Genomic DNA, 144179 nt, shown 5'->3' with positions numbered 1-144179 from the left:
CAGTGGCCTCCACACACAACACCCAGCATGCAGCCTCAGAACTTGGGACACATCAACAGTCAGCACAGCAAACTATCTCACATGTTCCCCCTCGCACTGCTAGCCGATCAGGCACACAATGCGAAACACACGTGCACAATAAGGCACACAAATATCTCCAACACTGAGGAACAAAGAGTGAATGAAAAAAGAATAATACGGCAGTAAAGTGGAACCAAGCCGTGAGCGGCTCGGGAATAAATCAACAATCTGTCCAAGCAAAAGCAAAGGAACACTGTTGTGGGCGAGCCTGTGCCTCGGGCCGCCCTGTACTAGCACTCACGCACTCACATTCACACAAGGAGACGCGGGACGTGCGTGTGTGTCTTCCGGAGTCCCGGTGGCAACTGCCGCACAGACATTCTTTATTCCGAACGCGCATGCGTGAACCGGAACGAGGCTCGCGCATGCGTCGTTTGTGATTGCAACATCACATCCCTTTTTTTCTTTAATCAAAACAACATAACCATTGCCAATGCAAAACAGTGCAAACTGTGAATACAGAACATGTAACCCAACATGGGTTGTAGAACTGCTGTAACCTCGGCTCAATCTCCAGAGTCCAGGACGCAGTCCTTGAGGCGAGCAGGCAGTCTGCGGTCTCCTCGCACGGGATACCGCGGGGTACTTGAAGGAACTACGCTGGGATCCTCTGCGAGCGGGACGGCACCCCGCAAGGCATCCTCCACTGGATTCTCGTGGATGGTTTCGGAGGAGGTACCCTCGCCAGGATCAATAGCATCAGTTGAAGTGTTCACCTTCTTAAAGAATGACCTATTGCGAGTGACAGTCCCTCGTGCGCATGCCGCCGTGACCATTGTTCCCTTCACATGCGTGACTGTCCACGGGTGAGGTTCATAGGGAAGGGACAGTTTGTCTTCCGGTCGGCGGTTCCGGACTAGCACGGAATCGCCTGCGGCTACTTCCTTGTCTTGTAGACCCCGTCTTTCGCTCTCTCTCTCTCTCTGGTTGCGTGCTGCTCGCTCTTCCCTTACTTTCTCATTGTCAATGACCCCAGTTCCCCGGCCTTCTATTTCGGGTATCATTCCGCGGGGGCAGCGCCCAAATAGCACTTCTGCGAGGGCGACACCAGTTGACTGATGAGGCGTGGTTATATACTCTCTCAGGAACTCAACTAGCTTCTTTTGTAGGTCCTCCCCTCCTCTTGCAGATATTCTCAGCACTTTGTTCAAAGTGCGCATGAGCCTCTCGGCTTCCCCATTTGCACGAGGCCACAAAGGTGACACCCTCCCGTGCTGGATGCCCCTCTCTGTTAGGTACTGAGCGAATTGGCTGCCCGTAAATGGAGGGCCATTGTGCGAACATAATATTTCCGGGAAGCGATGTGTTGCGAACATTCTGTCCAGGGCCCTGGTGGTGTACTCAGTTGCTGTGGATTCCACTACCTCCACCTCAGGATATCTTGACCATTGGTCTACCACCGCCAAATAATACATGCCTCGCCCCGTCGATCCAAAATCCACATGGACAGTTCCCCAGGGCTTTTCGCTCTGTTCCATAGAGCTAATAGGTGGAGTTCTCTCCCCCGGACTCGCTGCTTGGCACGGTAAGCACCTTCTCACAAAGAGCTCAACCATCCACTCTAGGTCAGGGAACCAAACCTTGGGTCGGAGTCTCGCCTTGGTCTTGGTGACCCCTTGATGCCCTATGTGGGCTAGTTCCATTACACAAGTTCTCAGTACCTGCGGGATCACAATTTGCCTCCCTCTCAGCAGTAGTCCGTCGTCTGAAATGGACAGTTCGTCCCTCACCCTCCAAAGTGCCTGAAGATCTTTTTGGGCATCTGCCTGTTGCCTGGAATTGTTCTGAAGCACCTCTCTCCAATCCCCGCTTCTTACCGCTGTTCTGATAATGTGGAACACTTCATCCTTGGACGATTCTGTCGCTATGGTGAGTCTGGACAGTGCCACCGGCAACGCAACGTCCACCACGTGACATAGCAGCCCTTGACAGTCAGATGCCTCCTTGGTCTGTTCCGCCTTCTCATGGTTTGGGTGGCGAGACAGATAGTCCGTCGGATTATTGGTCCCCGGTCTGTACACAAGCTTGACCCCATATTCCATAAGAGCAAACATCCATCGCTCTATTCTGGGCGGTGGCTTTGATGACACCCCCGCCAGGATGGGCAGCAGGGGCTTGTGATCAGTCACAACCACGAAAGGCTTGCCCAAGATGTATAGACGAAAGTGACGACAGCCCCAAAGAATTGCCAAGGCCTCTCTTTCTATTTGCGAATATCGCCTTTCCGTGTCCGTGAGCGCTTTGTTCGCATAAGCGATGGGTCGCATATCCCCTCTGTTGTCCGCTTGCATCAGGACCGCCTCTATACCCACCGGGCTGGCGTCAACAACAATCTCAGACTCTGCGGTGGGGTCAAAGTACGCCATGGTATTCCCATCCGACAGGGCATTTTTGATGACCTGAAAATCCTGCTCCTTCCTGTCCCACGCCCACACCGCCTCATTCTTGGTTAACACCCTGAGGGGTTCCGACAAGGAAGCCAGACCCCTAATAAAATGCCCACAGTAATTGACCATCCCCAAGAAACCCCTTACCTCCGTGGGGGACTGGGGTGCTGCGGCCTCACGAATGTCCTTGACCTTTTCCGGATCGGGTGACACGCCGCTGGCATGAAAGATGAAGCCAAAGAAACCAATTTGTCTTTGAAAAACTCACATTTTTCACAGTGCAGGGTAAGCCCCAACTCCTCCAGCCTCTTCAGGGTGAGCTCTAATCTTCTCATGTGTTCTGCCTCGGATTCGGAAAAGACCAAGATGTCATCGCTCATATTTAATACACCTTTCAGTCCTGCTAGCGCCCCCCTGATGGTATTTTGGAAAACCTCTAAAGCAGATGAAATGCCGAAGCTCAGGCGCTTAAACTGATAGAGGCCATCATGCGTCGTAAAAGTTGTGATATAACGGGAATCTGGGTGGAGCTCAAGCTGGTGGTAGCCCGACCTCAGATCCAACTTTGAGAATACTCTCGCCCCTTGCAGCTATCCTATAATGTCATCAAGAGTGGATGTTATATGTCTCTCCCTTTTGATAGCCGCATTCGGGAGGCGCATATCAACACAAATGCGCACCACTCCCGGCTGTTTTGGCTTGGGGGCCACCACTATTGGTGAGACCCAGGGCGTCGGACCTTCCATCCTTTCAATGATGTCCATTTGGACCAGTGAATGGAGTTCTTCCTCCACCTGCTCCCAGAGATGAAACGGGATCCGTCGATGTTTGAGAGCCGTAGGCCTGATGGTACCGTCAATGTGCAGACGTACAGGACGAGCTTTCAACTTTCCCACTCCTTTAAAAATGCCTGAGAATCTGGCCAATAACTGCTCGATATCTACTTGATAAACTTCAAATGCAAAATGTACAAGGTCCAATGCCTCTGACGCCGCACAACTGAGCAGAGAGTGAGGGCTAACGTCAGTGACGAAAAACCGGGCTTTTATGGTCTTGTCGCCCTTGGAAAGAGGCGCCACAAACACGCCCTGAATGGGGAGTGGTGTGTCTCCACCAAAAGTGAAAATCTTTGCTGTGGAAGTGTCCAATGGAGGTGGCTCCGGGATTGACTGATAGTGATCGGTGGCAAGCACGCACACCGATGCTCCCCTGTCTATCAGCACTTGTGTCGGCACCCCTTGAATGTCCACGACACACTTGGGCTGCCTCTTTTTCTTTGCCCCTGTTGCTATGTTCGAAATAAAGAACACCTCATCTTCCTCCTCTTGTTCCTCGGCAATGTTTAGCCTTTGCACATCCTGTTCTAATGTCGCAATGCTCCTTTGCCTCCTTGAACCGCCGCCCATCAACCTGGCCGGTCCCCTTTGTATAGCAATTGGTGCTGGAGCACGACACATTTGGGCATAGTGTCCTGGTCTGTTGCACCTGCCACAGGATCTCGATTTGGCGGGACATTCCTCAGAGTGCAGTAAATCATACCCGCAGTATTGACATATGGACGCAGCCCCTTGCGTCGGAACCACCTCCTGGCGTTTTTGGCTCCACCTCGCCTTCGATGACGACTGCTTCCCGATTGCAAATGCCTCTTCTGACCTGCCGGGACGCACCGCTGCGTCCATTTTGGCACCCCTTGATTCAGCCAGTTCATATGTTCTTCCACTGTCCAGGATCTGTACAAGAGTCCAGCCCGGCTCCCACAACACCTGTCTGCGGAGCTTGCCCGAGCTGCAACCTTGGATCACTTGATTTCTGATCATGGCCTCTTCGTTGTCCCATCTACAGGTCGTGGGCATTTGTCGTAGGCGAGCGCTGTTTTTCACCACAGAAAAGGAATCTCTCGTAGTCTACATTGGACAATGGAATTAAATGATTCTTTAGGGCAGTTTTGACTGCGTCATAGGTTACCACTTGCAGGTTGAGAGACTCATAAATGCGCAGGACGTCCATACCAGCAGAGTATAGCAGAGTCGCCCTTTTGCGTCGTCGTTGGTTTCTCCTGTCGCAGTAAAGTACATGTCCAATTTTTTTATCCACAACAACCATTTTGGGCCCAACTTTGAGGGAGGACCCGACGTGTCAAATTCTTGCATGGGTAACAAAGACCCCTGTTGTCTCCGCACCACCACCTGCGCTGCCTCTGCTTCTCCGTCACTTTCCGCCATGTTCACAGGTCGCACAGGCACCTCCTACCGTGGTCAGAGGCCGCAAACCTGACTTGGACAGACAATAGACGTACCTCGACCCACTGCGCCGTGAGGAGCAACTTAGCCGTAGAACCTTCCAGTTGTTGGGCCTTCCTCTATGCTTCTGTGTCCATCTTGTCACCACTCATGCCGTGGTCACTGATTAAAGTGCAGTCCTCTTGGATGCTGAAGACTGTCAGGGTTCCAAAAATTGGTGTAGTGCTGTTCCCTTAAAATGTGGGCAGCGCACGAGCACCTTTCCAGGCCGCTACTGCCACACACCTTGCATGGAAACAAATCCGCTTTGCTCGCGTTGGATTCGGGAACGCAAGGGTGTAATGTTGCAATGATTGACACGTAGCGTTGTGTCAACGAAACGCTCCGTTCGTGTCCCATGCTCGGTGCCAGATGTTGTGGGCAAGCCTGTGCCTCGGGCCGCCCCGTACTAGCACTCACTCACTCACATTCACACAAGGAGACGCGGGACGTGCGTGTGTGTCTTCCGGAGTCCTGGCGGCAACTGCCGCACAGACGTTCTTTATTCCGAACGCGCATGCGTGAACCGGAACGAGGCTCGCGCATGCGTCGTTCGTGATTGCGACATCACATACACTTCGCCTAAATTCTGCAACCTGTAAAGTAAAGATTATTAAAATCGCAACTGTTATCATAGAGCATTTACTATTGTCCAATCATCTCATGTTGGAATAAAAATGACCCCATGGCCAGATGTAAAAATTGGCCGATTTTCTAAGGAACGTGCCATACTTCAGGCCTTCACAATTCCAGCAGTGTTAATGGGCAAGACAACCACAGCCTTTTTTTTTTTTTTAAACAAAGCTGAGCCACCCAATCATTTCTGCAAGCCATTAAGACGCCCTGTGAAGATAAAACTATTTAAAACTTGGGATTCAGTGGTAGCTTTTACAAATAAGACAAAGTCTCCTTTAGGCCAATATGCAGTGGGCCACAAGGGGGTTGGCCGGAGGGGGCAACTACAGCCTTCCCAGATTGATACCATAACCCATCCCTTCCATAGCAGCCAAGTTGCGCCATACCATGCGTCACTCCTGCGGGCCTATTGCATTCTGGGACCGGTAGTTCATTTTTCCCATTAAAGTCCCCGAAATAATAGCCAGGACTGCCTTGTGGTCTTGCGTATGACAGGGGGCATCCTGGCAGCTGTGCCCCTCACTTTCAGACCAGGCCTGAGCACCTGGACACGATGAAAATGCAGCAGAGTGCAGTGCAAACCTCAGTAATATAACAATATTCTATACGGCACCCCAAGTCTATCCAGAAACCCGGAGCAGACATATGATACGTTACATTTCATCACTTGATCGCAGTGAACTTCGCCTCTTATGCAATAGATGGCAAATTGTGTCCAGAATTCGAGAAATAATGCTGTGTACTGCATGACTGTGTAGATTGAAACGAGATATGCAACAGGCTTCTAATCAGAGCCACAGATACACACTACATATATCAAATACAACCATAGCATGCTGCACACTCTGGCACATGCACACTTTTATTTAAAAAGAAATGTACCTTGAGGGCCAGTCATGCGGTAGGTGAATTGGGCACCAAGGTGGGGCTCCAGGAGGCGAGCGCTCCCCGTTCCCCTGGCTCCACCACTGTTCCAAGCCCTACATTTTCCCTTCCTTTCAGTATCCTCATTTCCCCCAGCAGCCCCTCAGCCAGGCCACCCCTCAATCTTTCCTATTCCACCTTTCACTTGCCAGTCAAACGTGTTGTCTCACCCTACACCCGACCTTGCCTATACCCCTCTGCCCACCCATTTACAAGCCTCCCATCAAACCATCATCCACCATTGACGCCCACAACCAACTCCTAATTACTCTCCTCTCAATGGCTCTCTCCTGCCTGCCCAACTGTACCTTTCACTCGCCCCCTGTAACTACCCGTCACACCCCACCTTAAGCCACACATGCACCTTGCACTACTGTTAAATATATTTATTTATTTATATTTAATCTTGCAGCACATAAGATATTATAGTTGCCTTATAAGGAAATAAGCATCAGCGTTGTCAAATGCATCTTTAGAGTAACCTATGAGCACCTGCTGTAAATAAACATGTTATGGTAGCAGTTAACAGGATTCATAAACATGCTATGAGCACAGGACACATTTAAACTTGTTTTGCTTATTTTCTTGCCATTCATGTGCCAAGTTAGGATCAGCGTGTTATTGGGTCTTCGAGAAGACCTAGAACTTTCCAAGGTTCCATGTCAGTGTATCGATAAGGACGCATCCTGAGCTGTCATCAAATCTATCTTGGACAGGACGGCCTTCATCCAGTGAACCAAATACTCTCCTGGGTAGTGCTGTGGCATGTGTGGCTTAGCTCAAAAGGCCTCGTCCACCATAACATTGATGGTGTTTGTGATGTGGTACTGTTAGGCAAGTTTGTATGCAGTAACCCTGTGGGAGACCACACCAGTCTTGTCCTCTTGGTAACCCACCTATTGGTATAGGTCTGTACTACACAAGTTGGTAGAGTGAATGAGCCAGACCTATCTCAAGATGGGTAAATGTGAGCTGTAGAGCTGTAGCATTGAAATCCCCAAATACAAGTATCCAAATAACACTTAAACTGAAGGTTTCCTAGTAAAATAATTATTTATCTATTTAACGGTCAGTTTTAAATAAGCATTCTTTAAAAAGAGCAATGTGCAACAATCAAAATACACTTCATAACACGTTCTCAGAATCAGGATAAGCAAGTAGCTACTCTTTAGAGATGCTTTATACACACTTCCTACACTCTGAGGTTAATTCAATTACTGGGACAGTATTGGCATTTAAATATCACTTTTTGCATTTCTTAAAATTCAGAGGTTGTGGAAAGGAAAGTTTAAGGGAAGGAAAAGGGTTAACAGGTTCTCAGAGCATGTGAGCACTTTTACAATCTCCCAATGAAGTCTAGATAGCCTGATTCATGGATTTATTTGCGCGAAAAACGCAGCTTTGCGCACTTTTCTGCCCGAAAATCCCCATATTTCAAACAGGGATTATCGGGCAGAAAGGCGCGCAAATCTGCGTTTTTCACGCAAATAATTCCATGAATCGGGGGCAAAATCTTTCACAGCAATATTAGTTAAACCATTGTATCACCTATGAGGGACAGTTAGAATCAAAGTCAATGGGTCAGAAGAGTCTGCCGGGAGCCAGGACAGCCAAAGTCAATTTGAACAATGTCTATGGAGATGAGGCACTTCTTAGATAGCACAAAAGTCTTGCACAAAGTTCGAGTTTGTAGAAAATCACTGATGGGCCATTAGGCTTGTGAAAGTCAGAGCTGAGATCAACTCTTCAAAAAGCAGCTACTGCAAGTCTCTAGTGAGATAATGTAAGCTACAGACAAAAGAGGTATGTACCCGTTAGTCAGAACAGTACCTTAGGTTAGAAGAAGATCCAGCTGGCTTCTGTTCTGGTTGCAGAGTTGCAGAGTTGCGGATCCTGGGTTCCTGGGCCTTAGTCGTGGGGACAAGAGGGAGAACGTCTGGAGGACTCCTGCACTGCAGTTCGAAGGTCGGTGGCAGCTACAGGCTCTTTTCAGTTCAGCGGCACTTTGTGGTTTCAGCTACCGGCAAATGGCACCACCGTGGATCTTGGACACTTGATGGGCTTCCTTCACTCCTTGAGTCTTGCACTCTGGTGAGGTGACTCGAGCTTGAGTCGTTCTGCTTTAGGAGGGTCCTCAGGATCTTCCTGGAGCTTCGCTCGACTTAAAGACGATGCACTTGACTACGGAACTGGAAGATGCAGCAAGATTCTCTTCACGATTCCTTCGTCGAATGTTTCATCCAGTGGTCGACTCTGTCTTCAGTTCACGATCCTCGCCTTTTATGCAGGTTTCTCCTATTCATGCACAGCCTAGCTGTCACTCACACATCAGGGGGCCAATCGGCACAGGTGCATGTATTCAGGTAACCAAGGAGACTAAGGGTAGGGAGTGACAGGCACCTCCCTCGCAGTGAATACTAGCTTTCTGTAAGCATGGTGTTCAACAAATTTGAATATCCTGATAAAATGAAACCATTTGTGTCAAACTAGAAGCCATCATAGGAAGTGAGCTTTATTTTTTTGCTAAGAAGTGTTATTTGTTGCTATTAGAATGTGTAATAGTAATGTTTGTGATTCTGTTTCAGTGTACTGGGATGGAATGGATTTGCATCAGAAGCTGGCCATCGAACAATGCCTGGAACAGGCTTGTGGAAAAGAGGGGGCGGGGGGGACAGTACCACTTGAGTGTTTTAATCTGATCCCAGTCCTGGTCCGGCAACAGCATCAGAAGTAAGCACCCCTTGAGTAAAAAAGAAAGTTGGTTAACGCCTCTATTAAAATAAATGCTTAATTTTCTCGGTCAGTATGCAAGTGAAAACATAGGCCCTCATTACAACCTTGGCGGAGGACCATGGTGCTATTAGCACCATGGTCCATGCTGCTAAGGTTACGATTCCGCCATGGTGGATGGCGGAATTACCGCCCCATTCCAAGGTGAGTGGGGCGGTAATTCCCCATTCACCATTTGCCCTTCCCCATTCCCATTTTTGCCCCCATAGGGCATAATGGGAATGGGGAAGGCGCTAATTACGGCACCGTAAATTCCGGTGCCGTAATTAGCTCCAAAGTCCCTTTGCGGGTTGGATTTTTAACACCTGCTAAAAGCACCAACCAGCAAAGGGACACTTGTAATCAGGCGTTAAGGGTTAACGGCGCCGATGGCGCCGTTAAACCCTTAACGCCTGAGTTGTAATGAGGGCCCTAGTCTTCCTCCTGCCTCATCTCTCCCCCGGCCTTCCTGTGAACACCTCTTCGGGTTGATACCCTTGTACAATTGGCAATCGACTATATGCCTAAGCCTGCAGCCCTATGATGTTGCGTATTGTGCTTACAAAGCTGTTTCGCCAAAGCACGACACAATGTGAATAAATAACCAGTTAGGCAGAAAACTAGAAAAGCAGTAAGGAAACAAGATACACAGACCACCATAAAGAGGGAATATTCTAGTGGATGTGAAATTATTACATATAGAAATCTGAACAATTTACATATCTTGATATAGATTTTCAATTTTGAGAAACCTAATAATTTTTCATTTCTTATATGCAGAGAGGAACATTCTTCGTGTTAGACTTCTTGGTGAATCCTGTGAAACCAAGGGAGATTGTTATGACGGCAAAAAAGACAGATGAGCAACTTGGCACGCCGCCTGCTGAACAAACTGCTGGACATTGAACGTAGCAAAATGGCAGAAAAGGGAGGATTAACATTGGCTTGTCATTGACAAGAAGCTTTAAAAGGTACGTAATGCCATTCAGAAGATACATGTGAGCTTAGAGCCCTTTGGATAAACCGCGTGCAATGGATGGGATGCAGAATAACTCTGACACCAAATAATAAACCAATTCAGGAAGATGGTAAAGGTTTCTGTTTTAATATCAATTGTCTAAAGAGGGAGTTACAACGGACATCGAAGGATGTTCGCTTGAGCTCAGTACATTTCACAACAGAATCATATCTTTATACTAAAGCTTTGAAAAGCAAGCTTTAAACGGCTTGCATTTTCTGTAGTGCATCACACACGTGCAATCTTTTCCATGGGCCGGTATCCCTCCCCTTGGGGCCCTGTACTGGGTCTGCGTCTAACCTCCTCTGATCCCTGGGCTAATCCTGGGTCGCTCCCTCAGTGTCTTGCACCCTGTGATGGGTCTGCGTCACCATCTCCTTTACTTGCTGGGCTGGGTCTGTGTCCCCACCTCCCCCCTTGCTCCCTGGGATGGGTCATGCACCCCCACTTCGTTGGGCTGGGTCTGTTACCCCCACCCCCCTTTGCTCCATGGGCTGGGTCTCCACCTGACTCCCCTGATCCCTGGGCTGGGTCTGGGTACCCATCTGGCTGCATGGGCTGGCTCTGAGTCCCTCCTTCTCCCTTGCTCCCTGGGCTGGGTTATGCACCCCCACCTCGTTGGGCTGAGTCTGTTACCCCCACCCCCCTTTGCTCCATGGCTGGGTCTCCACCTGACTCCCCTGATCCCTGGGCTGGGTCTGGGTACCCATCTGGCTGCCTGGGCTGGGTCTGTTACCCCCCCTCCCTCCCTTGCTCCCTGGGCTAGGTCTCCACCTGACTACCCTGATCCCTGGGCTGGGTCTGGGTACCCATCTGGCTGCCTGGGCTGGGTCTTTGTCCCCCCCTCCCTCCCTTGCTCCCTGGGCTGGGTCTCCACTTCACTCCCCTGATCCCTGGGCTGGGTCTGGGGACCCATCTGGCTGCCTGGGCTGGGTCTGTCCCCCCCTCCCTCCCTTGCTCCCTGGGCTGGGTCTCCACCTGACTACCCTGATCCCTGGGCTGGGTCTGGGTACCCATCTGGCTGCCTGGGCTGGGTCTGTCCCCCCCTCCCTCCCTTGCTCCCTGGACTGGGTCTCCACCTGACTCCCCTGATCCCTGGGCTGGGTCTGGGTACCCATCTGGCTGCATGGGCTGGTTCTGGGTCCCTCCTTCACCCTTGCTCCCTGGGCTGGGTCCCCACCTGACTCCCTTGCTTCATAGGCTGGTATCCCTCCACTTTGCGCCGTGTACTGGGTCTGCGTCTTCCCTCCTCTGCTCCCTGGGCTAATCCTGGGTCGCTCCCTCAGTGTCTTGCACCCTGTGATGGGTCTGCGTCACCATCTCCTATACTTGCTGGGCTGGGTGTGTGTCACCACCTCCCCCCTTACTCCCTGGTTTGGGTCATACACCCCCACCTCGTTGGGCTGGGTCTGTGTCCCCCCCTCCCTCCCTTGCTCCATGGACTGGGTCTCCACCTGACTCCCCTAATCCCTGGGCTGGGTCTGGGTACCCATCTGGCTGCACGGGCTGGTTCTGAGTCCCTCCTTCTCCCTTGCTCCCTGGGCTGGGTCTCCACCTGACTCCCTTGCTCTCTGGGTTTGCCCTGGGTCTCCATTTGACTTATTGGCTGGTTCTGGGTCCCCACTGGACTTCCTTGGTAGCTGGGCGGTGTCTGGGTACCTCCTTCACAATTGCTCCCTGAGTTGGGTCCCCAGCCTCCTCCCTTGCTCACTTGGCTGGGTATATAAATTGAATTACGAAAGCACATTAGAGGGCGTACAGTGAAAATTGTCTATGCCTTATTTCTCACAGCCATGTGTCAACCAAAAAGTACTTTGCTTGCTCTTTTCAAACTTTTTACACAAATCTGTTTTGCATTTCAGAATGTATCCATGTTAAAGCCAGTGAAATGGGCTTTCCAGAACTCTCTGCATCCGAGTACAGAAAAGCCCTCCAAAACAAAATTGGAAACTACCGGATGAAGAAGGAGCCAAAGCTCGTCTTTTCTACACAAGTGTAGGTCCGCATCCCCTTGCTCTTTGGCCTCGGCCTGGATACTTGTATGACTCCCTGGAATGGTTCTGTGGACTGGTGCTATGTCCACTCTCACCATTGCTCCCTCTGTTGGACCCCACCGGACTTGCTTGCTCCCTGGGCTGGGCCTGGATACTCGTGTGACTCCCTGGACTGTGAGTCCCCTCTCGCCCTTGCTCCCTGGGCTGGACCCACCAGTCTCGCTTGCTCCCTGAGCTGGCTGGGCCTGGATACTCGTATGACTCCCTGGACTGGTTCCGTGTCCCCTCTCAACCTTGCTCCCTGGGCTGGACACCACCGGATCTCACCCTTTTTTAAAAAAAATTGTAATGCACCCATGTCTGGGATTGCTGCACTCATGTTTTTGTGCTATGTGTCCGATTGAACCTCTGCCTCTTTTTAATAAATATAGTGGGGGAAAGAAATGTGTCGATTCTTTTTAAATATAGGTAATATGCCATTACATGGTCTTGACTTTCATGACCATTTTATCTAAATGACTGTTAAGACCTAATAAGTCATCACTATTGTTCTAAAAGCAATTCAAAATGCAACTTTCTGAAATGGGCAGCAATTAAGCCACAGTGACGCTTTTAAAGCCCAATTCAACAAGGTGCACCAAATGTGTTTTTAAGCATTTCTTTTCAGGATTATAGTTAACATTATTTTTGGATTCAAACTCCTAAATTAATTTATTTCCAGTTCATAAACCGAAACAATGCCTATATTGTTAAAGGATGTGTTGGGGATTGCATTGTTTTTTTCATTTGTAAAGTGTTATTTGGTGACTACATTAATTGCTTTTGGATTTCAAAAGGTTTTTTGGGGATTGCATTGCATTGCCTTTGGATTTCTACAAGGAAGGATTTCAAAATAACACATTTCGGGTGCATTAAGCCAAAAGGAAGCCAGATGTAATCCATTGCTTTTGGATGTATTTAGGGATGGCATTACTTTTGGATTTTTATAGGATTGTTTGGGGATTGGATTGCTTGTGGATTGTTTGGGGATTGTATATAATGGTTGTGTTGAGCTATCCCTTGATAGTGCGCCGAAAAATAATGGAATAGCAAGTAGTGATGATTAATAAATTCCTTTTATTTTTGTGATGTTAGAGCCTGTGTGGATGACACGTGTTTCGGCAGAGCTGCCTTTATCGAATCCAGGCTTATTAAATGAAAAGAAAATGAAAAGAAAATGCCATAAGGGAATTTGAAAACACACTAAAAAGAAAAAATATATACATATGTACGTATAGTCATCTGGCTGAAAAATACTACATACAGAAATATCTAAATTGCAATAGTGTAAAACATTGCTGAATTTATTGAAGAGACCCACTGCCTTTACAGGAGTATAATCACCTATTGCACCATTTGTAAAACGAATAAAAGAAGAAATTAACAGAAGGAAAATAAGGGTAAGCGATGAGTCTTATGGTACATTATGCGAAAAGTTCAAAGCGAAAAAAGAGGGAGTTTAAGATCAGATAGTGCCCGAAGGGGACATAGGTCTACCTCTAAATGTGAGAGGAGTGAACAGGTTGGGAAAGAGTAGATAAACATGCACATGGCAGCTATTTAGTGACAGTGCAGGCGCTTTTTCTTACCTATATAGATAGCTCATAAGTCACTGCATAATGCATAAAGGTGCTGAAGTTCACAGGGATGAATCCCTCATAAGTATAAAACATATAAACAAGTTGTTGGAAATGGATTCCAGGGATGTAGTGGCAACTTATTTGAACAAGTGTTTAAGTTTAAGTAGAAAAAACCCCCCTACGTAGTGCGCAGGCACGCAATATGTAAGAGTAAAACTGGGTCAGTCATATGTTATGTTTCAACAATATACATAATAGCTAACTGATGGTTCATAAAAGCAACCCGTGGTGACATAAATTGTAACGGCTTCAAAATGCTGGCCAGACCCCATGATTAATTCATTAATAGTTAGGAAATACTGGCTAGTTGGCTGGAAAGTATTAAAGTTTCCTTTTTAAACGTGAAAAAAAAAAAACGAACGAAAATACATAGTTCTGGAACACGTGTGTTTTGGTAAAGCGCACGTGTGAGGTTTAAGGAAAGCATCAAGTCTCAGAGGAAGCCCCCGTGCTTGCCCGCACAAAAGAAAGGGTCCTACCTGGTACAAAGAAGTCCTCCGTATGTACGAGTGTCCTGTGTTTACCACATTGGGTGTAATGAATAAAAGGCAGAAAAGTCCTATGTCTGTTACTATTACTGGCGGCCATATTTTGGGAATGGGAAACGTACTTGGGCTGCGCATAGTGGTTTATGTCCCATTTTGTGATGGGGTTGCCGCATTTTGAACTTGGAAACATATACTTAAGGTGTGGGATTAAGCATGAATATAGTCCTATAGGTGCCTGTATTGATGTTAGAGAAATACATACAGAACACGAATTTGGTGCAAGTACAATATATTGGATGTAGCATGATGAGATGAATTCGTGGCTGATCAAAACGAAAATGGGGTATTATGGGAAACGTAGTGTGCAACTGTTGGTGGTGTTTCCCGCATGAGAAAAGGGGGATTATGGGAGATGCAATCAGACTTCAATGTTTAGAATTGAAGAATCATGGGCGAATACGTGACTGATCAAAACGAAATAGGGTATTATGGGAAACGTAGTGTGCAACTGTTGTTGGAGTTTTCTGCATGAAAATAAATAAATAAATAAATAAATAAAAATAAAAAAGGGGGGATTATAGGAAATGTAGTCAGACTTCAATATTTAAATTGAAGGATGGTGGGAGAAAGGAAGGCCGTTTTAACAAGAGAAATAAGTGAGAAATCAAAGGCGTATCAAGTTACATGATTAACACAACAAAGTAAATTACATATCGTAGTATGTCAGAAGTAATTATAAAGTAATGCATATAACAAATATAACAAGTTGCATAATTTTATAGAAAATGTATCATTTCATTGTCAGAGTTTAGACCCCACTCCACTGCTCGATGATGCCAAATCAGTCTTGCTTCGGCTCTTCTGAGAAAGAGTTCCTGGTTGCCTCCTCTTGTGGTAGTATTGATTTTTTGTAGACCAATAAACTGAATGTCCAATTTATTGTCCATTTGATGCTTTGATTGCCAGTGTTGTGATAATGACAAATTGCTGTCTTGACTTCCGATTACTGAAAGATGCTCTCTTATCCGAGTTCTTAGTTCACGAATGGTGGAACCAATGTATATCAATTGACATGTGCATTGAATTGCGTATACAACAGATTTAGATCGGCAATTAATTTGCTGTTTGATCAAAGTTTTTATCCCTTTTGCATCTGTGAATACAGTTGTTGGTGAGTGAGCATGTTTACACATGTTGCAGAAGCCACATTTTCTAAATCCAGTTGGTTGTTTAAGCCATGTTTCTTGGGTAATTTGTTCTTGTTCTGGTAAGAAAGAAGGGCTGACACACATTTTTAGAGTTTTGGCCTTTTTAAAGATGAGAGTAGGAGTATCTTTGAGATTTTCTGAAATATGGGGATCAAGTTTGAGGAGATGCCAGTTTTTCTTTAGTGCTCTTCTGATTTCTTTGTTATTTTCACAATAAGTGGTGATGAATTGTACCACTTCTTGGTGTTGTTGTGGTTTTGATTTTGGAGTTAGTGTCATTGTTCTAGTCATTTGCATGGCCTTGGTTCTGGCCTTGTTGATGTCTTTTTTAGGGTACCCTCTGGCAATGAATCTTGTAGATAGAAGTTCACATTCTGCTTGAAAAGATGTGGCATTAGTACAGTTCCTTTTTGCCCTGATGAATTCTCCTTTCGGAATATTTTTGATAACTGGTTTGTAGTGACAACTTGTGGCGTAGAGAGTTGAGTTTACCTCTGTTTCTTTTCTGTAGGTTTTACGTAGGGGGGTTATTTCTACTTAAACTTAAACACTTTTTCAAATAAGTTGCCACTACATCCCTGCAATCCATTTCCAACAACTTGTTTATATGTTTTATACTTATGAGGGATTCATCCCTGTGAACTTCAGCACCTTTATGCATTATGCAGTGACTTATGAGCTATCTATATAGGTAAGAAAAAGCGCCTGCACTGTCACTAAATAGCTGCCATGTGCACGTTTATCTACTCTTTCCCAACCTGTTCACTCCTCTCACATTTAGAGGTAGACCTATGTCCCCTTCGGGCACTATCTGATCATAAACTCCCTCTTTTTTCGCTTTGAACTTTTCACATAATGTACCATAAGACTCATCGCTTACCCTTATTTTCCTTTCCTTCTGTTAATTTCTTCTTTTATTCGTTTTACAAATGGTGCAATAGGTGATTATACTCCTGTAAAGGCAGTGGGTCTCTTCAATAAATTCAGCAATGTTTTACACTATTGCAATTTAGATATTTCTGTATGTAGTATTTTTCAGCCAGATGACTATACGTAGATATGTATATATTTTTTCTTTTTAGTGTGTTTTCAAATTCCCTTATGGCATTTTCTTTTCATTTCCTTTTCATTTAATAAGCCTGGATTCGATAAAGGCAGCTCTGCCGAAACACGTGTCATCCACAAAGGCTCTAACATCACAAAAATAAAAGGAATTTATTAATCATCACTACTTGCCATTCCATTATTTTTCGGCGCACTATCAAGGGATAGCTCAACACAACCATTATATATTGTCACAAACGGAGTGGAGGGACTCTAAGTCTCCGTAGTAGCTAAACCTGGTGCGACGCAAGATCTTTAACATCACCTCAACTTTCATGGACAAACCCTTTTAATTTAACGGGGCGCGTAGGTACTGCAGCAGGTGTCATCACAAACAGTCCCTCACCAAGAATGCAATACTTGTTTGGGGATTGGATTGCTTTTGGATTTGTTGTGGATTGTTTTGGGATTGCATTCCACTGAGGATTTCTAATTAACATATTTTGGGTGCATTAAGCCAAAAGGAAGCCAAAAGCAATCCACTGAGTACAATGGGAGTTTCTGGATTTAAAGAGGATTTAAATGTTTGGGAAAATCCAGTAGCAATCCACTTTCAATCCAGATTTTTTTGGTAGGGGCTCAGAGTTTTCAGTTTGCGCTAAATTGAATAAAGACAAGACGCATTCATTGTAAATTCATTGGTGTGAGATTCATTGTGTAATTCCCTTCACCCACTACAATGGCGACAAGGTTTACGGACGCTTGAGGCTCCTGTTCTCGTTCCTGCTTGTCCTTGCCCCTGCAGCTGCCATGGCCTCAGGCACCCCGCAGACACACTCCCCGATGAGCGGGGCGCTTGGGAGTAAGGAACATTGATTTAATCTCAAGGCACGTGTCGTGTTTCAATTGTGTTACCCACTACGGCACTCCTGCTAGCTGCCTGTCTGAGCCACAATCTCCTGCATACATCATTGTCTATCAGCAACAGACACTTGACAAATATACAAAGCCCATATGCAGCTATCTCCAGCAAGCTGAAGACAAGAGTGTCTAGGGGAGCAAGTACATCCCCATCATTGCACCAATGAGCAGCCAGCACATGTCATACAGAGCCCTCAGTCCACCCAGAGAAGATGGGTTACAACTGCAAGCCATGTAGCAATTCGACATCTCTGACACCAGCAGTCTGGCACCCAGATGGGCCAGGTGGGTCAAAGAACTGCACATCTACATCAACGCTTCAGGAGTACGAGGCATTATACTGCACTCACTTGGTCCAGTCGTATGTGACATCGTTTTCGAAATGCCAGAAACCAACACAGACACATTTCAAGGTATCATTGACTCTTTAAATACTTACTTTGTGCCACTGAGAAATTTAGACTACGAAAGACACGTTTTTCACACCACCACACAAGAAAAGGGTGAGAACATGGACAATTTCGTAATGAGGTTGCGAAAACGAGCGAAATATTGTGACTTTGATCGATACTCTACAGATGAAGCACTCAAATCTCAAACCATAGCGGGGTGCAAATCCCCTGATTTCCGCAAGAAACTCCTACAGAAAAGCAGTACGCTAGATGAAATCCTGCAGCTGGCAAGAGCTGACTCGGCCCTAACACTACAAACAGAATCGCTGGGTAATATCAAAATCACTCAGTCTGCGTCAACAGCGACGGTGTGCCCCATTTGCACGACGGGCGACACAGCGGAACAAAAGAAATGCTATAGACGCGGATTCAAATGTCCACACACTGGCCCATGCCCAGCGATAGGACATCGGTGTGATAAATGCAGCGGTGAAAATCATTTCCAGTCCGTCTGCAAGAACATTACATTCTTTCAATCGTCTGATGCCAGTAGGGACTCATGGAGACAAGACGGCCGAGGGTCAAGGCGGGAGAGTTCAAGACCCCACATGAGACGATCCCCCTCCGCCAGCAAGCACCATTCACACAATACCTCACGAGAAACATCACGAAGCGACGGATGGCGAGAAAAAGGAGAGACAGCTCCAGTCGCTACCGGAGCAGGCATGACTCCCAAAGCTCTGGGGGGGCAGTCTCATGCTCTGGGGAGCAGTGTCTCATGCTCTGGGGGGGCAGTCTCCTGCTCTGGGGAGCAGTGTCTCCTGCTCTGGGCTTCTGCGTTAGATTAAATAACAGGGCTCTGAGGATGTGGTGCTGCCTCTGAGCATGTCCTGGGGTGCAGTGCCTCAGGCTCTGGGCATTTGCTCTAAATAATGGGGTTCTGAGGCTGTGGTGCTGCCTCTGAGCATGACCTGGGGAGCAGCGTCTCGTGTCCTGGGGGGCAGTGTCTCAGGCTCTGGGCTTTTGCTCTAAATAATGGGGCTCTGAGGCTGTGGTGCTGCCTCTGAGCATGTCCTGGGGGGCAGTGTCTCATGCTCTAGGATTGTGTATTATATAAAATAATGTGGTTCTGAGGATGTGGTGCTGTCTCTGAGTGTTGTGGGGGAGTCCCCAACCCCCCAGCGATGTTCCGTGAGCCCTCAGCCCCCAGTGATACAGACTCACAGCAGAGACATGATTCCGGCTCAGGCTCCCTGGTCGCACTGTTGCGGCCGGGAACGCACCTTTTATTTCTAGTGCACACGGCGGAGTGCACCGTCACTCCGCCGCGTGCTGATCCCTTAAAGGGGCAGCACCACACACCTCCTTTTTCATGAGGACAACAAATAACAAACCCAAACTTGCATAATTACTTTTAACCCCCAAAACACACTAACACTTATTAAACCAACACAACAGTACCCAATGAGCCCCTTTATTCACAGCCACCCACGGGCCCTCCTGCCCCACGCTTGGCAGACCCCTCTGGGGTCAGACACAGTCACTGCTCCAGGACATAATCACTGAGACAAACAGGTTTCCCTCGCCCTGTCCTCAGGGGGTACCTCCTGCTCGCCTCGGGATGGGAGTTCCACTAGTGGCTGGTGTGTCGCCAGGAGACTAAGGGAGGGGTTCTGTACCCCTGCCCTCATCGGGTATGTCTGCAATGTCCTGATCCAGGGGCGCCACAGTCCTGGGCTCCCCCAGCTTCTTGAAGAAACTGACGTTCCTTGTGACCGAAGCGCGGCCGTCCGAGGCGGTCACCATTGACCCCTTGACCGCGATTACGTCCAGCAGCTCCGGTTCATATGTTAGAGAGAGCTTCCCGCGGGGGTGCCTGTTTCTTATTAGCACCTCATCCCCGGGCACAAGTTGTTGAGGCCGAAGGCCTCTCCTCACGTTCTCTTGCTCAATCCGCAGCCGCCGCTCCTGCTCCACCTGTTGGTCATTGATGACTCCCGGCTCCTTCTCCCCAACCTCCGGCAGCAGCCCCCTCAGGCACCGCTTGAACAGGGCTTCCGCCGGGGCCACCTCCGTTGAGGTGTGCGAAGTGGTCCGATAGACCCGCAGAAACGGATAGAGGGCCCTCTCCAAGCACTGCCCTTGTCATTGTGCAATACGGAAGACTTTGTTCAACGTATGCATAAGCCGCGCGGCCTACCCGTTGGCCCTTGGCCAGAGCGGGGTGACATTCCGATGCTGCACCCCATAGTCTTCCATCAGGACATCGAACAGCTCACTTTGGAAGGGGGGCCCCATTGTTGGAACACAGAGTTGTGGGTAGGCCATGAGCAGCAAACACCTTCTCCATCGCCACCACCACGTGTTCGAAGGCCACCGACTGAATGAACTCCAACTCCGGGTACCTGGAATACTCATCCACCACCACCAGGAAGTGAGTTCCCTGCGACATGGACCCAAAGTCAGCGTGGACGACCTCCCAGGGACGCGTGCCACAGGGCATGGCTTCGATTGCGGGCTCCCTCTGGGCCTGCGAGGCTGCCTGGCACCACACACATGAGGCTACACATTCGTCCACTCGTCGCTCTAGCTCGGGGAACCACACCTTGAGGCGTAGACGGGCCTTGGTCTTCGCTGCCCCCTGGTGACCTTGATGGGCTAAGTCAATTACCTCTTGGACTTTGGCCTGTTGGACAACAATCCGATCTCTTCTCAGTAGCAGTCCATTCGCCGAGAACAAAAGTTCTTCCTGCACCCTCCACAGCTGCTCGAGCACCACCTTCACCTCATGCGTGCGCCCTGCAAGCGACTCCAGTACACTCCTCCACAACCCTTGTAATGCCGTTCTGAGGATGCGGAAGCACTCGTCCTGTGCAGCTGCAACCTCCAGTTCTTTGAGCGTCCGGGCATTTGGGGTGGCCACTTCGACCACCAGCTGTACGTGATCGTTGGCCTCCTCTGCACAGGCATCAACCTCGCTGTCTTTGTGACCACCCGGATGGCGAGAGAGATAATCGGCTGGGTTGTTGGAGCCAGGATGATAAACCAGTGAGACACATATTCGAGAAGTGCCAGCATCCACCTCTCGATCCTCGCTGGTGGTTTTTAGGAGGAGCTGGCCAGAATAGGCAGCAGGGGCGTGTGGTCCGTCACTACGGTCACCGGTCTCCCCAGGATGTACAGCCAGAAGTGCCTGCACCCCCAGAGAACGGCCAACGCCTCTCGCTCTATCTGTCTCGGTCAGAGCCTTGCTGCCATAGGCCACGGGCAGATGCTGGAATCTGGCCCCACCAGGCCAAATGGGCTGGTGTCCACAATGATTTCAGACTGGAGAGCACGGTCGAAGAAAGCCATTGTGTCTTCTTCAGTGAGGTCACTCTTAATGACCTCGAATGCTGCTTGCTCCAATGGTCCACACTGTCTCCTTCTTAATAAGGGCACGTAAAGGCTCGGACCTGGACGCCAGATTTTTAATAAAGCGCTCACAGCATGTGACCATGCCCAGGAAGCTTCGGATTTCGGACACATTTTCGGGAGGTTGCACGTCCTTAATGTCTTTTACCTTTCTGGGGTCTGGAGACAGCCCTCCTTCGTTGAACATGAATCCGAAGAACTCTATGTTCGTCCTCAGGAATTCACATTTTTCACGATGGAGTGTCAGACCCAAGGATTGAAGCCTTTCAAATGTCTTGGCTAATCTTTGCAGGTGGTCCACCTCTGACCTGGCGAACACAAGAATGTCGTCGCTGATATCCGAAGCTGAGTCGCTTGTACCGGTACAGGCCACGGTGAGTCATGAACGTTGTAATATATCTCGACTCTGGATGTAAGAGGACTTGGTTATATCCAGCCCTGAGATCAAGCTTCGAAAAAGAAGTGAGCTCCTTGCAGCTCTGCAATGATGTCATCGATCGTTGGTGTGAGATGTCGCTCCCTCCTGATAGCCTTGTTGGGGAGCCTCATGTCCACACAGATTCTCACTGAATCTGGTTGCTTGGGTTTCTTGGCAACCACAATCGGGGACACCCAGGGTGTCGGACCTTCCACCTTCTCGATGATGTCGAGGTTTACCAGATTGTCCAACTCCTTGTCCACCAACTCCCTCAGGTGGAAGGGCACCCTGCGGTGCTTGAGGGCAATGGGCTGCACAGACTCGTCGATATGCAGCCTCACTGGGTCACCAGCCAAGCGTCCAATCCCTTAGAAAAGTCCCGCATATTTCTCCAGTAGAGTTTTATGTCCTCCACGTACACGGAGTATGTGAAACTCACGAGTCCGAGGGCTTCAGCCCCTGTGCAGCTTAGTAAGGTGTTGGTGCTGATGGGCGTCACGTAGAATCGTGCTTTGATCTTCAAGCTTCCATGCCCCACTTGAGCTACGAATGCACCATCCAGGGGAATAGGATGTGAACCCCTGAACGTGAAAATACGAGCCTTCGGGCTTGATAGTTTAGGGGGGCAGTGCATTGCATCATAATGTTCGCGGGCCATGACATTGACTGATGCCCCCGTATCCACCAGCACCGAAACGGGAGAGTCATTGACTGCCACGATGCACCTCGGCTGTCTTCGGCCCTTGAACTGGAGGGCGTCAATGCTTGACACGAAGAAAATGTTTTCCTCTTCTTCCTCCTCCTCCTTGGGTTGTGTCTTCCTCCCCTTTGTCTACCTGGGCGACATTGGAAGGACGAGACTGTCTGAAGAACCCAGACCGCACTGGGCCCCTGGGCACCATCACCGGCAGGGAAGCTCTGCACACCCGTGCATAGTGATCTGCCAGGCTGCACCGCTCGTATGTTCTTCCTGCTGCTGGGCATTCACCAGGGTGGGGTATGTCGTACCCACACTTTTGACATGCCTCTCCCGGCTTTCTGCCCCTGTCGCAGAAGTTTCCAGCTGGTCTCCTGGCACCCCTTCCGTCACGCCCCACAGCACACGCTTCCTCTGACTTGGTTGTGCAGGAGCCAGCTTCCATCCTCGATGCACGTACCTTGGATATCTCCTGGCAGCGGCCCAGCTCCAAGATGCGAGGAAGGGTGATCCTTGGTTCTCTCAGCACTTGTCTCTGTAATTTTCCTGAGGAGCACCCTTGGATGAGCTGGTTCCTGACCATGTCATCGGGGTTTTCCCATGCGCATGCCACTGACAGCCTCCTAAGGCAGCCGTAGAAAGTGTCCAGTGTTTCTTCTTGTTTCTGTCGAGTGGATAGCATGACGAAACGCTCATAATCTGCATTGGCCAGGGGAAGGAAGCAATTGTACAGAGCGGTCTTGCCTGCGGCATAGGTTCCATCTGCAGGCTGGAGGGAATCAAAAATCTCATGCACGGTAGGTCCTGCGGCATACAATAGCGTGGCCAGCTTGCTGTCATCACTGGTTTCCATCGTTGCCCGAAAAATACATGTCTAGGCGATCAACCCATCGCCTCCACCTAGGTCCCAGGCTGGATGGGGGGCCAGACACATCAAACTCGGGGATGGGCGGAAGGGCCGCCGGGCCCCTCATCTGGGCCATCGCTGGAGGTGGAGGTGGGGGCACTCCTTGCTGTTGTGCAACTGCCTGCCTCCCGTCCTGGTTCGCTGGATCACTCATGGGTCAAGCGCACGAGCACCCCTCCTGGATTGCACAGGGGTCGCAATTCACCCAGCTTGCTTCGTCTCTCACTGCCATCTTGATCTTCCACCTTCCACACCAGGACCACAGCCCTGCAGGCCTCCTTGATCTTCAGAAATCCCGACCAGTCCAGCACCAGGGCACAAAGCACCCACCAGAAAGTTCAATCAGGGTAGTTCGCCACTGACAAAGGCCTGCCAGTCCAATGAGGAGTGTGCAAAAATTGAGCCAGGGAGGCCTAGGGTAGATGCCTCAGAATAGCCAGTCCCCCCCCAGTGCCTCACCTTCACTCAGTGATATTCACCTTGAAAATTGCACATACATGAAAATTCCAGGTGTGTCCATGTAGGAATAGCTGTCAGCTACTCGTATTTCCAAAAATGATGCCTGGATGGCATTCACGGGCCCCTCCGGAGCGCCGCGAAACATCAGCGTTGTGAGGGACAAAATGGTCACCGCCTCGTGGGCCGCACCCTCCCCCAAGCGAGTTTTTCACCGCCGGGCTCGTCACCGGCCTCATCGCCACTGTTGTGGGGGAAACACCGACCCCCCAGCGATGTTCCGTGAGCCCCCAGTGACACAGACTCACAGCAGAGACATGATTCCGGCTCGGGCTCCCCGGTCAAACTGTCGCGGCCGGGTATGCCCCTTTTATTTATAGTGCACGCGGCAGAGTGAAACGTCACTCCGCCGATTGCTTATCCCTTAAAGGGGCAGCATAACACTTAGCGTGTCCTGGGGGGCATGTCTCAGGATCTGGGCTTTTGCTCTAAATAATGGGGCTGTGAGGATGTGGTGCTGCCTCTGAATGTGTCCTGGGGGGTGCAGTGTCTCAGGCTCTGGGTTTTTGCTCTAAATAATGGGTGTTGTGGGTGGCCTGCCATGTACATCCGTCAGGCCCCCATAGTGCTGCAACCATGAGCACACGACAGGCCCAGTGCCTGTGGGGAACTGGGGCCTGGCCTGGTCATCCGGCAGGGCCCATGGTGCTATGTGACACCAGCACCATGGGGGTGGGAGCAGCGCTTGCTATGCCCCTACCATGCGGACCTCTGCCACCGTGCTGGCACGAGGGTCTCACAGCATCAGGGCATACAGGCCAGTGTCCCCACATGTAGGCCTACAGGCCTACATAAATGAGACACAGACTCAGTCATTCCTCTTCTGGAGTCACAGTCATGGCCCATGTTAAAAGAGCAATACGTAGGAGAGGGACACATTCCCTTCAAAGGGCAACACACCAGGGAGGGTCCCACACCACACTGGGGCTCTGAGGATGTGGTGCTGCCTCTGACCATCTCCTGGGGGGCAGTGTCTCGCGCTCTGGTCTTTTGCTGTAAATAATGGGGGTCAGGGGATGTGGTGCTGCCTCTGAGCGTGTCTTGGGGGGCAGTGTCTCATGCTCTGGGCTTTTGCTCTAAATAATGGGGTTCTGAGGATGTGGTGCTGCCTCTGAGCGTGTCCTGGGGAGCAGTGTCTCATGTCCTGGGGGGCAGTGTCTCATGCTCTAGGGGGCAGTGTCTCAGGCTCTGGACTTGTGCAGTACATTGCCTATTTGAGCCTGTGTCCGTCGCCATATCGCCGATCGTTCCTGGGTGCAGCAGCAGTGTGTGTCTGGGGTCTGCACCCCTCCTCCTGCTCAGTTACAGCCCCAGAAACTCTCCCTTCAGCTGCAGGAAATCCCATCCGAGAGTGGAAAGGCCCAGCAGCTTCTGGTCAGGTGAGTGATGGGCTGTGCAGGAGTGTGCTATGTGATGGGCTATGCAGGGTGTGCCGTGTGATGGGGTGTGCAGGTGTGCTGTGGTGTGCTGTGTGATAGACTGTGCATTGTGTGCTGTGTTATAGACTGTGCAGGGGTGTGCTGTGTGATAGACTGTGTAGGGTGTGCTGTGTTATAGACTGTCTTGATTGTGCTCTGTGATGGGCTGTGCAGGAGTGTGCTGTGTGATGGGCCGTGCAGGAGTGTGATGGGCTGTGCAGGGTGTGCTGTGTGATGGGCTGTGCAGGATTGTGCTGTGTGATGGGCAGCGCAGGGTGTGCTGTGTGATGGGGTGTGCTGTGTGATAGACTGTGTAGGGTGTGCTGTGTGATAGACTGTGTAGGGTGTGCTGTGTTATAGACTGTCTTGATTGTGCTCTGTGATGGGCTGTGCAGGAGTGTGCTGTGTGATGGGCCGGGCAGGAGTCTGATGGGCTGTGCAGGGTGTGCTGTGTGATGGGCTGTGCAGGATTGTGCTGTGTGATGGGCGGCGCAGGGTGTGCTGTGTGATGGGGTGTGCAGGTGTGCTGTGTGATGTGGTGTGCTGTGTGATAGACTGTGCAGGGTGTGCTGTGTTATAGACTGTGCAGGGGTGTGCTGTGTGATAGTCTGTGTAGGGTGTGCTGTGTTATAGACTGTCTTGATTGTGCTCTGTGATGGGCTGTGCGGGAGTGTGCTGTGTTATAGACTGTGCAGGCGTGTGCTGTGTGATAGACTGTGCATGATTGTGCTGTGTGATGGGCTGTGCAGGAGTGTGCTGTGTGACGGGCCGTGCAGGAGTGTGCTGTGTGACGGGCCGTGCAGGAGTGTGATGGGCTGTGCAGGGTGTGCTGTGTGATGGCTGTGCAGGATTGTGCTGTGTGATGGGCAGTGCAGGGTGTGCTGTGTAATGGGACCATGTTGGGGTAATCACTGGAAGTTGATGAGTATGCATGCGCTTCATCCCAGTATCACACATTTACATCCATAGAGCACGATGTGTGCTGTCCCCATTGTAAAGCACATACACCTCATGGCCTAACGCTGGCAACTGTATTGAACTGCATTTGGCCCTCCAGCCCCCAATTTGGAGGGGGGTAAATTGCCTCCACAACCCGTGAATATCTCAGGGGACAAAGTTCCTTCTCCAAATCCCAAGAAAGGGAGGAGAATGATAATGGGACATGGGGATGGGAGTTTTGGGGGGTAGCTAGAGGCATAAGGAGGGGGATATATTGCATTTACATATGTATTATTATAGTTCCTTATCACAGGGTGTCACATGCCAGCAGCGTGTTTAATGTGTAGCTTGGTGCTATGGTGCCGGGGGCTCTGTGCTGGTCAGGGTTTGGGTGCGTGTGGGGGAGGGGGTTGCTCTCTTTTACAATGTAGTCCCTTCAGGGCCTAAATGCGGACATGTTGGCTCTGGGGATTCTTCTCAGTTGCCACGATTGCCTCAAGGTTCAAAATAGGCCCTTTTCCCAAATGCATTGCCTTTAGCCCTACCCACTGTGTACTCCAACACACTACCGGCCACGGCCAGAGGACACAGCCCCCTGGCCACTGAGCACAGCCGAACTGTATATTTTGAAACACTATTGGGCCACTAACCATGGCCTGTGGCCCCGGCCTTTGGCCGTTTCCATTGTGCATATTCCACTAGTATGTTTCTTTTGGAAACACTAGGTGGCCACGGCCTTCAGCCGTGGCCCCTATACATGTCTTTTGGGCCTTGCAAGGCCTTTGGCCCCGCCCACTGTATATTTTAAAACACTACCAGGCCACTTACCATATTGCAAAGCAACCCAGTAGCCATACCCTTGGCCACACCCATTACTGCCACCTCGCGGTAGCTGTTAAATTCCATTGTTTATGTATTAATCCAATATTGTTAACTCTCTTTTAAAACTTTTTTCCCATAACCGCGGTTAGTATACTCCCGATAATAGCAATGCACTACAAATAACCCCGGTTATCTGTAAACACCAGCAAACAACAACAGTTATCCGTAAAAAGCGTGCAAGATCCAAATCCATTCCCTGCCCTCCCACGTGCTCCCCAAGTACCCCCTCCTTTTGCCATGGTCCCTTCACCCCCCTTGTTAGGGAGAATTCTCCAGAATGGTTAATTTCCCTTACCTACTGAGTCCCTCAGCAGCTTTGCTGGATTTCTTGGATTTCTTTTTTTCACCTGGTAAGAGTGTGAGCCTTTTTTCCCACTCTTACATGTGTTTTGCTGTGTGTGTTTAACATTTTTGTGTTCTTAGACTGTGGAGCCTCACCTACTCCATAGGCATCATCTTTTTACTGTGTGTTACACAGCACCTTCAGTGCAGTGACACAGGGTTGTCCTTTAGACCTCCCAACTCAGACTCCATTTTCTGGGACTGACTACTGTCTCCCAGAACATATAAAGTTGCCATTAACTTGATTAGCCTCTGTAAAACCACAGACCCAGTACACCCTATTTTACATAGAGTACTGGAAAGGGTTAATACTTATCCCTTTTTGTCTGTTTCTCTTGGAGCATTGTTTTGCTCCCTTTCCATTAAGACTTGGCTGGTGGTAGTGGTATCTACCCTATTTTTCCTACTGCGGTTATCTTAAATAATCTTGGTATTGTTTTAGGCTATCTTGGAAGCCTCGAACTTAAACCCGCTAGACCATATATGTTTTATTTCGGTTCCAGCTGGGTTTATTCGCCATTTCTTTTTGAAAATGTCTTTCTGTGTTTTACTCTGCGCGCCAAACCATGGTTGGTTCCTTTGTTCGCCATTTTTTCGCAGGCTTCTACGCAGAAGCCCTCCTTAGGCGCCCGTATGTCTGGGGAGGACAGGATGTGAGGGAGGGGTTTAGGACTCCCTGCACAGGGTCTCCTTGGAGACCCATGTCGCACTCTGAACTGATTGGCTGTGGTGACTGTCCCGGCGGGACAGCCCCCCTGCTGTGTGATTGACAGCTAGGCTGTGTGAATGGGGGAAAACTGCATAAAAAGCAGGTCTCTGGGTCTGGAAAGGCGGAGTCGCCACTGGAACGAAAGAACCGACGAGGAGCTGACTGGAGAGGACCCCTACCATGACTGAACTGCCTGGTGAAGCCCTGCTGCAGGTCCGAATCCTCTAACTCCAACGACAGAAAAGATCCTCCATGAATCTTCTTCCCCTGAGCTGGTGGGACCAACCAGTTCGCCCAAACTACAAGCCAGGACTCCCTCCTCTGGTCGTATTCGCTGTACAGAGCTACAGTGGCCCGGATAGCCAGGATGGTAGGACCCTGCTTGAGTTTTAAAGAACGCACCTTTTATTCGTTGCTTTGCTCTGCTGCTGGTTTCTTCCCTGGGTAGCGCAGGACCCTCCAGTCTTCCTACTTTGTGTCAGTCCGACAGTCGCTTCAGGAACCGTGAGCCTGCAGGAACTCCCAGGAACGTCCGCCTCAGCTACAGCTTCTTCTCCATTTAAAGGTACTGTGCAAATCCGGTCGTTTCGATCAGCTGCGGTGAAAGTGTGTGAAATCTTTCTGCAATCCGAGGGCTTGTCCTTCTCTACTCTTTAAACTAACTTTTCTGCCGAACAACTTCGTCCGGAACTCTTGGCAAAGACTTAACCGCGAACGACCCTGAGCTGTGTGATCTTGAGCAAAAGACTTTTGTCCTATTGACTTTGGCCTAAGCCTATTTGATTTGATCCTATCACTGGAGTTGCTCTTTCTAGATTGCCCTGCTTACTTACCTGTTGGTGCTGTTCAATTTCTGCCTAACTTTGTCTTTCCCTCCCTTTTAAATTTCTGGAGTGCCATTTTGCTCCCACTTCATTTGTGAGCTTAACTTGTCTGGGACCTATTGGGAGTGGTGTGGTGTATTACGAGTGTGATTTTTGAACTGCTTTACTTTAGTGAAATATTATATAACTGATGTGTAAATAAATGTATATTCTTTTACTCAGAAACCTTGAGTCAGTGTATGTTTGAATCACAGTAATAGCTGTCCTTTGTGTAACTATTGATACTGCTCACTTGCTCTTGAGATAAGTCTGGCTGCTCAGCCATCGCTACCACTTTTACTGTATAGTACAGGCCTGTCCCAAAGGTGAACTTGTACTGTCATTTGTAGTCTTAATTGTGTGTGGTGTTCCCAAATGGTACTGCATATAATTCAGTCTAACACCCCTCAAGTCCTTTTCCGTCCCTTTCCCACTCCCATCACCCCAACACTCACTGTTCAGTGTGTCACACTTTTATTCCTGCTCACATTTTCTATTGTAACCAGGGTTATCCTGCGCAATAACCGCATTAATGTGAAAATGTTCGAGCTTTGAACTTGGTCCCCAGCCCCCCCAACTCTGATTTGTTATGTTATGAACACTTATAAAGCGCAAAACTTCACCCCCTGAGGGACATCATGGTGCTGAGGCAAAAAGCACAGGCCGACAAGCGAAAACACAAAAGTGCGCCAAGGGTTTAGGTAGCGAACAGCCAGGTTTTATTGGCATGCCGAAAAAGGAAGTGATCCTCAGTAAGACGGAGAGACAAGGGAAGAGGGTTTCACAGCAGGGATGCTGCCATAGAGAAAGAGCGCCCCCCGATGCGAACACGCCTAACACGTGGCACAGTAATACAAGCCGTGTTGGCGGGACATAACAAGAGAATTTCTCCTGCAGATGCTCTGGGCCAGTTTTGTAAAAGGCAAAGTGCACAATACACAGCGCCTTAAATTCGACCTGACTGGCCACAGGTAACCAGTGAAGCAATTGGAGAATGCCGAAGGCTGAGGTGTAGCAAGCGGCTCCCGTGGTGACCCGGGCAGCCGAGTTCTGCAAAAGCTGCTGACGACGCAAGAGGTAAGCCGGCTGGGCCAAGTAGAGGGAGTTGCAATAATCAAGCGAACCAGCAACCAACGCGGACACAGCCATAGGACGGAGCCCCGAAAGGAGAAAAGGAAGAACTTTCTGCATAGTGTGAAGTTTAAAGTGGACTCCTTGACAATCAGTGCTTCCTTGAGGGAGCATAGAAAGGGAAGCCGAGAGCTTGACCCCTAAGTCTGTAAGTGCTGTAGAGGGTTGCGGTTGCAATCTCACATGGTATCCTCTTTCCCCCTCCCCCCAACCCCTATCCTGATGCCATTTCATCCCTTTTCCTCCTCCATGACTTTTTTTCCCCTTAATATTTTCGGAAAACAACCAGTTACACCGGTTGTAACCGCGGTCATCTCTCGCATCAGCAAAAACAATATTGCAGAATTTCATTTCTGAAAGGCCTCTGCTGCAAAGCACCATGGGAAAAATGTAGCACCCCCCCCTTTGTTTGCAAAATATCAGCCAAATCCATCATGCAAGTCACATATTATTAGCAATGACATTTGTGGGTTTCCTATGAATCTTCATTATCAAATAAAGTGCAGCGACGGCCGTACTATAATATATATATTTTCATTTTAAAAAATGTAGCTAAGGTGATCAGATTTAACGCAAAAAAGCCTTAAAAATTCTGCATATGTGGGAAGTGATGATCATCTTAACTTAATGTCCCCCCGTTGATGACCCCTAGGATCGAATGATGTGTTATTCATATAGGGCTTACGCCAAAGAGCTTTACATAGAACACATAGACATACAGTATCACCCAACCGGAGTTGGTACTCATTTATCAACCTTGCAAGGATGAAAGGCTGAGTTGGCCTTGTCGAGATGAGACCCTCGGACCTGCAGATCACACACAGATCGCAGCAGTGAGCACTCAACCCACTTGGGGCCCTCTAGCCCTGGCCTTTGGCCATGGCCACTGTACATATTCCACCTATAGGTTTTCTTGGGGCCCTCTAGCCCTGGCCTTTGGCTATGGCCACTGTACATATTCCACCTATAGGTTTTCTTGGGGCCCTCTAGCCCTGGCCTTTGGCCATGGCCACTGTACATATTCCACCTATAGGTTTTCTTGGGGCCCTCTAGCCCTGGCCTTTGGCCATGGCCACTGTACATATTCCACCTATAGGTTTTCTTGGGGCCCTCTAGCCCTGGCCTTTGGCCATGGCCACTGTACATATTCCACCTATAGGTTTTCTTGAGGCCCTGTAGCCCTGGCCTTTGGCCATGGCCACTGTACATATTCCACCTATAGGTTTTCTTGGGGCCCTCTAGCCCTGGCCTTTGGCCATGGCCACTGTACATATTCCACCTATAAGTTTTCTTGGGGCCCTCTAGCCCTGGCCTTTGGTGCTGGCTGTACCCACTGTAAATGTTAATACAGTAGGTTTCTTTCGAGCCCAATTGCCATGCCCAGTGGTAGGGCTGGGCGATATATCGACTTTTGGAGATATATCAACATAGTTTCAAAATCAATATAGGATGAGAAAATATCGTTAACATTAAGATATTACAGGGTCTGTGGTAGCAACCTTGTAGTTATGGTTAAGTTGCTCAACCCATAGAAAGAACAGTTTTTGGGCAGCTTATAACTTTTGCACCGTTTAACGAATCATTAACAGACTTTGAAAAAAAAAGTATATGGCCTCCTCGAAATGATTTTGTGAAGTTTGGTGAGGTTTTGTCAAGAGGGGGCAAAGTTCTAACAGGGGGTCGCAAAACTTTTGAAATCCGGATAGACATACATTGAAAACAGTTTTGCTCATACCTACAGCCCAAACCGCTGGACGGATTTGCACCAAATGTACACGAGGTGCGGCAGCCTTGTCCCGAAAGCATCCGTTTGAAAATTTGGTGTAAATCCGATCAGGTTTTTTTTTTTAAATGGGCAAAAAGTAGATTAATAAATTAGTGATACCTGCATCCGGTCCGCAGACTCATTTCCAGAGATAGAGTATGCGGACGCCTCTGAACCAATCAAGGGCAGCGTGGTGTTCGTGGACACACACGCTGTTTTGTTAATGAAAGACGTGAGCTGCGTCTAACTTTTTGAAACCTTTATTGGATCTGCTGACCACAGCCTTTGTCTGCGGACAGCGCAGCAACATACAACTCTGGAAAATAGATTTCAGGTTATTTTGTGGATGAAAGCATGTCTGCGAAGGGTGGGGGAGCCATTTCTGTGGGTGGAAAACGGGTGTGTGGGTTCCGCCGAGTCTGCGGTAAATTTTACTGTTCGCTGCCATATTCTGAGCTGTGAACATAGACATCTGTCTGCTGACATCATTTGGACTGAGAAATGTTTTGTGTCTTGATATATTTATACACATTTTATTAAAGTAGTAATATGTATACGTTTGGCACACAAATACACGTAAGCAACTCATGGTGGCAACAGTTAAGACAGACAAAAGTGATCACAATTCAAGGGTGTTTATTAAACTGTATAGGAAGGTTGGAAAAACGCCTATTCTAAACCTAAATCTAAGATGCGAGCAAGCTACGACCATCAAATAATAATAAGGCAGTCCTAGTGGCATCTTTTTCAAATAAAAGGGCCTGTACTAATAAAAACCTATTGTAAATCCTTAGGCTAAATACAAAAATAGTGTGGGATAATGTTCACACGAAAGAGAGAAGTGTTCACAAATAATAAGTCAGGGTGCTTTAGTCGGGAGCTCCCGTCACCAGGTTTTAAGTACACGACGAGGCGCGACTCCGGAGCACAGCACACACTCAAACTTTCCGAGCACGAGACAACAGTTCTGCTCTCAGCTATCAGGGCCTTCAATGGTTAAGTCTCTTTTCTACAAAAAGTCTCTTGCCTCTGAGGACCTGATGTATCCAAAATAATTAACAAAAAAAGTTCCTTTCAGCATGTACGTTGGGTGATGATTTTAACCCCTGGGTCTCCCTCTTACGGGCTAAGACCCTTATGAATATCAGCCTCCCTCAGTCGGGTTCACTACAGCCTCTCAAAACAATCCCATCTGTGACATTCACAAATCTTAATGTCTCTTTGAACAGTTCATTGTGGACATCCCTCTGCCGGGTTCACTCTTGTCAACACACTGTTCATTGGGACTTCAGGCTTCGCCCCCTTTTCATCGGCATCCCTCCATCGGGTTCACTCTTGCTAACTTTTGCCAATCACACAATTTCTTCTACTTTATTACAATGTGGGATTCACTCCCCCTAGTTTTACAATCATCTGCCGGCCTAAGCCATTCAACTGTACAGAGCATTTTACTAGACCCCTGTATGACCACTTTGACCCCTTTCTCGCCTTTCCCAATGCCTTCTGGTTCGGTAGTTTAAACAATCGGGTAATCGCCCAGAGTTTCCCAAGTGAGCACCCACTCCTCTGTAGCTGGTTTTCCCCTCTCGTATTTACAGTTCTTTGTACTTTCTTCAATTAGCCGTTTGCTACTTTTGTTCAACACAGTTCGGTTTCTTATCGGCTCGCCCCTCGACTCACCGTCTGTGATGAACCGCTTGTTTTTTCTTGTCTCGAGTCAGGAAGGTACCGCGGTGGCAAACGTCTCTCCCCGGCCTGGTTATCAGTGGAGGAGGGCCCAGTGTACCATTGACATCTGCTGCAACACACGTCGGCTATTGTTTGCGGTCTTACGATTCCTTCCATGCAGGTTGCGTGTGCCTGTTTTGGAAAGGGCAAAGTCGCGTCTCTCCTTGTCACCCTTTCGGTTGTGGACGCCTTTCTCCTCCTCTTGAACTGCCGTGCTGGGTTAGCTCTCGTCGTGCAGTCTGCCTTGCTCGTATTGTGCTCTCGTGCTCCACCTTTCATCCCTGTGGGGAAGAGATAGGGCCGTCAGGTGTGTGTGATTCTGGTCAATTGCCTGGCTTTGCCTGACCCTTGTGTTGAGACATGTCAGGTAAACGGCTCTGGTGTTTATCCGTCATCTTTCATGGTGTGCAAAAGTGTTTGTGTCAGAAAAGGGGGGATAGAGTGTTTGAGTATGCTACGTGATAGGATGGGGAAAAGGTGTTATAAAAAGGGGGATACCGCGTCTCACCCATCGGTGTCCCACTTCCACTCCCCAAGGCACCCCATCCAGGTGATGCTCCCTCATTGGTCCACCCCCAGGAACTGGATCCAATAGCGATGGCCGTGTCCTGGCCACCTGGATGACAGATCCCCGGGACTAGTTAGGGAGACACCTTCAGGTTTCTCACATACGTATGTCAGTTGTTATTGAAGTGTGTAAAATGGTTATACCATGGCTAAAGAGTATAGTTGTGACAATGGCCAGTGTGTAAATTCTTCGGGGCATGGTTGTATGGTTGTGGCAATGCCCCCATTAATCCTCAAACACACAACAGCAGAAACCTGCCAGACCCCTCTACCCCCTGCGAATTGGAAATGGAACAACATTTTACCTCCTTCCCACACCTCCATACATTTTATAATATGTCAATACCCAACAGCATGAGCAAGAACCATGGCCTGGCGGCAGCTTGGACAGAGGACCTGGGCATATTGATAGACATCACCAGTATATACGACTATTTTTCAGCCATCCCGACAGTCCAAGGCATAAAATAAGCAGTGTCCGAGAGCAATTTGCTATGCAATTCTCTAGGTTTGCTAATTAAATTGGCACTTGTGTAGCAAAGTTAGCTATTTAAGTTACCCTGTTCAATGAAAGCACAGCTCACCCTGCATTCCTCTCTTGCCTTCAGAGCTCTCTCCACCCTCTTTTCTCTGTTCACTGCAAGTTGAAAGGGGCTAATGGGGAGAGAGAGAGAGTGCAGCAGTAATCATCCCCCTCACTCATGTACCAAAAGGCATGTGTGGGAGTGCTATGCATATTTTATTTTTCAAAGAATTGCAAACCAGAAATAATCAGGATAATACTGTTATTAAGCTAACTGTATCCTGTCTGCCAACTACCAGTATGTGATAGTTATTTTTTTAAAGAAATGCTTTCAATTCCTTTTCCAAAAATGTAATAGGTTACATAATGCATAATTACAGTATTGCTACTGTAAAACAATGCATTGTCTCCATGCGTTACAGTGAAGTGTATCTAAATCTCAGTGCCAACTAGATTTCATTTTGTTGGGGAAGATGTATCATATTCACGAGTGGACCCTTTTGAAAATATTCATGACCACGCAGCCAAATGCTTTGACAGCAAACCTAGTCCTGTGACCTGCTGGTTAGATACAGCTTGCAACTGGTGCTCAATCCATGAGCTGATACCATACGCCTTGACATTCTAACTTGTCATGTTGGTTTATACCCGCTACGCTGAATGTGAGATGGCTGCAAACTACAATATTCTGCCTAGTTTGCCCAGTTCTCTGCCTGCTATGCCATCCACTCTGCTTAGTCTTTTACATAATTAATACACAAAGTTAACTTGATATTTACTTAAAGTAGCGATCAATAGTTTCATCCAGTCTGTACATCTACAGACCTACTGCAAAACTGTACAGTGTAGTTGGCCTCCAGAGCTCACTTTGATCTATGTTTATGATTGCATTATATATTTTCACCTTCAGTAGAGGGAGTTAGCTAAACTGTTTCTGTTTTAAGAGCCTTTTTTATCATATCTATTTATTTGTGTCCATTCATGCTGCTAACCTTTTTACAGACACTCATCCTGGGCCCGCAAAGTATTTTCACCCACTCGCATAGTCGAGTAGATTTTAAGAAGGGCCAGTACCATTTGCAGGGGATGTTGGAAACTTTTATATAAACTTGACTTTGTTTGCAGTAAATGTCAGATACAAGTTTCACTCTGCATGGCTGGCCTCTGGGTGGCAGCAGTGTGCCAAAATAAAGTGGGTCTGTGGTGACATGCACCATTTTAAAGAAAGAATTTGCAAGGCCTGTCTTATCTCACAAATGTCTTACTTCGACGGTATACAAAACTGCGTATTGTTGCCCATTTTATATCTTGGCTACAAGTATCTTCTGGTGGCATTAAAAATATTAGTACAAAATTGCTAATCAAATGGGTTGGTTTGCTAATCAAGAAAAATTTTATTAGCAAACTCTGCTAATCAATTTTTGAAAACTAATGTATGCCTTGCAGTCTCTTTAAACCTCAAAAATAGGGAAATCCAATTCAAAATAATACAACGCATATATTACACTCCGACCAAGCTTTATAAAATGGGCCTCTCCCCTACAGGGACATGCTGGAGAGACTGTGACAACTTAGGTACCATGGGTCATGTACTATGGTCGTGCCCCGCGCTCACCTCATTCTGGCGCATGATACATCAACAGATGTCAGACATTGCTGGAGCGGATATTACATACACTCCCACTGCCATGCGGTTCGGAGTAGACGACAATGAATGGCACCCAGACGCATTGACACGCAGACTAATAGGTCTAATGCTCTTTACCACACACAAACTACTGATCATTCACTGGAAGGCTACCACACCACCCACCACAGCAGAATGGGCCATACTCCTCTCGAAAACATGCCTATTGGAATGGGCTGCTTTTAAACGCCAACCGATAATGGACCCTACGAGGGGGGAACGGTATTGGGAATTGTTGGGACCATATGTATGAACAACCCCCATGTCATCCCATACCCTCCTAACCATCCCCCTTCCCACTATCTCCTCCCCCATATAGTATAAAGATGAGCTAACAATCACGAAAAGGGAGTGATATTCAGTCGAGTAGGGGCACTAACCGATACCGAGTTGGAAGAAGAATGCCACCACCCAGTCTCTATGCAAATTATTGTACTGTAAAAGGTTTACGATAAGCACGCTGGTCGAATCCTAAAGAGCGGGAGCACGTCAAGAGGGTGAGGGGGAAGGGAGGGGAGATGACCAAGTTAGGCCACAAGGCTATTGGGGAAAGGTTCAATGTTTAAAAGGCTCTATAAAAAATGGGGCTTGCCCCGATGTAGTGAAATGATATAGATGTCTGTGAAGATTCTCAAAATAAAAAACAGATTTTACAAAAAAAGATATTGTAGAGCTTCTTTAACTTTGTTTAAGTCAATCAGATGTTACACCATTAACTAGTACAAACAAAGATTGATCTATTTGCCGTCCTACTCCTAGAATTTCAACATTTTCTTTAAGGTCTAATGGCAAATTTGCTACTTTGCCACAAATGCCTTTTAGTAACTCGGATGTAGGCAATTTATCTGTTAACGGTTGAAGGCGCATTATAGCTTGAAATGGGTGTACTCTTTGAACTATTAATGGGTGTAGGCTTTAGGAAGTTATTAGTGATAGCCTGTGATTGCATTTCATTTTGCTGAAGCTTAGTATTGCAGTATGTGCAGACTATTTATGGGTCAGTGATTTTGTATTTATTTTCTGCTGTCAGATATAAAGCTAATTGGAACCATTGAGATGCCTCATTCTTTTATTTTGTACGCCATTTCTACAATTTATTCCCCTTTTTATAAAACGTTCTGCAACAACAGACACGTCTGCTATTTCAGCAGATGTGTTTTGAAACATTGCTATTTCTTTTTTGCATGTGTTTATAAGGCGGTTGTTGTTGGTGAGGTTTTCGCTAATGTTTTCTAAAGTAACTGAATTTTCTCAGTCAACTTCAGTTCCAAAATATTTCGTTTGTATGTGTTCTATTTCTCAAAGGAGTTGTTCGTCTGTTGCTTTTGGGAGAGGCTTCTTTAATTTTTGGAGTTCTAGAGTAGGACATTTTGCTTAGTAAAATCTATTGACAAGGTTCCCCATAGCAGAATGGCATGTTGCTAACATGTTGATGTGATGCAAGGTGCTTTCAGATGCAGGTCCTGAAATACAGGCTAATGAATGTCCTCACAGCCCAGTGTTGATGCGTACTGGGCTGGAATCCATGGTTTGTAAAGTTTTAATTCTAGTTTTGTCTTTTAGTTTGACATAGTGATTGAGGAATTGCCGAAAACATTTGAACTACTGTTGCCACACCTTAAATATTGCGCTGTCCATTTGTATAGTGGACGACTTGTTTGGACAAAAGGAACATTTGATTGAAAGTTTGTTGGGGAAGATTTGTCTGTTAGGGTTTCTTTTGCCATAATGGTGTGTGCTACTACTTCATATCCTCACCCATTATTGTCTATGGCAATTGGGTGTCTTTGTTCTTGTTTATAGCCTCTGCTGGTGTGAAACCATTCACCTGCATGGAAGTTGGAAACGGTTTCTATATTGACATTGCGCAGGTTTACAAGTAGTCTTTGTAGTTTCTTGATTCATTTTGTTAGTGGGTTCATTCTGTTTAAAATCAATATGAAAAACTTTCTCTTTAGTTTAAATGCGCTGTCAATCGGAGTTTGACGGATCAGTTTTCTGTGGTAGAACGTGACTTTTCAGAATGTTTTATTAGATTGCCAAGAACTCTATGGTGAAAAGTTGTTTGTACAGTTGACTTTTGGGACTGTTTTGCTGGGGTTACATTAACATTGCTGGACACAGGGGAGGTTCACCTTCAGGTCTAATTTCCTTATTACATTTGTTATGTTTTATTTTTTGAAGAAAAGTGCTTACTTTATTTTAGTGCTGACTGGTTTAGCTTGCCTTAGCAAGGTTACTAGCTCATTTGTTGGAATGTTTTCTATACATCGTTTTAGTGGCGGGTGAGTGTACGGCTGGTTTCTAATGTTATCTGCTCTATCTTTTCTTTGTTTTCTGTGCAGTTGCTTTTTAGTAGGCATTCTGTTGTGTCTGTTGGAAAAAAAGAAAGTGTGTGTTTTAAAGTTGTGGAATGTTTATGTGAGTGTTATTGTATGAAGATGATGGGTGTGTGGGTGTAATTGTAGAGGGTTGAAAAAGAGTGCTCTACGATTGTGTAGGGGGATAATACGTGTGGTTGGGAAGGTTGTAAGAGGTTGTTTAGGGTTGGTGGGTTTGGGTAAATATGATATTGAAATGTTGTGTGAAATAAGTATGTGTATGTGATGGGCAATGGGTGATGAAGTGTTTATAGTACAATGTGTTGCACAGTAGTGGTGTTAGTGAATAAGGCAGTACTGGTGTTATTGAAAAGGAGGAATATTGTGCTGTGATGAGAAAAACAGCGGTTGCTGTAATGGTGTGATTTAGTGTTCAGGTATGAGGGTTCTGTCAGTGTAATGATGTTATTAGATGCTGCACATGCCTCTAATCTTTATAGCAGAGCATTGCCAGGCATTTTAGCTGAGGAGTCGCTTAGAAAGGGTGGGTCTTTAATGATGTTATTAGATGCTGCACACGCCTCTAATCTGGACAGCAGAGTATTGCCGGGCATTTAAGCTGAAGAGTCACTTAGAGAGGAGGGCCTGTATTGATGTTATTAGATGCTGCACACGCCTCTAATCTGGACAGCAGAGCATTGCCGGGTATTTTAGCTGAGGAGTCGCTTAGAGACGTGGGCCTGTATTGATGTTATTAGATGCTGCACACGCCTCTAATCTGGATAGCAGAGCATTGCCACGGGTTTTAGCTGAGGAGTCTCTTAGAGAGGTGGGTCTGTAATGATGTTATTAGATGCTGCACACGCCTCTAATCTGGACAGCAGAGCATTGCCGGGCATTTTACCTGAGGAGTCGCTTAGAGACATGGGCCTATATTGATGTTATTAGATGCTGCACACGCCTCTAATCTGGATAGCAGAGCATTGCCGGGCATTTTAGCTGAGGAGTCGCTTAGAAAGGGTGGGTCTGTAATGATGTTATTAGATGCTTCACACACTTCTAATCTGGATAGCAGAGCATTGCCTGGCATTTTAGCTCAGGAGTCGCTTAGAGAGGTAGGTCTGTAATGATGTTATTAGATGCTTCACACACGTCTAATCTAGATAACAGAGCATTGCCGGGCATTTTAGCAGAAGACTGGCTTAGAGACGTGGGTCTGTAATTTTCCCGGTGACATCTATTTCCCTTCTTAAAAATGGGGGCGATCACCGCCATGTGCTATTTTGAAGCAACATAATTTAGTTCATTGACCAAATTAAAGAATTTAGTTAAAAAAGGTACCAAGATACCCCTCATTTCTTGGTTTTCAAAGCTGTGTTTACTTCTGTTTCAGTGAAAACTCATTTAATTACACATTCAATGTATTGCCTTTTTCCCGCAGATTCCTCATCAGATAGATATCCCTTCCAGCGTCAACTGCTCGGAAAATCTTTCGACAGGGGCATAGTGCACTTCGACAAGGCTGTTGATCCATTTTGACTCGATGCAGCGGTTGTCGACTTTGAATGTGACGTCGGTTGTCGTAGATATACCATGTCACTACGCCGCCGTACCTCAGTTCCTTTTTTAAACGCTCTCTGCACCCTGCTCGAGGAACTGTTCCTCGTGAGAGGAATATTGTTTGCTGCAAATGTTGCTTTTCAGTTGAAAATTCTGCATTTTTCGATTGCGATGTCTGCTCCCAAACCATCCGGTTTTAAGAGATGCTCTCACTGACACTCGAAACATTTCTTTGACTCGCAATGGATCTGTGTGTGGTACCTAGGCGCCGACCATGTGACGGAGGACTATGGGTCATGTCAAAAGCGGACTGCTAAACCTATTTTGGGACATCTGCCGTCGAAGTTGCTGGACAGATCCGCTATGAGGTCGCCCGGTCAGAAGAGGGAGAACCACCCTCTCGAGGAAGAGCATAGGTGTCCTAAAAAAGCTAAAAAGAGTTCGCACTCCAGTAGTCATTCCTCATCGTCCCGTTCTCACGAGAATAAACGTCAGCATCGCCATCGGCACGACTCAGATTAGTCAGAGGAAAGAGGTAAGCCCCGCTCGAATGGGAAACCTTTAAAGAGTAGATGCTCGACATGCTGAAGGCGGTCAATGTGGGTATGGGGCAACCCTCGAAGCAGCAGACCTTACCAGTCCCAGCGATGCCTGGTGCGGTGGTTGCTCATTTTTTCAAAAAAATAATGTCGAATGACCATTTTTTTGAAAAAATGTCAAAAAAAAAAATGTCGAATTCCGTTTTTTTAAATTATATATTTATTTTGGGGTTCGGGATAAAAAAAAATGGGTAAAACAAAAAACATTTTTTAGAAACAGGGGGTTGGGGGGGCCCCCCATTTAAAAAAAAATGCATTAAAAAAAATTTGACATATTTTTTTTCGACATATTTTTTTTGAAAAAATGACTTTCGACATTATTGGTTTCGAAATTATGACTATAAGCCGCCTGGTTCATCCGGCAACAAGGAAACTAAGTTGCGCTTGGTGCCCTCCAGGCACACACTGACCATCGATAGATCGACAATGCTTTCCAAGCCACTCACAGCACCCACATGCTCAGCGCCATCAGCCCTGATACCGTCAACGTTATGGTCGGCGCTGATCATGGAAAAGTCGTTTGCTCCTGAGTCGAGGACTTTGTTCTTCAACACTATGCTTTCCATTTTCTGAGATGATGGGGACAACTTTGGGCCGAACCCTGGTTCTTCCCGTGGCACAGACTTTTTTTGCAGATGAGACGAATCTCCTGGCATTAGCCAGAGAATTGCAGAACGCCAGCAGTTTGGACACCTCACCAGACACAGCAGGCCCATCCTTTATGGCCATGCCAATGCTCACTACAGACAAATGGTGGAGGGGATGGTAGACGCTCTGAGCGTATTTGCTCCAAACCGATTTCAGCTTATGAGCTCACCAGCATCCTTGATGTGGGTACACCAACAGAAAGGGCAATGCTATTTAACGTGGCAATTACTGATCCCATCTCCTCGTTGTGGCTGAGACCTACCTGCACAGATCAGGGTTTGCCCCTAATGTTCAGAACAAACTCCAGGACATTGCCTTTGATGGCAAACATCTTGTCTGCCCCAAGGGCGATTAATCCTTAGAATAATTTAAGGAATATAAGGTGGCTGCAAAGTCGCTCGGCCTGGCTGTTCAACAACCACCAAAGCCTTCCTTCAGCTTCGCCTCTAGGGTTAGAGGCTAGCGGCAGTTTGCCCTGTTTGGAAGGAATATTCAGCTCCCACAATCCAGGCAGGGACAGAGGGATTTCCCGTGCTCCAGAAGGGGAAGGGGAGCCTCTAGGGACCAGCAGCCTTCAGCAGCCATGGCGGGGTCAGCACGTGCCTCGAAAGCGCTTTAAGTTCTCCCCTCACATTTCCCCAGTTGGTGGAAGGATTGGACAGCACATGCCACAATGGTGAGAAATAACATCAGAGGCCTGGGCACTACAGCTCGTCCAATTGAGTTACTAGCTGCCTTTCTTACAGCGGCCTCCAGACAGACCAGCCCCATCCCCTCAACAATCGGATCAGGAGCTCCAGGAAGAACTGCAAGCCTTGCTATTGAAGGGTACCATGGAAGAGGTACCTCCTGAGCAAGAGGATCCCAGTATTTCCCAAGAAAGGAGAAGGTCCGCATCCCATTTTCGACCCCAGGGCCTTGAACAAGTACCTGAGGAAGGACAATTCAAGATGGTAACGCTCAAAGAGATTCTCCAGGCTCTGCAGTCAAAGTATTGGTTGGTGTCGTTGGATCTTCAAGATGCGTCTTTCCATGTGCCTATCCATCTCCAGCACAAGAAGGTCTTGAGATTCCTCATAGGGGACAAGCACTACCAGAACAAGGTGCTCCGCTTTGGGTTGACCTCTGCACCCAGGGTCTTCACCAAGCTAATGGCAGTAGTAGCAGCACACCTGAGGAGATACGGCGTTCATGTATTTCCTTATCTGGACAATTAGCTGATCCACAGGAAGTCAGAAGAGCAGGTTTCGTCTCACCAGGAGGATACTTGTTCACTACTGTACAAGCTGGGCTTCTCCTTAAATCTTCAGAAGTCTCACGCGACACCTACTCAAAGACTCCAGTTCATCGGAGCAGTCCTGGACACTGGGGAGGGGAAGGATTCCCCCCGCCTCTGAGGAGAGAGCCACCAGTGTAAGACAGATGGTCGATCTGTTCCAAAGTCACACCAGCTTGCCAGTGGTCTCCTTCCTCTGCCTTCTGGGCCTCATGGCTACTGAGGAGACAGTGGTCCCAGTACTTCGGCATCTTGAAGGATGTTCTCAGGGTGTCGATGTTGGTGGCCAATGATCTTACTAGGTGGGCCAGCAGGTACAACATGATGGTGGGGAAACCCATCTGGCCTTCGTGGCCACGGGCCAGGGTAATCACGGATGTGTCATTAAAGGGTTGGGGCGCTCACTGCGCCAATCTGCAGGTGAATGGCCTTTGATCACCTATGGAGAATTGTTGGCACATCAACAGGCTGGAGCTGCTGGCTCCCAGGCTAGCACTGAAAGCTTTTGCATCCTCTCGTGGGAAAGCACATCCTGATTATGACGGACAACACAGTGGCCATACACTATCTGAACAAGTAGGGAGGTGTTCGGTTGCTATCCCTGTGCAAAGAGGCGATGCAGCTGTTTGTTTGGTTGCTGGAGAACCAGATCTATGTCTCAGCAGTACATATGTCGGGGACGGAGAACGGACGAGTGAATGCACTGAGCAGGCAGAGCATGGTCTCACACGAGTGGGAGGTGTGTCAGGAAGTTCTCAAGGAGATCTTCACTCAATGGGTTAGCCCATCAGTGGATTGGTTTGTGACGTAGTCCGACAGGAAGTGCAAACAGCTCTGTTAGAGGGAATTCCCAGCGAGATGCGCACAGGGGGATGCATTCCTGGTGGAGTGGGTTTTTGACCTCCACTATTCATTCCCTTCGATTCCTGTCATTCCTTGGGTTCTCAGGAGGTTTCAGATGACCATGATCTTGATCACCCCGGATTGGGCGAGGAGACAATGGTATCCAGAACTTCTGGACTCGGCCATCTGCCCACCTCTCTGTTGCCACGGAGGCCGGACCTCCTTCTCTTGATCCGATCTCTTGCTCCACCACTTCAGTGACGGCGTTCCTTCTGTTACTGGCCTCCATTCCTTTCATTGTCCCGGACTGGGACCTTAATTTGGTTTTGTCTTTCCTTATGGCGGCTCCATTTGAACCTATGCACTCCTTTTCAATGCGATTGCTCACACTGAAAACTGCTCTTTTGGTGGCGGTTACTTCGACCAGTGGGGTCAGTAAGTTGCAGGCTTTGTCATGTAAGCCTCCTTTTCTTTGTTTATTTAAGGAAAAAGTATTCTTGAAAGTACAACCACGGTTTTTTCCCACGGTTGTTTTGGATTTTCACATCTCCCGGGGCATAGATTTACCTGTTTTTTATGCTCCTCCTCTTCCTTCTAAGGAAGAAGAGTGGTTCCATAGGTTGGACCATAAGAGGGCTGTAGAGGAGCAGGTGGATGCCTCTTGTCTAGTCCCCGTCCCCTCACCACTGAGCATATAGCCCTTTGGGTATCGTGCAAGCAATGGATGGGGATGCAGAATAACTCTGACACCAAATAATCGAACTAACTCAGGGAGATAGCAAAGGTTCTATTAACAATTATCTAAAACAGGGAGTTACAACGTACATCAACGGATGTTTGCTCGAGCTCTCCTTATATGCAAAATATACGTCAGCAGTGACGTCATATTATGTGGCAAATAAGAAAAACCTACGAGGGATTGTGATAGGTTCAAGGGGAACATCTAAGTATACTTTCCATAAGGGCTGTGATTGTGATTGGCTATCTACTATCAGGTGGACAACTTATGCCTACCTCTAAAAACATGTCATCTTTAACACTATTAAGTACATGGTATATCATTGGCTCTCAAACTATAAGGCCCTTAGTTACACGGCCCACTACAATTGGTTGGCACGCTCGTGCCATGTCTGGAACATTCGGTTTGCTTAGCAGCACGTAAGCTCATACCCAGGTGCCAGGAGGTGGACTTGATTTTACCTCCCCACCCAATTAGTCCGGCATCTCTCATCACCCAAGCCTTCTGCCATGCAGATTGTCTTTGAACTTGCCCTTGCAAAGTATCCTTGTCTGTGGGAATATATGGGAGAACAGGCGTTCACTATCGTTGTTCTAGGACTCCACGCTCAACTCTATTTCCATCCTTGGTTCACGTGACAGGAGACCACGATTTGGTCCATTTTGCAGTATTTAAATGTCTAAAATGAATAAAACTAGGCACGTTCTTTCTTTTCACCTTAACAAGGGATGATTCAGCTTCACACGCTCACTACCATCAAGAATAGATAACCAACCTTTGCTGCTTCAGCTTTTGATACCAGGCCAGACAGCCTTGCCATTTGTTTCCATGACCTCAGCTTATTCTTGCTGCGACACAGTTCTCTGCCTTTCCTCTCCATGGGTCCTGGGTTACTAATTTCATTACACTGATGTCCAGTTTCTATACAATGGCGGCTTCGCCTGCAGTCTATTCACTACGTATAGCTAGTTTCTATGATTACTTGGTCTACTTGCGTTTCAGCATCTGTACAATCATTGAATGGTTGCATTTTCTGAAGCACTTTGCACACGTGCAACCTCCTTTACGCATATGAAAGTTTACTTGATTCTTAACTTCATCATCAGTTTCTGTAAGATCAATGCATTCTCTTCAGTCAGTATTCCCATGACGTCACGCTCGTCTCTTGTGAGGCCACCAGCTCCTCTTTTTGCTCCTTTTCATATTCCTTCAGGGAGTTCCTCCCTCAGATTGTCGTGTCTTCGAGGATACATTTGATAGGGTTTTCTCAGAGGATATCTTCTTTCAAACACTTGCTGTGGTATAGTCACAACTGCTGGTGTCAAGCATGGCACAATCTTAGGCTTCCAACATATAGGAGGTAGGGGGGTGGGATTTCCTACAGAGGCATGCAACTGCTCCTCTAAATTCCCCCCTCTGGTCGAGTCATCAACCACCTCTTCAATGGTCTTTACATCTTGATATTTTCTCTTGAAAAAGTGCTTCTTCGGACTCCAAATCTTCATCACCCCGCTCAGGGTGCTGGCTGATTAAACATGTTCATCCACACTCCAGGTCATGTAGTTGCACTTCCATTTGAATTACAATAGACCCTTCGTCCCACATACTTCTTATAATTCTTTGGATACAGGACCTTCATTCCTTCAGGTGCAACGATGCTGGCCTCTGTGTATTTTCTGACATCTTCCTCAGGCAATTCCTTGGGTCCAAATCAAGATTTGACATCGACCATGATCTTAATTCCTTCTGCTTTCTTTGCCGTCTTCTTACACTGTGCAATTATTATCTTGATCATACAGAATCCAAACATCACCATGACCGATATTGCTCCAAGAAACTTGAAGATCTTTGCCATCCTATGCGGAATCCATGAGAATATGGAAACAAACCAACTGTCATCTATATTGTCCTCTGTCTCGCTTCCATCTTGTTATGCAGGTTCGTTAGCAACGTCATGACCTCTGTCAGGGTCCCATTCTCGTTATCATGAGACCGTATGATTGTGCAACATGTTGGCCCGATTTTGGCACAAACTCCTCCTTCCATCACTGTGATCATATCAAGGGTATATCTTTTTTACAGGGTAATTCATTGTATGCCCCTCAGCTCTTCCTTGATACCATTGAATCCCTTTATTGTGTTGTTGATTGTCTGCAGAACCTCCCATCGGGTAATTTGCAATCATTTGGAATTGGCCATCGTCTGGATCCCAGGCATGAATATAGTTGTAAATGCTGAAGCAGTCTTGCTGAATAACCTGTGTTCATAAGGAATGGAGTCAAATGCTTCTATTGACTTGGCTGCAAAGTCATTTCCTCTTCTGGTTCGACTGAGGAATTCAAGCGATCTTCTTTTTCTTAAATGGGAATCTACTTTTTGAAATTCTGGAATGTTCAGGTCACTCAGAGGAATCACTAATGCTGGAAAATGAATAAGCATCAAGGTACACGTTCCTCCCCAATCCTTGGGGAGCTTCATGTAGGCCCTAGGCCCACAAGCCCAATATCGATCCATCAGGACGGCTGTCCCTGCTCCCACCCTGGAAACGTCAATTGTAGTTTTGCAGCCTTTGTTGTCTCCAACATCCTTCTTTCCATGTCTTCGGAAGCACAATGTTGAATTTGCCAATAGGACCATAACCATTGGACCTGATTCATCTTCTACCCATGTCAGTAGTTGGGCATGCTTAGCCCATGACTTCAAACATCCATTGTTCACTCTCTGCACCTCTTGCACATTTTCTGGCTTCAGTAGATGAGCTGCACAGGACATCAGTCCTCCTTCCCTTCCTTTCTTGGACTTCACTCGTCCATAGACTAAGGGCCTCATTACAAGTTGGGTGCTAACCCCGGCGGTATTACCACTGGGGCTATTAGCCCTCCCGCCAAACCCCTGGCACTATTAGCGCCGATTCACAGGTTTGGCGGAACAGTTAGTCCCCATTCCCCATTGGGCCCATTCCGGAATTTCCCATTCCCCATTGGGACCAATGGGGAATGTTTGGCGCTATTACCATCGGCTGTATTCAGCGGAATAGCGGCAGATTTGCCCCCAGCTCTGGGCTAGAGGCAAATCCCCAAACCCGTGATTTGGCGGACCCTTAAATGCTGCGGTAATAGCATTACTGCAGCATTTAAGGGTTACCGCCAAACTCGTGATGAGGCAGCAAGACTTGAGTTTGTTCCCAACATCAAGGCGATCCAGCTATTTCTGTTATATCAGGGCAATCCATTCTCTTCATGTCTTCAATGACTACCTCTTCCTGTCCTGCTGCAGGATACACAAGCACCTTGCTCTCCCATCCAGGTTCCATTTCCATATGTATAGTGTTGATATAACCATTCTGGAATGGAAACAACCATTTCATTCTCCATCGTAGAGTGGCCCTGAATTCCCTGAAATTGTTGTCTAATCATACATGCTGCAAGATGAACGAGTCACCTCGCATCGAGTTCTGGGATTTCTCCGAAGATGAAAGTTCGCACTGTATTCATGGCATAGGGGATGAAAGCGCAGACGTAGCAACTCTCCTTAGATGTCTTCTCCCCTACTTCCTCATGTGCTGTTACCACATGTTATTATGTCTGCATCTATCCTGTGTCTTTTAGAAGCCTTATACCATTCATGAGGTATATCAAAGGAGGTTCCCATAGTAGGAAGAACCATAGGGACCTCTACCTCAGTGGAAGTACTAACATGATAGAGACTGTGAAAAATGTGACACAGAAAGACAAAGAGAGCAATGGTACAAACATATAGTGTGCACAAAAACATAGGCATCCACTTTTCGCTCCATTCTGGTGCATGTTGCTCTAGAACCGTGCCGGCTTCTACATTTCTCATCTTTAATACAATCATCAAATGTCTTTATACTTGCAACTGTGAAATTTGCTCAATTATTGCAATGAGAAGCCTTCTTATCACAGGGCCATTTTTAGGATCCTGTAAAAAGGTGTTGATATCAACGTCTCTTCTGACAAGAGTAGGATAAGCTTGAAGTATAAACCGAAAAACAGCAAGCACAAGTCGATGAACATCAGTGCCAGTAAGTACCATATGGTTAGTTGCTTAGAACAGGTATTCACCATGAAATCAATCTGGATACTGATCTCGTTTCCAATTTCTGATCAAGAACTGACGTTTAGGCATAACATTGATGCTTCAATGGGCCTCATTACAAGTTTGGCGGTAGCCTTGCCGGTAAAACCGGTAGGCTGCTGCCAAACTTGCATATTTTTCTGGCACCTGGCAATGGGCAAATACAGGGGCATTAAAGCCCTGGTGGACCCTGTATTTCCCAATTGCCAGGCGCCGGAATTAATTACTCCCCATTCCCATTTGAGTCCAGTAGGACTCAATGGGAATGGGGTGGCTGGTAGCACCGGCACCATTCAGAATGTTGCCGGTGCTACCGTCAGTGTCTGCTCGCAGGTGCCGGTACGCCCACCAGGTCAGATCTGGCGGGCGTGAAGGCACCCACGAGCAGAACTCAGAGTTTGCCGGTCCAGTACCAACGGTACCAGCAAGCTTACCGGTACCGTTGTTACTGGATCGGCAAATTTGTAATGAGGCCCAATGTGTTTCTAAAAATTCATTTTCAAAATTCCTGAAATTCTCTGCAAGTCTTTGCACTCCTGCTAAAATATCTATAAGGAGTGTCCACTGAATCTCAGTTCAATACAAAATCTGTATTATTAGCTGACTGCTTCATCGTCCTTCTTCGTCATCGATCGAGTCTGCACACACTGAAATTCTTCTTCTCGCCTTGCTTCTGGATCAGAAAAGGTGGGAGGGTGGGTCTCACCTTTATAGGCTTTTACATCACTCAGATGAATCCAAGCTCATCTTCCTTGGACATCTACAACTGAAGGGGTTATATTCTCAACGCAAAAGGGACCATTGGCGGATGGCTCGTGCCACTTTGTAGTAAAGTTTTTAATGAGAACTAGATCTCCAACATTTAACTTAGGTGCCGATAGTAGTTTAATTGGGTTGGTTGTTGAATTGTCTTCTTCTGTGTTCTGAGACCAACCCCCCTTGCGCTTGCCTTGATCTGAAATTAGAGAAATTCTAGAGGTCATATATGTCAAATAGTCATGCAATTCATCACCCAAAGTTTTAGCTACACTCTGGGCATCACTTCAACTCCTAGCTGGATGTGTAAGGGGCGTTCCCATTCACTGCCCTGTCACTAGTTCATGAGGGGTGAGGTGATGGTCTGATCTTGGCTGATTCCGAAGGGCATATAAAACTAGGGGTAGGCAATATAGCATCCCTTCTTCAAAGTCAATTTAATCTTGGCAATCCTTTCTTTAAGGAGGCCGTTGAGTTTCTCACATAGTCTGTTTGCTTGCGGGTGATAAGCAGAAGAAAACTTGTGCTTTATATTGAATAGAAGCCCTATTTGTTCAAATAGCTCATTAACAAAATGTGGCCCATTGTCGGATCTCAGCACTTCACACCCACCCATCTCAGGAAAACTTTGCGCACTAAAGACTTTGCTGTGCAAGTTGCATCAGGGTGTGTACACTGACCTGCCTCAATCCACCTAGAGAAGGAACTCACCACCACTAATAGATACCTATATCCATTACATACTTGCAGCATATCGACATAGTCGATATGTAAATGCAGAAACAGACCATTCGGTCGAGATATTACCCCTCTAATTGTTCTCAGTGTATGCCCAGCAGCAAACCTTTGACACATGGTGCAGTTTACCATGAATAGTGCAACATGCTCCAACAAAGTTAGAATAAACCAGTCTTCCGCAATAGTAGCAGCAAGACTCTCCCTAGTTACATGCACGGGGTAATGCAGCTGTTCAAGCGTGACCTTTAATAATGCTACTGGCATCACCATCTTTCAAGTGCTGTCTTGACACCATAATGCTTCTGTGGGGGGTAAAGAACATGTTAGCTTTAGTGTTAGTTGTAATTGTGGAAACGTAATGGCTCGCCCAGTTTCCCTCCCCCAACACCCCACAACAACTGGAGATTTCCTACCTTGTCTTCAATCGAGAGTTGAGGCTAGAAAGAATTCACCTGTTACACCCTCCAGTCGCCTCTGACTCGGAAAATGAAGGATGCTGCAGGGAAACCCTTTTTAAAGGGGAAAAACCCTGTGCGGCTTGAGAGCGCTGAGTTAAATGGGACTGGACAAGACTTCTGCCGCAGCCTCAAAGTGGAAATGAATCAGCGTGCGGGTTTCTCCAGAAAGCTTTCCTGCAGTTCGCGATTGCTATGCCGTTTCTCGGAAGTGTGATTGTCGAGAGGTTCGGGACCGGAGGTAACTTTAGGAGAGGAAGAAAACAGGGCCAGTGATGTTGTCAGAGAAGACAGGTTGTAGGAAAATGTTAGGGGTTTGATTCCACCTACCCGGTCTGAATACAAAAGGGGATGTAAATGGGAGATTCCCCTGAGGAATGATGGGAGATGTAGTTCGGGAATTCCTAATGAATAGACACGAGAGGAAAACAATGAGAGGTAAGTATAGAGTGGTGATTCTGTGTGATGAAATGTGACTCTGAATGAGAGGCGATGTAACCTACGGACTGCAAGCAGGTCTGAAGGTGAATTCCCCGGTAACGAGTTCTTGAACTCAATGGAGTCATAGTGATTGGTCGCAGCCAGTCTAAGAGAGAGAAAGGAGGATATATAAACAGGTTTTTAGTAAAAAAAGGAGGTGAAAGCTTAGGACCAATTCAGATACGAAGTCCAGAAATTCTCCTATGCGAAGACTTACGGAGCGTGATCACCGACAACAGTAGCAACACGCTGAAATTTCCATTCCGGTGGTTTAAGTAACTTGATCGAATCACCGGGCGGAGTTTCCTCAATGGATGGAAAGGGAACTAGACCGTCCATTCGATTCCGCGACGCCATCTTGGGAGAAACGGCATGAATAGACGGTATGAAGCGCCACCGGCGCAGAAAAGACCACCGTTGTGAATGGTTCGTAACAGTATGCCCCCTGCCAAAGGAGGCGGCACCTGGCTTACCCGGGTGCCGGCGACAGAAGGCACAAATCTGTACCGCAGAGGCTGGCTCCCAGGACCTCTCAGATGGGGAAAAGCCCTTCCAATCAATCAAAAACTGCAGAGTCCCCCTGTGAAAGCGCACATCACATATATCTGACACTTCGTATTCGGGGCCAGAACTCCGAAGTATCGGACGGGGTGTCCCAGCAGGGACATGATGAACACGGTTCTGAATATCTGGTTTCAGCTGAGGGATATGGAAGGTAGGATGGATCTTGCTCCATGATCTAGGTAACTCCAATTTGAAGGCTGCTATCCCCTTCCGCTCAAGCACCTTAAAAGGTCCAAAGTACTTAGGGGACAACTTAGAAGGGATAAGTCTCCGGGGTAGAAACTTACTGGCCAACCATACTCGATCCCCTATGGTAAGAGGAGGATCTGGAGATCTGTGTTTGTCCGCTTGCGCCTTGCTTCTATCCTGTGCCACCTTTAAGGCTACTAATGCCTTGTGATGTCCTTGTTGAATGGAGTCCGAAAGCTTCTCCAAGCTCGGGAAGACTGAGGAAGAGGGGAAGACGGAGGAAATACGGAAGGATGAAAACCATAAGTACAGTAGAAAGGGCTGACTTTTGTGGCTGAATGCACTGCATTATTATACGCGAATTCTGCAAGAGGTAGTAAGTCTTTCCAATTGTCTTGTGCCGCAGAAATATAGCATCGGAGGTATCCCTCTAGCATCTGATTCAGGCGTTCAGTTTGTCCATTAGATTGAGGGTGTAAGCCCAAACTCAGAGCACGTGAGATTCCTATGGTGTTACACAATGTTTCCAGAACCGGGAGGTAAATTGGGGTCCTCGATCAGAAATAATCGTGTTTTGGAGACCATGTAAAGAGAAGATGCGATCCAAAAAGACTTGGGCCATGCGTACAGCAGAGGGTACTGATGGAAGGGGGATGAAATGAGCCATTTTTGTTAGTGAATCCACAGTGACCATAATGGTGGAGCAATGGTCTGAGGATGGAAGGTCCACAATAAAGTCTGTGGATATAATTTGCCAGGGTCTATTGGGTAATGCCATTTACACCAATTTTCCCACAGGTGGTCTGCGATGAGTTTTAGTCTGTAGGCAAATCGCACAGGAAGCTATGTATTCTCATACATCCTGCTTAACAGTGGCCCACCAAAAATGTCTAAGGATCAGCTCTACAGTATTGGAGATTCCTCTATGCCCAGCTACTCCTGAGTCATGGCATAGTCGCAGTACCTCCAATTGAAGGGTTTCATTAGGGATGAATAACCTATCTCCTTTAAAAAGGAGTCCATTGTTAACTGATAACTCTTGCTGAGTTGGAACGTCTGGCTTGACTGTCAACATCTTCTGAGTGTGGTCTCGGATTTTCAGTAAAAAATGATGAATGACTGGAACAAACTTAGCCGTGGGGAACAAGGGTTCCGGTTTAAATCTCTTATGGTCCTTGCCTTCCCGTTGAGATAGAGCATCAGCCTTCAAGTTCACTCTACCTGGAATGAAGGTAAAAGTAATTCAGAACGGTGTAAAAAAATGTGCCCATCGAGCTTGGCGACTATTGCATGTCTGAGTATACTGAAGGCTTTGTAGGTTTTGGTGGTCCGTCCTCACTTCTTTCGGGTGTTGAGCCCCCAACAGCAGATGTCGCCACTCCTCAAAAGCCCTTTTTATAGCCAGGAGCTCCTTCTCCAAGACTGTGTAGTTGAGCTCTGCTTGAGTGAGGGTTTTTGACAAATATGCTATTGGTCTTTCCACATTCTGTGCATCCAGCTGTAATAGGACAGCTCTGAGTGCGGAATGGGAAGCGTCTGATTCCACTATAAATGGTCGGTTGTGATCTGGAACCGCCAAAATGGGTGCTCTAGTGAATACAGATTTCAAAGCATCAAAGGACGTCTGGGTTTCGGTAGTCCAAACAAACGGAACCCCTTTTTTGAGCAAATGTGTAAGTGATTGAGAAAGAGAAGAGAAATGTGGAATGAACCGTCTATAAAAGTTAGCGAACCCCAAAAACCTTTGTATGTCTTTGATGGACTTGGGGGATGGCCAGTCCCTAATGGCTGAGATCTTGGTCGGGTCCATAGAAATTCCTTGTGGTGAAAGGACGTACTCCAAGTAAGTGACAGAAGTTTGATGAAATTCACACTTTTCTATTTTACAAAACAAATGGTTATCTTGTAGACGGGAAAGGACACTTTTGACATGTTGAATGTGTGTAGTTTCATTGGGAGAAAAGACCAGGATGTCATCCAGATAGATGATGACATAATGTAGCAATATATCTGCGAATAAGTGGTCCATAAACCTTTGGTTTTACCAACGCTCCCACAGTGTTCCAAAGGGCATGACTTGATACTGGTAGTGACGAAAAGGGGTGCGGAAGGCTGTTTTCCATTCATCCCCGGATCTTATGCATATCAAGTGGTAGGCTCCTCTGAGATTGAGTTTGGTGTATATCTGTGCACCTCTGACCGCCTCCAAAATGTCAGGAATTAAGGGCATGGGGTACCTGTCTGGGACTGTAATTCTGTTCAACCCTCGGTAATCAATACATGGGCGAAGTTCGGAAGAGTCTTTTTTTGGGATGAAAAACAAGGAAGCGGCTGCCGGGGAATTAGACTCAGTAATCAACCCGTTCTGTAAATGTGTATGCAAGTAATCCTTCAGTACTTCCTTTTCCTTGGCAGATAGTATATACATTCTTCCGAAGGGGAGAGGACTATCAGGGATTAGTTCGATAGCGCAGTCATCTCTGCGGTGTGGTGGAAGAGAGGAGTACTGCGCCTGTGCAAAGACACCCTGATACTGTTGGTAGACAGGGGGAAGGACTTTCACCTGGTGGAGCCCCTGGTTTGTTATGGATTGCTTTAGGGACTGGTTGTTTGATCTTAAACATTTTTGTACACAGTGTTCCAAGCCTAGGAACAAAGTGCCTGCAGACCAATTTATATAAGGGTTGTGTTTCCTCAACCAAGGTAATCCCAGGATTAACGGGTAATGTGCTGTTTTGATAATGTCTAATACCAGTGTTTCCTGGTGATTAGAAATGCTCAAAATTAAAGGACAAGTGTGATTCGTAATGGGTCCTGAGGTTAAGGGGCTACCATCCACGCTTTCCACGGGGATTGCTATGGGTTTTGCTCTCCTCGGGATACCATGTTGTGCAGCCCAGGCATCGTCAATAAAGTTCCCTGCAGCTCCACTATCTATGAGAGCAGACACTCTTTGGAGCTGTATGTTGTTCCAGGTTAGGGTAACTTCAAGTACAATCATGGCGTTTTCTGGGACAGGGTCAGGATCAGAGTGTGCTGCGAATAGGGAACTAGTAACTGTCAAAGAGCCCTGGACCGTTGTTCCCTTCACGGCCGGGCGCTGGCGTTTCCCGATTTCCTTTTCGGAGTAAGGGGGCACTCCTTTATCGTATGTGTACTCGCCCCACAATACATGCACAAACTTAACGATTTTCATCTGGACCTTTCTTCTGTGGAAAGAGGACCTCTATTGGAACCTAATTGCATTGGTTCTTCTGTCGATGAAGTCTTGGGTAGAGGGACTGTTCCTTCAGAGAAGGACTTTTGCGAACGGCTCTTGCGCCGTTCCCGCTGTCTCTCCTGGAGGCGGTAATCTAGTTGCATTGTTAAGGCAATAGATTCCATCACGTTGTGTGGATGGGGGACTCGTGAATCTTCGTCCTTTAGGTCTTCAGATAGCCCTCGCCTAAATATGGTCACGAGAGCGTCGTCCGCCCATGAGGTATCGGCCGACATCTGCTTAAACCTGGTAATGTATGTCAGGAGGTCCTGACTTCCCTGTTTAAGGTCCAACAGCCTCTCTTGTGAGGCTATCGTGATTTCTTGCCTGCCAAACATGCTTTTGACACTGTCGCAAAAGGCGGGGTAGGAGTCCAGGATCGGGTTGTTATTGGTTACAAGGGGGGTAGCCCATGCTAATGCTGCGCCCGTCATCTGGGCAATCATATGACCCACCTTGTCACGATCCGTAGGAAAAAAGGCTGCCTTAAAGGCGAACTGAACTGTGCAAGCTTCTAGGTATTCCTTGACAGCATGTGGGTTTCCATAGAATTTGCCGAATGGAAGTGGACCCGGGGGAACTTCAGAACTATGAGCTGAGCGACCCACCTGTTGTCGCAATAATTGGTTTTCTTGTTTAGGTTGCTGCACCTCCCCTGAGAGGGCTTGTACAGCCGCCATTAACTGTTGGACTTGCTGCTCCACAATAGTTTGCTATGGGGTGAATGAAGGGTGTACTGAGAGAGCCAAAATGCTACCCAGCCACTGCCCACGGGTGTTGCTATCTGTTAGCTTTAGTGTTAGTTGTAACTGTGGAAACGTAATAGCTCACCCAGTTTCCCCCCAACACCCCACAACAACTGGAGATTTCCTACCTTGTCTTCAATTGAGAGATGAGGCTAGAAAGAATTCACCTGTTACACCCTCCAGTCGCCTTTGACTCGGGAAAATGAAGGATGCTGCAGGAAAACCCTTTGTAAAGGGGAAAAACCCTGTGCGGCTTGAGAGCGCTGAGTTATATGGGACTGGACAAGACTTCTGCCGCAGCCTCGAAGTGGAAATGAATCAGCGTGCGGGTTTCTCCAGAAAGGTTTCCTGCAGTTCACCGATTGCTAGGCCGTTTCTCGGAAGTGTGATTGTCGAGAGGTTCAGGACCGGAGGTAACTTTAGGAGAGAAAGAAAACAGGGTCAGTGATGTTGTCAGAGAAGACAGGTTGTAGGACAATGTTAGGGGTTTGATTCCACCTACCCGGTCTGAATACGAAAGGGGATGTAAATGGGAGATTCCCCTGAGGAATGATGGGAGATGTAGTTCGGGTATTCCTAATGAATAGACACGAGAGGAAAACAATGAGAGGTAAGTATAGAGTGGTGATTCTGTGTGATGAAATGTGACTCTGAATGAGAGGCGATGTAACCTACGGACTGTAAGCAGGTCTGAAGGTGAATTCCCCGGTAACGAGTTCTTGAACTCAATGGAGTCATAGTGATTGGTCGCAGCCAGTCTAAGAGAGAGAAAGGAGGATATATAAACAGGTTTTTAGTAAAGAAAGGAGGTGACAGCTTAGGACCAATTCGGATACGAAGTCCAGAAATTCTCCTATGCGAAGACTTACGGAGCGTGACCACCGACAACAGTAGCAACGCGCTGAGTTTTCCATTCGGGCGGTTTCAGTAAAGAGATCGAATCACCGGGCGGAGTTTCCTCAATGGATGGAAAGGGAACTAGACCGTCCATTCGATTCCGCGACGCCATCTTGGGAGAAACGGCGTGAATAGATGGCATGAAGCGCCACCGGTGCAGAAAAGACCACCGTTGTGAACGGTTCGCAACAGAACACCCCCTTCGTTTCCACAATTTCTGCTCTGCTTGTGGTGCACTCCCTTGAATCTCCACTAGCTGGGTTATCGACAATGTATTAAACCCTTCTTGCACTAACCTTCTTGTAACTACTCTTTCTTTAATATTCCCAGTATCAAAACTCGAAATACCTGGGGAATATGCAACCCTTTTGGCTGCAGCTTCATTCCCGCAACAGATAAAATCTGTTTCCTTAGTGTGTGCTGTGCATTTAAAGACTGCTATGGCCACTGGGAGTTGTAGTGCCTTAATAAGCCTATCCAATAAAGATGCGTGTTGCACCAGAATGCCGGCCGCACAGAGGCAGCCCCTCCTTTTCTAAAGTGATAATCCTGCGTGTACGGTCGACGTCACGTAAGCGGAGTCACTCTACACCGTCGCTTCCTGCCCTTTGTGTTTCTCGAGCGTGACAATAAGCACTACTAATTCTGCTGCTTCGCTGAAAAGTGAGACGTAGCCTTGCTACAACTTCAAATTCTCCATTTAATCTGTGTCTAACTACCGCTGCACCTGAATGCCTTCCCCGCTAGTCTGATCAATTTTCAAAGAACCATCAATAAAGAGAATTTCCCCTCCCGCCAAAACATTTTCCTTCACTCTGGGTATATCATCATAAAATTCAACATAATTGGTACAGTCATTTACATGATCGCCTTCTTCTACTGGCTCAGCTATAAACATTGCAGGATTCACTATTTTACATTTTACAATCTTAATCCTTGGGTTAGAAATCATTACCTCATAAAATGAAGCTCTTTGGGATGTCAATGTGCATTTGGGTTTCCCTAAAATGGCAAATAGAACATGCTCCACGAAAAGGGTCATAGAGGAGCCCATAATAATACTTGTAGACTTCTCAATTGAGAAGCAGCAGCTGCCAAAGATTGTTTGCAAGGAAAGTGTACTCTCATAACTGGGTCTAAAGTCCCACTGTAATATGCTAAAGGCTTGTACCCCAATGTAGTTCTCTGCATAAGCACTGCTGTCATGATTGTAACATTTGTGTGCAAAAACAAATACAATTCCTCAGCATAATTGGAAATTCCTAAAACGCTTTGTTCAGCTTCCCAAACCCTTCCTCCATTTCTTCAGTCCATTCTGTTTTTACTTTGTCCACTTGTGCTTTCTTTAAAGCTTACAAAAGGGCCTTGTGTAGGTACTATAACCAAACACCCAGGCTCCAACATAGTTGCATAACCCCAAAAACTCTTGCATCTGTTTCACAGTATTCGGCTTTAAGGTTTTCACAATCGTCTCAGCTCTTTCAGGTGTCACCTTCTTTCCTTCATGTGAAATCAGCTGCCCTATTTATAACACCTCTTCTTGGCAGTATTGTAACTTCTCCTTGTCTACCTTATATCCCTTGTCTGCTAGAATAGTCATCAACTGAATAGAATCTTGTCTGCACTCATCATCCGTAGGACTCTGTTAAAGATCGATGGGAACTCACAGTACCCTTGAGGAAGATGAGTGTGTTTTAGTCGAGTTTGGCAGAATGTAAAGGAAGTCAAGTCTTGTGAGTCTTTCTGCAACGGGGCCGAGAAAAATGCAATTTACAAATCGATCAGCGTGAAATATTGAGCTACGACCGGGATACTGCATAGTATCGTCGCCGGATTAGGAACTAAAGGAAACTCTGCATCTACAATCTGGTTAATCGGCCTCATATCTTGTATAAATCTCCAAGACCCTCCTTTAGATTTCTTGATAGGATACACTGCAGTATTACACAATGATTCCAATGGCACCAGAATCCCTTGTTTCATCAACGCTGAAATAATCTGAAATATACCTTAATTAGCCTCTTGAGACAAGGGGTATTGTTTTACTTGAGGTGAAATAGCTCCTGGTTTAAGCTTTATTTTAACTTCCCCATTCCCTTTAATAAACCTATGTCGTAAGGGCCTGTGGTCCAAAGGAGACTTGGCACCTTCTCCAAGTCTTCCTGAAGAAATGCTGGACGCTGCTGCATTATCACCATTCACTGTGGGACTTCCCTCTTTTCTATCCTTATCCAATATGTGATGCTCATAAAAAACACCACTTCATCATCTGTTTGGTCTTCCCTGGACATGTTGTCATCAGTTATGTCAGTCAATCTGTACCCTTCATCGAGAGCTATTTTCCTTCTTCATGGTCTACACTCATCATCTACTCCTTCGAGCATTGCCATTTCCCTTCACACTATGGCTGCTTCTAATTCTATAGGGATAGTCTGTCCTCCCTCTTCGTCCATAGGTATTCGTGGTCTAAACAAAAACTCATCCGGTATTCTCAAAATTGTTCCCACCAAGCCAGGTAGCCATGTCAGTAGAATGTTCTCTCCATATAGAACAATCTCTCGATCTACTGGAACGCCTCGCAGAGCCACTTGCCCTGTGAACGCCAGTATAAATTCGCCCATGTTTAAATAGTGTATTCCTGGAGTGGAACACACTATTCCTTGATCAGTGAATGAAATTGTCATGTTACGTTTTGTCATCAAATCTCTTCCCAAAATATTAACCGGTGTCTGCCGTGAATATAACAAAGGAACAGACATGTCACACTCTCCTATTGAGACTGGTAATTCATTAGTAAAAGGAACTCGACTCGTAGCTCCAGAGAACCCTTGAGCATTCATGGAAATTCCCAACATTGGATATTTTTCCTCTCGTATACATGAACATGTAGCTCCAGTGTCTACTAGAAAACAAAAAGATGTGCCTCCTATCGTCACATCGACCCTTGGTTCTTCTTGGGGATCTGGTGTCACAGATAGTACTGAACACATCAAGTCACCCTGTGAGCTGTCCTATTGTGCGTACAGGCTCGTCCCTGTGAAAGTATTTCCTCCTACCACAGTGACACCTCCTATTCTAGATGTCAGCACTTGTCCTGTGTTTGCATGCTGCTGTGTCTGCATAGGGGCTCGTTGTGACTACCCTTGTGGTGGATTCATTTGCACTCGCTCTTGTTGCTGTACCTGCTGTACTCGCAGCGCTTGTGTCTGATACAATGGCCCTCATTACGACCCTGGCGGAAATCGAAAAACGATGGCGGAAATGCAATACCGCCATCGAATAGCGCTCGGTGCGACTATGACCCGTCACCGCAAAGTACGAAGCCATTAGCGACACCGTAGTGAACGCCAACGCTAACTGCACCAAGCACGCGCGCGCGCGCCATGCCAAACCGCAAACACCACCATGGTGCAACGGTACGCCAATTCCGACCCTAGCGGACATGTACCTAACGCCATCAGGCATGGCGGAATGTACCATTCCGCCATGGCGAGAAGTACGGCATCGCGAATCAACCGTAAACGGCCCCACTGAGTGCCTGTACACCGCTCCCTGCCCACAAAGTACAACTCCCCGTAGGTGCAATGAAGCCACAATGCAACCATTGAAATGTACAAGTCACCCATGCATGCCAACGAACAAAAGAAACACAAGAGGGGCCAATGGGAGCTGCAGGGCACAGATGGCACGAATACAGAAGCCATCCCAATGGACATGACCACAGTCCCCCACCAAGAAACGCACGCAAACACAGGCACCTGTGACCAGCAATATTCCGAAAACCACATCATTCAACCAGTCCACCTGGCTGACCGGCATCTGTTACACAAAACCCAATCCCCCGCCCCTGAGCATGACAACATTCAAACTGGCATATTGGCAGCCCCCATCCCTGACCTCACTGGGCTTCGTAGGCAAACGCGCACAGCACAGTACCACGCAACTAAACCCCGAAGCTGGAACCCAATGCAGATCTCCTCACAATACATCGCCCCCCAAATAGGCATATGCCACATCACTTGCAAAGAAAAACGCTACACGGGCCAAATCAGAATAGAAATTTTATGCACATCAAAATCACCAAGCACATACAGCCATCAGGCCATGAACTCCAAAACACTAATCACCATTGTGGGCTGCTTCCGCAAGAAATGACCAGCCACTACCTGTGTGTCGCCCTGTTCCCCCATGGTACACAGAGCCACATTCACGTACGAAAAGGCAACATGGAAGCGCACAGAACCGCAGGGCCGTCCCAATGGGGAGGCACTAGTCCAGCTGAAAGGCCGAAATGTTGCTCCGAGCCACCAGTACTGCGTAAGGGCATGTGGCCCATTGGCGATCGTCCCATAAGATCGTAATGCTGCTCCACTGATTAACACGAAGCAGCAGGTGTCGGGAGTAAAAGCCATCTGCAGGAGTGGCATACAGATGGCAGTGGCAAAAGGGGAGGAGATACCTGTCAACCAAAAGAAAAGAAAAAGAACAGAATGGCCATCAGAACTACATACCAACAACTCACTTCAATGATCACACGAAATCCACAGCCATATGCATGCTAGCCCACTCCAAAGGAACATCACCACCCCAAAACCACTTGCGACTCATAACCATCTGTATCGAGGTGCAAACACCATCACAAACGAGTGTCTGAGGGCGCCTCGAGACAGGGAGGGCTCAACAAGGCCAGATGGACGATGGTCCCACTATGGCAGCCCTGCATCACATAGCGTAGGGGAGGCGGATAGATCCCAAGAAGCCCTGTACATGGCAAACTCTGTATCAAATCACCTGCCCATGCATCCATCCATCATTCCCTCATCCCGGGATCAAAATGCCTGAATAATTACTCACATAACATTAGAAACATCCATTGAGTCTGTGCGTTATGCAGCCTGCAAAATCCACAGTGCCCCAGCCCGTAATTCCAGTGTTGTGAAGTAACATGTATTTGGGAACGGACGGCCTCATCGCCCACGTAGCTATTGCGCATCCCAAACTATTCATATCAATCATTGCTCCCTCGCCATGGGCCCTGTCTCAAGGACATAGAACAATAGAACGTTACATTTGCAGTCAGACCTGTGGGCATCTCCTCGCCGCTAGCTGGAAACCGAAAGCGCCGCCCTTCGAATTCCTCATTTGCAACATCACGTCGAAAAGGCATCTGTGGCCGTTTGAAATCACTAATTATTCCATCGAGTGTGGCTGTGTGTGAAAATGGCAACTGCCTTCACCCACGAATGGGACGCCCCGCCCGTCGTTGCAACTCGGTACAGTGATGCATGAGGGCCCACCGTTACTCGAGTACTACGTCCCACTGACCCCTCACAAGTCTGTTCGCGACTGCACAGATAGTATGTGAAACAATGGGACCACAGCAGAATGAACATATCAACCAATCCTACACGGCCATCGGGTACAAATACATGATTGCAATAGCAAGATACAATTCCCCGAATTGCAGCGTTGTGCGCGGGACGTGCTCGGCCAAAGGGGAGAGCAGTTTGCACAGGTGGAATCAATCACCACAGGTGGAGGCCATACAGCCTGAAAACACATAAATTGCACACCCAGTCTCCTCCCACAACCACACCGAAATGCTACCGGCAGGACTCGCGATGTTGGCCCTGGGGGACCTGATAGCACTGCAAGTGCTCCGACTCCAAGAAGTAGACGAACACCAACTACAACCAGCCGCACGGAGGAGACGCAGGAGGAGGAGGAGGCCAAGGCAGGGCCAGCAAGGCCCACCAGCACAGCCACTACCACCACGCAGGCAGCCCGCAATTCAACGCCTCCGAGCACATCCGTTCAACCTCACTGATGAGCAGATCCACACCCTCTACCGTCTGGACCGGGACACCATAGCCGCCATTGTGGACATGACACAGGCTGACCTTGTCAGCATGATAGATAGCCCAACCGCCATCCCACCCCTACTGAAGGTGGTGTCTGTACTCCACTTCCTGGCCACAGGCACCTACCAGCACACAGTCGGACAGTTGCATGGCATTTCTCAGCCACTGTTCTCACGGACACTATTGCAAGTGCTCGATGCCCTCCTGCAGCACGCAGACGACTACATCTCTCTACCACGCTCGGAGCAGGAAATAACCAACACAAAAGTGGGATTCCATGCACTTGCCGGCATACCGGGTTGCATTGGTGCCATCGACTGCACCCATGTTGAATTGGTCGTCCCACATGCCATGGAGGCCCAGTACCGCAACCGAAAACAATTTCATTCCCTGAATGTACAGATGGTGTGTGACTCCAACAGGATCATTACACATTGTTGTGCCCGATTCCCTGGATCAACCCATGATTCTATGGTCTTGAGGAACTCTACAATACCACGCTACATGGAGCGACACGCAGGGAACAGATCCTGGCTACTCGGTGAGTCTCATTACATGCATGATGATGTGGGGTATGTGAATTGTCAATGACCTGCCAGGAAGGGGGGGGGGTGTGCGTACGTATCAATGGCATTCCACATCATACGTTTCTCGTCCACATACAGGTGATGCTGGATATCCACTGAAGAGATGGCTCCTCACACCAGTCCGGAACCCACGGGACCAGCATGAGGAGGACTACAACCATGCCCACTCACGTACCCGTGTAGTCATTGAACAGGCATTCGGCCTACTGAAGACCCGTTTCCGCTGCCTCAGCAGGTCTGGCGGGGCACTCCTGTACCGCCATGAGAAGGTTGCAAAGATGGTGATGGCATGTGTCATGCTCCACAACATGTGCGTACGTAGAAATGTGCCCATGCCCCCTGACGCAGAACTGCAAGCACCTGATGATGGTCATGATGAGGGTGGGGATGTGGCAGCACCTCATGGGGTCTGCGAGGCACCGGAGGGCCGTGACATTCGTCAGCATCTCATTGATGTATGCTTCTAGCACTCACGCCTGGTGGCTGATACATGGACACGGGACTCGTGGCACTGCGTGTGTCTGGGACATGCACAATATGGACTGTACGCCTATGATGGCCTAGTACACAAAGATCAATGTCCACACTTCTCATTGGTTGATCGTGCACTTTTTATGGCATATGTGATATCATGTTGAACACCCTATCGACCCGCCACCCAAGTGAGCCCAACACACCCCCTCCACCCTCCTACCTCCCCCCCGAACACCAGTGTCCAAAGATGCTCATTGTCAGTGGGCTGTCGCTATTGCATGCCCCCTCTGCGGGTATCAGGGGCACCCCTGCCTGTGGAGCGCAGGTTCCTTCCAGATCTACGTTGGGGGCTGCCCTGGACGGAACTTGCAACGGATGATGTGTCTGCCTGCTCACGTCCATGCATGTCCCTAAGGGTTTGCGAGAGCTCAGTGAGCACACGGCGCACTGCGGCAAGTTCGGCACATACGTCTTTGGACGTCGCATGCAGTTCCCCCCTCAGGCTCTCGGTGCTACTCTCCATTTGGACTCTCAGGCTCTCGGTGCTACTCTCAATTTGTGCCCTTAGCGTCTCTGTACCTCTCTCCATTTCTGCCCTAAGTGTCTCTGTTGATGTTTCTATGTCTGCCTTGGTGCCCCCACATTCATCGGCATGGCCCTTGAGGAGTGTGGCCATTTGCTGCTGTTGGTCGATTAACTTGTCGAGGGACTGTTGCCTCTGCTGGGCCATGGCCATTTGCGGTGGTGTCACAGAGGGGCTGTTGTCCTCATGTTGCCTTGCCACAGGGCTTGTGGGGGATGGCCAGTCGTCGTCTTGTGGCTGCACCTGCGTGGTATCCTCATGTTGTACGGGATGGGACAGACAGGGGGATTGGGACAGGTCATGGATGGATCTGACCTCGACATCCCCGTCTTCTGTGTCCGAGCATGCTGCCATCAATGGGGTGTCACCTATGGTGCTGCTGCCACCAGAGGCAGTGCCTTCTGTGGCATCCATTGGGGGGACCTGTGGTGGTGGTGTTGTGGCCATGCTGGCTGCTGGGGTGCCTGTTGATGTTCCCTCCTCTGTGCTGCCACCTGATTTGTGCTGCTGCCGTGTCTTGATGCGTGCAGCTGAGGTGGAGGGTCTCTGGCCGTTGGTCTTGGCCCTCTTTGCAGGTGTGCTGGTAGGGGTGTCCTGTAGCTCGTCGTTTGGATCGGACCCTGTGGTGGAGTAAAGGAGGGCGAGGGTTATTGATGGGTCAGTGGGAATTGGAATGGCATTGTATCACATGCATTGGGGTGGTACCTGAGGGTGATTTGGGTCGGGGTCTTGGAGGTGCTTTGATTTGTGTGTGGAGTGAGGGTGCAGTTGTTTGGCAGCCTGCAGTTAGGGTGTGCCTGCTGCACGTGTAGTGCGTGTATTAGGGGTTTTTAATTATTTATGTATTTATTGTGGGTTTTGACGTGCGCTTTCAGGCCGATGTGTGTGGACGTTCTCCTGGACATGTGTTTCTGTTGCACTATGTGGACGCATGGTACTTCACATGGTTGGACTTTGTGGATTTGGCATTGTTTTATCTGGCCCACCTACCTGAATCTTCGGATGTCTGCACTCCTTTCTCCATCCCTCCGACTCCCTCTATGCTCTCCATTCCGATGGTGGAGGCACAGATTTCTTCCCAGGGGGTCAACTTGATGGGTGATTCAGGACCTCCCCCGGTGGCTGTGGCAATGTTGCGGTTGGCAGAGAGTATGCTGCGGACGCGTATCCGCAGGTCGTCCCATCGCTTGCGGCATTGCTGTGGGGTGCGGGGTGCGGTCCCCACCGCACTTACCCGCTGTGCCACCAGAGCCCATATGGCCTTCTTGTTTGCAAGTGCCGTCCTGGTCATTTGCGTGGAGAAGACGACGGCAGCATTCTCCTGGAGGGTCTCTGTTAGCACGGTGAGTTCCTCACGGGAGAAGTGGACCTGCCGCTTGCGGTCGCACGCTTTCTTCGCTACTTTTCCCATTTTTCTTGGTTTCGCTAGGGTGGTTGACGGGTTGGGGTGTGTTTCAGGGTAGTGATTTTAGTGGTTGTGTGGTTTTGGTGTTTTTATAGGTGTACGCCGGGATGTTTCCCGTTCCGGGCCCATGTTTTAACTTCCGTTTCCGTATATTTCCGGGCACCGTACTTTCCGGTAGGCGCACACTGCGGTGACCGCTAAGAGGGGTGGCGGTATTGCACCTAGGGCGCCGTACGGCGGCGGTGTGGGCCGTTTTGGGGTCATTTCCGCCATCGCGGACTTTGCACTTCCGCCGTGGCGTGGTGCTCGTGCCCGATGGGTCGGAATGGGCCGCACTTTGCTCCTTCGTACAATGGCGGAAACGCTATTTACGCTGTGGCGCTCCGGTCAGTCGCTTTCCGCCAGGGTCGTAATGAGGGCCAATGTGTGATCTTGGGCAAACCCTTCTCTAGTTTGTATACTATATGGTGGAGGATAAACTGTCCCCCCTCTTGAAAATTGGCCATTTTGTACATTCCCTAGGCTTCCACATAGGTGTGCAATATGCCTTGTCATCCCACAAGTCCAACATACTGGGGGTGCCCGTCTGAAAAGTCCTGCTTGGTTATATCCTCCCTGGGTACACTGATTCTCATTCTGTGTATTCTGAAACCCACCTTGATTATTTTGGAATCCACCTCCTCGTCCTCTATAGCCCATACCTCTGCCTTGTGGTACGAACCCATATCCATCTTGATCCATCGGGTTCTGATTACTCGCCTGTGATGCACCCATTGCTTCCTGCATTCACAATCCTTCTCCAGTTTTCAATACCGCCCCTTCTACTGCAAATGTAGACCTTTTTTTCTGAACTATCTTGGCTTCCTCGATTTTCCTAGTCTTTCTTCCTGTCTTTCTCTTGTAATAACCAACAATGGTGTACTATCGTCAGCTGTCTCAGCCCATGTTTTGTTTTTTCCATCCCTACTTGTTTCTTTATCTGTCTCTGTACTGGCTCAGGCAACACCTGGCATAGAATGTGGTGTAATATTGTGAAATGAAGCAGCTCCCAGCCTTCTTAGGATATCTTGTTAGATTTATTGCATGCTTCTTAGGTATCTTTGCAAGCAGTTGCTTAAGTTACATACAAGATAGTTACAGGACAATAACACTGGCGGACCATCACCCAGGCAGAGGGCACACCAACTGACCAGGTTAGAACCTTCACCCATCCATTCCACAACTCAGGCATCAACACTCCACATGACATCACAACATTCCTTCTTGCCCATGCAAGCAATACACAACACATCTCCCCCTCTGCATTAGCTCATCACACACAACACAGCTCTACACAACTTAATGCAACTGTCTTTTGCCCTGGCTCGCAAGTTTCAAGTTGCCATTTCTCCTGAATATCCTGAATGTAAGCAATAGGGTCTTCATCTTCCTTCATTTTACGTGTCAATATTGCACCCATATCTGATATATCGGGGTACTGTATGGCTGAGAGCCCTCCACACGTCTACTCTACAATTATTAAATGGTGCTCCGTCATGCGCTGTGTTTTGTGCTGTCACACTTGAATATCGTGCTCTCCTCCATATGTCATCAGCCCTTTCCCCAAGAATAGCTGCTAGGAGACCTTTTATGTCTCCCATGGCCAGTGTGTTTACTCCTGTCTTTTTTCTAATTCATATATCCATTTCCCAGCACCCGAAGTCAAACTCTATAGCTTGCACCTTAAATTATCCATATCCAGCTGCGGCCATGGGATATACTGTGCCTTGCTCCCCCTTTTTCCAATAAGGGAAACTGTGTGAACCCCAACCCAGAGTCTGCACCCATCATTAGTCTATCCATGGCAGGGACGATCATTCCTGCCTGTCTCCTTGTCGGTAACAACCTTAACCTGCTCACATATGGTGGCAATTCTCCCTTCTCAGTATATGATTGTCCTCGGGGATGCTCTGGATATGCTATGGGATCTGGTGTCTATCTTTAGGTTGTTCCCGATCCGACCATCTTACTTCTTTATCCATTTGCAGGCTTCCTTCAGGGGCGCACGCGCTTCCTCCTTCTACCTCGAGGGTAGATTCTCTTTCCTCATCTGATATGCCTTGTCCCCAACTAGTGTGACTATTATCTTCCTCACCTTTGTTGACGATTAGTCTGCTTAAGGACAATGCGATACATCCGTGACTGAACAGATTTTCTTTTTCACTTCGTGATTGAAATATTAGGGATTTATCCCTCTTCCCTTGACTTCCATTCTTGCTACCTTCCTTTAATTCTTGATAGACCTTATCGATCTTTTCTCCGATGCTTTCCGCATCAAATCTTTCTTCATCGATCACAACTCTAGATGCCCCTGGCATTGCTTTCTTTATCGGAACAAACCCTTCTATTCTATCCCATCGTATTTCTGGCCTTGGCCCTAATGGTTCCTTACGAAGAGACTGATATCAAGACTCTGCTGTCTTCTTTTTCGTTATATTTCTTCATCTAATTCTCTTCGTTTTCTCGCATCCCTTATAATTATTTCTTCCACTTGCCTTTGTTCTTCTCTCCTTACTCCTTTCTTTCCTTCGTCTCTGTAATCTTTTGTCCCTTAATCTTTGCGCTTCCTCCTCTTCTCTCTTCCTTTCCCTACCATGCCTATCTTCTATTCCTCTCTGTCTATTGTCATAATTTCTTTGTTCTTCTGACTGTTCTTCTTTTTCTCTTGTTCCTCCTGATGTATCTGTTCTCGTCGCTCCCTGCTCTTCCTTCTCTGCTCATCTTCTTTAAATCTCTTCTCTCGTTCCTTGTCTTTCCTTTCTTGTTCGTCCTTATCTTCTCTTTGCCTAACTTCGTCAATGATTTTCCCATCTATTTTAAGTAATATCTGGCCTCCCATCTGTTTGTTCTTCATGTGCGCTATCTCGTCAGTGTTCTCCTTCTCTCCTTTCCATCTCTTAATCTCCTTATCTATTTCTTTCAACAAATTTGACCGCTCACTCCTTTCTCCTTTGTCTTGTATGATCTTATAGATCTCTTCTTTTCTCTTATTCTCTTCTGGACTATCATCGCTACTATAAGTAGGAGGTTTGTATATTGGATTACTACACCCTGTCACTGCTGTCAACTCCTTTAAAGGATATAACCCTACTTCTTCCGTGCTAGCACCTTTTACTTCGGGTGAGGTAAGGGGAGCTAAAGGCTCAACACCTTCCTCCTTCCTCTGACTAAGCATCCACTCCTCAGGTGGCGGATCTTCTCTTTCTTCTTGGTACATTTTCCAGAACTTTAGAATCGCTAATCTTTTCTCTAATTTCTTCCCTGCGCAGCCTGCAAGTATGTAGTCAAGTGTTGAAATACCACTTTTGACAATGATCCCCCTCATGGCCATGCCATGAACATTTTATCTGCCGCGCCTGTCACCCATTCCGCATTGTACTGATTGAGCTTGGGCATGTGCTTTGGTAACATTTTACATAGGTGCATCAGAGGAGTATCTCCCATAATGACAAATCTCAATTGACTGTCAATACTTACCAGACTTAGGAAGTAACCTTTATTCTTTTGCTTAAATCACCACTTTTTCAATGCCTTTAAACAACAAATATGAGCGTGCACCATCAGTCGCTGCTCAAGCCTCTAGTTTCTTAATTAGCTATCTCTACCTTTTTGGTTGTTACCAATCACTTCGCTATGCTCAATCACTATTGCTCCTCAGCTTTTTTCAATTACCTCAAAACTTCTAGTGCTGTTTGATATTTTTACTCAACAAACAACATACAGACTAGTCGACATTACATATCAATAAACACTATAATCACCTTTTTCTCTCTCGCCTTTACTTTGTACCCTATACAGGGTCTGAGACGTCACCTTACGTAAATCTGTTTATGCGTTATATGTTTCTGCTCTATACCCGTTGGGATTTGAAACGTCTCCTTCTGAAACTCCCTTGAGCCAGGACTCTAGGCGCTATCTTTCCTTTTCACAATTATTTCCTATTACTCAAATTTTATCACAATCCCATCCCCTTCATTTGCCATTCCCGTCAGTCTACTCACCATTCGTTTGTTAATCGACTCGAGGCCTTCGGTATTGACTCCTCCTCCAATCAGACCACTTTGCCTTCCGTCCGCTGAACGCCTGTGGAAACCGGGCAGGGATTTCATCAAAGGGGGACCTGCCCACCGTCTCGGTTCTTCTTGCAAGTTTATTTCTATTGGCCGCTCTCCACAAGAAACCCAGCTATCTTCTGGCTAATGGTGGAGGATGATCGACCGTCCAGAACTCTGGAGACAAACTAGTTTGGATGTTTTGCAAACATCTGCACCAATACCACAGGAGCATATGGCCCTCTGGGTATCGTGCATGCAATGGATGGGGATGCAGAATAACTCTGGCACCTAATTGAACCAACTCAGGAAGATGGCAAAGGTTCTGTTTTGTTATCAATTATCTAAAACAGGGAATTACAATAGACAGCAATGGACTTTCGCTCGAGCTCTCAGTGCATTTCTCATAAAAACATCCTTATATGCAAAAGATGACATCATATGACGTGGCAAATAAGAAAAACCTATGAGGGATTGTGATAGGTTCAAGGGGAACATCTAAGTATACTTTCCATAAGGGCTGTGATTGTGATTGGCTATCTACTATCAGGTGGACAACTTATGCCTACCTCAAAAAACATGTCATCTTTAACACTATTAAGTACACAGTATATCATTGGCTCTCAAAGTATAAGGCCCTTCGTTTTTACGGCCGTCTACAATTGGCTGCCACACTTGTGCCATGTCTGGAACATTCGGTTAACTTAGCAGCACGTAAGCTCGTACCCAGGTGCCAGGAGATGAACTTGACTTTACCTCCGCACCCAATTATCCCATCATCTCTCATCAGCCAAACCTTCTGCCATGCAGATTGTCTTTGAACTTGGCCTTGCAAAGTGTCCTTGACTCTGGGAATACATGGGAGTGCAGGCAATCACTATCGTTGTTCTAGGACTCCAAGATCGACTCTATTTCCATCCCTGGTTCACTTGACAGGAGACCACGATTTGGTCCATTTTGCAGCATTTAAATGCCTTAATTGAATAAAACTTGGCACGCTTGGTGTTCTTTCTTTGCACCTTAACAAGGGATGATTCAGCTTCACACATTCACTACCTTCAAGAATAGATAACTGACCTTGGCTGCTTCAGCTTTTGATACAAGGTCAGACAGCCTCGCCATTTGTTTCCACGATCTCAGCTTATTCTTGCTGCGACACAGTTCTCAGCCTTTCCTCTCCATGGGCACTTGCTCACTAATTTCATGACACTGATGTCCAGTTTCTATACAATGGTGGCATCGCCTGCAGTCTATTCACTACATATAGCCAGCTTCTACGATCGCTTAGTCTACTTGCATTTCAGCATCTGTACAATCATTGAACAGTTGCATTTCGTGTAGCATTTCGCACACGTGCAATCTTCTTTTCGCATATGAAAGTTTACTCGATTCTTATCTTCGTCATCAGTTTGTGTAAGATCCATGCATTTTCTTCAGGCAGTATTGCCAGAACGTCACGCCCGTCTCTTGTGACATCACAAGCTCCTTTTTTTGCTCCCTTTTCATATTCCTTCAGGGAGTTCCTCCCTCAGGTTGTCGTGCCTTTGAGGATACATTTGATCGTGTTTTCTCAGAAGATATCCTCTTTCAAACACTTTCTGCGGTTATGTCTCAACTGCTGGTGTCAAGCATGGCACAATCTTAGGCTTTCAACATATAGGAGGTAGTGGGGTAGGATTTCCTGCAGAGGCATACAACTGCTCCTCTACATCACCGTCCTATTGGGGTAGCAGACGAAGAGCTACGATTGGGAATTCATCCACAGGTTTGTGTGACATGTCCATACCTCATCTAGTGTATAAAAGACGATATGCACTCAGACAGCCGTTCAGAAGACACCCTCACGTTGAGGCAATGGAAGGAAGTTACCATGAAGGATGTCCATTGTCGAAGTGCCAGAATGCAGCTATGGGAATCATGGGCAAACTCTAAAGAAAAGGTTAATGACAGTAATATTATGTCATGAAGAAGATACATAAGACTAAACTGAAATTATTTGAAACAACGTAAGACTGAATATATAACAGAAGCATCAAGAGAAACATGTACCAAAAGATGAAATTATCGTGAGAGTAAGAAGATGAAGTAATTTGTTGACGAATAACTGTAAATACGCTGTAACGCAAGGTAGATAAAGCATATAGAAGCTTGCTAAAAAAAGGTATATATAAATATAACGTTTAGGACAGCCACTGGAAGAAAATGGATGACGGCCCGTGTTAAAGAATCAATCCAGGTACCTCAAAGTGCAAACCTAGGATTGCAAATTGAAGAATTAATGAATAAGCTGTTTTTGTGTGCAGAATAAGGGAGTACGTTGGCCTGAAGTCAAAGATGGGTGCAAGGCACAAGGGGAGTCGAATGAACAGACCATGGGCCATATTACAAGTTTGCCTGTCCGGGAACTACGGTACCGGTAAGCTTACCGGTATCGTAGTTCCCAGACCGGCAAACTACGAGTTCTGCTCGCGGGTGCCTTTGACCGGCACCCGCGAGCAGAGCATGTTGGATGCACCGGCACCATTCACCTATGATGCTGGTGCATCTGGCTTCCCCATTCCCATTGAACCCTATGGGGCTCGAATGGGAATGGGGAAGAATATTTTCCGGCGCCCTGGAAGGGGCAAATACCGGATCCGCCGGGGTTGTAATACCCCAGTAATTGCCCCTTCCAGGGCGCCGGAAAAAATGCAACTCCGTCGGCCAGCACGGCTATCGCCAGAGTTGTAATGAGGCATTATGTGTGCAAGACATATTTATTGGGAGAGCAAAAGCATTTTCTGATGCCAAGTATTGGACAACCACGAAGGCCAAAGTCTGTGTAAGGTGGAATGAGCCAGTCTCTAAAGGCCAGAGGGGTAATGGCACCCTGTTCAATAAAATCAAATGGCAGTAATGGAGAGGCTGAAATTGACAAAATCATGGTCTCCTAACACATGATGAAGAACTCAAAACAAGGGCTATTCATTAGAACTTCAAGTTAAGATAGTGGTATGCTCACACTCCCTCGTATGTCCCAGAACAGTGAGCATACTATGAGGTCAACTACAAATGATAGACCTTGGCTAAGGATTAGGTTGATGACGTATGATGGACTAATTGGAAAAACACGGACCAAGTTGACGCAGCTTGAACACCTAGTTTTCGTTCTGTTCACGTGCTGCTAAGACAAGCCGAAAGTTCAAGGTTACATAGGGTTGCAACCAATTAAAAGGTCTGCCACGAACTTTCATATACATTGTTGCAGTTATTAACCCGCTGCCATATTCTCTGCCATAATCAGTATGCGACTTCATACTGAAGTCGCATACTTCTACATACTGTAGAAGTACCTCAAGGCATGTCCTACAGACAAGGGGCAGCCAATTAGATATTAAAACTTATATAATTCTATAAGTAGACATGCTCCCCTAATCCAATCGCTCCCGGCGTTAGGTTTTTATGAAATACCACATAGGATGACATCATAGATGACGTATGTGAAAGTATATAAACTCTGTACAAGCTAACATAGGTGTGAATATATCGAGCATCTACTTGATAGCTGTATTTCTCCCTGCTTTCTTTCATTGAGATTAAAGTAGTATTTTACCCTCTTCCTTTGGTCTGTCCGATTACAAAGAAGACGCTTCAAGGTGCTAGAGCACAGAGCCCTTAGATACTATGTCGCGAGGACAGTAGAATTCAGGAAGACTAATCAACTGTTCGTAGCTTTTTACATGTCATGTAAAGGGTTGGCTGTTACTAAACAGACAATGGCCCTCATTATGAGTTAGCCGGACCGGACTGGCTAACTCTGAGATGTGTGGCCATGTGGGGCTACGCCCGCCAGGTCAGAGCTGGCGTGCGTAATGCCACCAGCCACACACGGACGTGGAAACACCGGCACCGGCTGTAATGCCCCGGTAAGTCCGGCAAGGCCGGAGCCGGTAATTCATTCCAGGTCCGCTGCAGCTGTGCTGGTTTTACCGACACGGCTACCGCCAAAGTTGTAATGAGCCCCAATATCTCATTGGATAACCTTCTGTATATCAGAGTGGTATCAACACTCAGGGAAGGAGCTATCACCAGACATCAGGGAGCACGACAAAGAAGTGTAGCAGCATCATCAGCACTACAAAGAGGAGTGCCGGTTTGAGACATTTGCCGGGTGGTAACTTGGTCGTACTTGCACACGTTTACCAAAATGTATTGTTTGGATGTGTCACGTGGGGCTGATGTTCCCTTTGGAAGAGCAGTGCTTCAGAATGTTCTGGTATAGGGACTTTCACCCCACCGCCAGACTACATGCTGCTTTGGGACTCTATCTAATGAGGAATCTGCAGGAGAAAACAATCCATTGAAGGAGAAATTACTTACCGGTAATGTTCTTTCGATGGATTCTTCTCCTGCAGATTCCTCATCACCATTCCATTCAACCCCCATTATAAAGTGCCTGTATTCCTAGTTGACTGACTTCTCTTGTGTGAAAAGGAGATGATCTCTAAATTATTCGGCTTCTTGTCATTCAGACCTGTGATTATCTCATCCCCCCAAAAAAACACACTTTGTGTTATTTTCTATGACAGTTCTGTCTGTTTTAGCATATCTTTTTCATCCTTCCTCTGCAGTTGCTGAGCTTGCAGGGAAAACAGGGTGGAGAACTGAGGTACGGGACGTAGTGACATGGTATATGTACGACAACCAACATCACGTTGCGAGTCATCACCCACCGCATTCAGTCAAGATGGATCAACGCCGAGTCGAGGTGCACTACACCCCATGTCGAAATGTTTTCCAAGCAGCTGATGCTAGAAGGGATCTCTATCTGATGAGGAATCTGCGGGAGAAGGGTCCATAGAAAGAACATAACCGGGAAGTAATTTCTCCTTTCCATTGCTTGCTATTCTATGAAAAGGATCTGCAAGAATATCTATCTCCTCTAAATTTACACAATTCCGCATATAAAGATTATTGAAGTGGACGAAGCAAACATCAGCCCCAATGGTCATCATAAACTCTTGTCACTGCCCATGCAGGGACCTCTTGTAGCAACAATCTACAGCTGTTGTTGGTCTTTTATCCACAAAGCTTGCTCAGTGTCTGTTAATTCCTATCTTCAAATTATTTTTTCCATCTCTAAATGGATTTATGTTCACTGCCTTCCGTTTTGTTTAGTCTATTTTCAGTAGTGGTTGGATTTCTCATTTATTGACTCGGCCATCAGTGGTAACATCAAAGCTCCACAACATTCATCCAGTCACTGGACTATCTTGCCCAGGTAATGGCTCTGATGAGTGAGCGACAACACATCTCCAGTGCCACCTAAGCGTGTATTACTTACTCTGTTCCTTTCACTCTGTTTAAAAACATGTCTTAATGGATCTGTACCTCTGGGGTGCACAGACAGAAAATTGAATCTGTATTTTTGAATTTGACAAAGGCACTCAGAGATAGCCACTGGCAGCTGGACATGGATACTCACATGCAGACACTCTGGGGCATCCTCTGACAGCTGGGCATGGATACTCACATGCAGACACTCTGGGACAGCCACTGGCAGCTGGACATGGATACTCACATGCTGTCACGTCCCCCGGTTTCTTAGGGTATTCTTATGCCCAGGGGAGAAGCCCGTGGCGTTTAACTTGGCGTTTGCGGCAACGCCGACGCCACCGCCGGTAATCAACTACATCTCCCAAGAGGACGATGCCCGCCAGGAATATTTGGAACGCTTTCTACTTCTTTTTGCGTGCGTTCCACGCCTCGATTGCATTTCACTTCCTATAATTGGCCACGCCCCCAACAAGCCGGTGCTCCTAAACCATTGCGTTACGCGAGCTACGCTCTTGGATTAAGTTCCTTCTCCCCTTTTTCCTTGCCTTTCTGGTTCCTGAAGTTCTATGCTTACCTTGGACCTTGGACCTTTGTTATCGTCTCCTTGGTTCTGCCTTAGACCTTCGTTTGATCAACTCCCCTGCTCGACCACGGAATACACCTCGGACTGATTTTGGATTCTGCTTCTCATCTCTGGTTTCCGGCCCCCTTCAACCCCGTAGTCTTCAAATCACTCCTGGCCACCCGCTCCCCGAGTGGAGAACCTCACTTCTTGGTTATTGTTGGGACGCTTTGCTGTGCTCATCATTTGTGGGATTATTTGGGACGCTTTGCTGTGCTCATCATTTGTGGGATTTTTTGGGACGCTTTGCTGTGCTCATCATTTACTCCGCCCCCTTGGATCTTGAGACACTTGGCTTCACTCCTTGGATAGTGGGACGCTCTGCTGTTTTCTTTGCCTATTTGCTCTTGGAACATTTGATTTTGTTTTCACTCATTGGAATGGGGGACACTCTACTGTTGACATCACCAATCCATCATTGAGGGAAGTCTATGGTCCCCCTTCATTCTAGCCCTGACCTTCACGCACTCCCATTCTTGTGTATTGTCACAAGTAGGTGTTCCGCTGAAGGAAAAGAATACACAGGTAAGCTTGTGGGGCTCGGAGGGGGTAGAGGGACTGGAATTGTCAACAAACGGTATGTAATATTTGCTTTGTTTGTTTTCTTCCCTCTAGCTCCGCTGTGCGTTCTGCCTTTTTGCCTGAGCCCTTGGCCTGACAGGTGTTTCTTTTCCCTGCAAGCTGTGCTCTCAGGAAGGAAGTCTGGATTACTTTAGCGGCATCTAACCCAAGTGATTCCTCAGACTCATCGTGGAACCCTCGAACCGCGACAGATTTAGGAGCCCAATACTGGAGCCTGTCTGTCCGAGATGGATCCTAATGCAGATCCTATGGCTGCTATGATGCAAGCCTTTACCACGTTACGCACAGACATGGCAGCAGCACATGCCGCTTTGCACCAACGCATGGATGTCATGCAAAGCTTTGTGCAACCCTTGCCGGTGGATGAGGAGTTTGGGGATGTTCCCGCTCCTGTACCACCACCAGTTCCTCCGACACCCCTAGCCCCTGTGGTGTTGCCGGGTCCTTTTCCATTGGCACCACCGGAACGCTTCACGGGAGACCCAAAAACGTATAGGACATTTGTCAATCAATGTCGTTTACATTTCCTATGCCGTCCCTTGGCATTCCCTGATTCTGTAACAAAAGCAGCTTTTGTGCTCTCTCATCTAGGGGGTATGGCTGCGGCCTGGGCAAATCCGTTGTTGGAGTCCAATGACCCAGTCTTGTACGATTTCGATGCCCTACTAGTCGCCATGAATCTGGTCTTTGACACCAGATACAAGGCTCAGGCTTCGGATTTAGAGTTTTTGGCAATATCCCAGGGGAAACAACCTCTTTTGGCGTATTTAGCCCGATTCAATCAGCTGGCCGCAGAAACCTCTTGGCCTGAATCAAAAAAGGCGGCAGTCTTCTATAAGGGGTTATCAGACGAACTTAAGGACGCATTGTCCGTTGTCCCTTCTATCCCTTCCGTATTTCCTGAATTGCTTGATTTGGTGTTACAGGTCGATGCTCGGATGCAACAAAGGCGTGGAGAACGCCGTCACCTTGAGCCTCGCCCTGGCAGATCCGAATTAGGATCTTCTCCAACCTCTGGAGAGGTAGAACCCATGCAAATTGGGGCAGTAAAAGGTCCCCTCTCAAAAGCAGAGAGGGAGAGAAGAATGCAAAACAATCTGTGTCTGTATTGTGGACAAACGGGGCATTTCATTCGTGTCTGCCCTAAACGCCCTGTTAAACGGGCGGGAAACGCCACGACCCGTCCCTAAATCGAGCCGACGTGACGGGTCAGCCTTCCAATGGCTCATTCCTTCAAACAGCTGCCGCGCACATATATTTGGATATGTCTTTTATGTTGCCCAATTCTCAAGTCTTTTCTAGTCCAGTCATGATAGATTCCGGGGCAACAGGTAATTATATGGATGAACATCTGGCAGCAACCTATGGTATCCCGGTAGACCCTAAGGAGACACCAGAACTTGTCTATGCAGTAGACGGCTCCTGTTTGGTTTCGGGTCATGTTGTGAAACAAACACAACCCTTGTGGATGAGCACAACGGAAGGGCATGCTGAATACCTGTCCTTCGATCTCATTTCCACACCACAATTTGGGGTCATCTTGGGCCTCCCATGGTTGCGTAAACATAACCCTATCATTGATTGGGTGGAGCAAACAGTGCTTTTTTCTTCTCCCCTGTGTTTGAAGGACTGCTTTCCACTTCACGGGACATCTCACCCATCTCCATGTAAGGCTCTGATTTCAAGTATCCTCACTTGTAATGCTACTACTAGGATGACGGTGGAAATTCCTTCTGCATATCAGGACCTGATGGAAGTGTTTGACAAAGGTTTGTCTGAACAACTGCCGCCACATTGGGAATATGACTGTCCGATTGATTTGGTACCCAATGCCATTCTCCCCCACGGAAGGATATATTCTTTGGCACGGCCTGAGGAAGAACTCCTAAAGGAGTACGTTGAGAAATCTCTGAGATTGGGCCATATAAGGCCTTCCCGTTCTCCAGCTGCTTCTCCGATTTTTTTTGTCCCAAAAAAGGAAGGGGATCTCCGGCCTTGTGTAGATTATCGTACACTTAATGCTGTGACAATAAAAAACCAGTACCCATTACCCCTCATTTCGGAGTTGTTGGATCGTCTCTCTACCGCCAAACTCTTTACGAAACTAGATCTAAGGGGGGCCTACAATCTGGTGAGAGTGCGTGCGGGCGACGAGTGGAAGACTGCCTTCAAGTGCAAATACGGCCTTTTTGAATACCTAGTAATGCCGTTTGGTCTATGTAACGCCCCCGCAACCTTCCAACACTTTGTCAATGACATCTTCCGAGACCTGTTGGATGTTTTTGTTGTGATATATCTGGATGATATATTAATATTCTCGGAAACGTTATCACAACATGAGAACCATGTCCGGACGGTGTTACTCCGTCTTCGGGAACATGGGTTATATGCAAAGGCTGAAAAATGCGTCTTTCATGTTTCCTCTGTGGAGTTTCTAGGATTCGTGATATCCTCTCAGGGTGTTCACATGCATGATGCAAAGATACGAGCAGTCCTTGATTGGCCTGCTCCGACTTCGCTTAAGGGTTTACAATCTTTCCTAGGATTTGCTAACTTTTATAGACGCTTTATTGCATCCTTTTCAGCCATTGTAGTCCCATTGACACGCCTTACCAGTCCTTCAGTTCCCTTTTGTTGGGACATTCAGGCTCAGGACGCCTTTCAGGCCTTGAAAGAGGCGTTCACTACGGCTCCGGTCTTGCTACATCCAAACCCCCTATTACCTTTCATCATCGAAGCTGATGCCTCTGCCCTTGCCCTTGGGGCGATCTTATCTCAGAAATGCCCCACGACTCGGCAACTACACCCAGTAGCCTTCTTTTCCAGGAAATTGACTTCTCCGGAGAAACATTATACCATAATGGAACGTGAGCTATTGGCTATTCGAGCTGCCTTTAAGGAGTGGAGACACCATCTACTGGGGGGTCGACATCCTGTCACGGTTTACACGGACCACCGTAACCTACAAGCTCTATCCACGGTGAAATGTACCAACTCTAGACAAATCAGATGGCATTTGTTTTTTGCACAATTCAATTTCACGGTTTCTTATCGACCGGGCCCCTTGCATGGCAAGGCCGATGCACTTTCTCGTATCGGAGTTGATATCCCCTTCGAGGAGACAGTCCTTCCTGTTTTGCCACACAACACGGTTATGTGTGTCTGTGCTGCAACCGGTTCCTTATTAGAACGGATCCGTCACTGGGCTGCTGACCATGGGGAGGTACTTCAAGGGCTAAAAGCACAATTGATATCGGGATTACCTTACGTACGGGAACGTCTATATATCCCTGATGCTCGGACCCGCTTACAGGCCCTAAACTGGTCTCATGATACACGCCTGGCGGCCCATCCAGGACAAACTAAGACAGCTGATCTACTCCTCCGGTGGTGTTGGTGGCCCAATATGAAACGGGATGTGGCAGACTATGTATCCAAATGTGCCGTCTGTACACAATGCAAAACGGTGCCTGGAAAACCGGTGGGGCTTCTCCAGAAAATGCCCATCCCATCACGCCCATGGCACACTGTGTCACTTGATTTTGTGGTAGAGCTACCACCAGTCCAGGGGTTTACCACTATCTTGGTGGTGGTAGATGCCTTCACCAAGATGGCACGCTTTGTCCCCTGCAATGGTGTTCCTTCTGCTCCTACCTTGGCCAAGTTGTTCTTTGAACAGGTGGTTCGCCTATTCGGCCTCCCTCTGATCCTTATCTCAGATCGTGGATCCCAATTCACCTCGCGTTTCTGGCTAGCTCTCACTCGTTTTCTTGGCATTGACGTTCGTCTATCCTCAGCATACCATCCTCAGACGGACGGGCAAACAGAACGTCTCAATGCCACAATGGAGCAGTATCTCCGATGTTTGTGTTTACAATATCAGTCGGACTGGCTGTCTGTATTGGGGGCTGCGGAATTCGCTTACAACAATGCCTGCCATGCATCGGCTGGTTGTTCACCCTTCTATGCCATGTATGGTTTACATCCTCGAGTTCTACCATCCACCCTTCCTTCGGTGGCACGAGTACCCGCAGCTCAGGCAACAGCCCAGTCCTTACGATCTATCCGTGCCGCTGTGCTTCAGCATCTACACCAAGCACAAGATCGCACGAAACGGTATGCTGATAGGCATCGCAGGACAGCCCCGGAGTATCACCTGGGGGACAAGGTCTGGCTATCCACTGTGCACCTTCGCATACCAGGAAAACGTAAGCTGAATCCCCGCTACGTGGGTCCCTATACCATCACGCGATGCATCAACGCCGTGGCCTATCGTTTAGGCATACCCTCGGCTTGGAAGATCCACCCCGTGTTCCACGTCTCCCTATTACGGCCTTATGTTGCCGGTACGCGTTTGGGTGATCGTCCCGCTCCCGTTGCGATTCAGGGGGAAGAGGAATATGAGGTTCAGGCCATATTGGATACTCGAGTAATCCGGGGCACCCGGCATTATCTAGTAGACTGGAAAGGCTATGGCCCCGAAGATCGTACCTGGGAACCTGCCTCGAATCTTCACGCTCCGCGTCTTTTGCGGGCGTTTCTCCGGTCCAATGGTTCGAGACCCGGGGGAGGCCCATCTTTGAGGAGGGGTACTGTCACGTCCCCCGGTTTCTTAGGGTATTCTTATGCCCAGGGGAGAAGCCCGTGGTGTTTAACTTGGCGTTTGCGGCAACGCCGACGCCACCGCCGGTAATCAACTACATCTCCCAAGAGGACGATGCCCGCCAGGAATATTTGGAACGCTTTTTACTTCTTTTTGCGTGCGTTCCACGCCTCGATTGCATTTCACTTCCTATAATTGGCCACGCCCCCAACAAGCCGGTGCTCCTAAACCATTGCGTTACGCGAGCTACGCTCTTGGATTAAGTTCCTTCTCCCCTTTTTCCTTGCCTTTCTGGTTCCTGAAGTTCTATGCTTACCTTGGACCTTGGACCTTTGTTATCGTCTCCTTGGTTCTGCCTTAGACCTTCGTTTGATCAACTCCCCTGCTCGACCACGGAATACACCTCGGACTGATTTTGGATTCTGCTTCTCATCTCTGGTTTCCGGCCCCCTTCAACCCCGTAGTCTTCAAATCACTCCTGGCCACCCGCTCCCCGAGTGGAGAACCTCACTTCTTGGTTATTGTTGGGACGCTTTGCTGTGCTCATCATTTGTGGGATTATTTGGGACGCTTTGCTGTGCTCATCATTTGTGGGATTTTTTGGGACGCTTTGCTGTGCTCATCATTTACTCCGCCCCCTTGGATCTTGAGACACTTGGCTTCACTCCTTGGATAGTGGGACGCTCTGCTGTTTTCTTTGCCTATTTGCTCTTGGAACATTTGATTTTGTTTTCACTCATTGGAATGGGGGACACTCTACTGTTGACATCACCAATCCATCATTGAGGGAAGTCTATGGTCCCCCTTCATTCTAGCCCTGACCTTCACGCACTCCCATTCTTGTGTATTGTCACAAGTAGGTGTTCCGCTGAAGGAAAAGAATACACAGGTAAGCTTGTGGGGCTCGGAGGGGGTAGAGGGACTGGAATTGTCAACAAACGGTATGTAATATTTGCTTTGTTTGTTTTCTTCCCTCTAGCTCCGCTGTGCGTTCTGCCTTTTTGCCTGAGCCCTTGGCCTGACAGGTGTTTCTTTTCCCTGCAAGCTGTGCTCTCAGGAAGGAAGTCTGGATTACTTTAGCGGCATCTAACCCAAGTGATTCCTCAGACTCATCGTGGAACCCTCGAACCGCGACACATGCAGACACTCTGGGGCAGCCACTGGCAGCTGGGCATGGATACTCACATGCAGACACTCTGGGACTGCCACTGTCAGCTGGTCATGGATACTCACATGCAGACACTCTGGGGCATCCTCTGACAGCTGGGCATGGATACTCACATGCAGACACTCTGGGGCAGCCACTGGCAGCTGGACATGGATACTCACATGCAGACACTCTGGGGCATCCTCTGACAGCTGGGCATGGATACTCACATGCAGACACTCTGGGACTGCCACTGGCAGCTGGACATGGATACTCACATGCAGACACTCTGGGGCATCCTCTGACAGCTGGGCATGGATACTCACATGCAGACACTCTGGGACAGCCACTGGCAGCTGGACATGGATACTCACATGCAGACACTCTGGGGCAGCCACTGGCAGCTGGGCATGGATACTCACATGCAGACACTCTGGGACTGCCACTGTCAGCTGGTCATGGATACTCACATGCAGACACTCTGGGGCATCCTCTGACAGCTGGGCATGGATACTCACATGCAGACACTCTGGGGCAGCCACTGGCAGCTGGACATGGATACTCACATGCAGACACTCTGGGGCATCCTCTGACAGCTGGGCATGGATACTCACATGCAGACACTCTGGGGCAGCCACTGTCAGCTGGTCATGGATACTCACATGCAGACACTCTGGGGCATCCTCTGACAGCTGGGCATGGATACTCACATGCAGACACTCTGGGGCAGCCACTGTCAGCTGGTCATGGATACCCACATGCAGACACTCTGGGGCAGCCACTGTCAGCTGGTCATGGATACCCACATGCAGACACTCTGGGGCAGCCACTGACAGCTGGGCATGGACACCCACATGTGGACACTCTGGGACAGCCACAGACAGCTGGGCATGGACACCCACATGCAGACACTCTGGGACTGCCACTATCAGCTGGTCATGGATACTCACATGCAGACACTCTGGCGCAGCCACTGATAGCTGGTCATGGATACCCACATGCAGACACCCTGGGACTGCCACTGTCAGCTGGTCATGGATACTCACATGCAGACACTCTCGGACAGCCACTGACAGCTGGACATGGATACTCACATACAGACACTCTTGGGCAGCCACTGGCAGCTTGGCATGGACACTCGCATGCAGATTCTCTGGGGCAGCCACTGACAGCTGGGCATGGACACTCACATGCAGATACTCTGGGCCAGACACTGACAGCTGGTCATGGATACCCACATGCAGACACTCTGGGACTGCCACTGTCAGCTGGTCATGGATACTCACATGCAGACACTCTGGGACAGCCACTGGCAGCTGGGCAGGGATACTTGCACACAGACACTCTTGGACAGCTACTGACAGCTGCTCTGGGACAGCCACTGACAGCTGGGTAGGGATACCCACATACAGACACTCTGGGGCAGCCACTGATGGCTGGGCATGGATACCCACATGCAGACACTCTGGGACAGCAACTGACAGCTGGTCATGGATACCCACATGCAGACACTCTGAGACAGCCACTGACAGCTGGGTATGGACACCCACATGTGGACACTCTGGAGCAGCCACTGACAGCTGGGCATGGATACCCACATGCAGACACTCTGAGACAGCCACTGACAGCTGGGTATGGACACCCACATGTGGACACTCTGGGACAGCCACAGACAGCTGGGCATGGACACCCACATGCAGACACTCTGGGACTGCCACTATCAGCTGGTCATGGATACTCACATGCAGACACTCTGGCGCAGCCACTGATAGCTGGTCATGGATACCCACATGCAGACACCCTGGGACTGCCACTGTCAGCTGGTCATGGATACTCACATGCAGACACTCTCGGACAGCCACTGACAGCTGGACATGGATACTCACATACAGACACTCTTGGGCAGCCACTGGCAGCTTGGCATGGACACTCGCATGCAGATTCTCTGGGGCAGCCACTGACAGCTGGGCATGGACACTCACATGCAGATACTCTGGGCCAGACACTGACAGCTGGTCATGGATACCCACATGCAGACACTCTGGGACTGCCACTGTCAGCTGGTCATGGATACTCACATGCAGACACTCTGGGACAGCCACTGGCAGCTGGGCAGGGATACTTGCACACAGACACTCTTGGACAGCTACTGACAGCTGCTCTGGGACAGCCACTGACAGCTGGGTAGGGATACCCACATGCAGACACTCTGGGGCAGCCACTGATGGCTGGGCATGGATACCCACATGCAGACACTCTGGGACAGCAACTGACAGCTGGTCATGGATACCCACATGCAGACACTCTGGGACTGCCACTGACGGTTGGGCATGGATCCCCACATGCAGACACTCTGGGACAACCACTGACAGCTGGTCATGGATACCCACATGCAGACACTCTGGGACAGCCACTGACAGCTGGGCATGGATACCCACATGCAGACACTCTGGGACAGCCACTGACAGCTGGGCATGGATACCCACATGCAGACACTCTGGGACAGCCACTGACAGCTGGGCATGGATACGCACATGCAGACACTCTGGGACAGCCACTGACAGCTGGGCATGGATACCCACATGCAGACACTCTGGGACTGCCACTGTCAGATGGTCATGGATACCCACATGCAGACACTCTGGGACAGCCACTGACAGCTGGGCATGGATACGCACATGCAGACACTCTGGGACAGCCACTGACAGCTGGGCATGGATACCCACATGCAGACACTCTGGGACTGCCACTGTCAGATGGTCATGGATACCCACATGCAGACACTCTGGGACTGCCACTGTCAGCTGGTCATGGATACTCACATGCAGACACTCTGGGACAGCCACTGACAGCTGGTCATGGATACCCACGGCAGACACTCTGGGGCAGCCACTGACAGCTGGTCATGAAGACTCACATGCAGACACTCTGGGGCATCCTCTGACAGCTGTGCATGGATACTCACATGCAGACACTGAGGGGCATCCACTGACAGCTGGGCAAGGATACTCACATGCAGACACTCTGGGACTGCCACTGTCAGCTGGTCATGGATACTCACATGCAGACACTCTGGGACAGCCACTGGCAGCTGGGCAGGGATACTTGCACACAGACACTCTGGGACAGCTACTGACAGCTGCTCTGGGACAGCCACTGACAGCTGGACATGGATACCCACATACAGACACTCTGGGGCAGCCACTGACGGCTGGGCATGGATCCCCACATGCAGACACTCTGGGACAGCAACTGACAGCTGGTCATGGATACCCACATGCAGACACTCTGGGACTGCTACTGTCAGCTGGTCATGGATACTCACATGCAGACACTCTGGGACTGCCACTGACAGCTGGTCATGGATATCCACATGCAGACACTCTGGGACTGCCACTGTCAGCTGGTCACGGATACCCACATGCAGACACTCTGGGACAGCCACTGACAGCTGGGCATGGATACCCACATGCAGACACTCTGGGACAGCCACTGACAGCTGGGCATGGATACCCACATGCAGACACTCTGGGACAGCCACTGACAGCTGGGCATGGATATCCACATGCAGACACTCTGGGACTGCCACTGTCAGCTGGTCATGGATACCCACCTGCAGACACTCTGGGACTGTCACTGTCAGCTGGTCATGGATAAACACATGCAGACACGCTGGGACAGCCACTGACAGCTGGTCATGGATACCCACAGGCAGACACTCTGGGACTGCCACTGTTAGCTGGTCATAGATACTCACATGCAGACACTCTGGGGCAGCCACTGACACCTGGGCATGGATACTCACATGCAGACACTCTGGGGCAGCCACTGACAGCTGTGCATGGATACTCACATGCAGACACTGAGGGGCATCCACTGACAGCTGGGCAAGGATACTCACATGCAGACACTCTGGGACTGCCACTGTCAGCTGGTCATGGATACTCACATGCAGACACTCTGGGGCAGTCACTGACAGCTGGCCATGAATACTCACATGCAGACACTCTGGGACAGGCACTGACAGCTGTTAATGGATACTCACATGCAGACACTCTGGGACAGCCACTGACAGCTGGTCATGGATACCCACATGCAGACACTCTGGGACTGCCACTGTCAGCTGGTCATGGATACTCACATGCAGACACTCTGGGGCAGCCACTGACAGCTGGGCATGGATACTCACATGCAGACACTCTGGGGCAGCCACTGACAGCTAGCCATGAATACTCACATGCAGACACTCTGGGGCATCTACTGACAGCTGTGCATGGATACTCACATGCAGACACTCTGGGGCATCTACTGACAGCTGTGCATGGATACTAACATGCAGACACTCTGGGGCTGAGACTGTCAGCTGGTCTTGGATAGTCACATGCAGGTACCGAGGGGCAGCCACTAACAGCTGGGCATGGATACCCACATGCAGACTCTCTGGGGCAGCCACTGACAGCTGGTTAGGGATACTCACAAAGACACTCTGGGACAGCCACTGACAGCTGGGCATGGAAACTCACATGCAGACACTCTGGGACAGCCAGTGACAGCTGGAAATGGATACTCACGCAGACACTCTGGGACAGCCACTAACAGCTGGGCATGGATACCCACATGCAGACACTCTTGGACAGCAACTGACAGCTGGTCATGGATACCCACATGCAGACACTCTGGGACTGCCACTGTCAGCTGGTGATGGATACTCACATGCAGACACTCTGAGACAGCCACTGACAGCTGGTCATGGATACCCACATGCAGACACTCTGGGACTGCCACTGTCAGCTGGTCATGGATACCCACATGCAGACACTCTGTGAAGCCACTGACAGCTGGGCATGAATACCCACATGCAGACACTCTGGGACAGCCACTGACAGCTGGGCATGGATACCCACATGCAGACACTCTGGGACAGCCACTGACAACTGGGCATGGATACCAACATGCAGTCCGTCTGGGACTGCCACTGTCAGCTGGTCATGGATACCCACATGCAGACACTCTGGGGCAGCCACTGAAAGCTGGGCATGGACACTCACATGCAGACACTCTGGGACAGCCACAGGCAGCTGGTCAGGGATACTCAAATGCAGACACTCTGGGACAGCCACTGACAGCTGGGCATGGACACCCACATGCAGACACTCTGGGGCAGCCACTGTCAGCTGGTCATGGATACCCACATGCAGACACTCTGGGGCAGCCACTGACAGCTGGGCATGGACACCCACATGTGGACACTCTGGGACAGCCACAGACAGCTGGGCATGGACACCCACATGCAGACACTCTGGGACTGCCACTATCAGCTGGTCATGGATACTCACATGCAGACACTCTGGCGCAGCCACTGATAGCTGGTCATGGATACCCACATGCAGACACCCTGGGACTGCCACTGTCAGCTGGTCATGGATACTCACATGCAGACACTCTCGGACAGCCACTGACAGCTGGACATGGATACTCACATACAGACACTCTTGGGCAGCCACTGGCAGCTTGGCATGGACACTCGCATGCAGATTCTCTGGGGCAGCCACTGACAGCTGGGCATGGACACTCACATGCAGATACTCTGGGCCAGACACTGACAGCTGGTCATGGATACCCACATGCAGACACTCTGGGACTGCCACTGTCAGCTGGTCATGGATACTCACATGCAGACACTCTGGGACAGCCACTGGCAGCTGGGCAGGGATACTTGCACACAGACACTCTTGGACAGCTACTGACAGCTGCTCTGGGACAGCCACTGACAGCTGGGTAGGGATACCCACATACAGACACTCTGGGGCAGCCACTGATGGCTGGGCATGGATACCCACATGCAGACACTCTGGGACAGCAACTGACAGCTGGTCATGGATACCCACATGCAGACACTCTGAGACAGCCACTGACAGCTGGGTATGGACACCCACATGTGGACACTCTGGAGCAGCCACTGACAGCTGGGCATGGATACCCACATGCAGACACTCTGAGACAGCCACTGACAGCTGGGTATGGACACCCACATGTGGACACTCTGGGACAGCCACAGACAGCTGGGCATGGACACCCACATGCAGACACTCTGGGACTGCCACTATCAGCTGGTCATGGATACTCACATGCAGACACTCTGGCGCAGCCACTGATAGCTGGTCATGGATACCCACATGCAGACACCCTGGGACTGCCACTGTCAGCTGGTCATGGATACTCACATGCAGACACTCTCGGACAGCCACTGACAGCTGGACATGGATACTCACATACAGACACTCTTGGGCAGCCACTGGCAGCTTGGCATGGACACTCGCATGCAGATTCTCTGGGGCAGCCACTGACAGCTGGGCATGGACACTCACATGCAGATACTCTGGGCCAGACACTGACAGCTGGTCATGGATACCCACATGCAGACACTCTGGGACTGCCACTGTCAGCTGGTCATGGATACTCACATGCAGACACTCTGGGACAGCCACTGGCAGCTGGGCAGGGATACTTGCACACAGACACTCTTGGACAGCTACTGACAGCTGCTCTGGGACAGCCACTGACAGCTGGGTAGGGATACCCACATGCAGACACTCTGGGGCAGCCACTGATGGCTGGGCATGGATACCCACATGCAGACACTCTGGGACAGCAACTGACAGCTGGTCATGGATACCCACATGCAGACACTCTGGGACTGCCACTGACGGTTGGGCATGGATCCCCACATGCAGACACTCTGGGACAACCACTGACAGCTGGTCATGGATACCCACATGCAGACACTCTGGGACAGCCACTGACAGCTGGGCATGGATACCCACATGCAGACACTCTGGGACAGCCACTGACAGCTGGGCATGGATACCCACATGCAGACACTCTGGGACAGCCACTGACAGCTGGGCATGGATACGCACATGCAGACACTCTGGGACAGCCACTGACAGCTGGGCATGGATACCCACATGCAGACACTCTGGGACTGCCACTGTCAGATGGTCATGGATACCCACATGCAGACACTCTGGGACAGCCACTGACAGCTGGGCATGGATACGCACATGCAGACACTCTGGGACAGCCACTGACAGCTGGGCATGGATACCCACATGCAGACACTCTGGGACTGCCACTGTCAGATGGTCATGGATACCCACATGCAGACACTCTGGGACTGCCACTGTCAGCTGGTCATGGATACTCACATGCAGACACTCTGGGACAGCCACTGACAGCTGGTCATGGATACCCACGGCAGACACTCTGGGGCAGCCACTGACAGCTGGTCATGAAGACTCACATGCAGACACTCTGGGGCATCCTCTGACAGCTGTGCATGGATACTCACATGCAGACACTGAGGGGCATCCACTGACAGCTGGGCAAGGATACTCACATGCAGACACTCTGGGACTGCCACTGTCAGCTGGTCATGGATACTCACATGCAGACACTCTGGGACAGCCACTGGCAGCTGGGCAGGGATACTTGCACACAGACACTCTGGGACAGCTACTGACAGCTGCTCTGGGACAGCCACTGACAGCTGGACATGGATACCCACATACAGACACTCTGGGGCAGCCACTGACGGCTGGGCATGGATCCCCACATGCAGACACTCTGGGACAGCAACTGACAGCTGGTCATGGATACCCACATGCAGACACTCTGGGACTGCTACTGTCAGCTGGTCATGGATACTCACATGCAGACACTCTGGGACTGCCACTGACAGCTGGTCATGGATATCCACATGCAGACACTCTGGGACTGCCACTGTCAGCTGGTCACGGATACCCACATGCAGACACTCTGGGACAGCCACTGACAGCTGGGCATGGATACCCACATGCAGACACTCTGGGACAGCCACTGACAGCTGGGCATGGATACCCACATGCAGACACTCTGGGACAGCCACTGACAGCTGGGCATGGATATCCACATGCAGACACTCTGGGACTGCCACTGTCAGCTGGTCATGGATACCCACCTGCAGACACTCTGGGACTGTCACTGTCAGCTGGTCATGGATAAACACATGCAGACACGCTGGGACAGCCACTGACAGCTGGTCATGGATACCCACAGGCAGACACTCTGGGACTGCCACTGTTAGCTGGTCATAGATACTCACATGCAGACACTCTGGGGCAGCCACTGACACCTGGGCATGGATACTCACATGCAGACACTCTGGGGCAGCCACTGACAGCTGTGCATGGATACTCACATGCAGACACTGAGGGGCATCCACTGACAGCTGGGCAAGGATACTCACATGCAGACACTCTGGGACTGCCACTGTCAGCTGGTCATGGATACTCACATGCAGACACTCTGGGGCAGTCACTGACAGCTGGCCATGAATACTCACATGCAGACACTCTGGGACAGGCACTGACAGCTGTTAATGGATACTCACATGCAGACACTCTGGGACAGCCACTGACAGCTGGTCATGGATACCCACATGCAGACACTCTGGGACTGCCACTGTCAGCTGGTCATGGATACTCACATGCAGACACTCTGGGGCAGCCACTGACAGCTGGGCATGGATACTCACATGCAGACACTCTGGGGCAGCCACTGACAGCTAGCCATGAATACTCACATGCAGACACTCTGGGGCATCTACTGACAGCTGTGCATGGATACTCACATGCAGACACTCTGGGGCATCTACTGACAGCTGTGCATGGATACTAACATGCAGACACTCTGGGGCTGAGACTGTCAGCTGGTCTTGGATAGTCACATGCAGGTACCGAGGGGCAGCCACTAACAGCTGGGCATGGATACCCACATGCAGACTCTCTGGGGCAGCCACTGACAGCTGGTTAGGGATACTCACAAAGACACTCTGGGACAGCCACTGACAGCTGGGCATGGAAACTCACATGCAGACACTCTGGGACAGCCAGTGACAGCTGGAAATGGATACTCACGCAGACACTCTGGGACAGCCACTAACAGCTGGGCATGGATACCCACATGCAGACACTCTTGGACAGCAACTGACAGCTGGTCATGGATACCCACATGCAGACACTCTGGGACTGCCACTGTCAGCTGGTGATGGATACTCACATGCAGACACTCTGAGACAGCCACTGACAGCTGGTCATGGATACCCACATGCAGACACTCTGGGACTGCCACTGTCAGCTGGTCATGGATACCCACATGCAGACACTCTGTGAAGCCACTGACAGCTGGGCATGAATACCCACATGCAGACACTCTGGGACAGCCACTGACAGCTGGGCATGGATACCCACATGCAGACACTCTGGGACAGCCACTGACAACTGGGCATGGATACCAACATGCAGTCCGTCTGGGACTGCCACTGTCAGCTGGTCATGGATACCCACATGCAGACACTCTGGGGCAGCCACTGAAAGCTGGGCATGGACACTCACATGCAGACACTCTGGGACAGCCACAGGCAGCTGGTCAGGGATACTCAAATGCAGACACTCTGGGACAGCCACTGACAGCTGGGCATGGACACCCACATGCAGACACTCTGGGACTGCCACTGGCAGCTGGACATGGACACTCACATGCAGACACTCTGGGACAGCCATTGACAGCTGGGAATGGACACCCACATGCAGACACCCAGAGCCAGCCACTGACACCTGGCCCTGATACACACATTTACACACCCTAGGGCAGCGACTGACAGCTGGATGTGGATACTCACATACAGACACTCTGGGACTGCCACTGGCAGCTGGACATGGACACTCACATGCAGACACTCTGGGACAGCCATTGACAGCTGGGCATGGACACCCACATGCAGACACCCAGAGCCAGCCACTGACACCTGGCCCTGATACGCACATTTACACACCCTAGGGCAGCGACTGACAGCTGGATGTGGATACTCACATACAGACACTCTGGGACTGCCACTGACAGCTGGACATGGACACTCACATGCAGACACTCTGGGACAGCCATTGACAGCTGGGCATGGACACCCACATGCAGACACCCAGAGCCAGCCACTGACACCTGGCCCTGATACGCACATTTACACACCCTAGGGCAGTGACTGACAGCTGGATGTGGATACTCACATGCAGACACTCTGGGACAGCCATTGACAGCTGGGCATGGACACCCACATGCAGACACCCAGAGCCAGCCACTGACACCTGGCCCTGATACGCACATTTACACACCCTAGGGCAGCGACTGACAGCTGGATGTGGATACTCACATACAGACACTCTGGGACTGCCACTGACAGCTGGACATGGACACTCACATGCAGACACTCTGGGACAGCCATTGACAGCTGGGCATGGACACCCACATGCAGACACCCAGAGCCAGCCACTGACACCTGGCCCTGATACGCACATTTACACACCCTAGGGCAGCGACTGACAGCCGGGCATGGATACTCACATACAGACACTCTGGGACTGGCACTGGCAGCTGGACATGGACACTCACATGCAGACACTCTGGGACAGCCATTGACAGCTGGGCATGGACACCCACATGCAGACACCCAGAGCCAGCCACTGACACCTGGCCCTGATACGCACATTTACACACCCTAGGGCAGCGACTGACAGCTGGATGTGGATACTCACATACAGACACTCTGGGACTGCCACTGACAGCTGGACATGGACACTCACATGCAGACACTCTGGGACAGCCATTGACAGCTGGGCATGGACACCCACATGCAGACACCCAGAGCCAGCCACTGACACCTGGCCCTGATACGCACATTTACACACCCTAGGGCAGCGACTGACAGCCGGGCATGGATACTCACATACAGACACTCTGGGACTGCCACTGGCAGCTGGACATGGACACTCACATGCAGACACTCTGGGACAGCCATTGACAGCTGGGCATGGACACCCACATGCAGACACCCAGAGCCAGCCACTGACACCTGGCCCTGATACGCACATTTACACACCCTAGGGCAGCGACTGACAGCTGGATGTGGATACTCACATGCAGACACTCTGGGACTGCCACTGACAGCTGGGCATGGATAATGTAAAGGCTCACGCCCCGACTTACACATGCAAAGTATAAAAATACAACACACCCCAAGTAGGGAATTAGACTAGGAGAACGGGCTGCAAGATCTAGTAAGTTTATATAAATTTGGCATCCAGAGAATTCTGCTGCCTCGAGCGCTCTGGCAAACAATACAATTACATGAATTTATGAAGTCAAACAGCATCATCAGTGACATCATTGCATAAGGGATTACAATAGTTCAGGATTGGATGGGTAGCAAGGTAACATATGTATCCTTAGGTGCTGCTTCCTCCGGGTTGGCTGCTCAGTTGGCGGGAGGGCGAGCGTCACAAGGTCCATCTGCCGGTGTCTGGGCGGGGTGAGGATTCGGTCACGGTGAGATAGGGCAGACACTAACTAAGCTAGCATGAAAAACTACCACTAGACATACAATAAACAATGATCATTAGTATACCTTTGAGCAAATCCTTACAAACCTATAAATTGCAAGCATGCGATTATACCATCTTTCATTGGGACTTTTACGGGGTACAAGGCGTAGAGGAATTGTGTTCTGTGATAACCTGGACGACTGAGTGGTTCTTAGCACATCAAGGCAAGTGGGGAGTTGTAATGACATGTGTTGGTTTTAGGGCACAATATACTGAGACAGAGGTCTGGGTTTATTGGGGCACAGTGGGGTGGGCTACACAGCAGTGTCACACTTCTGGTACATCAAGAGAATACCTTAGGAGGGCACAGGGTTACATTGGCATTCATTTTTCAACAGCGGGGGCAAGGGAGTAGGGGCAGGTTTTGTGGAGATGGATGAGCTACAATGCATGGTTCGATTTGTTTCATACACAGGACAGTGATCACAGAGGAAGAGTGAGATGATACATTAGTTTCTAATATCCCCGACGCATCCGTGAGAAAGGAAGTTTTGAAGCTTTCAAATAGGGGAGAAAAGGTGGGGACCATGAGCGTGCTGTGCGCAGCGCTGCAGAGGGGAGACAAGCCTTTTTGTACTATCAAAGTGAGGCCTGGTCCAAAGATGGAGTCGAGGGCACACAAAATGGATGCCAAGTATGTCCCACAACAGCCCCACTGATGCTAATGTTAGCATACGGGCAATGGAGGCTTCCCCCACTATTGTACGAGCAAGTGGTCCATAACGTGCAGAATGTGCGAGGGGGGCCCAAACGACCCCTCGCTCCCATACATTCCCTGCTTTCGTTACATCTAAAGTAATGAACTAATCCTTGCGGTTATTTTCATTTCGATAGTACTCTGCTTCTTGTACTGCTTCATCCCATGCGGGTGTCCCTTTAATTGGTATCCAAGCCCTGCAAATACTTTGTAAGCTTTGACCTCTCCTGGCGTACTCATCAGGTATACAGGTCATATATTTACAGGTCATATATATTCCCCCATCCCCATCCAGGTCCACCCACACTTCCCTGTACCATTGTAATTCACGTGGCTCTTTGATGGTTGTATGGTGTAAGTTATCCACCCTGTCCCCACGCTGATGATATACGGCTGTTAGGCCATATTTAGGGGGATTTGACTCTCCTGTTTGTATTTGAGCATCTTTTACATTCGCTGCCATTGTCGGTTTGCCCAGTGTTACCATCATCATAGCTGAACTAGGCATTGATTTTGCACAACATCGAATGCCTACCTGACACACACAGAAAAATAGCAGCACAAAAACGGTGAGTGGGACAAACATTTTCATCATCACGCTGAGACAGGGCGGTATCCAATTAAAAATGTCATCAAAGCAGTTGCTTGGCTCTATTCCTCCTTCCTTCCGCATTCTTTCCCCCAGACTATGCACAGCCGAGATGACGTGGGAGAGGGTCCCATTGTCTGCGTCTTCAGAAGGTACGAATGTGCAGCAGGCACTCCCGATTTTTCAGTAAACACCTCCGTCCATTGCTGTGCAGAGGTCCAGGATGTACCGGTTCTGCATTGTAATTAAGCGCAGGGCGCTAATTTCACTTTTATAACATTGAACCCTTCTTCAGTGTCATGGGCCAGTTGGATCAGCTCCCAGTGCACGATCTGCAGCCATTTGGCGTTTGTCTGTGCTTGAAGTCCTGGCACTAGGAGAGAAGCGAAGAAAGTTTCAGCAGAGTTGAACAGTTAATATTTGTCTGGCATCTCAGGAGTTCTGATGACTTGCTGGAGATGTAGTTGGATGACCGTCGTTTGCGAGACACCCTGTCTTGTAGTTCGTTTTCAGACAGGATGTCGTATGTGGCAGGCTCTGTTGCTGCTGGCTGGGGTGCTGCCGATATGTCAGCCGAATTTCTCCCCCCTTGGATATGGCTTTCTGGAATCATCATTAGCGCTGATTGCAGTGTGGCCAGGGCTCCATGATGGTGGGAGATGCAGGTATGCTTGTTTGCCACATACCCAATACATGTCCATGAGTGCTGCTGTGCCCTTTTTCATGTCTGGAATGATAATTGTTTTGTTGCATTTTCTGTTCGAGCCCATTTGCACCTTTCCCTCGCCATGGAAACAAAGTTTGTGTTCATTTTCTTTCTGCGTTTTGATGGGTTTATCGAGAGCTGTGACCCATGTGAGCTTTGCAATGTGTTGGGACCAGACAGGAGTGCATGTTTCTTTGACCCATTGAAAGTTCTCCTCAGTAAGTCCTCGCAATGCCTCTGCTTTGCACGTGATCGTTTCATCATGCCATTTGTTTTCTGTGAACCGTGTCCCCCTGATAACAAAAAATGGTTCCTTGATGCAGATCACTCCTTGTGGCTTACTTGTGCATGTTTTTTCATTCTGCAGCATTTCTATTGTGACTGTGTGTGGCTGGAAGGTGCTCCGAAATCCTACACAATACGAGATTAACTGAACATCGGGCATCTGACAAGGGCACTTCTTGAGGTATAAGTATTTTAGGTGTGTCTGAGGCATGCAGTATGATAGAGCAGACATAGCAGCTCTCATTCGTGGCTTGTTTGGCTGTTGCACTCATGTCTGGGTACCATTTGTTTGATTGATCTGGGTGGTGGGGGTCTTCAATTTCATCTAATCCCAGGCCATGGTATACATCATATCTTTTCCCTCCCACCCCCTTTTCCGTCTCCTCCTCCCCCTTCACTATTATCTATTATTTTCACTCTCCTGTACTTTATGGGAAAGACATCTGCCTATGTTACATCGCTGAGTTCACTAGCAGCTTGCCAAGACTGTGGTACTGGAGGGTCTTGGGTAATTGGGGTATCAGGGTTAAAGTGCATTACAGTGCCTTGTGAGGTAGGTTCTGTGGTTGTATGTGCATTCATATATGTCAGGTCAGGCTCACCGAACCAGGAATAATCAACATCATACTGGTTAGGCTCATTATCTTCATCAAAATCCATAGCAGCAAGTGAAAGAACAGGGGTTTTGACAGTTCGATTTTTATGCAATGTTGTGAGATTATCATGCACAGAGCCATTACGTTTCCAAACTGTCGTGACTCCAGCCCATATGAGGCTTGAGCCTTCCTGTATTTGGTTTACCCCACTCCCGCCTCTTTCCTATCTCCAATTATGAAAGTAAATGTCCAGTACAAGGCAGCAAAAAATAACATCACAGAAAATGCTATTGCTGCAAATGCTAATCCACATTCGTAATTGTACCACTTATTTATTGTATGATCTACTCTATCACTATCTACATTTGAATCGTCGTTAGTGAGGGCCTTCCTTTCCGTCATAGTTCCACCTGAAGGGGCGATATAAAATTGTTAAGTACATTGCAAAAAACTTTTCATTCTTCTATTCATATTTTCTTTTCAATCATTACATGTTTCTTTATCGCACAATTTTTTTGTTTCATATTTCTCAAAATTCTTTACTTAATTTTGTTTGCACGTTACACATCTCTATTTTACCCACTTGCAACTCCTTCAATCTTTTGTTGGTCACTTTGAGGAGTTGTACTATCGTGTGCTCTTCTCACAACTGAGAGATGCACCCAATATTTCAACCCCTTGACCTTCACTGCTGTGGGTGTGCAATAGATAAACTCATAGGGACCGTGAAACAGTGGGGAGTTCCATCTCTGCACGAAACTTCACACGTACATGTTTTCTCCTGGCATTAATTGGCCTGTGAGGCTGTCTTGCGCTGGTGTTGTTATGTCTGTTTCACTATTCTGTGTGAATGGAGGTGCTCTTTGTCTTGCTATACTTCGCACTGCACCTGTCACCTGGTGAGATATTCCTTAAATGTATCCCCAAGCACTGTGGCAGCTCTGTGTGTGTCTGATGCTCTTCTTACTGGTGAGAGTACCGTGTGAATGCACCATCCCGTCACTATTTCGTGCGGGCTCAAATGGTGGTCCTTACTTGGTTGCGTTCTGAGTTGGAACAGTGCTAGGGGCAAGCAATATACCGTGTTTTTTTAAGTGTGTTACACAATTTTGATAATTTGCTTTTGAGCAGGCCGTTGATCTTTTCTGCAAATCTGTTAGCCTGCAGGTGATAAATTGAACATAATTTGTGCTTTACACCTAACAAGGCGGTCACCTCCTTGAAGATGTCATTCACAAAATGTGTGCCATTGTCTGATCTGATTACATCGCATACACCCCACCTGGAGAAAACCTCCCTCACCAAAAACTTTGCTGTGCACTTTGCATCTGGGTGTGGACATGGCCCTCTTCCACCTACCTCGAGAATAGGCAAACTATTACAATGAGGTACCTTGCTCCATTACATCTCTCCCCCATGTCTGCATAGTCAATGTGGAGCTCTCTAAAAGGCCCTACTGGAGGCGGTAGCGTTCCTCTTAATGTTCTGAGAGTCATCCCTGAGTTGTATGTTTGGCATGTCATGCATTCAATCATTAGTTTGGATCGATGTTCCTGCAAATTTGGTATAAACCAATCTTCCTGAATCTCTGCTGCGATGTGTTGTTTTGTTACATGCATTGGAAAGTGAAGCTGTTGAAATGCTATGAGTAACAATTCCACTGGCATCAATACCTTCCCTGTCAGTTCTTGTCGCCATATTACATCTGTTGGCGATTGTTTGCATCCTCTTTTTCCCCATAATTCCTGCTCTTCTAATGGTGCACGTTTTTGCAATTCTATAATTTGTAGAATGGGTGTGCAGTTGTATCCTTCTTCCTGCACCTCTGAATTTGTCGTTTTCACAATGCACTCTAATGGCTGTGGAACATTGAAGTATGCTGCTTCTTTCGCAGGAGAGTCTGCTGCCGAGTTCCCGAACGAGATCGCGTCTGTATTATTTGTGTGTGCCTGGCATTTTACCAATGCTACCACTGACGGTTCCACTAGCGCTTCTATTAAGTCATTCAATAGTGCTGCATGCGGTACTGGTAATCCATCTGCCCTCCTGAACCCTCTTCTTTGCCATCATGACAACCCTGAATGTACTGTCATTGTCACATATGCCGAGTCAGAATATATTTTCACTGCACACCCCTTTGCTGTATGTAGTGCTTCAATTAGCGCAATCAATTCTGCTGCTTGTGCTGAGTAGTGTGATGGGAGGCGTTTCTGTACTATAACCTCGTACTCATCTCCTATTCGTACCACTGCTGCTCTTACATGTTTTTCTCCTGTCTCACTGTCAATTGACCCTGACCCATCCACGAAGTATATTTCCCCTTCCTCCAGTGCATTTTTGCTCGCTTTAGGGATATCATCACCCTCCCCCTCGTACGTGGCACAGTCATGTTCTTGCATATCTTTTACAGTACAGGGTTTAGTAATGAATGTGGCGGGGTTCAAACATTTACATCTAACTACGTGAACGTTAGGACTGGATATTATTATTTCGTAAACTGTTGCTCTCCGTGTTGTGAGTGTTGATTTTGTTCTTTCTAAAATGGCAAACAATGAGTACACCGCATATAGAGTCACAGAGAACCCCATTACAATTGTGACATTTTATTCTATCGCAAAGGCCGCTGCTGCGAGAGCTTGTTCGCATGCGACGTGGCCCTGCATCACTGAATCTAATGTGCCGCTGTAGTCGGCCAATGGCTTGTGGCCCAGCAATGTTTTCTGTGTTGACACTGCTGTCATCAGTATTCCATTGTAATGTGAAAATAGGTAGAACTCCCGGTCATAGCCGGGGTTCGCAAGAACAGGTGCGTGTGTGATAAGATCGTTCAATTTGAAGTATTGTGTCATCATTTCCTGAGTCCATTTTACTGGGGCACTACTTCTTTTAATGCTTGCAATAATGGACATGCATATGCTGCATAGTCCAAAATCCATGCAGGGCAATATGCCGAGAAACTTTTGCATGTCCTTCACTGTTTTTGGCATCATTACGTGACGTATTGCTGCTGCTCTGTCGGGTATTATTCTTTTCCCATCTTTCGAAATTAACTGTCCCAGGTACAACACTTCAGCTAGGCAGTATTGGAGCTTTCCCTTGTCCACCTTGTACCCCTTCGTAGCTAGTAGGTTTAGCAATGTAATGGAGTCGGCCCTGCAGTGCTCCTCACTCTTGCTGCAGATGAGGAGTTCATCCACACATTGGAATTTCGTGCTCTCTGCATCCACATTACCAAGATCTCCGTACACAATCATATTGAAGATGCTGGGGCTCTCACAGTACCCCTGTGGCAATCTACAATGTTCATATCTGTTGCCCCCCAATGTAAATGCTGTGAGATACTGACAGCTCGGGTCAAGTGGCACTGAAAAGAAGGCGTTCTTCAAATCCACTACCGTGAAGCAGGTGGCCTCTTTAGGTATGCTGCACAAGATCGATGGCGGATTAGGCACTAATGGGAACCCTTTCTGTATGACATCATTAAGTGGGTGTAGGTCCTGTATCATCCTCCAAGCCCCACTCCTCGCTTTTTTAATCAGGTAAATTGCTGTGTTACAGGGTGAATTCAATGGCACTATTATACCCTGCAGTAATAATGCATTTATAGTCTCTTTTATTCCTTCCTCTGCTTCTTTTGACAAGGGGTATTGTTTTGCTCTCGGTGGAATTGCACCAGGTTTCAATTTTATTTTTATGGGCGTGACCTCTTGCAATAGCCCTACTTCATGTGGGCCGGCAGTCAATAGTTCTAGCAGTACCTTTTCCATATCTTTATCAAATATTGTGGGTGGTGCACTAACGCTAGCCATGAGAGGCTTATGTATTTCTCTATGCTGGATCATTATGTCACAGGGTACACTTATTTCCATTATAATTTCCCCATCAGTATCATTGTCAGTGAACAATTCCTCATCAGTCAGGTCTCGCAAGGCTATGTTTGGGTCTATGCACAGCACTATTATCCACTCACATCCATGCCTGTCCAGTCCTATCACTGCAATACGTTTTCTTGGCACTTACACTGCTTCCAAATCAATGGACATAATCGTCCCTGGCACAACATCAGAGTATACAATTGGGTGGAACACAAAATCAGATGGCACCCTCCATTCTTTCCGTGTTATCTCTGGCACTACTTTGACAAGCACTCGTATCCCATAAATGAACATATCAATATCAATGGCCATCCCTTGTACTGCAATCTCATTTGTCGTAGTGCTTATCATTAACATGGCCCTTACTGGACATACTCCTGGGGTGGAGCATACTATCCCCCGTTCTGTAAAGGAGATGGTTATATTCAATTTGCTCAAAAGGTCCCTTCCCAATAAATTTATTGGCGAGTCTTCATGGAACAGTAGAGGTGCTCGCATCGTTATGTCTAAGTCTTTTGTGTAAGGAACTTTTAAAATAGCCCCAGAGAACCCCTGCGTTTTCACATTTTTTCCTGATAGCGGGAACCGCCCTTCCATGAGGCACGATTTTTCAGCTCCTGAGTCCACCATAAAGATGAACTGTTTGTTGCCTATCTCCGCCCCCACTTGTGGTTCCTCTTCTGCATGTAGGGTAGTTAATAGGACTGGACACACAAGTGCTTTCTGTGGGCTGTCCTAATCTGCGTATGTTTCTGTTCCAGGGACAGAAAAGACATTGTCCCCACCACAGCTACGCCGCCAAAAGGCGCCGGCGCGCTGCTTGCGCTTGCTGTGAAAATGTTAGTGTTTGCGTTTCGCATTGTTTTCTGGCGTGCTACCTGTTGTTGCATCCCCTGCTGTTGGGGTTGTTGTCTGCATGGCATTTGCTATACCCTTGGCTGCTGTTCATTATAACATTGTTCGTTCTGCCCACCCCCACCCATTGGTAACAGACTTCCTGGATGTGTGTGGCCATACTGCTGTTCATTCCCCATGGGAGGCTGACCTTGGTAATATGCCATTGGTCTCATTCTGCATTCTCTAGAAAAATGTCCCCACCTCCCGCAATTCCAACATGACCCTTGTGGTCCTCCCCTGATTCCTTGCCCTCCAAATCCTCTATTTCCCATTCCCCCGAATCCTCCTCTCTGCCCCTGGTACCCACCTCGCCCTCTTGCGGGTCTGCCCTGCCATTGGGGCCCCTCATATTGCTCCTCTCCTACCCATTGCTCCTGTCCATTTGCAGACCACGCTGCTGCCATCCTTGCTGGTGTATTCCCTGACCGCTCCTCTCCTTCCCCCTGCCTGTCAGTGAGTTGTGCTGAATACATTGCCGCGACCTTCACTAATTTATTCTGAACCAATTTTGCTTCATCTGCCAACCTTCTCTGTGCTATCTCCTTCCCTCTTTCTTTGATCCTCCTACAATGGTGTACAATTATGCTCTGAATATTGGGCCAGCCTTTGACCATGGCTATTTTATCCAAGGCCTTCTGTACCTCCTTCAGGAGCCCTTTTTTAATTATGAAGTAAAACAAGGCAGTGGATTGGTCCCGTGCCGTGCCCGTCTCTGATCTCCACAGGTCTTGCACCCGAAGGATGAATTGCGTAGGCTCCTCCTCCTCTCCCATAGTGCACTGCATTACTAAGTGTAAATCTGGAGTGTCTGGGAAGGTCCTCCGCAATGCATCTCATACTTGTGCATGTATGTTATTAAATGACGACCCGTCTGCCTGATCACTGACGGCTAACACTAGTAAACTTTTTACATCCCCTATAGCCAATGGTTAACTGCTGTGTTTTTCTTGAATGCATGTACCCACTTCCCCGCCCCACCCGAAAGTGGAGGGAGAAGTTTCAACAGGTTATTTTTGTCCACCTGTGCCCATGGTATGTAGTGTGGTGTCCCGCTCCCTTATGTATCAGGGGCATTTGTAGTTTAGCCTTACCTCCCTTTTTACTTACCATTCCCTTCTTTGTTTTACTTACCAACATGTTTCCTACTCTTTGGGGGTCATTCCGAGTTTGGAGGTAGCCATGGTGCTATTAGCACCATGGCTGCCTCCAAACCCGGGTCCGGGTCCGGTGTCTCTGAATGGGGACTTAATGGGTCATTCCAACCTTGGAGGACCCGGTAAATCCCCATTCAGAAAACCATTCCCCATTCCCATTCAAGCCCCCATTTGTTCCCTGGTCCCTTAACGGGTCCCGCTAAGAACGGCTGGTCAGACCAGCAGTTCCTGGCGGGACCCGCTAAGGGACCTCGGAATGTGGCGGTAGGGGGTTAACGGCACTGGCATCCTTACTGGTGCCATTAATCCCCTACCGCCATACTCGGAATGAGGCCCTTTGTCTCAACCTCCCTTGCCACCTTGGGAGCCCTCCCCCATCCTCAGGGTCCATTTCTAGTGGGAACGGGAATCCTGCCACTGCCACACCATCCTTGTACTCATCTAGATCTCTCCACACTTCCTCTATTTCTTCCTCTGACTCCCTTTCTCTTTGTCCCTCTCCCCCTTGGTTGTCTGATGTCTCTGGTCGTATTATTCTTACAGGTTTGCTATTTAAATGGAAGAGGAACTCTCCTGACTGCCATCTTGATCTTGCCCTTTCGGTATCGGTGCAGGGGGCGGTGGGGATGGTGTAGATTCCTCCGCTACGCTTGGCGGAGGTTTCAAATCGACTGTTACACATGGTGGTACTTCTCCTCCCCTTGGCAACATCTGGCCCCTATCAAGCAAGGCTCTCAGTCGCATTACTTCCATTTGGGCGTGAGCGAGCTGTCTATCTAAATCTCCAGTTAACTGCGCTAGATTCACTGGAAGGGCACTAATTGGTCCGTATAGTCCTCCTGTTTCATACGGTGGCGGGGCTGTGGCAACAGCTGCTGCCGGGGTGCTTGGTGCCGGGACATACCGGTGCTCACTATAACCCACAGCAGGCCTTGTCATTAACGGGTGAAGTTTAGTGAGGTCATTCTCTCCTGTTTTTACTGTACGCTCATCCCCTGTGGCTCCCTCTCCCACCCCCAGGGCTATGGGTTTTTCTCCTGATGTCTCTTTACTTACCTCACCGCTAGGGGCTTCCTCTTCAAACATTCTCCATAAATCTAGTACTTCCCGCCTATTTTGCAATTGCTTCCCCCTGTATTTGGCTAGCAAATTGGGTTGCTACAAGGTCTAACACTCTTTTCTCAAAGGACCCTCCCTCTGGCCATATTGTGGACGACCCTTCTCCTTTTATTTTCGGTGAGCCATTGCTCATAATATTTCTGTATTCTTTCACTATACAAAGGGAGGTGTTGACAAATATGCGCTAGCGGGGTATTTCTCCCCATGACACCTTGTTTTGTATTCTTATATGTATTTACTCTTTTTCTGAGTGTAATTACACAAGGCAATTTATCAAATAAACACCCTTCCTGACACCATTTGTCAACCGTATGTCACTGTCATCATCATAAATACCAATAACCTGTTTTACTTATACCACAGAAATCACAAATTGTTACTAACACTTTTCATCAAAGCTTATTTCAGAGAACACACAGTCCCTCATTCCGAGTTTGGTGGTAGTCATGCAGACACTCTGAGACATCCACTGACAGCTGTTCATGGATACCCACATGCAGACACTATGGAGCAGCCACTGACAGCTGGGCAGGGATACTCACATGCAGACACTCTGGGACAGCCACTGACAGCTACATAGGGATACCCACATGAAGGCACTCTGGGACAGCCACTGACAGCTGGGCATGGACACCCAGATGCAGACACTCTGGGGCAGCCACTGGCAGTTGCACATGGATACCCACATGCAGACACTATGGAGCAGCCACTGACAGCTAAGCAGGGATACCCACATGCAGACACTCTGGGACAGCCACTGACGGCTACATAGGGATACCCACATGAAGACACTCTTGGACAGCCACTGACAGCTGGGCAGGGATACTCACATGCAGACACTCTGGGACAGCTACTGACAGCTGGGCATGGAAACTCACATGCAGACACTCTGGAGCAGCCACTGACAGCTGGGCATGGATACTCACATGCAGACACTCTGGGACTGCCACTGTCAGCTGGTCATGGATACCCACATGCAGACACTCTGGGACTGCCACTGTCAGATGGTCATGGACACCCACATGCAGACACTCTGGGACAGCTCCTGACAGCTGGGCATGGATACTCACATGCAGACACTCTGGGACTGCCATTGACAGCTGGGAATGGATACCCACATGCAGACACTCTGTTGCAGACACTGACACGTGGCCCTGACACTCACATTTACACACCCTAGGGCAGCGACTGGCAGCTGAACATGGATACTCACATGCAGACACTCTGGGACAGCAACTGACAGCTGGACATTGATACTCACATGCAGAGACTGTGTGACAGTCACTGACAGCTAGTCATGGATACCCACATGTAGACACTCTGGGACTGCCACTGTCAGCTGGGCAGGGATACTCACATGCAGACACTCTGGGACTGCCACTGACAGCTGGGCATGGATACCCACATGCAGACACTCTGGGGCAGCCACTGACACCTGGGCATGGATACCCACATGCAGACACTCTGGGACTGCCACTGTCAACTGGACATGGATACTCACATGCAGACACTCTGGGACAGCAAAGGACAGCTGGACATGGATACTCACATGCAGACACTCTGGGGCAGCCACTTACAGCTGGTCATGGATCCCCACATGCAGACACTCTGGGACTGCCACTGTCAGCTGGTCATGGATACTCACATGCAGACACTCTGGGACAGCCACTGACAGCTGGGCATGGATACCCACATGCAGACACTCTGGGACTGCCACTGTCAGCTGGACATGGATACTCACATGCAGACACTCTGGGACAGCAACTGACAGCTGGACATGGATACTCACATGCAGACATTCTGGGGCAGCCACTGACAGCTGGGCATGGATACTCACACAGACACTCTGGGGCAGCCACTGGCAGCTGGGCATGGATAATCACATGCAGACACTGTGGGACAGCCACTGACAGCCGGTCATGGATACTCACATGCAGACACTCTGGGGCAGCCACTGACAGCTGGGCAGGGATACTCACATGCAGACACTCTTGGACAGCCACTGACAGCTGGGCATGGATACTCACATGCAGACACTCTGGGACTGCCACTGTCAGCTAGGCATGGATACCCACATGCAGACACTCTGGGACTGTCACTGTCAGCTGGTCATGGATACTCACATGCAGACACTCTGGGGCAGCCACTGACAGCTGGTCATGGATACCCACATGCAGACACTCTGGGACTGCCACTGTCAGCTGGTCATGGATACTCACATGCAGACACTCTGAGACATCCACTGACAGCTGGACATGGATACTCAGATGCAGACACTCTGGGGCAGCCACTGATAGTTGGCCATGGATACTCACACACAGACACTCTGGGACAGCCACTGATAGCTGGGCAGTGATACTCACATGCTCACACTCAGAGACAGCCACTGACAGCTATGTATGGATACTCTATTCAGGTGGCCAGGGAAGGGTCATCGCTTTTCGATCCTGACCGCGGGGGTGGACAAGCGAGCGAGGATCACCTGAGTGGAGGGTCACAGGGAATTGGGGGGAGAACACCCAAGCACGAGACATGGTATTCCCCTTTTTCCGATTATACCTTAAAACCCTCTCCCTCAGCTTTCCAATCACATTCCATCTCTCCCCCCATTTCCAACATATACTGGGACGAGGAAGAGGCAACTGGGAGCAGGGAAGATTACCCATAGGAACAGCATGGGGATAGAAATGGAAGCCTACTACAGAAAACCATTAAGCTGTCCCATTAATAGAGTCAGGTAAGGTCAGGCAGTTTACCCTAATTGCACACCTGACTCCCCTTTTCTGTTACGCTCATCTGGCTCCCCCGGAGGCGTCGAACGGAACTGGACAGCTGCGGTCTCCACCCACGTGACTCCTAGTGCAGAGATGACTGACTGGACTGGCCCGCCTAGTTTCGTCTGCTTGACCCGTAGAAGTATTCTCCTAAAAGTGGAGACAGGGAATTAGTCACCCGTTGATTTGAGTGAACACTCACTCACTGTTTTCCCACTAATCACCTCCGATGTTCCCTTTCATAAGTCTCACCTTATAGTTTTGAATGATGAGCTCTCTATCCTGCGTGGGTTGCAGGGGCACGTAGATAACCAGTTATTTCACTGGTCAGAAGGAATTGGCAGAGTTCCAGACGAATATTAGCTCTGAGGTAAGTGGCGAGGAGCCGTAAGTATATAGTTCTTAAAAGTTCAAAATGTCTGTTATTCACTCTTGTCTGATTCCTTCCTTTGTCTTGCAGCTTGGTTCGAGAGAAGATTGCCTCGTAGCCGCTGATAGCGTTTAGGTAAGAGTCTGTATTACCCAACACTGTCCGGTAAAGTGATGCCAGTACTTAACCTGTTGCTTTCTCTCTCCTTTCAGGTCGGCGTAAGAAGACGTGGCGTGTTGAAGAATAATATCTCCGGCGGTAAACTCAAGTAAGTCTATGGTAGTAAAAGAGATTGTCTTTGTTGGCTCTCTCGGCTCACCTTGTTGTTTTCTTTGTCCCCATAGGTGCCGGGAGTTCGGCGATGAAGTGATGGAGCTGCGCCGGATCGTAAAGATGCTGTGGAGACTGGTGAGTGCAGCGCGGCGCTGCAGCTGGCGATGCGACGCGTGTAAAATAAAGTATTTTCCTTGTTTGGAGGTGCGATGGATCCAGAATCAGATGAAGAATAAAGGTTATGTTCTTGCTCTAACCTTTCCTTCTTCTTTCTCTTCTTTCTAGGAGCTCCGGACTTGAAGCGGGCATGGCAGAAGAATGGATGCTGGACTTGCAGGCACGGTGAGCGTTACGCTGCAGGATGCAGAATAACGTGAAGCGTGTGCTGCTCTTTGGGCGTGGTTTAAATAGCCTCCAAAGTAGTCCCAGGTAAGAAGTTCCCCAAAGCCACACCTGAGTAAAAAAATAGTCCCTGAAGTAAAGTAGTTCCTTCCAGGCCTCACGTTGGCTTGGATTCTTTGCAGCATGGTCTGCATGAGGTAAGTTTAAACCTATTAGCCTGGTGCCTATGGCACCAGGACTGATCCCATATATGAGCCTGGCGCCTATGGCGCCAGGACTGAACCCAGATAGCCCCTAGCCGGTGTTGCTGGGTTCTCAATAGGTGCCTGGATGCCTGCTCCCTGGACTGATGGACTTGGTCTGGATGTCCGGGGGTAGGCATCATGACATTTTCTCTCCCCTACCATACAAAAGGTGTGGTTCTGCCAAAGAGTTTGAGTGAGCTGGGACTGCTGGTTGGAACGTGGAGGCTGCAGCACAAGAGGCCTGTGAAGTCCCAGAACAAGATGCCGGGACGCAAACCCTGCATAGTTGAAGGGCTGCAGCGTGGCAAGGGAGCTGTGTATCCTTGGAGCTGGAGTAAGGCGGTGTGTTAATAATTGGCCGTGTCCAGGCCCTTGCCCGTTCCCCTGGGTCATGGGCTGGTCCCAAGGACATCTGAGTGGCAGGTGGTAAGACCCCGACCTGAACCCGAAGATCCTACAGAGCCGCTTGCCAGCGCTGTGCTATATGGGTGAGTCTCATTGCAAAAGAGAGAGAGAGGAACCCAAAAGCGTGTGTGTGACTGCAACGGGAGTAAAGTTTTGGAAGGTGAAAGCAGCACAAAGATCAGAAAGTAAGAGGAAAGTAAAGAAGCGAGATGCGCTAGTGGCGCAAAGAAAGAGAAGGACAGAAAGAGAGGATGCGAGCGACCTGAAACAGAAGGAAAAGGGTGCTGGTGACCCAAAAGACTTGGTGTGATGTAAAGAAACGAAAAGCCAAGAGAGGGTGCGAGCAACCCAAAAATAGGAAAAGAGGTGCAAGGGTGCACAGGCAAAGTGAAAAGTGTGTGACAGGGGCACGATAGAGGAAGAGAAGGGTGCAAGAAGCAGAGCCTAAACAAAAGAAGGTGCAGGAGTGCACGGTAAAGTGGAGAGGCACCAGAGGGAAAAGGTGCCAGAAGAAAAGGTTACCAAGTGTAAGGAGAGGGGTCAGAGTGGTCATGCAGTGGTGGAGCAAAAAGCCTGGTATTTTCGAAGGTCTCTGACACTACCCCATGGAAGGAACCTTGTGAACTTTTGTTTAAGACTAAATTGGCTAAGGCTTGGGGAAGGCAACCCTGAGAGGCCTAAAATAAACTGTATCATGTTATTCTGCGTTTGAGGCCTAGACTTGGGGAAGGGAATGCAGCTTCGGGAAGAGACCCAGAGACATTTGGAACTTTTGTGATGTGATACAAGAGCTCTGCGTGGAATGTTCTGGGGCCAACCTTTTTTTTTAACTGAACTATTCATTTTGAAACTGGCAGAACTGCACCTATTGGTAAGAGTACCTGAAACCAACCTTGGTTTGCATTTTCTTTTGTGCCACCATTTTACCTTTAAAAAGACTCCAAACACATTTTCATCAGAGAGTGAGGGCAAGTCTAGGTTGTGACACAGACGGATTGTTGTTTTGCACTTACAGAGATCGACGGCCCTTAGAAACATCAGTTGAGGGAACAATCCCCTTAGAGTTAGGGCCAGCTAGGCATTACACCAACCCCACACGTTATTCAATAATGGTTTTCAAACTCTTACTGTGTTGCATTTTGAGTCTCCCTTGATACCTTGCCTGTCTCACAATACTCACATACAGACTCTTGCAGACAGAAACATAGAGACAGCCAATGACAAATGGACATGGATACTTACATGCCTACACTCTGAGACAGCCACTGAGAGTTAAACTCTTCCTCACAGATAAACTCTGATAGACAGACACTCAGAGGCAGCCACTGATAGTTGGACATGGATACACAGAAAGCCTCTTACAGACGGAAAATTAGAGATAGTTACTTACAGATGGAGATGGAAACTCAAACACAGAATCTTGTTGATACTCACAGGTAGTCACTGATAACTGGACATGGATACTCCGAGACTCTTACAGATGCTAAGAGACAGTCACTGACAGCCCTACATGGATTCTCACTTACACTAAGAGATTATTAGAGGCAACCACTGACTGCTGGACATTGACACTCACAGATACACAGAGACCATCTGAGGCAACCACTGACTGCTGGACTTTGACACTCACAGACACACAGAGACCATCTGAGGCAACCACTGACTGCTGGACATTCACACTCGCAGACAAACAGAGACCATCCGAGGCAACCACTGACTGCTGGACATTGACACTCACAGACACACAGCGACAATCCGAGGCAACCACTGACTGCTGGACATTGACACTCACAGACACACAGAGACCATCTGAGGCAACCACTGACTGCTGGACATTGACACTCACAGACACACAGAGATCATCTGAGGCAACCACTGACTGCTGGACATTGACACTCACAGACACACAGAGACCATCCGAGGCAACCAGAGACTGCTCAACATTCACACTCAGAGAAGCAGAGAGATCATCTGAGGCAACCACTGACTGCTGGACATTGACACTCACAGACACACAGAGACCATCTGAGGCAACCGCTGACTGCTGGACATTGACACTCACAGACACACAGAGACCATCTGAGGCAACGGCTGACTGCTGGACATTGACACTCACAGACACACAGAGACCATCTGAGGCAACCACTGACTGCTGGACATTGACACTCACAGACACACAGAGATCATCCGAGGCAACCACTTACTGCTGGAAATTGACACTCACAGACACATACAGACCATCAGAGGCAACCACTGACTGCTGGACATTGACAGTCACAGACACACAGAGACCATCTGTGGCAACCACTGACTGCTGGACATTGACACTCACAGACACACAGAGACCATCAGAGGCAACCACTGACTGCTGGACATTGACACTCACAGACACACAGAGACCATCAGAGGCAACCACTGACTGCTGGGCATTGACACTCACAGATTCACAGAGACCATCTGAGGCAAACACTTACTGCTATAGGTAATCAGGACATCAGATTGTTGCGCACGGTAGCGGAGGGTGGGTATGCTATCTGTAGAATATACGAGATATTGCTAGATCAGACATCACGACCAGAATTGAAAAGCAAAGGGAGATGGGAAAAGGAATTGGGGAGGACCCTGGAGGAGGGGGAATGGAAAAGGGTAACGTTGTATCATAAGAAGGTTTCTAGGAACGCCAGGTTGTAGTGAATACAACTGTACATTACGAACAGAGCATACCTCACACCCGCCATCATTGCAACGTTTAAAGTTGCAGCCAGACACGAACGCCCAAGATGTAAAAGGGAAAATGCGGAGCTTGTGCACATGTTCTGGGGATGCCCGACAGTTCAAAGGTTCTGGAGAAGAGTAGCCCAGGGCGGCATTGCGCTCGATATCCAGACACCTGAGGCGTGCATGCTTGGATGTTACAGTAGAAATGTGAAGGATAAACCGTTGAATAAGCTCAAAGACTTGATGTACATCCTAGCCAAGCATAGCATAGCCATGAAATGGAAAGATGCCAAAGAACCTAACATAACTGGATGGTGGAGGGAGCTGGATAAATGGATTAGAGCGGAAACAGGGGCTTGGGAGAAAGCGTTGCGAGAGCAAAAAAGCTGAAGCTAGTACAGATATACAGCGATGGATAGCAGCGTTAACGGTGGCATTGCTTGCTGATAAGAGCAATGAAGGAATAACTGAGCCAGCAGTGGGGGAGGGAGATGCAACATGTTCAACATATATAAGGGACAGGCTGTATGGGCTAGGTTGGGGGGGTGGTAGCATAAGTTGTAGCTGAGGAATGTGTATACTGATTTGCTGATGAAGATATGTGAGTGTGGTTGTTTGTTGTTTGTAAAAATGTAATAGAAATTGTTTTAGAAAAAATACTTTACAACTACAACAAAACAAAGTACCCATATCTGGCAATGCAGTCTTAATTCAGCATTTCAAAAGCATGTGTTCTAGGTAATTTAGTGGATGTGAATACCTCTCCTCCCTCCCTTTTGCCGTGGCATCTGCGACTGAAAGGGGCCTATTGGCTGTAAATAAATGGCTACAAATCTCACTACTATATCAATACATTACAGGATACCCAATACCTAGGAAGTGATCCACAATTCCTACTAATTGGGCTTTTTTACAGTAAACAACTAAGGTCAAGGAAACACTAATAATAGGAGAAAACAGTAATATGAAATTAAATCACATTTAAATACTACACATTTTATAATAAATCTAAAAACAAATACAAATGTGCAAAATGACACCCACGTGAAAAGTGACAACAATGATAATTAACACCCTGAACATTTTCCAATGGGGTTTTGCCATGATAAAGCGCTTCTGTGAATTAACACCCTGATTCACAGAACGTTTTCCAATGGGGTTTTGCCATTATAAAGCGCCTCTGTGAATATAAAGCGCCTCTGTGAATATAAAGCGCCTCTGTGAATATAAAGCGCTTCTGTGAATATAAAGCGCTTCTGTGAATATAAAGCGCCTCTGTGAATATAAAGCGCTTCTGTGAATATAAAGCGCTTCTGTGAATATAAAGCGCCTCTGTGAATATAAAGCGCCTCTGTGAATATAAAGCGCTTCTGTGAATATAAAGCGCCTCTGTGAATATAAAGCGCTTCTGTGAATATAAAGCGCCTCTGTGAATATAAAGCGCCTCTGTGAATATAAAGCGCCTCTGTGAATATAAAGCGCTTCTGTGAATATAAAGCGCCTCTGTGAATATAAAGCGCTTCTGTGAATATAAAGCGCTTCTGTGAATATAAAGCGCCTCTGTGAATATAAAGCGCTTCTGTGAATATAAAGCGCTTCTGTGAATATAAAGCGCCTCTGTGAATATAAAGCGCTTCTGTGAATATAAAGCGCTTCTGTGAATATAAAGCGCCTCTGTGAATATAAAGCGCCTCTGTGAATATAAAGCGCCTCTGTGAATATAAAGCGCCTCTGTGAATATAAAGCGCCTCTGTGAATATAAAGCGCCTCTGTGAATATAAAGCGCCTCTGTGAATATAAAGCGCCTCTGTGAATATAAAGCGCCTCTGTGAATATAAAGCGCTTCTGTGAATATAAAGCGCCTCTGTGAATATAAAGCGCCTCTGTGAATATAAAGCGCTTCTGTGAATATAAAGCGCCTCTGTGAATTAGGCCCTAAATGTTCAAGTTAATGCAACAATGACTGGATCAAATATTGCAGATACATTATTTTAGTGTTATTCCCCAACCCAACGTGCTTCATTGGAATGTTTTCCACTGTGCTGTTTCGTAAGCCATTGCAGTGGTCACGTATGGAGTGTTCTTAATGGTAAGAAAACCGGCTTCGAATTAGGGTAATTCATGGAATAATTGTGCGCACGATTCATAGAAGGCACTGCGCGTGGTTTACCTGTGAGCTGCGCCTAATCCACGATTACCTCACACATCACTGCGATATCCCGAACGCCGTGCGAGAGACGCACAGTGAAAGCACACTCTCCATTCAACAAAAAATTGACTTAAAAACCCTGTGCCTTACCTACAAAGCCTTAAACCACCTAGCCCCCCACCTCACAAGCAAATTCACCATGAAGCCAGCCACCAGAATCACCAGATCCTCCAACACTCTATGCCTCACTGTGCCCATATTCACCTCTAAAAGAGCAAGCGGCTCGAGCTTCACGGTCCTCGCCTCTCAACTCTGGAACACTCTGCCTCTGAACATCAAGCTGACCAAATCCTTCCAACTATTTAGGAAACTTGCCATTGGATGGTTACTGAACAAAACACCTACCAGAGCTTGATTCAGCCCACCACATACTGTATATATTGTACTTACATAGATGCCGCAACTGTATGTCTAATTACCTCTGACTGTATATATTGTACATATTCTTACAAATGTATTACTGCAATTTCTATTACTGTGCCTTGTAACCTACCCTTAAACGCCTTTTTACTCGCGGGTCTGGAGCGCTATATAAATAAAATAAACAAACAAACAAACGTCCAGCGCACACATCTAAAAAGGGGGAGGAACACGCAGAATGGGGAACACCGCATGAAAATGTGGGCGGAACAGGGAAGTACCGCTGAAAATCCTTGCAACGCCCACACGCTCGCGAACAACACGCATTCATGGAATTGAATAGGGCAAACCCACGGACGCCAAAAGACGCGCACATGCGGAAACACATCTGCCAATGCGAAAGCAGGCGGACGCGCCCCGCGCAATATAAACGTGCGGGCAAACAACAAACAAGCATATACAGCTACGATGAATGTCCCATTTCTCACAGCAGTGATCGTAGGACACCGCAGGAGGAGAAGCATAGCCAGGCCCTGCATATTTTTGCCCAGAACCAGCTTTTTTGGATGCCTGATGACCAGGTCTATGGCAGGTATAGACAATAAAGATTGGGGTGTGTAGTCATACTGCGCAAACAGACTTCAAGTTGCAGAAATCAATACCCTAAAATAGGTCTCGAGTCCCAAAACATAATCAAGAAATATAGATGTAGCCGTCCGATATGTGAATGGTGATTTATTCTATGCACAGCCGACACGTGTTTTGACCAGTCGGTCGTTCTCCAGGCAAATAGTTCTGGGGATGAATCCCTAGCCGGTCATTCACAAAACTTCTTAGGTGGATTCAGTTGCTTAAATTGTTGTTTTATGGTGCCTCTTTCATTTACCAATATTCTAGACCATGATGGTTCAGGGCTTTAATGCCCTTTCTCTCACCTTAGGGTGCATTAGAAAGTGGCACATTGGCCTGTCTGTGTCAAAAAGTCCATTGTAATAATGAGGTCCCAATACCGTGTAATCTGTGTCTCAGGGATGTATCCCAAAAATATGCCTGCAGGAAATGACAGGTATAGGTTTCCACCTCATATCATCCTAGACCTGGTCACTGAGTGGGAGGATGACCTCACATCACCCACCTTGTGCTCCCAAGCACTGAGCCCCTTGGAAAAGGTGCTCAATATCCTGCATTTCTTGGCCACTGGGTCATTTCAGCGGACAAATGCCATAGTTGGGGGCGTCTCACAGCCCACGCAGTCACGCTGCCTACACCAGGTGTTGGCAATCATGACTGCGCATCCCTCAGTCCGCAGGCACATATACATGCCCAGAACACCTGCAGAAAGGTAGGCCGTGGTCCCAGACTTTTACAGGGTGGCACACTTCCCCAAAGTGCTCGGTGCCATAGATTGCACACATGTGGCCCTACATCCACCTAGGGCCACTGAGCACATCTACTGCAACCGCAAGCACTGGCATTCCATCAACGTGCAGGTTGCATCCGTTGCCAAGGGAATCATTACCTCTGTCTATCCAAACTATCCAGGGTCCACCCATGACAGTTTCATATACAGAATGTCTGCTCTGAGCCGGGACCTGGAAGTTGGGAGGCATGGCGACACATGGCTCATTGGTGAATACAAATGCCAAATGCCTGTGCACATGCATGCATGTCACACACAGACAAATACACAAGCCCAACTAATGACAACCATTATCACCTCCCCAGGGGACAGTGCCTACCCTCTGAGCACCCACATGATGACGCCAATATGGAACCCCACCACACCACACCAGGTAAGATACAACGCAGCCCATATTGCAACCAGGGCCATAGTGGAGTGCACATTTCGGAGTGCTCAAGTCACATTTCCGCTCCCTTGACCGCTCTGGCGGGCAGCTACTATATGCACCCCCAGTAGTGTGCAGGATCATTGTGGCAGCATGTGTCCTGCACAATGTTGCAACACGGCGGGAACGCACCGGTGGACATGGTGGTGCCCCCACATCCCCAACCACACGCACAGGTGCTGCGCATGGGAGGCGAAAGGGCATGTGGCGAGGCAGCCCGTACCCAGGTTGTGGCAAAATCTTTCAGCTAAACTCTTTCCCCTCCAGAGTGCACACAGGCCTGGCATACTAGGTGACAATCGATGATGACAAAGGGACAGTCAACTGTCACAACCTTACTACCCTGAGAATGAGTCCACAGACGTGCTACATTATGTGCATGCCTAGCTACTTAAACATAACCAATCCCGTGTGACCAAAATGAACACATGCAAGGTGCATATCCCACCACCCTCCAGCAAAACAGGGCATATAAATACTGGTATGTCACCTAAATCCTACCAACCCCCATGTCCCCCGCCCGCCACACCATGCCATGGCATGCAACAGCCAAACCGCAAAGCAAATGCACAACACATGACACAATCGCCATGAAGTGCCATGTGATGAATAGAAATAGGCCGGAGACAATTATCCCTGACATGGAATCTGATGAAATGACTAAAATCTCCCACCCATACAAAGTTTGACATAAATGCATGCCACCAGCGGTACAAGCAACACAAGTCTGAAGGCCTGTTGGCATGCACATCGGGTAATAGAAATGAGCAAATACAAAAACCGTGTGTTGCGTGTGTGTCCCCTGCAACACCCTGCTCACCACACCACACAGCACAGTGAGTGGGCTTTGCGTTGTGGAAACCCCTTGAGCATCATAAAAAATAAGTACAATCAAACAAAAATACCCTGTGACGCATGTACACGATTATGGAATTGAAAGTGATCATGCGCTGCAGGGACACAGCATGCCTGAGAAGGCAATCTGGGTGCCCGTGGGGGCATGTTGGGGTGGTTGTTGGTGTGGGTGTGTGTTGTCTAAGTGTGTGTGTCAGTAGGGACATGCACTGAATACATGCATGGTAAATGAAGTGACCCTCAGTGCTCTGTACACATCACATGTGAACATTGCCCTTGTGGACCCCCCAGTGTGGAAAACCACACCAATCCCCTTACATCTCAAAAGCAAACCCAACACAGGATCATCCATTGACTAGCAGAACATATCATGTACAGAGTACCCCACATCGACAATGTCAGACAGTGACCAATCACTATAGCCCAAGTGTCCCAACGTGACATTGTCACCACACGGCCCCCTCCCATCATCAGTGTGACTTTGCCAGCTAAAGGGTGCAGGGGACCGCCTACAGCAGGAAGTGCATCAACAATGTAGACAGCCAAGTTAAAAAAAATATCACAAGCAACATGATTAAATGCACAGTCAACAAAATACTCACCATAATGAAGTGCACAGATGCAGTGGAGAAACCATCCTGAATCCCCACTAGGGGTGTATACACAAGTAGGACTGCAGACTGCGAGTCGCCATAGGAATAGACGCGGAAAAGTGATCACAAACTGTGACAGAGGCACGATTCAGGGTAATGTATCCCTATGATGAAGGAATAATCATTGATTAAGTACTAACGACACAGGAGAAACCATAAAATTAATACTACCCCATGGGATTGTGCGCCCAGTGTGGAGCAAGATTCGGAGGAACAGGCAAGAAGGAGATATACCTGTTGTGTGTGTCGGGACAACTGAGTCTATGCAAATTACAAGCAATTGCAGAACGTGACCTATATCGAGCTCAAGGCCCGAGGTGAAGCTATCACTGTCTGGACCTAGCGAAGGATTTATTCCAGTTCATCTTCTCTTGCATCTCCTATAATATACGTGGAGGTGGAGTGGCCCATATCAGTCTATACAAGGCAAAGACATAACAAGATCTTTTTTCAACGTCCTTAAGAAGGTCGAGAATTTGAGGGCTGTACTTGCAGCGCCCGATAAAAGACCGAAACATATGTCGACGATTACAAACTGCTCAAAATGAAAATGAACAGTGAACAACACTTGTATTCATGATAGGGTTGAAAAATCCATAGCGAATATTGTAACAGTGATAAAAGGTTTTTTGCCAATGTGGATAATATGGGAATACATGATTGACTGAGAGAGAAGTGTGTGTGTGAGTTGCACTTTGCATGTGAGTTGATGATTAATGTCAATGGTTATTAGGAATTGGTAAATTAATTATGAGAATTGTTTTTAACATATAGAGATTTTTGTATTGAAATTAATACAAATTATTTTTAGAATAAATTAAAAGAGATTTTCTTGTCATCCTGTACACTCTGGTTCAAACCCCCATATGGACTGCAGACTGGCCACAGATATGACGGAAGCCCAATGCCTCTGTGTAAGTTGCTGTCACACGGAGCCATCCTTGCGAGCCCATGGAAACGGGAAGCAGGAGTGGCATATGTGTCTGGACCCCAAGCCACAAACACATACACAAGACAAGCCTGTATGGGCCTAGCCGGAACACACAGTGGATGCTTTCGGATGCCACAAAGCACCACACTGTCACATAAATGCACAATAGACAAACAATAAGAGAAAAGAAAAAGAAAAATGGCCATATACGACACGGGTGGGTGGGGGGGAACCAGGAGGGTGGTGGTGTAGGGTGGGCCTCAACACCAACATGTGTTAATGTTGAGATAAAAAAATCGTCGTCGTCACCCTCTGGTTGTACATCAGAAGGTGGACGTGGCACAGTTGCCTGACCATGCCTAGCCCCATCAAGCCCCTCCATGGCAGCAAGCATGCGGGTCTGGTAAGCCCGGTCCTGCATGGATATGGCACGGAGGTCTGCATGCAGAACCTCACGTGAAACACGGATTACCTCCTGCAAGGTCTCACGTGTAGCACGGATCTCTGCCTGCAAGGCCTCACGTGCTTGTATGGAGTTCAGCCGAGATGGTGTCTTCCAGCTGTTCCATCCTCTGTTCTGTCTGCGTCCTCTGGCTCATCATGAGCACAGCCAGAGTAGATCTGAGGGATTCGTTATCGACCCTCAGGGCCTCCCTGTGTGCCTCTGCCTCAGCAGCAAGAGCTGTGTGCAGAGCCACCATTTCAGCCCGGCGTGCCCTGTCGGAGGCCGCTGTTCCCAGCCTGAGTGATCAGCATGTGGACTGTGTTGCCTGCTGCTGGAGCTCCACCTGCCTATCAGGGGGGAATGGAATTGGCCACACGTTCCATGCCCTGAGCCATCAACTCAATAGCTCCCCCTGTTGCTTTGCAATGGCATACATGGCATTCTCCCACCCAGTCTTACCCGGTGGCACATGGCCACCGTGTTGCCGGACACTACATCTGCTGGGCCCAAGGAGACGTGGTCCTTGCTGGGCTGGCACTGTCTGTGGCTGCAGGACTGCATCCCTCTGTCGACCTGATGCCCCAGGAACATGATCAACTGGTGCGGAGCGTGACCCTGCACCCATAACCCCCACAGGTGGACATTCCAACACTGCCTGGCCCCTTGAGGGCTCTACCCCACTGCAGGTGTCACGGACAGAGCAGCATCCACTGCAGGATCACTCACGGTCGACGACATGGTATGATGTACATCCAATTCGACATTGGGGTCAAAGAGTTCATCAGAGCTGGACCCATAGTCAGCCCTGGACACGATGGCCTGGAGCATCGATGGATGTTCGTGGTCTACCACCCACAACCACCACTGGTGCATGGTTGTTGACCTGAACCCTCCACCGTGTCTGGAATCACATCCTCCTCCTCTGCCTCCAGTGCCTCATCACCTATAACGTAAACAAAAGAAACATGAGCACACATGTCAGCATCACATACCACACACATAGACATCACAACATCGACAGCCAACACTTGAAGCAGACATGTCACACACAACTCAAACTCCGGCATGCATGCGTGTAAAATGAGAAGCATACACATGTTCTGCATGTTGCATATCACCTGCATCACACACAACCTGCTGGCAGGCACAGATCCAAGGTCAAAATGACAGATGGCAACAAAGAGATGGCACGTATCCGAAGCATGGCGGAACACCCAAATAGCCACAGCAGCAAGTGAAACAGAACACACCATGACACATGTAATATGCATGTTGACATGCAGCACTAAATAATCATCACCAAATACAGAGTACATGTGTCACAGAATGCACCTACGCACAGAGTACATGTGTCACAGGATGAACCTAAGCTAGTGCGTTTGAATACAGTGAAGGGCGGAAGCCCTGCCTTGAGTGACTGGCTGCTGGGTGCTGTTGCCCCCAGCGCCACAACTGCCTCAGTGCCAAGGTCTGTGGCTGACACAGACCTGGCTAGCAGACTCACAGCCGGGCTGGTGTTGGCTGCATTTGCCCATGCAGCTACCACCACCTGGCTGCTTGGGGCAGCAGATGTCACCACTGCCTCAGATAACTGTGCCTCGGTTACAGCAGTCCTGGTCACACGTGGCTTGGACTTGCTGACCACCTGAAAATCTGCCTGGGAGTCATCTTGTGCCGATGCAGCATGCACTGGATGACCCCGAGCCTGGGTGGTGGCAGCCACAGCTGCACCTGCAGCTTCCACTACCGTGGGGCCCGTTACAGCAGATCTCACTGTCAGGTCATACGGGTGCCTGGGTTGAATGCAGCAGCTGCATCTCCCTGAGCCGCATGGGGTGGTGGCATGGCTGCACCAGCACGTGGCTGGACATCCTGCCCCTGTGGTGCACCCCTGACGCTTCCCCCTCTGCAGCCACCCTGGCCACCCTGGACTCCCTGTACTCCCTGGTCACCCCGGCCATGTGCCCCACCATGCCCAACCCTGGGAGGACGCCCAGCTTTGCCGTCCTTACCCTTTGGTGGCCTCCCAACCATGGCACTGATGTACTGGTGCCAATGGGAGGTGCACACAACAATTCTCCTGGGCAATTGGGGTGAAGGGGGCAGGGTACGAGATGGTAGACAAACCCCTGTGCTCCTGCGAGGCTGTCTGTGACCCCTGGGGAAGAATGACGGGTCACGCAACGCTCAGGCACCCCAAAAATACAAAACAAACGTGCATGCAACCCCCGGTAGCCCACGTGCGTGGAATAAATCTCCTGCAGTACGCAGTGGCACCCAGGGACACAAAAAATGCGTATGCGTGGAACATGCAGGCTACTCTGACCTCGAAAACGGGTACACGATACACAGGGGGAAAAATAGTGTGCACGACTCACCGTCTGCCTTACGTGGAAAAGAAAAACACACGCGATTGTGCGCGTAGGCAACACCCCCGCCAAAAGAAGAAGTACGAACTCTAACTGCTGTGAAGTAATCACGTGTGAACCCACAAGTAGTAGAAACACACGCGTCGGTCTCCACGAAAAGCACGTACAGCAAACTGCTGTCCCGCGCGGACCTTTAACCCCATGCCGAGGGAAATGCCTGCGCGCGTCACGTCACCTACGCGCTTACGCGCTAAGGGCCTTTCCTTGAATTACACACATGCTGTTTTTTTCACGTGCGGACTCACTCTGCATCAAGCTGGCCACCTGACAGCACACGGAAGACCACGCTCCTGCCCAGAAGGCCATTGCCTGCCCCTCAGAACACTGAGCAGCCTCCTACGAGCCATCTGCTGCTGCCAGACTGCCTGCTGCCAACATGCCCTGCTATTTGGTGCCTGCACAGAAGCCATTGCCAGTTGTTGTGACCACCTCTGCTGGAACAGAAGACTCCCGACTGGTGCTCCATCGCTCCACAGCCCAGCCCCAAGACCCAGTTGACCACCCACACCTGCCTCAGGGGTTGCCATGTCAGACCACGCACCATCTGGGGCTAGTGGCAATCCCCGGTCAGAGAGGCAGCCCAGCTTCACTGCAAATGAAGTTGGCATCCTGGTGGATCAAGTCCTGGGGCAATATGATGCCCTCTTCTGACCATCGCGCGCCGACAAGGAAGGATGGAGGAGGATCTGGTCGGACATCGTGGGTGCCATCAACGCAGAGAGGGTGGCACCCTGCGACTTAAAAACATGTCCAGAAGCGCTGGGAGGACTTCAAGTCCAGAACCCTCAAGAAGGCCCGGTGCCTCTTGGAGGCTTAGGATGCAGTGGAGCGCCGGGGCCGGCTGTCCACCATACAGATGCGGGTCCTGGAGTGCATATGCCCACTGCTTCACCACCAGGTCCTCGAGATGCAGACCCGTCTGGAGTTGAGCAGTAAGTGTCCATGCATTCTCAAACGACACAGTGCATGTTGAGGTGTGTCAGGAGTGTGCACCATGGCTGTATGTGTGACATGGCCCATGTATGGATGTGTGTGTGCAGGGACATGACGGTGCTGCATGTGAGTCCAGTCAGGTGTGTTCCACATCGATGGTATATGTGCTGCCATGCATGATGCACACCAGCATGTGAAAATGCACACATTTTTGCATGCCTGTGTCTGTACTCAGCCATGTATGGGGCGTGAGACATGGATGCACTTTTCACCATCATGTACATGCACAGTGTACATGGGCGTGTGTCTGTTTGGTAGTTGTGCGACTGTGAAATGCCATGGATGCATGACACATGGACATCTTGGTACCTGATTGGCTGATGGAGCATAGTTGGAAATGAGTGCTATGTGAGAGGAAGTGTACATGGCCAGATGCATATCTGTCCGGTGGTGTGTGTGTGCATGTGATCGGCATGCCCCATGATGCCTGTGACGTTCTGCCCCACTTCTGATGATCAAACAGTTCCCTGGACATGGATGCAGATGCCTGTTGCACGTGCCATTCTTGTTTGTGCATGTGTGTCAATTCCAATGACCTGAGTGTTGTGGAGGGTGATGCTGTCTGTGATGTTTGACACTGCCACTCATGTGCACTTGCTATGTGTCTAGCAAACTATTGTACAGTGCCCCAATGCTTGTGTTCTATCTCTCCCTGGCCGCAGCTGCTGAGGGCAAGCCCAAGAGGGTGAGGTTAGACGTGGGCTCCTCAGCAGCAGAAGGGGTAGGTGAGCTCCCACAGGGGCATTTGAGTGCGGAAGATGGCACAGAGTCATCCAGGTTGGTGGGGGGTGTGGTTGAGGAGAAGGCCGTATCAGACCCACACATGGGGCCTGGAGGGGGTGATTCCACTGGTGCAGGTGGTGCAGTGCAGGGGCAGGAGGCAGCACAGGTTGCCGCGGATGTGCCTGTGTGTAATCCTGTCCCTGATACTGTGACTGCATCACTCTGCACCAGCAGGGATGCCTCCATCCAGGCCCGTCCGCAGGTAGGGGATGAGTCCACAAGAACTGACCTTCCTCTACCTACGGACGAGGCAATCCGTGACAGGGTTGAGCCTGTCCTAGTTGGTATCGCGTTGTGCACACACGTGATTCGAAATGATGTGCGTGATTCCAGACAGGACAACGCACATTATTTCGAACACCTTTGTGCCCGCGTGAACTGGCTAGAACAGGTCCTTGGCACAGGGTTCCTCCATGTGATGGGCACTCTTGCGACCCCCTCCTCATCTGCACCCACTATGCGCCAGTCTTCCTCCATGCCGTCTTCCGGCCCAGATGCCACCTGGGCCCCCTGTGGACCTTCTGCATACACCGCGGCCAGGCTGGTGGAGATCCCATCCCTGCCACAGTCGGGAGTCGGTGGTCCAGCAGAGGTGGTCACCCCAGCAACTGGACACCTGCCAATGGAGGATGTGCAGGCACCTTCGAGGAGGGCACGTGCACAGCAGCATCGTCCCGGAGGCCATCGTGGTGGCACAGGCAGATGACATCAAGGCAGCAGCAGGCTCGACGTAGGAGGCATCAGGACTCGGGCCAACAACATCCCAGGGGCAGGCATCGGCCAATGGGCAGGAGGACCCTGGGCAAAGTGTGTCTTCTGTGTGGCAGTGGTTGGGCCAGTGATTAGGTGCAGAGTGGTGGCGGGCAGAGAGGGCACAGCTCACAATGGTCAGGGCGGAGAACTCTATGCGCCGGGAATTGAGGAGGGTGGAGTTCCTCCAGGAGACACGCAGGGAGTTGCTGGAGACCATGGCAACGTCCCTGCAAGCCCTTGAGGAGAGAGCAGAGACCCGCCTCCGGGCCATAGACACAGAGTTTGAGGATGCCCAAGCCAAAGACCTTAACAACAAAAAGTGAGCCGTAGGACTAGCCCGCCACCATTGTAAATAGTTCATTAGTAGTAAGTTTCCTTTCTTTTTCACTTTAATTTGGAGTACTTGGACATTGCTCCACTTTATCTACATAGTTGGATTTTTGTTTTCTTTTTTTGTGGATTGGACCTTTTTTGGGATCATGGACCCTTGAAAAACTTACTTGTACATAGTTGGATATTTGAAAGGATTTTATTTCTTTTAACCATGAGGAAATGTTTTTTTCTTATTTTTCATTACGGATTTGCGGATTGTGTTATGGACGATGTACCATTTTTTTTTATTTTTCAATTTTCTTGGATTTGATTTCAATTTGCAATTTGCATTTCTTTTCCCTTTGCATCTTTGATTTTTCATTGTCATTTTTCATTTTTAGTTTGTAATTTTTATTTGTTTCAATACATTTACATGCTATCCGGTGTTGTTGTGGTCTGCTCTCATTTGTTTGGTGCATGTGTCAGTCGTCATTGACTCAGTCATGTGTCACTGCTGTGTGGCTATGTTGGACATGTCTAGGGGTGCATGCATGTGTGCTTATGTTTATGTCATGACATGGGGCATGTATTGGGGAGTGGGGACAATGGATCGTTGTGGATTTGCACTGGGGGGGTTCCCAATGGGTAACATTTGGGTGGGCATCCGATACTGGGGTCTGTGTTGCCGTCACTGGTGGGGGGGGCATGAGTGGGGGCCTGCTGGCCGGTTGCTGTCACTGGTGGGGGGGACATGAGTCGGGGCCTGCTGGCAGGTTGCCGTCACTTGGGGGGGTCATGAGTCGGGGCATTCTGGCAGGTTGCCATCATGGGGGGTCATGAGTCGGGGCATGCTGGCAGGCTGCCGTCACTGGTGAGGGGGCATGAGTCAGGGCCTGCTGGCAGGTTGCCGTCACTGGTGGGGGAGGGACATAAATCGGGGCCTGCTGGCAGGTTGCCGTCACTGGTGGGGGGGACATGAGTCAGGGCCTGCTGGCAGGTTGCCTTCACTGGTGGGGGGACATGAGTCAGCGCCTTCTGGCAGGTTGCTGTCACTGGTGGGGGGCACATGAGTCGGGCCTGCTGGGAGGTTGCTGTCACTGGTGGGAGGGGGACATGAGCCAGGGCCTGTCTGCTGGCATGGTCACGGGTGATGGGGTGGTCCCTGGAGGTGTGGGCTGCCTGCTGGCATGGTCATGGGTGATGGGGTGGTCCCTGGAGGTGTGGGCTACCTGTTGACATGGTCACAGGTGATGGGGGGTCTGTTGTGGTGTGGGCTGCCTGCTGGCATGGTCACGGGTGATGGGGCGGTCCCTGGAGGTGTGGGCTGCCTGCTGGCATGGTCACGGGTGATGGGGTGGTCCCTGGAGGTGTGGGCTGCCTGCTGGCATAGTCACGGGGATGGGGTGGTACCTGGAGGTGTGGGCTGCCTGCTGGCATGGTCACGGGTGATGGGGTGGTCCATTGTGGTGTGGGCTGCCTGCTGGCATGTGCACAGGTGATGGGGTGGTCCCTGGAAGTGTGGGCTGCCTGCTGGCATGGTCAGGGGTGATGGGGTGGTCCGTTGTGGTGTGGGCTGCCTGCTGGCATGTGCACAGGTGATGGGGTGGACCCTGGAGGTGTGGAGTGCCTGCTGGAATGGTCACGGGTGATGGGGTGGTCGGTTGTGGTGTGGGCTGCCTGCTGGCATGGCCACAGGTGATGGGGTGGTCCCTTGTGGTGTGGGCTGCCTGCTGGCATGTGCACAGGTAATGGGGTGGTCCCTGGAGGTGTGGGCTGCCTGCTGGCATGGTCACTGAAGATGGGGTGGTCCGTTGTGGTGTGGGCTGCCTGCTGGCATGTGCATAGGTGATGGGGGTCCCTAGAGGTGTGGGCTGCCTGCTGGCATGTGCACGGGTGATGAGGGGGTCCCTAGAGTTTGGGCTGCCTGTTGGCATGTGCACGGGTGATGGCGGGGTCCATTGTTGTGTGGGCTGCCTGATGGCATGTGCACGGGTGATGGGGGTGTCCGTTGTGGTGTAGGCTGCTTGTGAGGTGCGTTTGCGGGTGATCCGAGCACGCGCAGCCTTTTTCACATGATTTGGCTGGCGCGAGCGGTGTACGCATATTACGGGGTGTGCGCGAGTATTTTTTCACACGATTTGGCTGATGCAAGCAGGGTATACGTATTACAGGGTACGCGTGAGGAGATTTTCACGCGATATGGCTGGCGCGAGCGGGGTACGTGTATTACAGGGTACGCGTGAGGAGTTTTTCACACAATCTGGCTGGCGCGAGTAGGGTACGCGTATTCCGGTGTGTGCGCAAGGACTTTTTCACATGATTTGGCTGGCGCGAACAGGATATGCGTATTCCAGGGTGTGTGCAAGGACTTTTACACACGATTTGGCTGGCATGGGCGAGGTATGTGTATTCCAGGGTGTGCGCAAGGACTTTTACACGCGATTTGGCTGGTGCGAGCAGGGTACATGTATTCCGGGGTGTGCTCCAGGACTTTTTGACGCGATTTGACTGGCGCGGGCAGGGTATGCGTATTCTGGGGTGTGTGCATGGACTTTTTCATGCGATTTGGCAGGCGCGAGTGGGGTATGCATATTACGGGGTGTGCGCAAGGACTTTTTCACGCCATTTGGCTGGTGCGGGCGGGGTATGCGTATTCCGGGGTGTGCACAAGGACTTTTTCGCACGATTTGGCTGGTGCGAGCGGGGTACGCATATTCCGGGGTGTGCGCGAGGACTTTTTCACGCGATTTGGCTGCCACGAGCAGGGTACACGTATTCTGCGGTGTGCGCAAGGACTTTTTCACACGATTTGGCTGGCGCGGGCGGGGTACATGTGCATTTTTGACGCAATTACGATGTTGGGGGGGGCTGCATGCTGTTACACGGGCCTTTGCGCCGTATTGGGGATTTGTGCAGCTGTTTTGGCGCAAGGGGCGGTGTTAGGGGCGTAACTGGCGCTGCAGGATGTTCGCTGCACCACGGATGAAAATGGATGGGTAAATCCATGAATACCCAGTGCGCGTAAATGCTGTTGGCGCATGCTGGCGCACGCGCCGCGCCCTCTCTGCGCCAGCTGCGTGTTCTACTTATGCCCCGGATTCTATGAATTGGCCCGGTACAATGTTTACCTTTCGGAAACATATTTCCTAACTCCAGTTTGGTGCTTGAGTGGAACCATTGCTTCTCGGATGAACTAAAGATTCAGTTTGCCTATAAATCTGGAACCGTTAAGAAGTTTTGCACAATTGAAGTTCGCCTGAATTGGTTTGGAATCACTAATGCCATCAGGAATTATATGAGAATACTTGGTTGTGTGTGGTCATCAAGTGGATGGTTTGTTACATTTGCACAGCAGTGTCTCATGTCTGTCTGGCTATAATATAGTTCATCGGAACAGAGAAATCCATATGCAACATCCAAATGTAAGACGGAAGATCTGATATACTCTATAGGAAATGTATAGCATTGTAACCCCTGAGGAATGTCCATCATTTGTGATCTAATGGACAGAAACATGTTGGGTTGGGGCATAACAGTAAGATTATGCATTTGAAATGTGTGCTTCATTGTTTCTCCAATTAGTGTTTCCTTTCTTTTGTTGTTTACAAATCTCACTGTTTCAGATTGTACACTAGATTTCTGCTTCTATTCATAATTGTCTTGGTCCAAAGCACTTGCGTCAATGTGTGTTTAAGCACGTTATGAATAGACTGTTTATTAGTATGAATCAGTGTTAGACACCAGGTGAAAGAATTTCATCAAAAATATTTTACGCAAAATGTGCATCTGTGTTGTGGAGTCAGAGTAGAACGATTTAACTGTGTTTCATGACAATTACTTAAAAGGAAAGATATGTTCAAATGTTTCAAAGTCAAGACACACATGTTAGTGTTGCCCATGACACTTAAATGCTAATTGACACTTTGTGGCTGGGTTTTTCAGAGGCTTTCAGGTACAGTTTTAAAGTGAAGGTGTAAACTCTTTGCCCTACTTAAAGAAATCTTTAACTCTGTCTTCCACTTTGTGTTCTCCATTGGTAAAATAGCTTATCTAGTTAAGCGCTCATCTCAGACATTGTCCAACTGCAGCCATCCAGGTTCAAATCCCTGCAGGGCTCATTCGGCATTTCATTTTACATATGTCTGAGTGCCACTTAATTGGGCAATAATAAAACACCTGTCTTTACAGTGCTCAAAAGTAAGAGGAATGCTGTATGAAGCTCTATTAGAAAAGTGATGAGTCGATTATTTTTTTAATTATTTTTAAATTTTTTATTTGGCATTAGGTTTATTACAAACGTTTACCAATCACAGGAAACAATCCATTAAAACCAAATCAACTAAAGACAATCAATAAAATGATGAAAAGATGAGGGGGAAAAAAATCCATAAAAACACAGAAAAATCACGAAAAAAAGTCATGACTCTGGTCTCAACCTCATTAATACTAACCAGTTTAATTTGAGCCTTCCAGCACTTTGAACGTCTTAAAAGCCGCTACCAAAAATGTTACAAGAGAATATAATTACCTGACCCCCCCCACACCTCCCATAGAGCGCCTCGCACCAGGCCTCTGCATCAGTTCCACATGCCTCACTCATGTATTTGTACAGATGTAGTGTTCTGAACGATCTCAATTTCAGGCGGAGCAAGAGCAGATGTTTGAAGGTTTCCGGAAGAGTGCCACACAGTCGGCACCTATTATCGCCCACCTCACCTCCATATCTGAAAAGAGTGACCTTTGTTTGCAGAGTGTTCAATCGGAATCTAAGAAATAGACCCCTGTACCTGGCACCTGGGAACCCCTTCAGATTTTGTGGTGTCACATTAGGTTTCTTTGAGAATGTGTGGATGGTAGAGCTCTCATGTGCTCAGTTTCACTCCAGTCATCAGCCCATAGGATCCTTTTTACATGGTGGGGATTTTTACAGAGAATGTCGACCGATACGCCCAGTCTTAAGAGTGTTGCATTGCAACGCATAACGACAGCCAACCAATCTCATGTCTTATTATTGCCATTGGCACGGCGTTCGGGAGGCATGAAACCCTCCTCCAGAAATGTCCCTCAAGTACTTCCCATGTTTCCCAGGGGAGACCGAGGCAGGCCTCTGCCGCATAAATTATGGCTGTATAACCTTCTGATTATAGAAGTTTAAGATCGAGAGAGGGGTAAATGTGCCATATTTTCTCCCGACCAACACGCCCTGAGCTGTGAGATGTTTTATCTTTTCCCTCAGATGCCGGCCCTTATCACAGTTCCTAGGGTATGCAGTGTTTATAACGAAACGAAAATAACGACACACTTTTTAAACAACACCTAAATAATGACAAAAAGTCGAATTTCTTAGTAAAAGTATATATGGGGTGGGGTAAGGGATTAAAAGGGGTGGGGGCAGTTGGGAGGAGGGTAAAAGGGCAGTAGAAACAGGGGTTTTGGGGGCCCCCCAAATTAAAAATAATTATTTTCTTTGTTATTCAGGTGTCGTATTAAAAGTATGTTGTTATTTAGGGTGTCGTTGTAAAGACATGGAACCAACTCCCAGGTACTTTATGGAGCGGACAGGCTGAATCCGTTTGCCATTTAGCATGCAGCTGAGGGTACTTCTTTTCCGCCCCTTTAAGCTTTCCAAAATTAATATTTCCGATTTAGCCATTTTGATTTACATGTGCCTGCAGAATATTTAGGTTCCCTTGCAGACCGATTGGTGTAAGATCTAATATCACCGAATCATCGGCGTATGAAAGCCAGCCCAAACTACACCCATTCAGTTTTGGTGAAAAAGCATAACAAGGGTCCAACAAATTTTTTAGGTCTGCAATAAATGCATTAAATAGGACTGGAGCAAGGGGGCATCCCTGCTTTTAGCCCCTAAAAGTAGGGATCCTTCTAGTTAAATGTCCCCCTTGATCCAGCCTAATCTGCATCGAGTTTCCTGTATAGATGTCCTTGATTGCCAAAAGCAAATCCGTTGGGCACCCGCTGATTGCGAGTTTGTTCCATAGAACCTCTCAATCTATACTGTCGAATGCCTGCTCCATGTCAATGCGCGCCAAATAAACTTTGCAATCTCCCCTTACAGTTCTCATCTTCAGAAGGGTAATTAATAACAAATTTAAATTACAGCCAACTTCCTTAGTGAACCCCGTTTGTCGAAACATTCCGATGTCTTCCTCCACTCATTCAAACGTCGCAGTAGGAGTGCTGCGAATATTTTACCCAGCACATCAAGAAGGGCGATGGGCCGGTAGTTTTTAGGATCCAACCTGTCACCCTTCTTGAATATTGGCACCAATATTGCACGGCCAATTTCCACGTTTTGAGGATTATACCCCTCTGGAGGATCCGCCGAAACAAAACCAGAGGTCTGCCCAGGCCTCTGGAGCTGCCTTCAACATTTTGTTAGTGAGGCCATCCGGGCTTGGGGTATGGGACCCGCTTGCCTTACTTATCAGCAGTAGAATCTCCTCCCTATCCACAGGGATTATTCAATGCTGCCTTTGTTCATCAGGGATAGTAATTCCCGTTTGTTCATGCAAGGCAAATAAGTTCCCGAAGCAAGCCACCCAATGATCCTCTGGTATGGGATTTAATTGGAGTGGACAATTCTTCGCCCCCCATCATTTAGGAGTTGCCACATGTTTCGGGTATTCAATACTTTCAAGGTTCGTAGCATTAGTTCTGCATCTCTCTGATACATCATTGTTTTATAAAATATAACCCAATTTGTGTATCTCTGTTTTCTTTTCCTGATGGATTCTTTTCTAACCACTGCCGGGAGCTCCCCAGGTTTCCTAACATCTTAGCGGAGGAGTTTTTTCTGTATTATAACCTCCTTATATTAGACATGAATAGGTTTGAAGTGAGGCTATTTCCCCTTATCTGACGTTCTCTGAAAGAAACCAGGACTCTGTCATATTCTACTCCCTCCCCCACCAGATCTTGAAGTTGTCGTGCCAGGAGTATTCCGGTCAGTTGGGGTACCTCCTGTGGTCTAATCTGCAGTCTATTTCTTCCACCTTACACCTCTAGTCTTTGCATTCCCAATTTATCATGTCTTACTGCCGTACGTAAACCAGGACAATATCAATGGGTCAAGATCACTGAATTTAGAGGGGCTGACTCGCAAGGTAATAAACCTAGGGAGGCAAAAATAAACGAAAGAATAATCCAGGGTAGAACTTGATTTACCGTTACACCCGGGATATCAGTAAAGACAGACACAAGTGATCACAGTTCAAGGGTGTCTATTAAACTGTAAGTGCAGGGTGGAAAAACACCTAATCTAAACCTAAATCTAAGATGGGAGCAAGCTACGACCATCAAATAATAATAAGGCAGTCCTAGTGGCGTCTGGTCCAATAAAAAAGGCCTATACTAAAAATAATGATTGCCAATACTTACTACTAAATTACAAAAAGAGTGTGGGATAATGGTCAACAGAAAAGAAAGAAGTGTTCACAAAATTATAAGTCAGGATGGTATGGCTGGGTCTCTCTTCCACATGTTTGATGCACGGGTTAAGGCTGGACTCTCGAGCACAGCACACTCCTTGGCCTCGTCAGTACGAGGTTCACAGTTCCAGTTCAACAATATCAAAAACCTTCGAGGTCTAAGTCTCTTTCTTGCAAAAGCCTCTTGCTTTAGAAGGCTAGCTGATTCAAAATAGCAAACCAACAAAAAGTTCCTTTGGTACTCTTGTACCTTGGGCGATTCCTCTTCCCACCTTGGATCTCCCTGTGCCGGGCTCAGATCCTCCTTGCAAATCGGGCCTCCCTCTGCTGGGTTCACTACAGCCTTTCTTTAACACAGTTCATGTATTTCTAACACAGATCATGTATTGCTCATTTCATCAGAAAGGTTTTCCTTCTCCTAGCTTTCTTTAGGCATCCCTCTGTTGGTTTCACACTTGCCTTATTCCACAGTTCGCAATCTTATTGGAAAGCAGAGTTCCCTTCCCCTAGCTTTCCTCTGGCAACGGGTGAGAGACTTTCGATTGTACAAGGGATTTGACGCAACCCTTGTAGGACCATTCTTACGCCTCACACCACCCTTTCTAGGGCCTTCTGGTTCTTGTAGTTTCAAAACAGTTCCCGGTCAGAGTCTTTGAAACGAGCGCCCACGTGGTGCCGGACTGCTCTGCACCTGGACCTCTACTGGGTTTTCTTTAAAGTTTAAACACACACACAAGTTCTTTCTCTTGTTTTTTCCTTGCATTCAAAATGTTGCCACTTGCAACCTTGGGCTCAACACAGTTCGTTTACTATCAGCTTTCTCCGACTCACTGGCTGTGCTGAACCCGTTGGCTTCTTTGATCTCTGGAGTCAAGCATAGTAGCATGGTAGCCAGCTTGCCTCTCCGCCTGCGTTATCAAAGCAGGAGGCCGCCATGTACCATTGACGTCTGCTGCTCCGCACGCCAGCAGCAACTCCCGGTCTTATGATTTCCCTTTCAGAGGCTTTGCAGCTCTGAGTTGAAAATGGCACGAGCTACCCGTCATCATCTTTCCAAATCTCACCACCTTTATTCTCTGTTTAACCTGCCGGTTTGGTGTAGCTATCTCCTCATGCGTTCGGCCTTACTCGAAGTGTGCTTTCGTGCTCTGCCTTTTATCCATGTGGGGAAGGTAAAGGGCTGTCAGGTGTGCATGGTTAAGGTCAATTGCCTGACCTGTGTGTTGGCACACATCAGGTAAACGGCTCTGGTGTTAGTCTGTTGTCTGTTACTGTGTAAGAAAGTGTTCGTTTTGGAAAAAGGGAGGGGTAGAGCTTCTAAATATCCTACAGGGTAGGTTGGGGAAAAGGTGTTACGGGGAAGAGGATACCGTGTTTCAACCCTCAGTGTCCCACTTCCACTCCCCGAAGACCCCTTGCCCAAGTGATCCTCCCCCACTGGGCCACCCCCACGAACTGGATCCAATAGCAATGGTTGTGTCCTGCCCACCTGGATGACAGATCTCCGGGGACTAGCGGGTGAGACACCTTCAGGTTTCTCACACTCATCAAAGAGGTCAACGATCTTGATGTCCTTTGAATCAATTACCCACAATCTGGGTACATGGTAAAAAAGATACAAAGTTAGAATGGTTCAATATTAATCCATCATCGGCCCTCAAAATCTGTTCCAGGATGACGATATTGTCAACATTATTCACTATGTTAGAGCCAGCAGTTTCAGTGGAAAATCTCCAATATTGGGGATTAACTCTGCGGTCACCATCGTCAACAGACTCTTTTGCTGTCAATACCCTGGGACGTTCTTGTCTGGATTTCGTGATCATTTTTTCCATAACGTTTAATACTTTTGCTGGTTCAACCCGCAGACCTGCCTTCTTTGCACGCCTCTCAGCCAAAGTAAGAAATCGAGAATTATTAGTGGTTCCTATTACAGGGCTGTCACTCTGCCGACCTTCCTGTGAAGTATTTACATTTGTGACAGTGTTTATAATCGCAGTCTCGGCCAGTAAAGCACCCAGAAAGCTATCATCATGTGTAGTAAGTAGGAATAGTGATTCCTACAAGCCTTTTTTCCAATAACTGCTGGATCACTTTCATTTGTAAAGGATTTCGGCTTGTATGTCTTTTTCCGCTGTTTATGAGGAGCTGAAAAAGACTCGAAGAGAACGTTCTTTGGGTTTCTCAAGAAACTCCTAGGACCATGGGCCTTCCCCAGTTTTGGGAATTAGTCCGCAATGCAATTTCCCGCACTCCTTTGAGGAAAATTCTTTTGTCAGCCCTGGCCTATTGTGTGAGGTCAACTAGAGTTTTCAATATCACCCCCTCCATTTCTTTTTCCCTCGCTCTCTTTTCTCTGGGTACTTCTATACATTTTTCTACGTGCATTCATTTAGTATGCATCAATACTATTAGAGTAGTTTCATCTTTATAATTACCATGTAAGTTTTCATAGAGCTTCAGGAAAGGAGCCAGGGTTATGGTGACTGCTGAAAAGATACTAGTTTGCAGCTCAGTTATCCATTTGACTTTTCTACGAGGGTTCGCATCAGCTTGACTTTGATGCTTCTGTTTCTGTTTCTTTGTTCGAGGATAGATTTCTCTGGATTCCTTATAGTGGGAGGAATCCTGTGAGGAATCCAAAGATGACTCATCACTGGAATCCTCATTTATGGTGAGATCAAGCATGTGCCTGGCTCCACTTCTCAATGATCCCCCACCACTGAGATGCAGAGACCCTTTAGAATTATGCAAAATTGCCTGAGCAGTATTCATAACAGGAACCGACATTGATGGGAACTCGGGGTGATTTTCCGATCAGGATTTCTTACCAGGAACAACAAAGTCCAATTGTTTCCCATTATCAATTTCTGCGCCAAAGTGCTTTCCACTGCGGCTACCATCTTCTGTGCTCAGGCGGCCAAATAAGCAATATCCTTTGTGAGCATTGTGGCCAATCCTAGCTCTACCCAGGGAAATTTCAGCTGTTTCCTCAAAATTATCTTCGAGTGTGTGGCCGGTACCCCCCAAGTTAGGCGACTGACAGTCCTGAACAAATGTACAGTCCTCCTGCTGGGCTGATAACCACAACTCTGCGTTTTCTTGGGTCAAGTAGGTCGGTAGATTCAAATAAATCACCGTCGTTTAAGTCACCCCATCCGTTATTGGGTCAGCAACTGTTGGCCTCACTCAGTTCTGTGAGGCCCTTACGGCCCCCAGGTTCCGGTAGTTCTTACTTATCTGAGGTGGAACCCTCAATCTTATGGAGGAGCATAAGGGGGGATGCGGCTGATGGCTCCACGCGTCTAAAGTGCTATTTGGGGGTCCTTGTGTCCGTTACAGAATTACTTCTTTTCCTAATTAGAGAAGCTCCCCTGTCTTCATGGCACTGTCCCGCTGCAAAAAACAAACACTTTTTGGATACAGAGTTTTTTTAGGGGGGCCAAGTCCTTAATAACAGGGGGACTGCCCTACAGTGGCCCCCAAGACTGCCATTCCTTTCACCCTTCCATCCTCCTGTGCCATGATCGTGCCCCCATCAACCGTTTGGTAAGGTAAATTTAACTCAGTCATTACGGCTGCCTCACTCACCCCTTTCAGGCATGTGGTAAGGCAAATTCAATTTAGTTGTTACATGCTGATTTATACGTGGTACAGGAATTATCGTGGGTTAGCAATGCCTATACCAGCTGTTCTGTTGGCTCAGTAAATGTAAACAAGTCCGTAGACGGACCAAGAGAGGGGGATTTACCTTGTGTACCGGGAAGAGCAAGAATCCCTCTAGATTACCCGGCACTTTTTCCACCACAGGAGTGGCTCCATGTTCGACCTTCAGTTGGAGTGCAGTTGGTTTCTAGTTCTTTGCGGGCAGCCGGCCTCTGGTAGAGCTTCCATCTGTTCCAACGAGACACCAAGGGAGGCGGAGGCCTCGGCCACTACGCTAACACTCTGCCAACACTGTGCGACGCTCTGCGTCGGGAGAGGCAGTTTAGAATGTTAGTACTCCGTCTCACAACAGATAGGAAAGAAAGACTCTACCACCGGATCCAATTTCTTAGCAGCTCATAGTAACTCGCCAACATTCTGCCAAACCTCTGCGACGTTGCCCGCCGGCAGAGGCAGTTTAGAATGTTAGGACTCTGCCTCACAGCAGATAGGAAAAAAAGACTTTACCACCGGCTCCAATTCCTCAGTAGCTTGTAGTAACTCGCCAACACTCTGCCAACGCTCCGATTATTACTGGCCTTGAAGATCTTTGTCCGCACAGCGCTACAATTCATCTCAGAAAAGCAACTCCTACTCTAATCCCCTGCTTCCATTTTCAAAATATTACGATTCCCACTGAAATAGAGTATGAATATGATTGCTATGTGCTGTCTAACAGGCATATACATCATCTTTTGTTTTAACTCCACAGATGGCTGAAGTATGAAGAGAGAAAGCAACACTGCAATTCAGGGAAATTACCAGAAAAATGAAGACTCTGGAAAGGTTTACAAGGAAGGTAAACTGGAGGTGTCCCAGAGCTCTGAGTCTGAAAGTTGTTTCATTCCATTAAACATCACCGTGTCTAAGGGTTATCAGTGGAATCAATGCACACAGGACCTTTGCAAGTACTATCTATAACAGAACAGTCCATTAAACAGGACAGCTTGTTTCCTGCAAGAAAATACATATCGAACAATCGAACATGAACTCAATGCAAATGTGAAAAACATTTGTTTTATGTTTGTTCTGATGCTATATCGGAGAAGACGCAAGTGGAATGAGTTGTGCTCCCATCATTGCATATTGGTTAAACCTACTAAACTCTGATACATTCACCTGTTGGTGTGCTACCTGCTAGAAAACCTTTGGTCATATAATCAGTCTGATTCGTATCAAGATAAAGCATGTGGTAGAAGTTGTCAGAATTGTAAACTGGGGTGTTCAAGAAAAAGGTGCAGCACAATGTAGATTGTCCATAGGGGTACACGCGTATAAACCCATAGAAAGAAGCTGTTATAGGTGAAATCAAGGTTCCCATGAGAGGCTTATAGCAAACATTTTCCAATGACCTGACTTTGAAATTATGTGAATTCTTGTCATGGCATATTTGCTCAACAAAACCCAATCCGGAGACACTCGCCTGCAAGAACAATTCTATCCGTGTTCTGAATGTGACAAACAATTTAGTCACGAAGGACATCTAACTCAACATGAAAGAACACACACTGGAGAAAAACCTCATCAGTGTCCTGAATGTGAAAAGAGATTCAATCGAAAAGAAATTCTGACTCAACATGAGAGAAAACATACTGGAGAAAACCTTATCAGTGCTCAGAATGTCAAAAGAGATTCAATCGAAAAGACAGCCTAACTCAACATGAGAGAACACACACTGGAGAAAACCCTTATCAGTGCTCAGAATGTCAAAAGAGATTCAATCGAAAAGACAGCCTAACTCAACATGAGAGAACACACACTGGAGAAAACCCTTATCAGTGCTCAGAATGTCAAAAGAGATTCAATCGAAAAGAAAGTCTGACTCAACATGAGAGAAAACATACTGGAGAAAAACCTTACCAGTGCTCAGAATGTCAGAATAGATTTTGTCGGAAAGGCCATCTGACTAAACATGAGACGACACACACATGAGAAAACACCAAGCTCTGAATGTCGGAACAGTATCCGTATTGAAGAGGAACAGACTAAATATAAGGGAAAGACCCTGTAGAAAAAGCTTCTAAGTGCTCTGAATGTCAGAGCAGCTTCAGTGTGAAATATGTTCTGACTAAACACAGTAGAGAAAAACTTCATCAGTGCACAGAATGTCCAAAAACATTCAGGCGGAAGGAATGTCTAAGACACCAGAAGAGGACACGCAATGTCATAAAACCTTTTCCGTGCTCTGAATGTCAAACAAGTTTCAGTCAAAAAAACAGTGTGAAGTACCATGATTCAGCAGAATTATAGAAAATAGATTGCAATAGCAACGAGCAATGTCACCTCACCTGATAAAAGTACTAGAGCAAGTCATACAATGGACATTTACACACATGGCTGTTGTTCTAAAGGCTTAATTTGCCACTGCTGTGTGAATATAAAGACAAAATATGATTAAATATCTAATGAATAATGGTTCAATGATATGCGCATAGAATGATTTAATCCACGACTCTCAGATTCTGAAAAATCCTTAGGCCTGTGACACAATACAAGCAAAATAATATTCTTAGATTGTCAATATTATAATAACAGGATAAGCAAGTATCGATAGAATTATAAACAAAGGAATGAAATGAATATTTTTGTGTAGGCATGGATATTGTTTGAAGAATTGTTTTGTTTTTGGTTAATGGGCAGCGATTGATGGTGCATGCCCAAATTGATTGTTGTGATATAATTAATTAAAGTAACAGCAGAATTTAAGGTCTGGTAAAAATTGACAGTTAAAAACGATTTGTCATCATGGAGGACACTCCTCTTCTACACTTGTGCAAAACACTACCGAGGTACACACCTAAGATTAGGAAATATGCGGAATGGGTAAGAGGCATGACTGAAAAAATGTTCATGCCTTGGCCTCAAGAGGGTTCTTTATCAAGAACAGTATAGCAACACATGACAACATACTTACATGCTGTGTACACAGGGAAGAAGCTACAAAAAAGGTTAGCTATTCTAGAGCTATGGAAAATGTATCAGAGTGAGAGAGAAGACCCGCCAGAGAGGGAGTGGATGCTTAATCAGCATGAAGGGGAGGGTGCAGCGCCCTCAGCTCCTCCTTCTCCTTCTGAAGACAAAAGTACAGCTGCTAAGAAGCATTGATTCTATCCTTTCAAGGAGGTATAAGCAGCCGGGTATATTAATCCGATATACGCACCGCCTGCTTATAACAGTGAAGACAGTACAGAAGAAAGTAAGATTAAAGAGCACAAATACATGTCCAGACATAGCAAAAGTGAGGAGCGTAATGAGAGAAGAAACAAATTGATAGAGATAGAAGAAGAGACTAAGAGACATAAGGAAGAGAAAGACAAAGCTAGTGAAGTGAGAATCGTACGAAACGAGTGGATGGGAGGACAAATATTACTCAAATTAGACGGAAAAACTATCGACGAAGTTAAAGAGAGAGAAAAAAGAGAGGAACAGGAAAGAAAGGATAAAGAGCGAGAAAGGGCATACCAAGATGAGAAGGAAAAAGAGAGGAAGCGAAACGGAGAATAAAGAAGGTATGAAGAGCAGATAAAAAGAAAGGGGAAAAATGGGGAGAAAAAGAAATGTGAGGAAATAGAAACATAGATTGAAAGAACAAAGGTTGCAAGGAAGGCAAGAGGAAGAAGAGAAGCAGGAGATGAAAAGACAGGAAGAGGAAAAACATAAGGAAATAAGGAGGATTAGAAGACAAGGGGAAGACGAAATAGATCACATTGTTAACAGATGTGTAATACCAATTGGAGAGCGAGAATGATGGGAAGAAGAGAGAGGGTCACAACAACCCTGCAGGGAGCTGCACGAAATACCTAGAACACAGATATGGGCTGATGAGTATGAGTCAGAAGGTATAGGCAAAAGGATCGGGGAATTATATAGACAGATGAGGAAACAAAGATGTCTATGAGGTTAAAGGGAGTATCGAAGGATCCCCACCATGATCAACAAAGGATAGATTGGATAACAAAATTATGGACAAGCATAAAACGCTGTCCTCAAACAGACTACATGTTGACAATGAGGAAAGGGATAATAGCCATACCAGTTGGGGTATAATTATGTCAGACGAGAAGAGGGTGCTTGTGGCTCTTCAATAGACCCAGTTATAGGAGGAGGGGTGAAATGGTCATATTTAGAAGAACCTAAAATGAAAACACCAGAACCTGCATCTCATCCCAAACGACCACAAGGATGTTTGCATAGTGAAGGGGAAATGTCCCCGCCTTATGTAAATAGATTGAGGTCATTGTCAGGACGAAGATGAAGGGGCGAAACTAGCCCCACCTGGAAGCAGAGAAGCATGGATGGATACAATTGTAGAACAGGATTCACACAATTCCTGTTATTAGAGAAAGGGGGAGGACGACCACAATATATACCGTGGCCGCAGATGGACAAAGACAATTTAAAATGCAAATTACCTAGTTTGACCGCAGGAGCGGGTAAATGGATTTATGAGCTAGAGAGAATGAAAGCGGGAATTACATTAGTAGTGGGTGATATAAAAGGCCTACTAGCAGCTATCCTGGGCAGAGAGCTGATGAGATGAGCGGGATGTGCGAGTGTGACAGCACAAAACCTGACACATGATGGAGCGCCATTTAATAATTGTGGAGCAGATGTATGGAGGGGAACATAGGGAACAGTATGCGGATACCTCAGACATGGGTGCGATCATGATAAATGTAATAGGCACACAAGTGAACATTTTGCATTTGGGGTGGGCTCCTGACAAAAAACGAAATCGATGTGGTGATGGTGAGGGGGAAATCACTGGTTATGTGATTCTGTTGGATTGACGCAGCAACCATCACTTGCCCTTGCAACTGCTGCCACACTAGTATCTGCACTATTCCCCTTTCGACCCGCCACCCCCACACACATCACCTACATCAATAGAACAGGGCCTTCTTTGAATGGGTTGTGGCTCTTGTGGGCACAGAAAACCCAGCTCCAATCCATAATATTAACAAGTGTCTCAGGAAAAGAATACAAGTTAACATGCCTCTTCGTTGTTTTATAATATGGCCTAAACATGTTGCCCCTTAATGCAATAGCCTCAATAAGCCTGTCCCAGTGTACCTGCAGAAGACATATACGTACTTCCATATTTGATAGGAGTCTGACCCCTTTAGCTCTATAGATGTTTTTAACTACAACTCTCTTTCGACATTAACCAGCATAGGAAATGGTGTGGGATGATGATAGAGTCTCAGATTACAGACCTGGTGTATGGGTTCAAAGATGGAAAAGTAGAAGATTGTTGCATTATGCTTGTGGCAATGGTAGCAGTACATATTTGTAGAGAAATTCATCTTCATGCTTTAAATCACCTACACCAATTCAGAAGAAAGTGCAACACAGAACACATCGCATCAGTTCCACAGGGTCCATTGCTGTTTGATCGATATGTTAACCATGCAGTGCATTCTTTATTTAAAGGCAGCAATCTTATATATCAGGTAGAGTTATATTCAAAGTGTTGTCTCTGGTGGAAGTGTCTAGTTAGAGTTCCTCAGATTGTTGTGTGTACAGTGCAGTGTTCTCATCCACACTAGGTGTCTGAGGCTCAGGGTGCAGAGTCCTGGGTGCTGTGTGTACAGTGCTGTGTGCTCATCCACACTAGGTGTCTGAGACTCAGGCTGCAGAGTACTGAGTGCTGTGTGTACAGTGCAGTGTTCTCATCCACACTAGGTGTCTGAGGCTCAGGGTGCAGAGTCATGGGTGCTGTGTGTACAGTGCAGTGTTCTCATCCACACTAGGTGTCTGAGGCTCAGGATGCAGAGTCCTGGGTGCTGTGTGTACAGTGCAGTGTGCTCATCCACACTAGGTGTCTGAGGCTCAGGGTGCAGAGTCCTGGGTGCTGTGTGTACAGTGCAGTGTTCTAATCAACACTAGGTGTCTGAGGCACAGGGTGCAGAGTCCTGGGTGCTGTGTGTACAGTGCAGTGTGCTCATCCACACTAGGTGTCTGAGGCTCAGGGTGCAGAGTCCTGGGTGCTGTCTGTACAGTGCAGTGTGCTCATCCACACTAGGTGTCTGAGACGCTGGTTGCACAGTACTGGGTGTTGTGTGTACAGTGCAGTGTTCTCATCCACACTAGGTGTCTGAGGCTCAGGGCGCAGAGTCATGGGTGATGTGTGTACAGTGCAGTGTTCTCATCCACACTAGGTGTCTGAGGCTCAGGGTGCAGAGTCCTGGGTGCTGTGTGTACAGTGCAGTGTGCTCATTCACACTAGGTGTCTGAGGCTCATGGTGCAGAGTCCTGGGTGCTGTGGGTACAGTGCAGTGTGCTCATCCACACTAGGTGTCTGAGGCTCAGGGTGCAGAGTCCTGGGTGCTGTGTGTACAGTGCAGTGTTCTCATCCACACTAGGTGTCTGAGGCTCAGGGTGCAGAGTCCTGGGTGCTGTGTGTACAGCGCAGTGTTCTCATCAACACTAGGTGTCTGAGGCTCAGGGTGCAGAGTCCTGGGTGTTGTGTGTACAGTGCAGTGTTCTCATCCACACTAGGTGTCTGAGGCTCAGGGTGCAGAGTCCTGGGTGCTGTGTGTACAGCGCAGTGTTCTCATCAACACTAGGTGTCTGAGGCTCAGGGTGCAGAGTCCTGGGTGCTGTGTGTACAGTGCAGTGTTCTCATCCACACTAGGTGTCTGAGGCTCAGGGTGCAGAGTCCTGGGTGCTGTGTGTACAGCGCAGTGTTCTCATCAACACTAGGTGTCTGAGGCTCAGGGTGCAGAGTCCTGGGTGCTGTGTGTACAGTGCAGTGTTCTCATCCACACTAGGTGTCTGAGGCTCAGGGTGCAGAGTCCTGGGTGCTGTGTGTACAGTGCAGTGTGCTCATTCACACTAGGTGTCTGAGGCTCATGGTGCAGAGTCCTGGGTGCTGTGAGTACAGTGCAGTGTGCTCATCCACACTAGGTGTCTGAGGCTCAGGGTGCAGAGTCCTGGGTGCTGTGTGTACAGTGCAGTGTTCTCATCCACACTAGGTGTCTGAGGCTCAGGGTGCAGAGTCCTGGGTGTTGTGTGTACAGTGCAGTGTTCTCATCCACACTAGGTGTCTGAGGCTCAGGGTGCAGAGTCCTGGGTGCTGTGTGTACAGTGCAGTGTGCTCATTCACACTAGGTGTCTGAGGCTCATGGTGCAGAGTCCTGGGTGCTGTGTGTACAGCACAGTGTTCTCATCAACACTAGGTGTCTGAGGCTCAGGGTGCAGAGTCCTGGGTGTTGTTTGTACAGTGCAGTGTTCTCATCCACACTAGGTGTCTGAGGCTCAGGGTGCAGAGTCCTGGGTGCTGTGTGTACAGCGCAGTGTTCTCATCAACACTAGGTGTCTGAGGCTCAGGGTGCAGAGTCCTGGGTGCTGTGTGTACAGTGCAGTGTTCTCATCCACACTAGGTGTCTGAGGCTCAGGGTGCAGAGTCCTGGGTGCTGTGTGTACAGCGCAGTGTTCTCATCAACACTAGGTGTCTGAGGCTCAGGGTGCAGAGTCCTGGGTGCTGTGTGGACAGTGCAGTGTTCTCATCCACACTAGGTGTCTGAGGCTCAGGGTGCAGAGTCCTGGGTGCTGTGTGTACAGTGCAGTGTGCTCATTCACACTAGGTGTCTGAGGCTCATGGTGCAGAGTCCTGGGTGCTGTGGGTACAGTGCAGTGTGCTCATCCACACTAGGTGTCTGAGGCTCAGGGTGCAGAGTCCTGGGTGCTGTGTGTACAGTGCAGTGTTCTCATCCACACTAGGTGTCTGATGCTCAGGGTGCAGAGTTCTGACAGCTGTTGGCTTGGGTCGCGCTCTACATGCTCAGTTGGTTCCTCTGTCAGGTGAGCAAGTCTGACAGCGCGTTCAATGGCGCTCACTACCAGAGTGCACAGATGCAAGTGCACCATCCCAAATGTGTGTGGAAAGATAAGTTGAGAAAACTCTTTTAGCAAAGGTTTTAGGCCCTAGTGCTGACGTAGCCATCAGATGGTTTTGGTAGGGTGGCACTGTATGTGGAATAGAAGTCGTTTTGCCACACTATAGGGAGGGGTAGGTTGTTTGCTGCACGGTAAAAGCAATGTGTAGCAAAGCATTCTTTTTTAACACACTGGGCCTCATTACAAGTTTGCCGGTCCGGTAACAACGGTACCCGTAAGCTTGCCGGTACTGTTGTTACCGGACTGGCAAAGTACGAGTTCTGTGGGCGGGTGCCCTCCCTCCCACCAGGTCTGACCCGGCGGGCCAAACGGCACTCGCTAGCAGACACTGACGGTAGCACTGGCACCATTCTTAATGGTCCCGGTGCTACCGTCCTCCCCATTTCCATTTGAGTCCTATGGGACTCAAATGGGAATGGGGAGTACCTTTTTACCGGCACCTGGCAAAGGGGAATTACCGGGCTCACCAGGTCCGTAATGCCCTGGTGGATCCCCATTTCCGGGTGCCGGTAATTTGACGACTCCGTACCGGCATGGCTACCGCCAATGTCGTAATGAGGCCCACTGTGTTTTTCATTTTTTAACACATTTTTGTGGTTAGACAATGTCATGTAGTTTCCTATATAGATTGTGTTTCATTAGTGTAGGCGGTATTGGCCATAACGAGCAAGAGGCCTGCCATGTTAGAACAAAACCTCTTCAAGCAGTATAGGTTTTGTTATTTTAGTGAGCTAGGCTGCATTTTTGAGCCATGGTAATTTTGTTTCATTTGTTGGATTTTACTCTTGTTATTGGACAGAAACCTTCAAGTGGCCAAGGTCAGGGAGGAGAGGGTAGCTGGAAAGCTGGCAGTTCATTGTTGCAAGGGAAGTAGTCCTCATGGGTCTTAAACGAGACTCAAGACAGAACGTGCCTTCCCAGAAGATTAACAAATGAATACATAATGGTTGTGAAGGACACAGTGAAATATGCGAGAAGGCCCCGGCAGCAGCACTGCCAAAAGCCAGAACTAGGATGTGAGCACAGCGCCCCCACTGAAAGTTAAGGCACACGGTCCAGTGGTAAAGTGCATGGGTAAAACAAACAAATAGGAGAAATGAATGTCTAGGAGCAGGGCCTCAGTAGTGTTTTTTCATGCAGCTATTCATTGTGAGAAGATAACTAGGAGGTCGAGTTCCAGAAGTTGCAACATGTATTGAGATGGGAGTGAAGGACAGAGGCTAAAAGGCCTAATTGTGAAGGAGATTGTGGTGTTCCGTGGGTTGTAGCAACGTTTTGACCTCTGCTCTCTGCATGATTGGTTCGTCTCTGTGGGATGCTACAGACAGGGCTGCCTAGAAAGTTATTGGCGAATTAGAATAAAACCTTATTCTTATCAATTACAACATGATAGATGCCAACCAATCAAAACAATGTATTTTATGCTGTCCAAGCAATTATGTCATGTTTCAGGGGTGGTATTTTGATGGTCAAGAGAAACGAAACTGCCAATTATTGCTTAATGTATCGTGTTTGTTAGGGGCTTAGTGATGAGCAGCCAATGGAAATGTTAGAATTAGAAATATTGTTGAATTTCTAGAACATGCTAATTATGTGCTTTTCAGCTATAAATATTGTGGCCCAGTGTGGACGTGTTGAGATGTTTTTTCCAGTTCCACAGAGCTGTCTGACTCTCGCAGCCATGTTTGCCAATAAAACAGTTTTTTCCTACAATTAGCGCCCTCTACTTTTGGCTACTTTTTGCATTATTTTGGGATTTCTTTGGGATGCTTCACCTTTAGATTAGCACAGGGCTTGCATGTTGAGAAGACATTTCCTTGAATCTGGGGATCTGTTATCAAGCACTTGCAAAGCCAGTAGGTGTGGCTTTGTAAGTATAGAGGGAATGATTATTTTTGCAATCACCTGCGGGATGTAAAGAAAACCTACTGGCTTTAAACGATGAGAATGTCTTGATGAATTGCCTTGAGGAGCACTTGAGAGAGTTGTTTTTATTTAAAAACCATCTCCTGGTCTTGGGGAAAAAGCAGGGTGACCATCACATCACACATGTTTACTGATCATGACAAACCAAATACCTATTATTATAACAAAGCAATTTTACATTACCATGTAAGGCAGCCATCTGGATGGGCTCAAAGCCCCTCCCTTTGAGTTAACAGCCTCATGCAATAACTGTTTGTGCCACAGAGACAGCTGGGAAAAGGGTTGCATAGCAAGACCTGAAATAGCAATCAGAGCAAAAGTTCAATGTTTGGGCATTCTTA

At 48.3% G+C, this 144179-nt stretch overlaps 1 long non-coding RNA gene across 1 annotated transcript; it reads left to right on the top strand.

Moving 5' to 3' along the window:
* The first annotated feature begins 24975 nt into the window (after positions 1 to 24975).
* LOC138525630 (uncharacterized) lies at positions 24976 to 136716 on the top strand. The gene is made up of 3 exons (XR_011283395.1): positions 24976 to 25151; positions 95599 to 95697; positions 134723 to 136716. It is a non-coding gene; the product is annotated as an uncharacterized lncRNA (long non-coding RNA).
* Positions 136717 to 144179: the final 7463 nt, after the last annotated feature.

This window comes from Ambystoma mexicanum, chromosome 7p (genome assembly GCF_040938575.1).
Source record: "Ambystoma mexicanum isolate Mex_15411 chromosome 7p, UKY_AmexF1_1, whole genome shotgun sequence".
In the NCBI taxonomy this organism is placed as follows: Eukaryota; Metazoa; Chordata; class Amphibia; order Caudata; family Ambystomatidae; genus Ambystoma; species Ambystoma mexicanum.
Note: the sequence above shows the minus strand (reverse complement) of the source record. Positions and strands in the feature narration are given on the sequence as shown.